The 144,179-nt window shown below is 44.9% G+C and overlaps 1 protein-coding gene across 1 annotated transcript; it reads left to right on the top strand.

Annotated features, from left to right (window-relative positions):
- The first annotated feature begins 22,593 nt into the window (after positions 1-22,593).
- On the top strand, positions 22,594-143,068 carry LOC138671742 (cyclic nucleotide-gated channel beta-1-like). Its single transcript, XM_069759892.1, has 6 exons — positions 22,594-22,602; positions 27,046-27,139; positions 38,900-39,360; positions 110,222-110,552; positions 123,913-124,055; positions 142,131-143,068. Exons 1-6 carry the CDS (start codon positions 22,594-22,596, stop codon positions 142,245-142,247), a joined length of 1,155 nt encoding a protein of 384 aa, XP_069615993.1. The 3' UTR covers positions 142,248-143,068.
- The last annotated feature ends 1,111 nt before the right edge of the window (positions 143,069-144,179 follow it).

Genomic DNA, 144,179 nt, shown 5'->3' with positions numbered 1-144,179 from the left:
ATATACTCATATACTGCCCATTAGTAATTGGCCCCATAAGATGCCCCATATATAATGGGTCCCATACAATGCTCCATATGTAATTAGCTCCATAAGGTGCTCCATATGTAATTGCCGCTTTATACTGTTCCATATGTATTTGACCCCATAAGATGCTCCATATGTAATTGGACCCATATACTGCTCTGTATGTAATTGGAGCCAAACATAAAAAAATGAAATACCTCGCTGGCCGCTGCTCTGCTTTGAACTCCTCAGTATTGCCATCTTCCATCTCTCTACACTGTGCCTGCTCAGGCAGAGGGAGCACAGACGTGATGTCATTGTGCCCTCTGACCTGGATGTCAGTCAGAGGACTCGGAAGATACCGCAGCGGTTGAAGAGGGAGAGGTAAGTATCGCAAATACCTGGTCCGGGAGCAAACTGGGGACCCACTTGTGGGCCTCGGCCCCCGATAGCATGCCAGTGTCCCAGACAGCGAGTGAGTTCCCTGCCTGCTCAGGGCCCCGGCACCTGCTTGGGTTTGCCGGGTGTTGACACCGGCCCTGGTTTAACATTCTATTGGCATTCTATGAATCAGCTGGATCAGATACTCACCTGGAATGGCTTCCAACTGTCTTGAAGGAGTTTCCAGGGATGCTGAGAACTTGTTGGCTGTTGTGCCTTTATTCTGCAGTCCAATTCATCTCAAACCATCTCAATCGGGTTCATGTTGAATGACTGTGAGCGCCATGACATCTGACATCCCTCCCCTTCTTGGTCATATCTTACATAGCCTGGAGGTCTAATTTGGGTTTAAAGTCCTGCTGCAACACCAATGATGGTCACACTAAATGCAGAACGGATGGGATGATGACATTTCATTGCACCAAAAATCACCAATAATACCACCAGCTAAAAGCCCACATACCATGACACCTCCCCTTCTATGCTTCATGGTGGGTACCACACATTTAGACATCATCAGCTTATTTTTTCTGTATCTTGCAAAGACATGAAGGTTGGTACTCAAATTCTCTTCAGATCACAGTGCATATTCCAATAATGAAGAAGGAAACCATTGCATGAACTGGTGTGTCCAAACTTTTAACTGATACTGTATATATCCAAGGATAGGTCATCGGTATGCCAGTCCTGGAAAGTCCCTTTATGCAAAAAATTAAGTAGTCCAGGAACAGTACACTAAGCTACAGGATTGTTGTAATTCTGAAACGAAAACATGATTTAAAATGGGTTTTAGCTAGAAGCAGTCATATCTCAACCAGCAAGTGAATAGATTTAGATTTAATATCAGTCATAATAACTATAAAACAATTTAAAAACAATAAAACTAGATTTAGTACGGCCAAGCAAAACACATAGACATTTAAGGTTTGATTGTTCCAGTTACCTTGGATCCAGAGCCTCTACTGAGAGAAGATTACCTATGTCATTACATATTAATGGGACAGAAAAGGCTTAAAAAGCATATTTTAATATTAAATATTCATGTCAAGGTTAAATGCAGAACAAGACAGGTTGGGCTTATCCGTACATCCAGTCTATATGACCTATCAGGGCTCTAATATCAGATGATAACTTCATCACTAAATCTCAGATAGATTAAATGATGCCTAAAATATGTCCAGAGCTGTAGAGCCATTGACTAAATCTAGACTTAATTACTTTATTACCCCTAGGGGCTATCAAGAAATTTGGAGTACAATTTTTCTCTTTCAGTGAGGAGCTCTAGTGAATTCTTACTCTCATGTAGGAAATGAGCATTATATGTACAGTTAGGGCTGTGACATCCTTCTGATGTACAGTGGCATGTAAAAGTTTGGGCACTCCTGGTCAAAATTGACTGTTATTGTGAACAGTTAAGCAAGTTGAAGATGAAATGATCTCTAAAAGGCCTAAAGTTAAAGATGACAAATTTCCTTTGTATTTTAGGCAAATATATATATAAATATACACCGTATTTTTCAGGTTATAAGACGCACTTTTTTCCCAAAATTTTTTTGGGGAACATGGGGTGCGTCTTATTATTCAAATATACCTTACCATCTGTGCTGGCACAGGGTCCCAGGGTCACTGCTGGAGGAGGCAAGAGTGGCACGCTGCTGCAGGCCGCAGGCTGGGATGAGGGGGTGTTTGGAGGTAGGACACTGCAGGTGTTCAGTGGTGCAGGGGCCCCACCGACATTTTGTGAAAGCCCGGGACCCCCTCACTTCCATGGTTTACATTGCAGTGGACTCCGGGAAAATGGGTGCTGGGGGCAGCGCATGCACAGATGGAGATCTCGGAGGTGAGATCTCAGCTCCAAGATCTTCCTCTGCACATGTGGATCGCCCCCAAGGGCCGTGGGGTACTCGGTACCGGGTCCTGCAGTTCACAGGGGGATGTCACGGTGGCTGACCCAGTCCGTGGCCCTGGGACGTCCATGTAAAAGGGAAAGGTCTTTAAAGGGATAGAGTTTATGTTTGTGATGCCACCTGTGGTATTCCGTCAGGGTGACCGACGCTGCTTTAAGGGGTCCGCTGGGGTGATGTTATGGCAGCTAGATGGTATACCTTCCCACAGGTGAAGTATGTCCCCAGGGATTCCCGGTGTGTAGATGGTGGTATGGTGTGAGGCGCAGAGAAGAACAAGGACACAAGGTTGCAGTCTCTTTACCTTTACTGAAGACTTCAGCATCCACAGTCCAGGGCACCAGATCACAGGGCAGGCAGAGTCCGGCCAGTTTGGAGGCAAGTCCAGAGTTCCCTTGTCCAGGTTGAAATCAGTAGCCTTCCCTTGCACTGCAGTGTTGTAGTCCCTTAATGCCTATGGCTTCACATAAGGGTCTCACAGATGTGGTGTTTCGCTATCTCTGTCCCCCATATAGGATAGGACAAAACCCGTATGACTGGTGACTTAAGCCTGTTTATAGGGTCTCTTAGATAATGCGGCTCTGTAGGTGTCACTGTGCCTCCTGGGTGTAGGTGCGGACAGGTAACCTGCAATTAGCTGTCCTGCCGGTCTCGGAAATAAGGCGTAGAGGTCCTTACTCCCTCGGTGTTCCGGCTACCAGTGTTTTGCGCCTCAGAAGGAAGCAGCATGAGCTGGGCTTGTCCCCTTCTGGTATCCTCTCCTTTGCTTCGACTTCCTTCACGCTCGCTGCAATACAATTCTGCCTTTCAATGTCTCTTTCTGGGAGCTGCAGCTCTGAGTGCATGCACAGCTCTGTTAACCTTCTGTCCTCCTCACACTCCAGTCTGGAACTAACTAACAGAACTCCTGTCTGGAGCTCTGTCAGGAACTGACTAACTTTCCCTACAGACTACCAGTTTTATATATATATATATATATATATATATATATATATATATATACTAGCTATTGAACCCGTTCTACGCCCGGGTGGCGAGCATTTATATTGGTATATGGTCTCCATCATGTGCTGCTGCCATCCTGCGCCCGTTTTGTCATGTGCTGCTCCCATCCTGCGCCCCCGTTCTGTCATGCGCTGCTGCCATCCTGCGTCCGTTCTGTCATGTGCTGCTCCCATCCTGCTGCCATCCTGCGCCCGTTATGTCATGCGCTGCTGCCATCCTGCGCCCGTTCTGTCATGTGCTGCTGCCATCCTGCGCCCGTTCTGTCATGTGCTGCTGCCATCCTGCGCCCGTTCTGTCATGTGCTGCTGCCATCCTGCGCCCGTTCTGTCATGCGCTGCTGCCATCCTGCGCCCGTTCTGTCATGTGCTGCTCCCATCCTGCTGCCATCCTGCGCCCGTTATGTCATGTGCTGCTGCCATCCTGCGTCCGTTCTGTCATGTGCTGCTCCCATCCTGCTGCCATCCTGCGCCCGTTATGTCATGTGCTGCTCCCATCCTGCGCCCGTTCTGTCATGTGCTGCTGCCATCCTGCGCCCGTTCTGTCATGTGCTGCTGCCATCCTGCACCCGTTCTGTCATGTGCTGCTGCCATCCTGCGCCCGTTCTGTCATGCGCTGCTGCCATCCTGCGCCCGTTCTGTCATGTGCTGCTGCCATCCTGCGCCCGTTCTGTCATGTGCTGCTCCCATCCTGCGCCACTATTGTATTATATGCCCCCATATGCTGCTGCCATATAAAAAAAAAAATACCATACTCACCTATCGTCCGGCTCCACTGCAGGTGTGTGTTCAAGAAAATGGCGCCGGAAAGCGCGGACTGCGCAGGCGCCGATTCCGGCAGCAGGAATCGGCGCCTGCGCAGTCTGCGCTTTCCGGCGCCATTTTCTTGAACACACACTCCGGCTCCTCTGCCTGTGACTGGACTCTGTCACAGCAGAGGAGCCGGAGACGGAGCCGCACGCAGCGCTGGAACGGAGGACAGGTGACTATACTTACCCTCCCTCCTGGCGCGTCCACGGTCCCTGACTCTCCGGTGGAGATCGCGGTATGCATTCAGTGCTTACGCATACCGCGATCTCCTGGGAGCGTCACTCTGTGGGGGTCAGACTGCGCCGGCGCTTGCGCCTGCGCAGTCTATAAAGGCTTCGGACAGAGTGACGCTCCCAGCGTTATATTATAGATATGTATATATATATATATATATATATATATATATATACTAGCTATTGAACCCGTTCTACGCCCGGGTGGCGAGCATTTATATTGGTATATGGTCTCCATCCTGTCATGTGCTGCTCCATCCTGCGTCCCCATCCTGTCATGTACTGCTCCCATCCTGCGCCCCCATCCTGTCATATGCTGCTCCCATCCTGCGCCCCCATTCTGTCATGGGCTGCTCCCATCCTGCGTCCCCATCCTGTCATGTGCTGCTCCATCCTGCGTCCCCATCCTGTCATGTGCTGCTCCATCCTGCGTCCCCATCCTGTCATGTGCTGCTCCCATCCTGCGTCCCCATCCTGTCATGTGCTGCTCCCATCCTGCGTCCCCATCCTGTCATGTGCTGCTCCATCCTGCGTCCCCATCCTGTCATGCGCTGCTCCCATCCTGCGTCCCCATCCTGTCATGTGCTGCTCCCATCCTGCGTCCCCATCCTGTCATGCGCTGCACCCATCCTGCGTCCCCATCCTGTCATGCGCTGCTCCCATCCTGCGTCTCCATCCTGTCATGTGCTGCTCCCATCCTGCGTCCCCATCCTGTCATGCGCTGCTCCATCCTGCGTCCCCATCCTGTCATGTGCTGCACCCATCCTGCGTCCCCATCCTGTCATGCGCTGCACCCATCCTGCGTCCCCATCCTGTCATGTGCTGCACCCATCCTGCGTCCCCATCCTGTCATGTGCTGCTCCATCCTGCGTCTCCATCCTGACATGTGCTGCTCCATCCCGCGTCCCCATCCTGTCATGTGCTGCTCCATCCTGTGTCCCCATACTGCCTCTGACCCGCTCGGCCCCGCTGCCTCTGACCCGCTCGGCGCCGAGTGCTGGGGGGCCTGAGCAGGCGAGGACACCAGCGCGCTATGGGGGTCAGGTGCCGGTATCGCCGCCAGCTCAGGCCCCCCAGCACTTACTATATTCACCTGTCCTCCGTTCCACCGCTGGGCGACGCCATCTTCCCTGTTCTCTGGCTGTGACTGGTCAGTCAGAGGGCGGCGCCGGCGCGCATTAAGCGCGTCATCGCGCCCTCTGAACTGAAGGTCACAGGCTGAGGACCGGGAAGATGGCGGCGCACAGCGGTGGAACGGAGGACAGGTGAATATAGCCGATACTCACCCTCCTGGCGGTCCCTGCTTCTCTGTTGGAGATCGCGGTGTGCGTTCAGTGTTAACGCATACCGCGATCTCCTGGGAGCATCACTCTGTGAGGCCCAGACTGCGCCGACGCTTGCGCAGTCTATAAAGGCTTCGGACAGAGTGACGCTCCCAGCGTTATATTATATATATATATATATCACAGCTTTATAAAAACCCAGGTAAATCAATTGGCTCAGTTTTCTGTGAAACTCTAACTAAGCAAACACTAGAATAGAATATAAATACTTTATTGATGAAAATCATATGAACACGGTTAGCACTGCCACCTTCCAGTGCTGCGATCCTGGGTTCAAATCCCACCAAGGACAACATCTGCAAGGAGTTTGAATGTTCTCCCCGTGTTTGCGTGGGTTTCCTCTGGGTTCTCTGGTTTCCTCCCACACTCCAAAGACATACTGATAGAGAATCTAGATTGTTAGCCCCATTGGGGACAGTGATGATAATGTATTTAAGGCGCTGTGGAATAAGATAGCGCTATATAAGCACAAGGTGAAGCTTTTACAATGGCCCTCACAGTCCCCTCATCTGAACATCATTGAAAATATGTGGCTAGACCTCAAAATAGCAATGCATGCAAGATGACCCAGGAATCTCACAGAACTTTAAGAATTTTTCAAGGAAGAATAGATGAAAATCCTTCAAACAAAAATTCAGACTCTTTTCTGGCTACATAACGTGTTTACAAGGTGTGAAACTTGCAAAAGGGGGTGCTACTAGGTATGCAGGGTGCCCAATTGTTTGCATTGACCCATTTTCCTTTTTTTATAAATTTTAAAATGTAAATGATGAAATCATATATATTTTTTTGCCTAAAATACAAAGGAAATGTGTCATCTTTAACTTTTGGACCTTTAGAAATAATTTCATTTTCAGCTTGCTTAACTGTTCACAATAACAGTAATTTTGACCAGGGGTGCCCAAAACGTTTATATGCCACTGTATTGTGGCCAAATGTATAAACAAAGAGTCACCCGTCTGCCATACTATTAGCTATAAGAGACTTTGGCGGTATATATGTTGGGGAGATGGTTTTTGAAATGTATATTATATCAAAAATACTGTACATCACAAAAAAGGTGTGAGTTTTGCCTTAGCTCAATATAATAATTTTACATAAATTTGTAGATCCTGCAATAAATTCTTAAGCTGGTCATGATATAGTCTTATTTGTATAAGCACCGCCTTTCTCTCCCTCAACAGCAGGAATTGGTTTAAAAAAAATAGATTAGAAACATTAGCTATAAACATGCCCAATCCTTGTTTCCTTGGGGCTATGACCTGCTGTTTCTATCTCATCCCACCTTATAATTACCATGTTTCATCTATTTCATGCACATGACCAGTTTTAATCCCTATCTTAACAAAAGTGGTTAGAAGCCCCTAGATAAGTGGACATTTGACAGCATATCCTACTGATTTCACAACATTGAGATGTCATGCAATCTCTTTGGTTTACAGACTCATGGCCAGCAGAACATGTATGTTACTATGACAGCCTGTCTACTGACAACTGAATGCAAAAAAATTATATTTCTTAAGGCTATGTTTATATTCTGTTGATGCAGTGCGATCAGGGCTTCCACCTTGAAACCCCATAAAAATGATGTCCAGATGAACCACCAACAGGGCCATGGACTAAAATGACAAGTACTCAGATTAACTCAGATTTTTTTTTAAAGTGTCGGTCTGTTCATATGGGAACAGAAATGCAGTCTGCAATGTTCTAGTGCCCATCTGAATAGATAGACACTTTCATAAAGAAAACAAAGTTGGAGTTGATTTAAACCATTAGAGAATTGTCTGAAATTCGTTTTTAGGGAGATTCTGGTGCAATCCACCCAAGTGAGAAGTGAGAAATCGACACCTGGACACCACCAGACCTTTGAAGTTTTGTAGTGAGGCCTCTGGATCAGATGTTTTTTAGCACATTGCTCAGATGCTAGATTAGGTTAAAATCTAGGGAAATTTGAGGCCGAGTCATCACCTTTGTCAATATTTTTAAACCATTCATGAACTGCAGCCTTTGCAGAATGGCAGGGTTCCTTGCCCCATTAAAACAGGCCAGGAATATTACAAAATACACCATGAAGGGTTGTACTTGGTCTGCAACAATATTTAGGTGGGTGGTGGATGGCAAAATAACAGTTATGTAGATACAAAGACCTGAGATTTTCCAGCAGAACATTGCATAGAGCTTTTCACTGCCTCCATCAAGTTGCCATCCTGGTGCCAACTCTATCCCAAGAAAGTAATGTACACACCCCAACAGTCCACATCATGTAGAGGAAAACATTATTCTTCAGACCAAGCCTCTTTTTTCCATAACTTCATAATCCAGGGCTGATACTCATGTGCCCATTGTAGGCATTTTCAGTGGTGGACAACATGGACACTTTGGTCTGAAGCTACACATCTCGTATGGCACTTTGATGGACCTTGCATTATAGTTGTCATTAGTTTTTTCAATAATATGTGCTACAGTAGCTCCTCTGTGGGATTGAACTGGCTATTCTAGCCTTTAATAAGCCTTGGTTGTCCAAAGCCTTGTCACCAAGTTACCAGTTCTCCTTCTTAGGACACTTTTGGTAGGTACTAACCAATGTATAATGGAAACACCCCACGAGACTGGATGTCAAAATCACTAACAACCAAATCAAAGTTTACAAGAACATGCCGATATACCCCACCTTTGCAAGGAAATATTTAATGATCTTCACTTTCCATAGCAGTGGCTACAATGCTATATATTTGCTCATTTTTTGCAGTGTAGTTGGCCAAAGCTGAACCTGTATACATTTATTTTACAAGGTTTGTAAATTTGCTGCTCTATCCATCATATCTGAGAAGCATCTACCTAACATTACTGGCTTATGTATCTGGAAGTTCTACACTCCTTACATTGCATAGTTTAGAGAGTCACATTACTGAATTTCATTCAATAAGCTAAATCTTTAAACAAATAGAACAAGAAGGTAGGACATTTTCTAGCTTTGGTCAGGTCTACGGATGACGACTTGGGATCTTGGTGCCTTATTGCCAGCATAAATTTAAGCCCACTCCTTTTGAATTATAATCATAATTTGTCCCCAGGCCTCCACCCCCACACCTTTGTAGGTCTGTGCCGGGAGTTAGGAGTACAGGACACATGGAGCCAATGTGTAGCATCATTAGCAATTTAAATATTTGGAATTCTCTTTTGAATCCTATCTCTGCCGCCCCCACCCCAGCCAACACACAGCCGCAGCAATTAATCATCACACAGCCTACCGCCTCCCTCTCCAAGAGCACTGTGTTTGCACAAGTATTGTGTGCCCAAGACAAAGAGGCCAGGAGTCCCCAGGTCATGCGTGTACACACACATGCACATATGTGCACAGAAATGCGTGCAAGGAATCCTGAAACATGCCTTGCACAGGTATGCACACAACGTTCCACAATCTTTACTGAAGTGCCAGTGCATTCTCCGACCTCAGCGTACCGTAATTAAATCCCTGGTTCTGGATTTATAGATTTATTCAGTCTTTGTTGGTTTTATGAGACTGATTCAGAAGGTGATACATACAAATAAGAAGCTCCATCCTCTAGTGACTGCGCTCTGGTATCCTGCAATTCAGGGAAAAGAATCTTTCCTGTGATCTGCTTACCAGGCAGAACTCAGCGAGTTTATGTCAAGAAGAAGCCTGGGTTGGCGTAGCAGCCTTTTCAAAATCTTTTAATGCCCTTTGCCATCAAGGGGATTGAAAACTTTAGTTGTCGGTTTATGGAGAAACTACGCGGAGATTTCTGCGTGATTAGAATATGACAATAGAAGAAGTCAATGTTTTTATTCAGTTTTAAAGGATTACTCTTATCTTTCTAGAAGGGTAAAATTGCAAAGTGTTTTTAAAAGCAAGCAACTTTGCAATTGACACTTAAGTTTACCTCCTCTGGCCATGTAGCAAGTGAGTATAATGTACATGAGTTACAAGAACACCGTATGGAACGTATGGAAGAAGAAAAAGGATTGGGAGGAGCACTGACTTTTGCACCCAACTATATAGAATGGGTCGGAGCCGTACTTGAAGGCAGAGGTCCACGTGACGGTGATTGGGCCAGGACAGGGAAATAAAGTTTGAAAGAGGGCTTTGGGATTGAATCATGAAGGCGTTGGGATATAATTTACAAGAGTCCCACCCAACCACCCACCTTCTTTTCAGGAAATTGAGGGATTTATTATTGAAATGTCTATATTTGTGTTATATTGTATGATTTGGACTTATGTTGAAAGTCAAAAATCTTTTCTGTGAGTTGTAGTGGCTGGGGCGGTGGGGGGGGGGGGGGGGTTCTTGGGGATGGTGGAATTTATCATGGTGGGGAATTTACAGAGATGGTTCCCCTCAGGATGGAATTACTGATTGGCTGATCTGGCACTTAGTGGGGCTCTGGACGGGGGTGTACCCTGGGAGCCAGTGGTGGGGTTCTTTTACCACTGATTGTGGTGTGGTACACTCGAGCATGGGATTACGGCTAAGGGTAAAATAATTCTATTAAAAATACTTTGTTATACATGTGCCGGATCTTGGAGCCCCAATGATCTCCCCCAATTCTTTAATTCGCTATTGTTTGTTAATAAATGGCCGCTGTGGCCAAATATATCCAAAAAGGAAAGTCTCCTGTGCACAATTATTATAAGTTAAGAGGTATGGGAGACTGTGGGGAGGAAAATAAATTAATTAATATAGGGGATGGTTCCAGTGGAATTAGTTGGTCCATACACTGTCCTGCAACGGAGCAGGTCTATGAGCCGTTGAAGGCAAAAAATTCAAGTGTTTAAAAAATTTGAACTAAAGCAATTACTGTACAAATTCCAAAAATAATAATAATAACATAATCTTTATTTTTATATAGCGCTAACATATTTCGCAGCGCTTTACAGTTTGCACACATTATCATCGCTGTCCCCAGTGGGGCTCACAATCCAAATGCTGAATTGTGCATAAAATGAGACAAGACAGTGTAACGCCTCCAATTCTAAATTACATTTTTTTTTTTTTTTTTTAAAAGAGTTATGGTTAACTAGTCTATGGATAACAGGGCTCCCGCTGAGACTGGATCTTTGTCTCGTACAATGAATGGAGGGGGGCAAGAACTCTGCTTTCTTAGCACCAAGAACACATTACACTATAGTCAGCTAAACTTCCTGACTTTCCCCAGACAAATGATGTTGGTGCAGAGAAGGATTTGACCTGTTAGATTTCCAACAGCTAATATTTTTGTTCTCGGAGATAAGCTGCTATCGTAGGGGATTGTCAGTGACTCTCATAGAGAAACAAGAGCACTCGGCTAAGCTGAGTGTTCACATGTATGGGGAGGTCTGGGGGGGTAGCTATCGGCTCTCTAACGTGCAGAGCCAGACTGCAGTGCCAAGGTGCCCACCAGTAACATCAACTTCAAGGGCCCACTGTGCAGCTACAAGGAAATGTGACATTATCCTCATTCACTAATGTATATAGCAATGATCTGGGTAGATTGTTAAATGAATAAGATGCCGCCTTTGTCTGTACATAGTAATTCATGTATATTGTGCCAAGAACTGCTCATATAAGAGGGTGGCGGTCCAGTCTTCCACAGGGGCCCATCGGAGGATTCTCCTGTTCTGCTGTGGGCCAGTCTGAGCCTGCTGACGTGTATGGGGACTTAATGACTCTTGTATTGAATGGTGGACACAACAGGTAGAGGGCACCTGTGCTGAAATGGTATGTTAGCTTCTTAATTTTCATCTCACAATTTAATAAGAGAGTGACTAGCTAATTGCTTTCTATAAAACCCCTTACTTGTAAGCCGTGCAAACCATTTTTTTCATCCCTTGCATCCAATCCAGTAGGCAATAGCATTGATATTTCTGAAGGGAGAGAGTCCCATTACCTGCTGAACACAAGGGCAACCTCAATTGTGGCCCATATTGTCAGTTAGCCCATGTTCAAATAGCAGCTAGTACTGAAACTGGCATAGCTGGGTCCAAAGTGATACATAGTGGAACAACTGACATGGAGCAACATTTTCAGCTTTTCCATTTACAGTTTGGATACCGTTGTGACATTGTTTATATCATCATTGCTTTCATGGGGTCCCATAAATTGAGGTTGAGATTGTATTTCACGTGTAGTAAAGAAAACCAATGAATGTTGCATCCTTCTGTGTTTTTAATTAAACAAATTGCAGGTAGAGAATGGGGGTTATTATTGCCTCATTATATTATCTTGCATAAAGATGCCTTGGCAGCATCTCAGGGGCCATTCCTGGAACATGCCGGTTAATTAAAGAAACATTAATATTTATCAGCACTACTCTGTAACACATTACAGGCATCTCCCAGGACTTTGGGGTTAAATACTTTTAAGTAAAGCAGGTCAGTCTGGTGCAGGCAGAAAGTACCATTACCAGCACTTACAGCGCTATGGTGAAATGTGATTCCATAATATCAATATTATGGATTCACATGATGTGGAAACAAATCGCTATGTAAAATGTGCAAATCTGCAGCATGATTCTTCTTGTGCAGATTTTCACCATGGATTTCACTATATATAATGCTTTGTTATAGAACAGACTGAAATCCGATAAATCATCTGAGTCAAAAAGTGTAAAGTTACTAACACGTGTGGATCTGTAGATACTTTGCAGAAATGTCATGGACCTGTAACTGGATCTGCAGCGGAAATCTTCAACGGTCAGGGAATAAAGACATAAAGTGGAGCGAACACCTACATAAGTGTCAGCAATATCATGCTCATGACCAGCTAACTGCATCTGCCATGGATCCTGAGTTACCCCACTTCCACACCAAACCATGCAGCATATACTGCTTTTTGCTTGAAAAGGGGAGTTTAAAAATTAGACTGAAAAAACTGTCCCATGTTTCTGATCCTGTGGGTACCTAGGCCTTCACCACTACAATGCTTTGCTGAACTTGAATGACAGATTACTGCCCTCCACCACAATACCATGGGACTGGAAGACAAGGACACGATGGGCCTCATTCATTTCATTTTGATGAGCGCAGCATGATCAAATGAGAGAAACAGTTATGTTTTGTTGTGGCCCATCCTATATCTACTATCTATTTAGCTATCTGTCTGTCTTTCTATCTATCTATCTATCTATCTATCTATCTATCTATCTATCCTTTTAATATATGAGAAGATTTACAGATGCATGTCAATATTATGAGATGATGGCAATATCAACAGCCTCTTCTTTTCTGTGGAACCTCGATTTTATGTCCTTGCCAAGTACATGTACTCCGACCAAGGTAGGAGGTCCTACCAGAGTCTGCGTCCACCTAAACACACATCAATTGCCTTCTCAGGACTTCTGTGTATCACAGAGGGGCCAACATGGTGTTTCTGAAGCTGTAGCTCACTAGCAAGCAAAAGCAAATGTAGCCCCGGCAGAGCCATGGGCGCAATGACCTATGACACAGCTATGTAGGGCAGAGCAGGGGTAAATGTTGAGGTTGTACTGTTGAACTGTAAATTTAAACACCAGTGTTCATCCTATGGTAGGGATCACACGGATCTCCCTGCTGCTTTAAAAAAGGAAAAATTGGAAATGGGGGACATTACAAAAGGGGGAGAGGCCAGAGATAATTCTCATGATGGTCCCTTATCTAAGTAGGTACCCGAAGAGGGATAAGGAAGTGTTATTAGAGGAAGGTTTTTGATACGATTTCAATTCCTTCACCAGCACACAAGGTCCCATTTACTTTAAAGAATTTGAAGTCTGCTTATCAGCTTATCAGTAGTATATAAAAAAAAATACGCAAGAGGTTTACTACAGATGGATGGCGGGTCCATTTCATGCTTCTTTTTTTGGTTGCTTTTATGAAGGTTCCTATTTTGTAGATAGTTGCCTCCCAATGGGTTACTCACTGTTTGAGGCTTTTAGCAAGTTCTTGGAATGGGTGGTGTGTGATGAAGCCAGGATATCTTTAGTCATCCATTATTTAGATGATTTCTTGTGCATTGGTCCCCTGGATTTTCCTGTTTGCCAGTCATTATTGAAATCAGAGGAATGAGTAGCTTGTTGTTTTGGGGTTCCTTTGGCGCATGAAAAAACGGAAGGGCCTAATACTTTTCTTAGCTTTTTTGACACTGAAAAGATGGAGTGCAGCTTGTTTGAAGAAAAAATTGCAGCACTGCACACGGAAATTCGACACGTGATGCAGTTTAAAAAGATACAGTTGAGGAACCTTCAATCATTACTCAGAAAACTAAATTTTGCTTGCCAGATTATTTGTATGAGTTGGGACTTCTCGCACTGGCTGGCTGCAGCTACCACAAGGATTTTGTCCCCTAGACATTACATGAGGTTGACAAAGGGATGACCTGCATCTTTGGAAGGGCTTCCTGGACAGGTATAATGGACAACCCTTAATGATAGTCGAGACATTAGAGAACTTTTATTGTGAGCTATTTACTCACGCAATGGGCAGTGTGGAGTTCAAGTCTACTGCAGGGCGTTAATGTTGCGTGGGTCAATGGCTGTGGAGGGAAGCGGGAAACCTTACACTGTTGAAGTTTATTCCAATGGTGGTTGCATTGTCAGTATAGGGCAAGCAATTCAGGGACAGGAAGATCAGGTTCTACTGTGACAATATGTCAGTGGTGATGGCAATTAACAATCTATCTGCCTCCTCTCTTCCTGTGGTCCGTTTATTGCATTTTTTTGTTTTGCGTTGTCTTTGCAACTCTTGGGTGGTGGTGGTGCATGTTCCCAGGGTGGAAAACTCAAATGCTGACTCCCTTTATCGATTACAGGGGGAGCGTTTTTGGAGATTGGCGGAGTCTGTGGGCTGCAAGTGAACCAACGAGCTCTGGGAATTGGCCTTCGAGACTCAGGAGCATTAATTATTGCCAGACAGCACATGGATGGCGTATGATGCAGCTTGGAAGCAGTGGGGAAGTGGATTCAACAGATAGGGGTTTATGAGTCAGATGAGAATTACATAGGCGCTTTGCTGAGTTTGGTGAGAAAAGTGGCAAAGACAGGAAGGTCAGTGTCAAGAATTAACCAGTTTTGGCAGGGGTAGCGTTTGGGTGTAAGTTTAGGGACTTTACGGACATTGCAAAGCGTTTTCTAGTGTTAGAGCAAAGCAGGCCCATAATTAAGACATAAAGATGGGTCTTTTTTATCGCGATATCAGTTTGGGGATGTGTTTAAAAGTGTTTGACAGTTTTAGGTTTAGAGGCCAATAGATTTTTGCCACACTCATTTAGAATTGGTGCTGCAACAGAGGCAGAGTTGGGGGGCCTACCTTCAAGAGTGATTCAGAAGATAGGCAGGTGGGAATCTGGGACATACAAACTTTACGTGCACCCTGATTTGATGAATATAAAAAAGAGAGTGTTATTACTGGTTGTTCTCATGTGCTGCTTTTCCTTCTTCACCCTTTCTGTTTTCACTGTAGGAGGAGCATGGCTAGTGTGGATATTAGGCCACTTGTTCATTTATTGGAGAGCGTTGAGGGCCGATGTTTGAAAAAACGGGGGTCAATAGGGGTTTTCCAAGAATGACATGGTAATTAGGTGGATAGGAGTTCGAGGTATGAGTTGCAGCCAGGTACTGACGGACTTTCACCATTTTGCCAGGTTAGATCTCCCCCTCAAAAGTGCTGATGTTAAATGTCGGAGAGAATGATTTGGGAGTTCGCCCTTGCACAGAATTAATAAGGGATATTCGCCATGATTTGTTGCATTTGTGGGTGTCATATTCGACTATGAAGATAGCTTGGTCAGATATTGTGCCCAGAAAGTTTTGGCGGGCCGCTTGTTCAGTTGAAAAAATTAACAAAACAAAGATAAAAGTGAATGGAGCTGTGGGGATTTTTGTAGCCAAGAACAGGGGGATTGTAGTTAGGCATGACTTGGAGTCCGTGGAAGGGAATTTGTGGCAGAGCAATGGAGTTAATTTGAACTCAATAGGTATTGATCTGTGGGCTCTCAAGATTCAAGAAGGGGTGAAAAGGGCATGTTTTTTTTTGGAGGGACTTGTATTATGAGGTGCTCAAGTAATGCTTTCTGTGGCGGGGGAGGAGTTTCTTGAAGTTGGTGTCAAAATATTGGTGGGGGTTGTACATCATGGAGATAGGAACCTCCTATTGGTTTTGGAATTATGGTATTTGGCTGGCAGATTTTGGGGCTCTCAAGGGAGGGTCCCTTGGAATCAGTGGATGAAAAATTATTTCCGGCCATGAGGTGCCCCCGTACCATTTGCTGTGGCTGGTGGTAAGGCTTGATCGTTTATATATTTATATTGTTTTCGAGCTGCAAGAACCTCCTCACCCCAAGTTATTTATTACTGTTATGTTGGTTGTGATAAGGCCGATTTGGCCTATTTAATCCAAATTAGTATTTTGTCCGTTTATTCAGGAGAATCTGGGAATGTTGGGTCTGGTAATGAAGGCGAGCTTCAAAAATCGGGAAGCCTCTACAGTACCACAGTCATGTCAAACTCAGCATTATGTGAAATATCTCAGAGGGAGCAGACATTTTCCCTGAGGGAAAAATTCTTATGGGTGCAATATTTTTTTTAAAACACTAATTCTAGCTGGTAGTACTAATTTATTATTTTTTTTTTCTTTCAACATGTTGTAACTTTAAGAAATGACGTTGCTAACAACAAATATCAGGTGCCCCAGATCTCTACGCGGGCGGCACTTTGAACAGTATAAGCATCAAACTAATGCTCATAAAGCTGGATCCTGTGGCTTAAAGCCCAAATGGCACCAGTTTCTTGGTGCAGATGACACAACAAAATTACTGCATTGTGCCTAATGTTCCGGCCCACTCCGTGTGTGCAGGAGATAAGGACTTGGATGCAGGAGGAACTAATATACAGTGGGGCAAAACAGTATTTAGTCAGTCAGCAATAGTGCAAGTTCCACCACTTAAAAAGATGAGAGGCGTCTGTAATTTACATCATAGGTAGACCTCAACTATGGGAGACAAACTGAGAAAAAAAAATCCAGAAAATCACATTGTCTGTTTTTTTATCATTTTATTTGCATATTATGGTGGAAAATAAGTATTTGGTCAGAAACAAACAATCAAGATTTCTGGCTCTCACAGACCTGTAACTTCTTCTTTAAGAGTCTCCTCTTTCCTCCAATCATTACCTGTAGTAATGGCACCTGTTTAAACTTATTATCAGTATAAAAAGACACCTGTGCACACCCTCAAACAGTCTGACTCCAAACTCCACTATGGTGAAGACCAAAGAGCTGTCAAAGGACACCAGAAACAAAATTGTAGCCCTGCACCAGGTTGGGAAGACTGAATCTGCAATAGCCAACCAGCTTGGAGTGAAGAAATCAACAGTGGGAGCAATAATTAGAAAATGGAAGACATACAAGACCACTGATAATCTCCCTCGATCTGGGGCTCCACGCAAAATCCCACCCCATGTGGTCAGAATGATCACAAGAACGGTGAGCAAAAATCCCAGAACCACGCAGGGGGACCTAGTGAATGAACTGCAGAGAGCTGGGACCAATGTAACAAGGCCTACCATAAGTAACACACTACGCCACCATGGACTCAGATCCTGCAGTGCCAGACGTGTCCCACTGCTTAAGCCAGTACATGTCCGGGCCCGTCTGAAGTTTGCTAGAGAGCATTTGGATGATCCAGAGGAGTTTTGGGAGAATGTCCTATGGTCTGATGAAACCAAACTGGAACTGTTTGGTAGAAACACAACTTGTCGTATTTGGAGGAAAAAGAATACTGAGTTGCATCCATCAAACACTATACCTACTGTAAAGCATGGTGGTGGAAACATCATGCTTTGGGGCTGTTTCTCTGCAAAGGGGCCAGGACGACTGATCCGGGTACATGAAAGAATGAATGGGGCCATGTATCGTGAGATTTTGAGTGCAAACGTCCTTCCATCAGCAAGGGCATTGAAGATGAAACGTGGCTGGGTCTTTCAACATGACAATGATCCAAAGCACACCGCCAGGGCAACGAAGGAGTGGCTTCGTAAGAAGCATTTCAAGGTCCTGGAGTGGCCTAGCCAGTCTCCAGATCTCAACCCTATAGAAAACCTTTGGAGGGAGTTGAAAGTCCATGTTGCCAAGCGAAAAGCCAAAAACATCACTGCTCTAGAGGAGATCTGCATGGAGGAATGGGCCAACATACCAACAACAGTGTGTGGCAACCTTGTGAAGACTTACAGAAAACGTTTGACCTCTGTCATTGCCAACAAAGGATATATTACAAAGTATTGAGATGAAATTTTGTTTCTGACCAAATACTTATTTTCCACCATAATATGCAAATAAAATGTTAAAAAAAACAGACAATGTGATTTTCTGGATTTTTTTTTCTCAGTTTGTCTCCCATAGTTGAGGTCTACCTATGATGTAAATTACAGACGCCTCTCATCTTTTTAAGTGGTGGAACTTGCACTATTGCTGACTGACTAAATACTTTCTTGCCCCACTGTAAATGGCTGAGAAAAATAAATTATCATTACAGACACTGAATAGCCCAACTTTTGGAGCGCTGTGCAAATCACCACTGAAAACCAGGCATTGAATGGGGGTATTATTATTATTATTTATTATTATAATGTTTCTGGACTCCAACACTAACAAGAGATATAAATAATTTTGTGTTAATTGGATATTCTCTAATTTTGGTCGTTGCCAAAAAGTGTTGGGCGACAAAACTGTATTTTGCTATTTTTTCACCTATGTATATACTGTATATATATACATATATATATATATATATACGCACTGTAGTATACAGATGTTATGTCTAAGTATTTTTGTGTATTTCTATGACAATTTTGACTGTGAATTTTACTTACAGCCATGAAAACCTGTGTTCATCACTCTCTTACAAACCAGCGATCCATACTGACGAGCGTGATACTATCACAGAGCTAATTCTAAATTATAGCAAAACCTGTTACAACTGTGCGCTATGTGTAATTATATCATCATATAGTGGGAGAACATATGTTGCAGTTGGACCCGAGGGAGTCGTATACTTTATGGTAGAACACTCTGTGAAACATTCCATATATTGTGCATATGCTCAATACATGAAATAGCGCTTGTCATCCATTGTCCCTGCACCTAAAGTCCAACGGGTGCCCACACCGTGAACATGTCTTCACTTTATTTTCGCTGTGCAGACAACTAATTTATAGGCGAAACCAATATTCATCTTTGAAATTGTGACTGGCCTGACCCATGCTCATCTACAGATGGAAAGTGTTTGCAGCCATTGCCTTGCATGCTCTTCAATATAGGGTCAATTTGCTCCTATAAAAACATTTCCTGATAATCGCACCTTCTAGGAACTTTAACATGTATATTTCGATGGCATCAATCCTTGTTATTGAAAACACATGTCCGTTGCATTTCCAGAAGCCTAAAAGGCATTTACAGGACCTACGACAGCAAAGAGGTTAACTATAGCATCACTTCACAGCCCAAGCATGCCCTAGTACTGAGCGGCTTCCTGTAACGCTCTCCCACCCCATTCCCAGAGCTATTCTTAGGACTCAATTTTGTGCATGTGTATGCATTTTAAACTCCAATTACACCTCCCATCTGCAGGCAGCGGCAGACATGGAGAGGGCTGGTGAATTACCAGGCACCTCTTAATATTAATCAAACCCTCCCTCTACCACATCCTTCGATCTCAGCCTCACGTCATCCGCTATTTTCCCCCTTCTGCCTCTTCTTTTCCTTCCATTGCAGGATGGAGCAGATGGAAAATAGGACAATAGGGTCTATATTCCCAGCAGGAGGTTGGCCTGAAGCTCGCACCTAATATATTCCTCCTGATCTTTCTCCCATCTTTGCATAAAATCAATGCCAGGGCACAAGGCTTAAATGTTTTATAAGACTATGTGGCCTGAGCGCAACAATGAAAGTACACCAAGTCCTTGTCCTCGGTAAAACTCCAAAGAAACCACTTCACTTCCAAATTGGAATTCTATCGCCACCACTGGAGCAATAAAAAATGTTTTGCCAAGTATCACGAGTACCCGGGATTTAATCGTATTGCATGCTGCTTCACGTTGGATTGATAACCAATTATACAGTAAATTTTTCTATATTTTTCTATGCTGTATGCAATCATCCAGGGCTATGAATTAAATATTCATTGAAAAAATACTCATTAAACATGACTGGAATTTCAGTGCGCGGAAGATGACTGCGTCTGGGATGCTACAGACTTTAGTGGATGCACCAGGGTAGCCGAAAAATGACCCTGGTAAATATTTTAAAATGTTGGCAACTGTTGAAAAGTTCCCAAGATCCCTCTCACTCCTTCTCTGATGAGTATCTTCGTGATTTACCCAACGTATTTAGTAATAAAAGGCTTTCTTTCCATTTCCAGATGTGCTGCAGTCATGCTAAGCTAGACATGCATGCAGACATCCCCACAATGGTTATCACGGCGCACATGTCGAAGCTTGCGGTTTCCTCACTCGAAAGGGAAAAAAAAAGAGAGAAGAAAGAATGAACAATGTGTTTTATTTCTTGTAGACTGTTCCTTCGCGAAGACAGATGGAGCTGATCTGCAACAGATTATAGAGCAAGAATTTGAGGCCTAGGCCTTTATAGTTAACACCAACTTGCTAAGTACTCTGCTGACTTCCCTAGTTTGGCACAGCTTCAATAGCCCACTTCATTTGTCATGCCTGGGATCAAATGCTCAGCATCATTTTACCTGTTGATGGCATTCACAGGGTATTAATTATAAACCACTTCCGACATGGGTACACCCCTGATTTACAATCCGAGGTCCATATAAATTGGATTTAATGTACTATTTAAAAAAAAAAAAATTTGCACAAAATTTTTACTTTACATGGCTCCAAGAAACACTTTTCTTTGTTGGCGATTGGAAAGTGTCCTGACAAGATGTCTTGCAAAGGCATTTTTGTCTGATGAGTGCTATTGCCCTTTTAAAGACAAGCAAATGATTGTTCCATTGACCTCATCACTGCTAGACAGCAGTTTGCCGAGTATGCAACATTTGCCCTTGTAACTGCCTACAATAGGAGGCTGCAAAGCGATCTCTGAATCCCCTGCGCTCCCTGTCTACTGCAATTATTCTATAGATAAATATTAATCTTCATCTTAGCCTGACTTAGTGAAAGACGTCAATTAGGTGAACTCTTAGCATGGAAGAATAATGGCAGAGACTGAATTCTGTCCCAAGGAACATGCAATCTAATTTATTGAAGGAATGTAAACATGAAATTAGACTGCAGTAAAAAATAAAGCCAAGTAACATGGACCGTACACATTCCCTGCGTTATGTCATTAATGTGACCTTCTTATATTTTTATACTACTGGTGTAAAGTAGCAAAAAAAGCTTTACATATTTATGTTACACAGTTGTACCAAGGTTAGGCTTGATTTTGAGCTACGTCTTCTACAAGTATTATATACTGTATGTACTCCATAGGTTATGCTTTGGCTTCTTTACAAAGAACATGTTAGTTATGAGAATAGCTTACAAATGTTGTCGGACAAGCAAAGGAAATTTTCTTTTAGTTGGGTCTACAAAGAAACTTTGGCTATGACATGTGCCGTATGACCAAAGATTGTGCTTTCCCACTGCTCCAGTACCTCATTCCAAAATGCGAGTAGATGGGCAGCACGGTGGCTCAGAGGATAACACTGTTGCATTGAGGCTGGGGGTCCTGGGCTCAATTCCAACCAAGGACAACATCTGCAAGGAGTTTGTATGGTCTTCCGTGTTTGTGTGGGTTTCCTCCATGTTCTCTGGTTTTCTCCTACACTCCAGTCATACTGATAGGAAATCTAGATTGTGGGCCCCAATGGGGACAGTGTTGATGATCTGTCAAGCGCTGCAGAATTAATATCACTGTATAAATGAGTAAAATAAATAATAATAATAGATATGTTGCCATGATGCTTTTGCTACAGCTTCATATATACCAGAACGTACAGTATTATCTATGGGTGTCCAATAGTGATGGGTGACCATGCTTGGATAAAGTGTTATCCAAACATGCTCAGGAGTTAGCCGAGTATCTTGGGATTGCTCGTTTCTTATGTTCGAGTCTACGCAGCTGCATGATTTGTGGTTGTTAATTAGCCTGAACACATGTGCCGATTTCTAAGAAACAGGCAATCCCTGCATGTGTTGAGGCTGTCTAACAGCCGCGGGTACTCGAACATAATATATGAGTACGCCCAAGATACTCGGATAACACCCTAGCATAATTGGATAAGACACTATCCAAGCATGCTTGCTCTTCACTAGTGTCCTACTATTCGGCAGAAAAGGGGAAGACTTGAATAATTGCAGCCTTATACACTGTGTGCAGAATTATTAGGCAAGTTGTATTTTGATCACATGATACTTTTTATACATGTTGTCCTACTCCAAGCTGTTCAGGCTTGAGAGCCAACTACCAATTAAGTAAATCAGGTGATGTGTATCTCTGTAATGAGGAGGGGTGTTGTTAATGACATCAAAACCCTATATAAGGTGTGCCTAATTATTAGGCAACTTCCTTTCCTTTGGCAAAGTGGGTCAGAAGAGAGAGATTTGACGGGCTCTGAAAAGTCCAAAATTGTGAGATGTCTTGCAGTCTTGAAATTGCCAAACCTTTGAAGCATGATCACCGCACAATGAAGCGTTTCATGGCAAATAGCCAACAGGGACGCAAGAAGCGTGTTGGGCAAAAAAGGCGCAAAATAACTGCCCATGAATTGAGGAAAATCAAGTGTGAAGCTGCCAAGATACCATTTGTCACCAGTTTTGCCATATTTCAGAGCTGCAACGTTACTGAAGTAACAAAAAGCACAAGGTGTGCGATACTCAGGGACATGGCCAAGGTAAGGAAGGCCGAAAAATGACCACCTGTGAACAAGAAACATAAGATAAAACATCAAGACTGGGCCAAGAAATATCTTAAGACTGACTTTTCAAAGGTTTTATGGACTGATGAAAGGAGAGTAACTCTTGATGGGCCAGATGGATGGGCCAGAGGCTGGATCAGTAAAGGGCAGAGAGCTCCACTCCGACTCAGACACCAGCAAGGTGGAGGTGGGGTACTGGTATGGACTGGTATCATCAAAGATGAACTTGTGGGACCTTTTCGGGTTGAGGATGGAGTGAAGCTTAACTCCCAGACCTACTGCCAGTTTCTGGAAGACAACTTCTTCAATGCTGTATCTGTAATGGCAGTCAGTGATAGTAACTTCCTAATATCTACGATACAAAAGTCTAAGCCTTGAAGGAAAAAGCTTTGTGTAATTACTGTTTTTGAGGTTATGATGCGTTAACTAACAAGTTGGTGCACATCCTCATTGCGCTGACCTGTCTGGGCTCCAGTTTTGGTTTTACACAAATGACTAGGGGCATTTAGGCTACACCACTGTTCCACCATGAGCTCAAGAGTTTATAAATACGCCTGAATATATGAAAAATCCTAAATAATGAACCACTAATGCGGTAATCATTTACAGGGACAACTTTACAAAATTTGTATTTTTTTTTGCCAAAGCTAAGTGTGGATCCAAAAAAAGAAAATGTAGAAAGAAAGGATGAAATAGGACTAGCCCTTCTTGATCTAAATGTTTGGCTCCAATAAAATAAAAAGCCTATACTCCCTTCCCGTGCCAGCGCTATTCCAACGGTGTCGGCACTCTCGGTCCCAGGGCTCTCATGCGGTTGTTATGACTCGTGAGCACGGCATCCAATCAGTGCTACCGTCACAGTCTCCACCTTCTTATAAATTGAACATGAAGAGGAAGTGAGATCTGCTGTAGCCCGGACTTCCTCTTCATATTCAATTCATATGAAGGCGGAGAAAGTGATTCCAGGGCTGATTGGGCGCCGGGATCATGTTTCATAACAACCACACTGGAGTCCCAGCAGAGTGAGTGCCGACACTGCTGGAACGGTGTAGGCATTGGAGGTGAGTGTAGGCTTTTTATATTTTATCAGGGCCAAACATTTAGATCAAGAAGGGGTTGTCATAGTAGTATACAACCCCTAGTTTTCCACCCCAAGGCAAACTTTCAGCAAGCAGTGTAACTTGCCGAACACGAATAGTGTATAATATACACACTGTTAGGATTCAGTTCCAGCTGTCATGATGTGATCACAAGTATGTGATTTGCATTCTTGCAATCACATGTCGATTAGCTTCTCATCTACTTCTCTCAATGTTCTTATTTGTCGTCGTATAATTGTGGTCACATGATGACCACTCAAACCAGAAAGCAATGCAGAATCCTGACAGTGTGTACATGACACACTGTTGGTATGTGGCCAGTTGCACTGATTTTTGAAAGTTTGCTCTGGAGTAGAAAACTCTTTTAACATTTCTCTCTTTGTAGCATTACCTTTGTTTGGTGGACCATGAAAATAAGGCAGTGACATTTTTTCATTCATAATTAAATCGGATCTGTTACCAAGCTTTACAATATAGTCTGAATAAATAAATATTTTAGACCTGATGTAGCTAGTATACATACTTTGAAAGTCTTGTAGGGGAAAAAAAAGGAGAGTAGAGGAACAAGCGCACAAAGGATGATATTGAAAGGTACAGATGAGAAATAGTTATGGAGTTGTCACAAGTCCAATAATTGCCCACGAATATTACAGCTGCGGCCGTCTCATAGGCAAATTAAGGTAAACCCTCTTTTGCATATCGATTAGTAAAAAAATGAGATTGATGTTTCCAAGTAGACCGACTGTTACAGAGGATGCAGTTCCAGAATGGAATAGTAATTTCATAGTTTTTATTTTTACCTTCGATGAGCCGGCTATTTTGGAAAATGGGCATGAAAAGCGTCAAAATGAAAACTACGAAATTACTATTCCATCATAGAGCTGCATCCTCTCTACAACAGCACTGTCTACTTTGCAACATCAATCTCCTTTTTTAACTTTGAAAATAGGTCAGAATTGAAGAATATTACGTTGTGTAGAAGATTTTTTTTGCATGATATTAAAATAAGCTGGGCTAAAAATATAATTTTAATAAATGAATGTGAACATTTTCAAAAAGGATTATAATGTCACTCTGTCAAGGAATTAATTATTTCATTACTAATTTATGCAGTTTATAGAGTGAAAGTTAATGACGAACCCAATTTAATGATTTTTTTTTTTGCACAGAAATAATAATGGCAACCACATATAAATATTTTTTGGCAAGTAAATGATCATAAAAGTTAAAATCATCCTTTAAAAGATGAAATCAGAATTAATTGGACAATTTCAATGCAATAATTAATGAAAGGCCTAGAAACATGGAAATCACATTGGGCGTGGGATATATGGGGGATAGTGCACAGTCCAAGTGTAAGCTGCAGAATTCAGTGCGACTCGTTTAGTGCCATAATTCAGTAATTTAGTGATTGAAGTTAGTGGCTTGTTTGGTTAACCCAGCATTAAATATTATTGGAGGGGAATATTATAGTAATCTGTCTATGAGGGCAGAGAACTTACAACTTCCAGATGTTTAACTGCTTCGCACATCCTAAAAAAGATATAATGTGTCATTATTCCGCTTCTGAATAGTCATTGCATTGCTACTCATGAAACGAGTCCAAATGTGTCTTTGTTCCATTTTTTGCATTGATTATTGTTCTGTCAGCTACTTGCCAACGATAATTGTAATAATTTATTCTATGAAAAATAGCATAAGTGCTCCCAGTATGAAAGAATACATTGTGGATATAAAAGATGAAACGGAGTCACAGGAGTAAAGATATCCGAAATAATTTGTGATGTTTCAAACAACTGTATGTGGAAGTAATTTAACAGGCGCTTAAGAGACAAAGCCTGGCACTGTTCTGATGTATGGTGCGGAATGTAAAACAGGGAACGTTTACTCCGAGGGACTGTAAAATTGAGAGACGATACTGTACGTTGCATATATTTAAAGACTACGGGAATGTTTTAGCAGCAATTAGGAGAATGGTTGAAGAGGGGCAGTAAAAGGCTTTCTGCAAATAATTACATGTCTGCACCTTACGCTACATGCTGCGGTATACTTACAGCAGGGGCAGAGGTGACTTTTGTACCCACAGCCATGAAAGAGAATGCAGAGAAGTAGCACCTCTGCCTTGGGCCTCATTCAGACTTTTTTTCCTATTTGAGAAAAACAAAATGGAATTTTTCAGCATTTTTTTTATTAGGTTTTCACCAGTTTTTCATGAGAGTTTGGTCTGTATGTCCTTTTCAACCACTAGTGGGGCATCCATTAGCTTCTCCTACTCATTAAACATTCAAATAGGCCAACACATGAATTTAATTTGTGTGCTGACTGTTGTTTTTTTACATGGACCCATTGATTTGAAGGAGTTAGTTGTTCTGTGACTCAGATCCAAAAGGAGACCATCCGCCGCCTCATCAGGAGTATGCCCAGGTGTTGAACAGTAGGGAGGTCATACAGATACGTGGAGGCCACACACAATACTAAGCATCTTTTCCTTTTCATGAGGCATTTCCACTGAAATTGGATCAGCCTGTAATTTGATTTTCCACTTTGATTTTGAATATCATTCCAAATCCAGACCTCCATGGGATATTCATTTTGATTTACATTGATAATTGTTATGTTTTATTGTTCTGAACACAATCCACCATGCAATGAATAACAATTTTCAACTGGAATATTTTATTCAGAGATATCTAGGATGTGGCATTTTAGTCTTCCCTTTATTTTTTTTGATAAAATAGAAAAAACAGCCGCACTCAGAGTGTAGGTTTTCAAAATACGTAACAAAAGTCAGATATTTATTTGAGTCACCACAGAAGTAGAAAAAAGTGTCAAAGTAGGTGACACTTTTTTCTACACTTTTTTTCTACTTCTGTGGTGACTCAAATAAATATCTGACTTTTGTTACGTATTTTGAAAACCTACACTCTGAGTGCGGCTGTTTTTTCTATTTTATGATTTTGACTGGATTGACTCCAGGTCCAGCCTGCACCTACCCCATATTCAGCTGAGTGCACGCCTTCTCTCTAGAACTCTTTATTTTTTTGAGCAGTGTACATTTCTTCGGATTGTTCCACTCCTGGTTTTGGCTTACAAATACTGATGTAAAATACTGTCCAAATACTGAACATATGAAGTCCAGAGCCAAGTCTCAGGGAAGTCTAGAACCAAGAAGTACAAAGTAGATAGAAAATAATAAGTCAGAAGAACAATTAGTAAATGGACCAAGGTAAATGGACCATCTAAACAAGTACATCACAAACATTTCCCAGTGTACAGACATGTGTAATGTATTAATGTGTGCATATCTTTGTATTTGCAGGTTGGGCATCATACGGAGGCCCAGAGACATGACCTAGACAAGGATCCTCACTGTCAGTGTCCACAGGTTCCAACAGGTGCAGATGAATTCCAAAGTATCATCCACAATAGGCAGCACGATAGCTCAGCTGAAGCTGAATCCTGATAAAACCGAGGTTTTTTTTATCTGAGGTCATTGCCTAGCAAGCAAAATGGCAACCTTCAATTCCTGTCTCTAGGAAACATTATCCTTCAAAACTCAGTCTCGATATACAATTTGGGCAAAATTATTGATAGAGACAAATATCAGTCGTCGTTAATTCTTTATTTTTCCATCAGAGGAACATTGTCAAAATGAAACATCTCATTCCAGAAGAAGACCTTTCAACAATGGTGCATGTCCTGGCTGGGTTACTGGCTGAGGTACTGTAATGATCTCTACATAGGCCTCCCAGAAAAAGCAACACACCACCTTGAGTCTTAAGCACGGCAGCTAGGTTAATAACCAATCAATCTGGACATTCTCCACTAACACCAATCCTCTGTACATTGCACCGGTTACTGTAAAATGGAGAAAAACGTTTGAAATTTGCCTTATGGCCTTGAAAGCCGTGTCTAACTTAGGCCACAGCTGTTTGAGGGATCTACTGAAGGCCATCCTTGCCGACGACTCACATCAGCAAGCATTATTAGGCTGTCCATACACTGGATCCAGCCTACAACAGAGCCTTTCTTTACACAGCCCCCACTCTCTGGAACTCATTACCTGGATCAATCAGAAAGATATCATCCCTGGACATATTTAAATCACAACCCAAGAAGCACCTGTTGAGTTTGGCATCAAAAGACAAATAAACTTTTCCTCTGCATTGGACATTAAACCAAATTAACTAATTGACTCTCCAAATGTGCTTTGATTCCATTGTGAGAAAAGCTCAATACAAATGTTTGTTGTTGTTGTCGTAGGGTTGCTTTCATCAGTTTACTGTTCTAGGCCTATATCTAAAATTTCCTGTTGGAGGCCCCATTGAGATGTCCATTTACCCCTCTATGTGTTCTATATGGGACTTTTCTTTTTTCTTTATTTTTTGTGGATACCCGATCCAGAAAAAAACACAGACGTGTCAACAGCTCCAAAGACTAAAATGTGTACGTGTTCTATCCATGAATAATGTATAGGGTACGTCCCCATATTCAGGACTTGCTGTGGTTTTTCCGCTGAGTATTTATGCAGCGTCAAAAACGCAGCGGCCAGATGCTACAGCACAGAAATCCCATGTCCACTGTGCGTCTATGTGCACCTGCGGATCACCCGCCGGAACTGACATGCCGTGCTTCTTTCAGATATCTCTCGCAGAGACACATGCAGAATTTCCCTATAGACTTGTATTAATGAGGAAAACCCTCATGTGTAACAAACTTAAATGCGTGTCCACTAATTTGCATAAGAGGTGCAGAAATGGTGCCGAGAATCTGCAGCGTCAAAACCGCAGCAGATCCCAAATGTGGGAACATACCCTGAGGCATCTCCTCCCAGACCTGGACTAAAGCATCCGCCAACTCCAAGACAGCCTGTGGTGCAATATGAGGTTGGTGGATGGAGCGAGACATGATGTCCCAGATGTGCTCAATTGGATTCAGGTATGGGGAATGTGCGGGCCAGTCCATAGCTTCAATGCCTTCATCTTGCAAGAACTGCTGACACACTCCAGCCACATGAGGTCTGGCATTGTCCTGCATTAAGAGGAACCCAGGGTCAACCGCACCAGCATACGGTCTCACAAGGGGTCTGAGGATCTCATCTCGGTACCTAATGGCAGTCAGGCTACCTCTGGCAAGCACATGGAGCACTGTACGGCCCTCCAAAGAAATGCCGCCCCACACCATTACTGACCCACTGCCAACTGGTCATGCTGAAGGATGTTGCAGGCAGCAGATTGCTCTCCACGGTATCTCCAAACTCTGTCACATCTGTCACATGTGCTCAGTTTGAACCTGCTTTCATCTGTGAAGAGCACAGGGTGCCAGTGGCGAATTAGCCAATCCTGGTGTTCTGTGGCAAATGGCAAGCGTTCTGCACGGTGTTGGGCTGTGAGCACAACCCCCATCTGTGGATTTTGGGCACTCAGACCATCCTCATGGAGTTAGTTTTTAACCGTTTGTGCAGGCACATGCACATTTGTGGCCTGCTGGAGGTCATTTTGCAGGGCTCTGGCAGTGCTCCTCCTGTTCCTCCTTGCACAAAGACAGTGGTAGCGGTCCTGCTGCTGGGTTGTTGCCCTCCTATGTCCCCCTCCATGTCTCCTGGTGCACTGGCCTGTCTCCTGGTAGCGCCTCCAGCCTCTGGACACTACGCTGACAGACACAGCAAACCTTGCCACAGCTCGCATTGATGTGCCATCCTGGATGAGCTGCACTACCACTTGTTTGGGTTGTAGTCTGTGTCATGCTACCACGAGTGTAAAAGCACAACCAACATTCAAAATTGACCAAAACATCAGCCAGAAAGCATTGGTACTGAGATGTGGTCTGTGGTCCCCACCTGCAGAACCACTCCTTTATTGAGGGTGTCTTGATACTTGCTAATAATTTCCATCTGTTGTCTACTCCATTTGCACAACAGCATGTGAAATTGATTGTCAAGCAGTGTTGCTTCCTAAATGGACAGTTTGATTTCACAGAAGTTTGATTTACTTGGAGTTATATTCTGTTGTTTAAGTGTTCCCTTTATTTTTTTTGAGTGGGTTTGGCAGTGGGTCAGTAATGGTGTGCGGTGGCATTTCTTTGAAGGGCCGCACAGCCCTCCATGTGCTCGCCAGAGGTAGACTGACTGCCATTAAGTACCAAGATGAAATCCTCAGACTCCTTGTGAGACCATATGCTGGTGTGGTTGGCCCTGGGTTCCTCCTAATGCAGGACAATGCCAGACCTCATGTGGCTGGAGTGTGTCAGCAGTTCCTGCAAGATGAAGGCACTGAAGCTATGGACTGGCTCGCCCGTTCCCCAGACCTGAATCTGATTGAACACATCTGGGACATCACGTCTCGCACCATCCACCAACATCCACCATGTTGCACCACAGACTGTCCAGGAGTTGGCGGATGCTTTAGTCCAGGTCTGGGAGGAGGTCCCTCAGGAGACTATCCACCACCTCATCAGGAGCATGCCCAGGCATTGAAGGGAGGTCATACAGGCACGTGGAGGCCACACATACTACTGAGCATCATTTCCTTGTCCTGAGGCATTTCCACTGAAGTTGGATAAGCCTGTAACTTCATTTTCAACTTTGATTTTGAGCATCATTCCAACTCCAGACCTCTGTGGGATATTAGTTGAGATTTACGTTGATAATTTTTAGGTTTTATAGTTCTCAACACATTCCACTATGTAATGAATAAAAAGATTTATAACTGGAATATTTCATTCAGTGATATCTATGATGTTGGATTGTAGTGTTCCCTTTATTTTTTGAGCAGTGTATGCATATATATATGCAGCGCCCCAGAGATCTGGTCGCTACAGTATGACACGCTGCCACTAAGGGGAGTGATAGTATGTCTGATGGCACTGAAGGAATTCCACTGACCAGGTATCACCAGCACACATTACACTTCATACTCCGGCCACTAGGGGGAGCAAAAGGCTTTATTTATTGGGCCCCTCCTCACACTGGTAAAACTAGGGGTTGGATAGAAAGTTAGTCAGAAGCTGACTGGGTTGGATTCAGGCAACATCCCGTGGCAGGGGGTGTTGCAGGGAGAAGACACATGGGGGTCCCTGTCAGGCGTGGGAACCTGGCAGGCACCTAGCGACCAGAACAGAACATTATGGAACCGCGCCTGCACACCCCGCGGCGGTATCCTAAGAAAGAGATGCGAAGCGAAGGATATTGTGAGACAGTGAGAAACGAGATAAAGCACAAAGGAGAGCCAGTAGGAGTCGTGCTGTGAGACCGAGGCAACATCCTACTGAGGCGCGTAGCCGGTGGCCGGAACACCGAGGGAGTAACTGACTCTACGCCTTACTTCAAACTCCGCAGGATAGTTAATTATAGGTTGGCTGTCTAACCTAAACACCTACGAAGACATAGGGGGCAACAGTGGGAGAGGGGCGACTCTAGGGTCCCAGAAGACCTGCAGGCCTTCCCGTCATACGGGTGCGTCCTAGCCATAACATACCTGGGGGACGTTGAACTAGAAACATCTGGAAAATATTAGAAAGAACGAACGAACGAGAACAGAAGTTGTGAGGACTATTCCGACTGCTCAGCAGGATAGCACTACAACACACAAGCGCTATTGGTAGGCAACGATTTCCACCTGCAAAGGGAACTCTGGAAGTGCCCATCAGACCGGCCGGTCTCAGATAGCCCTGTTAAGCGTGCTCTGGATTGCGGATCCTGAAGTCTTCAGTAAAAAGGTAAAGAGAGTGCAACCCTGTGTCCTCGTTATTGACTGCACCTCACACCATCACCATCCACCTTACTGGGAAGCCCTGGGGACATACTTCACCTGTGGGAAGGTATACTGTTATGACCTGGTGGTTAGGAGCACCCGGAATGACCTGATAGTTAAACCTCATACAGGACGAGCTCTGGGATGTGGGAACTCTGCTGACCGCAAGCCCTAATCCTATCACACACACTAGAAATAGCCGTGGAGCGCTCCTGACCAGACCTAGGCGCCTCGTCACAGCCTAAGAGCTATCTAGCCCTAGAGATGGAAAATAAAGCCTACCTTGCCTCAGAGAAATTCCCCAAAGGCAAAGGAAGCCCCCCACATATATTGACTGTGAGTAAAGATGAAACTCACAAACGCAGAAATGAAACAGGTTTCAGCAAAGGGAGGCCAGACTTACTAAATAGACAGAGGATAGGAAAGGTAACTTTGCGTTCAGCACAAAAACCTACAAAAGACCATGCAGAGTGTGCAAAAAAGACCTCCGCACCGACTCACGGTGCGGAGGGGCCACTCTGCATCCCAGAGCTTCCAGCTAGCAAGACAAAATCATTATAACCAGCTGGACAAGAAAACAGTGAACAAATTATGACTATCAGGAACTTAGCTTCTGCAGGAGAAGGCAGGTCACCAGAGAGATCCAGGAGCGAACTGAACAAGTGCAAAAACATTGACAGCTGGCATGGAGTAACGATCTGAGAGGAGTTAAATAGAGCAGCCAACCAAAGGATAAACCACGTCACCTGTGTAAGGAACCTCAGAAGCAGCAGCTTCACTCATAGCCACCAGAGGAAGCCCATAGACACAACTCGCCGAAGTACCATTCATGACCACAGGAGGGAGTTCGACAACAGAATTCACAACAGTACCCCCCCTTGAGGAGGGGTCACCGAACCCTCACCAGAACCCCCAGGCCGATCAGGATGAGCCAGATGAAAGGCACGAACCAGATCGGCAGTATGAACATCAGAGGCAAAAACCCATGAATTATCTTCCTGACCATAACCCTTCCACTTGACCAGGTACTGAAGTTTCCGTCTCGAAACACGAGAATCCAAAATCTTCTCCACCACATACTCCAACTCCCCCTCAACCAACATCGGGGCAGGGGGATCAACGGAGGGAACCATAGGCGCCACGTATCTCCGCAACAACGACCTATGGAACACATTATGGATGGCAAAAGAAGCTGGAAGGTCCAAACGAAATGACACAGGATTAAGAACTTCAGAAATCTTATAAGGCCCAATGAAATGAGGCTTAAACTTAGGAGAGGAAACCTTCATAGGAACGTGACGAGATGACAACCAAATCAAATCCCCAACACGAAGTCGGGGACCAACACAACGCCGGCGGTTAGCGAAACGTTGAGCCTTCTCCTGGGACAATGTCAAATTGTCCACCACATGAGTCCAAATCTGCTGCAACCTGTCCACCACCGCATCCACACCAGGACAGTCCGAAGGCTCAACCTGCCCTGAAGAGAAACGAGGATGGAAACCAGAATTACAGAAAAAAGGAGAAACTAAAGTAGCCGAGCTGGTCGATTATTGAGGGCGAACTCAGCCAAAGGCAAGAAGGACAACCAATCATCCTGATCAGCAGAAACAAAGCATCTCAGATATGTCTCCAAAGTCTGATTAGTTCGTTCGGTTAGGCCATTAGTCTGAGGATGGAAAGCCGAAGAAAAAGACAAATCAATGCCCATCTTAGCGCAAAAGGACCGCCAAAACCTCGAAACAAACTGGGAACCTCTGTCCGAGATGATGTTCTCTGGAATGCCATGCAAACGAACCACATGCTGGAGAAACAATGGCACCAAATCAGAGGAGGAAGGCAATTTAGATAAGGGTACCAAATGGACCATCTTAGAGAAGCGATCACAAACCACCCAAATGACCGACATCCTTTGAGAAACAGGGAGATCTGAAATAAAATCCATGGAAATATGCATCCAGGGCCTCTTCGGGATCGGCAAGGGCAAAAGCAACCCACTGGCACGAGAACAGCAGGGCTTAGCCCGAGCACAAGTCCCACAGGACTGCACAAAAGAACGCACATCCCATGACAAAGAAGGCCACCAAAAGGATCTAGCCACCAAATCTCTGGTACCAAAGATTCCAGGATGACCAGCCAACACCGAACAATGAATCTCAGAGATAACTCTACTAGTCCATCTATCAGGGACAAACAGTTTCTCCGTAGGACAACGGTCAGGTCTATCAGCCTGAAACTTTTGCAGCACACGCCGCAAATCAGGGGAAATGGCAGACAAAATTACCCCTTCTTTAAGAATACCCGCCGGCTCAGGAACACCCGGAGAGTCAGGCACAAAACTCATTGACAGGGCGTCAGCCTTCACATTCTTAGATCCCGGAAGGTATGAAACCACAAAATCAAAACGGGAGAAAAAGAGCGACCATCGAGCCTGTCTCGGATTCAACCGTTTGGCAGACTCGAGATAAGTTAAATTCTTGTGATCCGTCAAGACCACCACACGATGTTTAGCTCCTTCAAGCCAATGACGCCACTCCTCGAATGCCCACTTCATGGCCAACAACTCCCGATTGCCCACATCATAATTGCGCTCAGCAGGCGAGAATTTTCTAGAAAAGAAGGCACAGGGTTTCATCACCGAGCCATCAGAACTTCTTTGCGACAAAACAGCCCCTGCTCCAATTTCAGAAGCATCAACCTCAACCTGAAAAGGGAGCGAAACATCTGGCTGGCACAACACAGGGGCAGAAGCAAAACGTCGCTTCAACTCCTGAAAAGCGTCTACAGCCGCAGAGGACCAATTGACCACATCAGCACCTTTCTTGGTCAAATCAGTCAACGGTTTAGCAATACTGGAAAAATTAGCGATGAAGCGACGATAAAAATTAGCAAAGCCCAGGAACTTCTGCAAGCTATTCACAGATAACATAGTAACATAGTAACATAGTTAGTAAGGCCGAAAAAAGACATTTGTCCATCCAGTTCAGCCTATATTCCATCATAATAAATCCCCAGATCTACGTCCTTCTACAGAATCTAATTGTATGATACAATATTGTTCTGCTCCAGGAAGACATCCAGGCCTCTCTTGAACCCCTCGACTGAGTTCGCCATCACCACCTCCTCAGACAAGCAATTCCAGATTCTCACTGCCCTAACAGTAAAGAATCCTCTTCTATGTTGGTGGAAAAACCTTCTCTCCTCCAGACGCAAAGAATGCCCCCTTGTGCCCGTCACCTTCCTTGGTATAAACAGATCCTCAGCGAGATATTTGTATTGTCCCCTTATATACTTATACATGGTTATTAGATCGCCCCTCAGTCGTCTTTTTTCTAGACTAAATAATCCTAATTTCGCTAATCTATCTGGGTATTGTAGTTCTCCCATCCCCTTTATTAATTTTGTTGCCCTCCTTTGTACTCTCTCTAGTTCCATTATATCCTTCCTGAGCACCGGTGCCCAAAACTGGACACAGTACTCCATGTGCGGTCTAACTAGGGATTTGTACAGAGGCAGTATAATGCTCTCATCATGTGTATACAGACCTCTTTTAATGCACCCCATGATCCTGTTTGCCTTGGCAGCTGCTGCCTGGCACTGGCTGCCCCGGGTAAGTTTATCATTAACTAGGATCCCCAAGTCCTTCTCCCTGTCAGATTTACCCAGTGGTTTCCCATTCAGTGTGTAATGGTGATATTGATTCCTTCTTCCCATGTGTATAACCTTACATTTATCATTGTTAAACCTCATCTGCCACCTTTCAGCCCAAGTTTCCAACTTATCCAGATCCATCTGTAGCAGAATACTATCTTCTCTTGTATTAACTGCTTTACATAGTTTTGTATCATCTGCAAATATCGATATTTTACTGTGTAAACCTTCTACCAGATCATTAATGAATATGTTGAAGAGAACAGGTCCCAATACTGACCCCTGTCGGCTGAGTCCAATCGTAAATGGCCTGAACTTTAACAGGGTCCATCTCGATAGTAGAAGGGGAAAAAATGAAACCCAAAAATGAAACCTTCTGAACTCCAAAGAGACACTTTGACCCCTTCACAAACAAGGAATTCGCACGAAGGACCTGGAACACCATTCTGACCTGCTTCACATGAGACTCCCAATCATCCGAAAAGACCAAAATGTCATCCAAATATACAATCATGAATCTATCCAAGTACTCTCGGAAGATGTCATGCATAAAGGACTGAAACACAGATGGAGCATTAGAAAGCCCGAATGGCATAACCAGGTACTCAAAATGGCCCTCGGGCGTATTAAATGCCGTTTTTCATTCATCACCCTGTTTAATTCGCACAAGATTATACGCACAACACAGATCTATCTTGGTGAACCAACTAGCCCCCTTAATCCGAGCAAATAAATCAGACAGCAGCGGCAAAGGATACTGAAATTTGACTGTGATCTTATTAAGAAGGCGGTAATCAATACAAGGTCTCAAAGAACCATCCTTCTTGGCCACAAAAAAGAACCCTGCTCCCAATGGTGACGAAGACGCACGAATATGACCCTTCTCCAAGGATTCCTTTATATAACTCCGCATAGCGGCGTGCTCTGGCACAGATAAATTAAACAGACGGCCCTTAGGAAACTTACTACCAGGAATCAAATTAATAGCACAGTCGCAATCCCTATGAGGAGGTAGGGCACCGGATTTGGGCTCATCAAATACATCCCGGTAATCTGATAAAAACTCAGGAACTTCAGAAGGAGTGGAAGGCGAAATTGACAGCAATGGAACATCACCATGTACTCCCTGACAACCCCAGCCGGACACAGACATAGATTTCCAATCCAACACTGGATTATGGACCTGTAGCCATGGCAATCCCAAAACGACCACATCATGCAGATTATGCAACACCAAAAAGCGAATATCCTCCTGATGTGCAGGAGCCATGCACATGGTCAATTGAGTCCAGTACTGAGGCTTATTCTTGGCCAAAGGCGTAGCATCAATTCCTCTCAATGGAATAGGATACTGCAAGGGCTCCAAGAAAAAACCACAGCGCCTGGCAAACTCCAAGTCCATCAAATTCAGGGCAGCGCCTGAATCCACAAATGCCATTACAGAATAGGACGACAGAGAGCAAATCAGAGTAACGGACAAAAGAAATTTAGACTGTACCGTACCAATGGTGACAGACCTAGCGAACCGCTTAGTGCGCTTAGGACAATCGGAGATAGCATGAGTGGAATCACCACAGTAAAAACACAGCCCATTCCGATGTCTGTGTTCTTGCCGTTCAGCTCTGGTCAAAGTCCTATCACACTGCATAGGCTCAGTCCTATGCTCAGAGAATACCGCCAGATGGTGCACAGCTTTGCGCTCACGCATGCGCAGATCGATCTGAATGGCCAAAGACATAGACTCATTCAGACCAGCAGGCGTGGGAAATCCCACCATGACATCCTTAAGGGCTTCAGAAAGACCCTTTCTGAAAATTGCCGCCAGGGCACATTCATTCCACTAAGTAAGCACAGACCACTTTCTAAACTTCTGACAGTACACCTCCGCTTCATCCTGACCCTGACACAAAGCCAGCAAGATTTTCTCTGCCTGATCCACTGAATTTGGTTCATCATAAAGCAATCCAAGCGCCAGACAAAACGCATCAACATCACGCAATGCAGGATCTCCTGGCGCAAGGGAAAATGCCCAGTCTTGAGGGTCACCACGCAACAAAGAAATAATTATCTTTACTTGTTGAGCGGGGTCACCAGGGGAGCGGGGTTTCAAAGCTAGAAACAGTTTACAATTATTTTTGAAATTCAAGAACCTAGATCTATCCCCAGAAAATAAGTCAGGAATAGGAATTCTAGGCTCTAACATAGGATTCTGAACCACAAAATCTTGAATGTTTTGTACTCTTGCAGTGAGATGATCCACACAAGAGGACAGACCTTGAATGTCCATATCTACACCTGTGTCCTGAACCACCCAAAGGTCTAGGGGAAAAGAAAATCAAAACACAGTGCAAAGAAAAAAAAATGGTCTCAGAAGTTCTCTTATCCCTCTATTGAGATGCATTAATACTTTGGGCCAGCTGTACTGTCATGACCTGGTGGTTAGGAGCACCCGGAATGACCTGATAGTTAAACCTCATACAGGACGAGCTCTGGGATGTGGGAACTCTGCTGACCGCAAGCCCTAATCCTATCACACACACTAGAAATAGCCGTGGAGCTCTCCTGACCAGACCTAGGCGCCTCGTCACAGCCTAAGAGCTATCTAGCCCTAGAGATGGAAAATAAAGCCTACCTTGCCTCAGAGAAATTCCCCAAAGGCAAAGGAAGCCCCCCACATATATTGACTGTGAGTAAAGATGAAACTCACAAACGCAGAAATGAAACAGGTTTCAGCAAAGGGAGGCCAGACTTACTAAATAGACAGAGGATAGGAAAGGTAACTTTGCGTTCAGCACAAAAACCTACAAAAGACCATGCAGAGTGTGCAAAAAAGACCTCCGCACCGACTCACGGTGCGGAGGGGTCACTCTGCATCCCAGAGCTTCCAGCTAGCAAGACAAAATCATGATAACCAGCTGGACAAGAAAACAGTGAACAAATAATGACTATCAGGAACTTAGCTTCTGCAGGAGAAGGCAGGTCACCAGAGAGATCCAGGAGCGAACTGAACAAATGCAAAAAAATTGACAGCTGGCATGGAGTAACGATCTGAGAGGAGTTAAATAGAGCAGCCAACCAAAGGATAAACCATGTCACCTGTGTAAGGAACCTCAGAAGCAGCAGCTTCACTCATAGCCACCAGAGGAAGCCCATAGACAGAACTCGCCGAAGTACCATTCACGACCACAGGAGGGAGTCCGACAACAGAATTCACAACAGTATACCATCCAGCTGCCATTCCATCACCCCAGCGGACCCCACAGCAGCGTCGGTCGCCCTGACCGAACACCACAGGTGGCGTCACGAATCCCTGACCAACTGTACGACCTTTATTGGACGCCCCTTAGCAGGGTCGCGGATCGGGTCTAGCCACCGTGACAGCTCCAGAACCGAACCAGAAGAGGCCCGGTACTGAGAACGCGTGGCCCTGTGTCTGGGGGCGCTCCAACTTGGCGTCACGAACAAGATCGTACTTAAGCCTGAGAAGCAGGTCATGTGTGCCTTGGAACTGTGATTGAAACGTGTTTGGACTGTGATTTATTGCAAAGACTGTGTACTGCTATTGACGTATGATTCCTGCCAAAACCGCCGCCATTGCCACGCCACGAGGAGCGCAGGAGAAGAAGGAGGGCGTGTCATGGGAGGAGATCGAGAAAACGGCGCGAACAGCAACATCCGCCCACTCCGACTATGGCTGCAGGATGACGAGCTCAGGAATGGAGGAGCTCAAACCCCAGAAAATGGAGGAGCCTCGTGTGTGTGCTGCCGCAGGACCAGGAGAGGAGACGGCAACCAGCGAGTGCCTGAACGACGACGAAGTGACCCAGAATCACTGCAACCCAGCGGAGCCGGACCAGGGCTTACCGCCACAGGGGGATCTGGATCCCCTGGAATTACCGGAGGAGGCATCGAACCACCCGACTCCAGGCGAGGGGTCGGCGACGGCGAAGAAATGGAAGTCGGATCTGTGCAAGAAGATCGCGCAGGGAGCGCCGTGGTCAGAGCCGCCGCAGACTCCAGCGTCCTCGTCAGCGGAGCCGATCGACATCGGTGGAACTACATCAGACGCAGGTACCAAAAGAGACCCTGCCCTGCTGACCGATCCAGCTCCGGTGACCGCTCCCCATCCCGGCTGTGACCAGCCTCCCATTACCGAGATTGGGGTAACAACCCTGTACGCCATGAAGGGGATACTGCCCCAGCTCCCGATATCTATGGGCGAACCGTTAGACGTGAGTCCCGAGGACATGACGCAGAAGGTCTTGCTTTCATTGGACTTGCAGACAGAGAGAATCTGCACTACCCCAGAGAGACTTGGTTCCCTCTTAAAGGGAATGTTCACATGTTGCACTGAAGTTATAATGTTGCCTTGAGAAAAGTTGGAATGTTAATAATGTTGAAATTTAGAATAGTTTGATAATGTTGATAGAGATTGAGGACAGGAAAGATTGAAAGTAAACCCGTAGGGGTTAGAGAGAGAGTCCTCCTGAGAACTGTAGAACGATAGTTGGCTGCTGAAAGAGAGACAATGACAGTAGGCCCGGCCCAGGAGCTAGGCGGTCCTTCATTGCTGAAGCTAGAAAGGAAAGACAAGTTGAGTTATTTTATAGTATTTTATAGTAGGCCTTTAGTGGGTTCAGCTTATACGCCCTTAAAGGAAAAGTTAACTTATTGTTCAGAATTTGCACTGAGTAGAATACCCGGTTGGGTGAAAAGAGTTAATTATAGTCATAATGTTATTTAAAAATATTTAATCTTGTTTTGTTTGTAACGTTCAAGTGTCCTCACCTCCCATAAAGGGAAGCATTGTTCTATTTACTTGTTTTAAGCATTTCAAAATTTTGTATGTCTTTTGCTGAATTGTATTGTTGTTCTTCTTCCCAGTCCAGGAGTACTGGATTTAACCGGGGGGGGAGTGCAGAGCCCCAGAGATCTGGTCGCTACAGTATGACACTCTGCCACTAAGGCTACGTTCACATTAGCGTTACGCTAATGTGCGTCGCTGTTGCGTCGGCGACGCAGCGGCGACGCAGCGGCGACGCGCCCGTATGTTTAACATAGGGGACGCGTGCGTCTTTTTGCACGCGTTTTCCGACACGTGCGTCGTTTTAGACGCTAGCGTCGGACGCAAGAAAACGCTACAAGTTGCATTTTTCTTGCGTCCGATTTCGTCAAAAAACGACGCACGCGTCGCAAAACGCGCGCGTTTTTGCGCGCGTTTGCGCGCGTTTTTCCGTGCGTCGCTGCTGCGTCGCCGACGCAACAGCGACGCGACGCTAATGTGAACGTAGCCTAAGGGGAGTGATGGTACGTCTGATGGCACTGAAGGAATTCCACTGACCAGGTATCACCAGCACACATTACACTTCACACTCCAGCCACTAGGGGGAGCAAAAGGCTTTATTTATTGGGCCCCTCCTCACACTGGTAAAACTAGGGGTTGGATAGAAAGTTAGTCAGAAGCTGACTGGGTTGGATTCAGGCAACATCCTGTGGCAGGGGGTGTTGCAGGGAGAAGACGCAGGGGGGTCCCTATCAGGCGTGGGAACCTGGCAGGCACCTAGTGACCAGAACAGAACGTTACGGAACCGCTCCTGCACACCCCGCGGCGGTATCCTAAGAAAGAGACACGACGCGAAGGATATTGTGAGACAGTGAGAAACGAGATCAAGCACAAAGGAGAGCCAGTAGGAGTCGTGCCGTGAGACCGAGGCAACATCCTACTGAGGCACGTAGCCGGTGGCCGGAACACCGAGGGAGTAACTGACTCTACGCCTTACTTCAAACTCCGCAGGACAGTTAATTATAGGTTGGCTGTCTAACCTAAACACCTACGAAGACATAGGGGGCAACAGTGGAAGAGGGGCGACTCTAGGGTCCCGGAAGACCTCCAGGCCTTCCCGTCATACGGGTGCGTCCTAGCCATAACATACCTGGGGACGTTGAACTAGAAACATCTGGAACATATTAGAAAGAACGAACGAGAACAGAAGTTGTGAGGACTATTCCGAATGCTCAGCAGGATAGCACTACAACACACAGGCGCTATTGATTTCCACCTGCAAAGGGAACTCTGGAAGTGCCTATCAGACCGGCCGGTCTCAGATAGCCCTGTTAAGCGTGCTCTGGATTGCGGATCCTGAAGTCTTCAGTAAAGAGGTAAAGAGACTGTAACCTTGTGTCCTCGTTATTGACTGCACCTCACACCATCACCATCCACCTTACTGGGAAGCCCTGGGGACATACTTCACCTGTGGGAAGGTATACCATCCAGCTGCCATTCCATAACCCCAGCGGACCCCACAGCAGCGTCGGTCGCCCTGACCGAACACCACAGGTGGCGTCACGAATCCCTGACCGACTGTACCACCTTTATTGGACGCCCCTTAGCAGGGTCGTGGACCGGGTCTAGCCACCATGACAGCTCCAGAACCGAACCAGAAGAGGCCCGGTACTGAGAACGCGTGGCCCTGTGTCTGGGGGCGCTCCATATATATATATATATATATATATATATACACATCCTGGACTGAAACGTCGCACATGGGCCAATTTTTGCTATTGGAGTGCTGCCTTCATTTTTTTGGGAATATAGTATGGGGTTTGGTATATACCTGGAAGGATTTTTTGCACCCTTTGTTTTCTTTTGGTGCTGCTTTTTGTTTTCTTTTTATATATATATATATATATATATATATATATATATATATATATATATATATATATATATATACACAGTGGGGCAAAAAAGTATTTAGTCAGTCAGCAATAGTGCAAGTTCCACCACTTAAAAAGATGAGAGGCGTCTGTAATTTACATCATAGGTAGACCTCAACTATGGGAGACAAACTGAGAAAAAAAAATCCAGAAAATCACATTGTCTGTTTTTTTATCATTCTTTTTGCATATTATGGTGGAAAATAAGTATTTGGTCAGAAACAAACAATCAAGATTTCTGGCTCTCACAGACCTGTAACTTCTTCTTTAAGAGTCTCCTCTTTCCTCCACTCATTACCTGTAGTAATGGCACCTGTTTAAACTTGTTATCAGTATAAAAAGACACCTGTGCACACCCTCAAACAGTCTGACTCCAATCTCCACTATGGTGAAGACCAAAGAGCTGTCAAAGGACACCAGAAACAAAATTGTAGCCCTGCACCAGGCTGGGAAGACTGAATCTGCAAGAGCCAACCAGCTTGGAGTGAAGAAATCAACAGTGGGAGCAATAATTAGAAAATGGAAGACATACAAGACCACTGATAATCTCCCTCGATCTGGGGCTCCACGCAAAATCCCACCCCGTGGGGTCAGAATGATCACAAGAACGGTGAGCAAAAATCCCAGAACCACGCGGGGGGACCTAGTGAATGAACTGCAGAGAGCTGGGACCAATGTAACAAGGCCTACCATAAGTAACACACTACGCCACCATGGACTCAGATCCTGCAGTGCCAGACGTGTCCCACTGCTTAAGCCAGTACATGTCCGGGCCCGTCTGAAGTTTGCTAGAGAGCATTTGGATGATCCAGAGGAGTTTTGGGAGAATGTCCTATGGTCTGATGAAACCAAACTGGAACTGTTTGGTAGAAACACAACTTGTCGTGTTTGGAGGAAAAAGAATACTGAGTTGCATCCATCAAACACCATACCTACTGTAAAGCATGGTGGTGGAAACATCATGCTTTGGGGCTGTTTCTCTGCAAAGGGGCCAGGACGACTGATCCGGGTACATGAAAGAATGAATGGGGCCATGTATCGTGGGATTTTGAGTGCAAACCTCCTTCCATCAGCAAGGGCATTGAAGATGAAACGTGGCTGGGTCTTTCAACATGACAATGATCCAAAGCACACCGCCAGGGAAATGAAGGAGTGCTTCGTAAGAAGCATTTCAAGGTCCTGGAGTGGCCTAGCCAGTCTCCAGATCTCAACCCTATAGAAAACCTTTGGAGGGAGTTGAAAGTCCGTGTTGCCAAGCGAAAAGCCAAAAGCATCACTGCTCTAGAGGAGATCTGCATGGAGGAATGGGCCAACATACCAACAACAGTGTGTGGCAACCTTGTGAAGACTTACAGAAAACGTTTGACCTCTGTCATTGCCAACAAAGGATATATTACAAAGTATTGAGATGAAATTTTGTTTCTGACCAAATACTTATTTTCCACCATAATATGCAAATAAAATGTTAAAAAAACAGACAATGTGATTTTCTGGATTTTTTTTTCTCAGTTTGTCTCCCATAGTTGAGGTCTACCTATGATGTAAATTACAGACGCCTCTCATCTTTTTAAGTGGTGGAACTTGCACTATTGCTGACTGACTAAATACTTTTTTGCCCCACTGTATATATAGGGTTGAGCGAAACGGATCGGTCATTTTCATAAGTCGACGACTTTTGGCAAAGTCGGGTTTCATGAAACCACAGAAAACATACAGTCTAACAGTGGGCCTGATTTCTTGCCAATTCTCCCATAAATAAAAAAAAAATAGTGGGAGATTAAGATTGGCAATTCTGCCTCAGTGCCAGTTGTGTGTGTGGCATCTGCCTTTAATTTTGTGCCACAGAAAACCTAGTGTGTAATACTGGGCCAGATTTTTTTTAAATTCTCCCAGGAAAAAAAAAGTGGGAGATTAAGATTGGCATTTCTGCCTCAGTGCCAGTCCTGTGTGTGCCATCAGTCTCTCATTTTGTGCCACATTAAACCTAGTGTGTAACACTGGGCCAGATTTTTTGACAATTGTCCCAGAAAAAAAAATTGTGGGAGATTAGGACTGGCAATTCTGCCTCAGTGTCAGTGCTGTGTGTGGCATCTGTCTCTAATTTTGTGCCACAGAAAACCTAGTGTGTAATACTGGGCCAGATTTTTTTTAAATTCTCCCAGGAAAAAAAAATAGTGGGAGATTTAGATTGGCATTTCTGTATCAGTGCCAGTCCAGTGTGTGCCATCTGTCTCTAATTTTGTGCCACAGAAAACATAGAGTCTAACAGTAGGCCTGATTTCTTGCCAATTCTCCCATAAATAAAAAAAAAATAGTGGGAGATTAAGATTGGCAATTCTGCCTCAGTGGCAGTGCTGTGTGTGACATCCTACTCTAATTTTGTGCCACAGAAAACCTAGTGTGTAATAATAGACCAGTTTTTTTTTAAATTCTCCCAGGAAAAAAAATAGTGGGAGATTAAGATTGGCATTTCTGCCTCAGTGCCAGTCCTGTGTGTGGCGTCTGTCTCTCATTTTGTTCCACAGAAAACATAGAGTCTAACAGTGGGCCTGATTTCTTGCCAATTCTCCCATAAATTAAAAAAAAAATAGTGGGAGATTAAGATTGGCAATTCTGCCTCAGTGGCAGTGCTGTGTGTGACATCTGTCTCTAATTTTGTGCCACAGAAAACCTAGTGTGTAATACTGGGCCAGATTTTTTTTAAATTCTCCCAGGAAAAAAAAAAGTGGGAGATTAAGATTGGCATTTCCGCCTCAGTGCCAGTCCTGTGTGTGCCATCAGTCTCTCATTTTGTGCCACTTAAACCTAATGTGTAACACTGGGTCAGATTTTTTGACAATTGTCCCAGAAAAAAAAAATTGTGGGAGATTAGGATTGGCAATTCTGCCTCAGTGCCAGTGCTGTGTGTGGCATCTGTCTCTAATTTTGTGCCACAGAAAACCTAGTGTGTAATACTGGGCCAGATTTTTTTTTAAATTCTCCCAGGAAAAAAAAAATAGTGGGAGATTAAGATTGGCATTTCTGCCTCAGTGCCAGTCCTGTGTGTGGCATCTGTCTCTCATTTTGTTCCACAGAAAACATAGAGTCTAACAGTGGGCCTGATTTCTTGCCAATTCTCCCATAAATAAATAAAAAAATAGTGGGAGATTAAGATTGGCAATTCTGCCTCAGTGGCAGTGCTGTGTGTGACATCTGTCTCTAATTTTGTGCCACAGAAAACCTAGTGTGTAATACTGGGCCAGATTTTTTTTAAATTCTCCCAGGAAAAAAAAATAGTGGGAGATTTAGATTGGCATTTCTGTATCAGTGCCAGTCCAGTGTGTGCCATCTGTCTCTAATTTTGTGCCACAGAAAACATAGAGTCTAACAGTAGGCCTGATTTCTTGCCAATTCTCCCATAAATAAAAAAAAATAGTGGGAGATTAAGATTGGCAATTCTGCCTCAGTGCCAGTCGTGTGTGTGGCATCTGTCTTTCATTTTATGCCACAGAACATATACAGTATAAGAGTGGGCCACATTTTTTCAATATTCTCCCAGAAAAAATAAAAAGGGGGAGATTTTTATTGGTAGTGTCTGCATCTGCGTCAGTCCTGTTAGTGGCATATCTGTCTGCCACTGAAGCTGTGTACTGTTATACATTGGGCCTGATTTTCCCTGCAGTCTCACCCACCTATAAAGAGATATATAAATCCAACAGAAGTTTGAGTTCACCTTGTAACTGGTTTTACAGTAACAAATACCGTTAATTTGGTTACTCAGACCAGAACATTGCCCTCGCAGTGTACTGATCCAGAATCAGACCCTGATGAGACTATGGTGCCCCGTCACGAACGCTATACCACCGGCTTATACGGTGACACAGACAAAGTTGCACACAAGATAGAAGAGGAGGTCATAGATGACCCAGTTGTTGACCCCGATTGGCAGCCATTGGGGGAACAGGGTGCAGGCGGCAGTAGCTCTGACGCGGAGGAGGAGGAGCCGCAGCAGGCATCAACATCGCAACAGGTTCCATCTGCCAGGCCCGTATCTGGCCAAAAACGCGTGGCAAAACCAGTTGTAGGACAGCGTGGCCATCCGGTTAAAGAAGCTCAGTCTGCAATGCCTGAAAAGGTATCCGATAGTAGAAAGAGTGCAGTCTGGCATTTTTTTAAACAACATCCAAATGATCAGCGCAAAGTCATCTGTCAAAAATGTTCAACTACCTTAAGCAGAGGTCAGAATCTTAAAAGTCTAAATGCAAGTTGCATGCGTAGACATTTAACCACCATGCATTTGCAAGCCTGGACTAACTACCAAACGTCTCTTAAGGTTGTAGCACCCTCGGCCAATGAAGCTAGTCAGCAACGCTACATCCCTTCCCTCACTGTAAGCCCACCATTTCCCGCACCACCTGCAGTAAATATGCAGGTTTCGTCGCCAGGCAAAAGCAGTTAGGGAATCACCAGGTTCGTGGTAGGAAACACTGCATGTAGGGCACTAGCAAGAATACCATCTCCAACCCTCTCTCAGTCTGCCATGTCCACCGGCACCCCCGCTAGTTCCACGATCTGCAGCTCTCCAGTCCAGCTCACCCTACATGAGACTCTCGTTAGGAAAAGGAAGTACTCATCCTCGCATCTGCGTACACAGGTTTTGAACGCCAACATTGCTAGACTAATCTCGTTAGAGACGATGCCCTACCGGTTAGTTGAAAGCGAAGCTTTCAAAGCCCTGATGGACTACGCTGTACCACGCTACGAGCTACCCAGTCGACACTTCTTTTCGAGAAAAGCCATCCCAGCCCTCCACCAGCATGTAAAAGACCGCATCATCCATGCACTCAGGCAATCTGTGAGTACAAAGGTGCACCTGACAACAGATGTATGGACCAGTAGGCATGGCCAGGGATGTTACGTGTCCATCATGGCACACTGGGTTAATGTGGTGGATGCAGGGTCCACAGAGGACAGCAATATTGGGACAGTTCTGCCTAGCCCATGGTCTAGGAAACAGTTGGCTGTAGGCGTTTGCCCCTCCTCCTCCTCCTCATCCTCCTGCAGAAGCGAGAGCTTGTCCACAGACCGCAGTCGCACGACCACTCCATCCGCAGCTGCCACTGTTGCACACGAGGTGTCCCATTGTGGGACAGCTAGTGGCAAGCTTCAGCAGGCTGTATTGGCAATGAAGTGTTTGGGCAACAACAGACACACCACGGAAGTTCTGTCCGAGTTCTTGCAGCAAGAAACTCAGTCATGGCTGGGGAGTGTACATCTTGAGGCAGGCAAGGTAGTGAATGATAACGGAAGGAATTTTATGGCTGCCATATCCCTTTCACAACTGAAACACATTCCTTGCCTGCCTCACACCTTAAACCTGGTGGTGCAGTGCTTCCTGAAAAGTTATCCGGGGTTACCCGACCTGCTCCTCAAAGTGCGCAGACTTTGCTCGCATATCCGCCGTTCGCCCGTACACTCCAGCCGTATGCAGAACCATCAGCGGTCTTTGAACCTTCCCCAGCATCGCCTAATCATCGACGTTGCAACAAGGTGGAACTCCACACTGCACATGCTTCAGAGACTGTGCGAACAGAGGCGTGCTGTTATGTATTTGTGGGAGGATACACATACACGGGCAGGCAGTTGGATGGCAGACATGGAGTTGTCAGGTGTGCAGTGGTCGAAGGTACAAGACCTGTGTCAAGTCCTTCAGTGTTTTGAGGAATGCACATGGCTGGTTAGTGCAGACAACGCCATAATAAGCATGAGCATCCCCCTAATGCGTCTGCTGATGCAAAGTTTGACGCACATAAAGGAGCAGGCGTCTGCAGCCGAGGAAGAGGGAAGCCTTGATGACAGTCAGCCATTGTCTGGTCAGGGCAGTCTACAGGACGAGGTAGCGGGCGAAGAGGAGGAGGACGAGGAGGATGATGGGGATGAGTATTTTTTGAATGAGGAAGCTTCTCCGGGACCAATAGAAACTGGTGGCGTTGCAAGGCCGGGTTCAGGTTTTTTGAGGGAGACAAGTGACGTAGATTTGCCTGAAACTTCCCCTCAACCCAGCACAACCGCAGATTTGACAACTGGAACTTTGGCCCACATGGCGGATTATGCCTTACGTATCCTCAAAAGGGACCCACGCATTATTAAAATGATGACCGATGACGATTACTGGTTGGCCTGCCTCCTTGATCCTCGCTATAAAGGCACATTGCAAAATATCATGCCACATGAGAACCTCGAACAAATATTAGCAACCAAACAAGCAAGTCTTGTAGACCGTTTGATTCAGGCATTCCCAGCACATAGCGCCGGTGATGGTTCTCACACAAGCTGCAGGGGGTAACAGGACAGAGGTGTTAGAGGTGCACAAATCAGTAGTGGCGTTGGACAGAGGGGTTTTCTGACCAGGTTGTGGAGTGATTTCGCAATGACCGCAGACAGGACAGGTACTGCAGCACCAATTCAAAGTGACAGGAGACAACATTTGTCCAGTATGGTTACTAACTATTTTTCATCCCTTTTTGATGTTCTCCATCAACCGTCATTCCCATTTGATTACTGGGCATCCAAAATAGACACCTGGCCTGAATTGGCAGAATATGCCTTGCAGGATCTTGCTTGCCCAGCAGCTAGTGTGCTATCAGAAAGAGTATTCAGTGCTGCTGGTTCAATATTGACCGAAACAAGGACTCATCTGGCTACCCAAAATGTTGATGATCTAACCTTCATTAAAATGAACCACTCATGGATTTCGAATTATTTTGCCCCACCTTTCCCGGCTGACACCTAGCTTTCCTATAAAAAGGTCTTGCTTGTGGACTGGTCTTACTGACTGTTCCAATCTCTTAATTTGCAGCAGCTGTTTGCCCAGCATATGACATGTTTGTCCAGCATACGACATGTTTACACCTCCCTAAATGGGCTAACTCCCCCCACGGGGCTGTAGTCTCGCCACTTGGCGCAAGCACCCATGAAAGTGCCGTTTGTCTGAAGAGGTGGGTGTGCCTGCTTTTGGTTGACGGCACTGCCACTGGGTCCCTCATAGTACAATAAAGTGTCTCTGGCGGTGGTGGCGCGCACCCAACGTCAGACACACCATTGTAACATGAGGGGCCCTGGGCCTTTACCGCCGGCCCCAGCTGAAACAGTGCTCTACCACTTGCAAAATTAACTCTCACAGCTCCACCAATGTTTAGTCTATGCACTGACATCCTTCAATGCCTGGCACTGACAATACCAATTTGTTGACATGTATGATGCTAGTTAAAATAGTCAGAGTCAGTGTCCTATATTGACACCAGTAAATACTTAGCGCCAAATTACTATGTCTGAAACTCAGCAGAGGAGCCCACCCCTGTACCTAAGTATGCCACTCTTTTTTGGGGGGTTTGTTGTTTTGCGAGACATTAACATCTATTTATTTTTTGGGAGTATTAACTGTGTCAGACACTCCTTCCAATCGTCTTCCGCTGACCACACCAATGCTGCCTGTGTACCCCTGCAAGATAATTCAAACAGCTTTTAGCCTATTTTTTGAAAATTTTAGGCCTACTAAGTCTGTCTGCGGTCCCTCCTTCCATTTTTCCTCCGCTGAGCACACCAATGCTGACCGTGTACCCATGTAACTTTTTTTCAACCTGCAGTGAGCCTACTTTGTGGTGTAAGGCCCACTAGCAGCAGCTGTCCTCCTCTTAAAAAAAAAAAAAAAAGGCTGGTTTTCAGCCTGTCAGAATTATAAAACTGCATTGGGGCCAAAAGTTTCATTGTGGTCTACAAACTGAGTCTTCCGCTCCAAGGTGTTCTCTCTGTTGCATCTCCCTCGCTTTTATCTTGAAGCTCTTGTTAAGTAGTTGTTGAAACAAGACTGCATTAGGCCTACAAGTTGGGTCTGGTGTTATGATCTGATGGTTTAGGAACAACATGAGACAAGCTCTGAAGGAGGTGGTATCTGTACTGACCGCAAACCCTAAACCTAGCAGCGCAACTAAAAATAGCCGTGGGGGGTACCTGACGCTCCCTAGACCCCTCGGCACAGCCTAAGATCTAACTTCCCCTAAAGATGGAAACAGGAAACCTATCTTGCCTCAGAGAAAATCCCCAAAGGAAAGATAGCCGCCCACAAATATTGACGGTGAGAGGAGGGGAAAATAACATACGCAGAAATGAAATCAGATTTTAGCATAGGAGGCCAGTCTAGCTTGATAAATAGGACAGGAAAGGATACTGTGCGGTCAGTATAAAAACTACAAAACAATCCACACAGAGTTTACAAAATCTCCACACCTGACTAAAGGTGTGGAGGGTAAATCTGCTTCCCAGAGCTTCCAGCTAACAGAAAAAATCCATACTGACAACTGGACAAATATAGAATGCACAGAACAATAAGTCCACAACATGTGGACTGAAATGAGCAAAGCCAGAACTTATCTTTGCAGAACTGGTCAGGAAACCAGGAGAATCCAAGCAGAGATGTGAATCCAGCTAGGAACATTGACAAGTGGCACAGGCTGAATAAAGAGCCAGACTTAAATAGCGGACAATAAGTGGAGGCAGCTGATGACAGCTAACTCCAAGGAGCAGCCATACCACTAGAAACCACAAGAGGGAGCCCAAGAGCAGAACTCACAAGAGTGCCACTTACAACCACTGGAGGGAGCCCAAGAGCGGAATTCACAACAGTACCCCCCCTTGAGGAGGGGTCACCAAACCCTCACCAGAGCCCCCAGGCCGATCCGGACGAGCCAAGTGAAAAGCACGAACCAAATCGGTAGCATGAACATCGGAGGCAACAACCCAAGAATTATCCTCCTGGCCATAACCCTTCCACTTGACAAGATACTGAAGCCTCCGCCTCGAAAAACGAGAATCCAAAATCTTCTCAACCTCATATTCCAACTCTCCCTCAACCAAGCAGGCAGGAGGCAGGAGGAGCAGGAGGAGGCAGGAGGGTCAACCGAGGGAACAATGGGCATCACATATCTCCGCAACAAAGATCTATGGAAAACATCATGAATAGCAAAAGAGGCAGGAAGAGCCAAACGAAAAGACACCGGATTAATAATTTCAGAAATTTTATAAGGACCAATAAACTGAGGCTTAAACTTAGGAGAAGAAACCTTCATAGGAACATGACGAGAAGACAACCAAACCAAATCCCCCACACGAAGCCGGGGACCAACACGCCGACGGCGGTTAGAAAAACGTTGAACCCTTTCCTGAGACAACGTCAAATTGTCCACCACATGAGTCCAAATCTGCTGCAGCCTGACCACCACAGAATTAACACCAGGACAATCAGAAGGCTCAACCTGCCTAGAAGAAAAACGAGGATGAAAACCAAAATTACAAAAGAAAGGTGAAACCAAAGTAGCCGAACTAGCCCCATTATTAAGGGCAAACTCGGCCAACGGCAAGAAAGACACCCAATCATCGTGATCAGCAGACACAAAGCATCTCAAATAGGTCTCCAAGGTCTGATTAGTTCGCTCAGTTTGGCCATTAGTCTGAGGATGAAACGCCGAAGAAAAAGACAAATCAGTGCCCATCCTAGCACAAAAGGCCCGCCAAAATCTAGAGACAAACTGAGAACCTCTGTCAGACACAATATTCTCCGGGATGCCATGCAAACGAACCACATGCTGAAAAAACAATGGAACCAGATCTGAGGAGGAAGGCAACTTAGGCAAAGGTACCAGATGGACCATTTTAGATAACCGGTCACAAACAACCCAGATAACAGACATCTTCTGGGAAACAGGAAGATCCGAAATAAAATCCATGGAAATATGCGTCCAGGGCCTCTCAGGGACCGGCAAAGGCAAAAGCAACCCACTAGCGCGGGAACAGCAAGGCTTGGCCCGGGCGCAAGTCCCACAGGACTGCACAAAAGCACGCACATCGCGAGACAAGGAAGGCCACCAAAAGGACCTAGCAACCAAATCTCTGGTACCAAAAATCCCAGGATGACCAGCCAACACTGAACAATGAACCTTAGAAATTACCTTACTTGTCTATCTATCAGGAACAAACAGCTTCCCCACTGGACAGCGGTCAGGCCTATCAGCCTGAAATTCCTGAAGCACCCGCCGCAAATCAGGGGAGATAGCAGAAAGAATCACCCCCTCCTTAAGAATGCCAACCGGCTCCAGGACTCCAGGAGAATCAGGCGAAAAACTCCTAGAGAGGGCATCAGCCTTAACATTCTTAGATCCCGGAAAATACGAGACCACAAAATCAAAACGAAAGAAAAACAGGGACCATCGAGCCTGTCTAGGATTCAGCCGCTTGGCCGACTCAAGGTAAATCAGATTCTTATGATCGGTCAGGACTACAACACGGTGTTTAGCTCCCTCAAGCCAATGTCGCCACTCCTCAAACGCCCACTTCATAGCCAACAACTCCCGATTGCCGACATCATAATTGCGTTCCGCAGGCGAAAACTTTCTGGAAAAAAAAAGCACACGGTTTCATCAAAGAACCACCAGACTCCCTCTGAGACAAAACGGCCCCTGCCCCAATCTCAGAAGCGTCGACCTCAACCTGAAAAAGAAGAGAAACATCCGGTTGACGCAATACAGGGGCAGAAGTAAATCGGCGTTTAAGCTCCTGAAAGGCCTCAACAGCCTCAGAGGACCAATTAGTCACATCAGCGCCTTTCTTCGTCAAATCAGTAAGAGGCTTAACCACACTGGAAAAGTTGGCAATGAAACGGCGATAGAAATTAGCAAAGCCCAAAAATTTTTGAAGTCCCTTCACAGATGTGGGTTGGATCCAGTCATGAATAGCTTGGACCTTAACAGGATCCATTTCTATAGACGAGGGAGAAAAATAAAACCCAAAAAAGAGACCTTCTGAACTCCGACTAGCCACTTAGACCCCTTCACAAATAAAGCATTATCACGAAGGATCTGGAACACCATCCTGACCTGCTTCACATGAGACTCCCAATCATTGGAAAAAATCAAAATATCATCCAAATATACGACCATGAATTTATCAAGATAATTGCGGAAAATATCATGCATGAAAGACTGGAACACAGATGGAGCATTAGAGAGCCCAAATGGCATCACAAGGTATTCAAAATGGCCTTCGGGCGTATTAAATGCAGTTTTCCATTCGTCACCCTGTTTAATACGAACAAGATTATATGCCCCTCGGAGGTCAATCTTAGTAAACCAACTAGCCCCCTTAATCTGAGCAAACAAATCAGTAAGCAGAGGCAAGGGGTATTGGAATTTAACCGTGATCTTATTAAGAAGACGATAATCAATACAGGGTCTCAAGGAGCCATCCTTCTTAGCAACAAAAAAGAAACCCGCCCCCAATGGTGACGAAGAGGGCCGAATATGCCCTTTCTCCAAGGATTCCTTAAGATAGCTCCGCATGGCGGCATGCTCTGGCACAGACAGATTGAAAAGTCGGCCCTTAGGGAACTTACAACCAGGAATCAAGTTAATAGCACAATCACAGTCCCTATGTGGAGGAAGGGAACTGGACTTGGGCTCATCAAATACATCCTGGAAATCCGACAAAAACTCAGGGACCTCAGAAGAGGGGGAAGAGGAAATTGACATCAAAGTAACGTCACTATGTACTCCTCGACAACCCCAACTAGTCACCGACATAGTTTTCCAATCTAGCACCGGATTATGTTCCTGTAACCATGGAAATCCCAGCACAACAACATCATGCAGGTTATGCAACACCAGAAAACGGCAATCTTCCTGATGTGCAGGAGCCATGTACATAGTCATCTGTGTCCAGTACTGAGGTTTATCCTTGGCCAAGGGTGTAGCATCAATGCCCCTCAAAGGAATAGGGCTCTGCAAAGGCTGCAAGGAAAAACCACAGCGCCTGGCGAATTCTAAATCCATTAAGTTCAGGGCAGCGCCTGAATCCACAAATGCCATGACAGAAAAGGACGACGATGAGCAAATCAGGGTCACAGATAAGATAAATTTAGGCTGTATTGTACTAATGGTAACAGACCTAGCGACTCTCTTAGTACGCTTAGGGCAATCAGAGATAACATGAGCCGAATCACCACAGTAAAAGCACAGCCTATTCTGACGTCTGAATTCCTGTCGTTCTATTCTAGTCAAAATCCTATCACATTGCATAGGTTCAGGACTATGCTCAGAGGATACTGCCATATGGTGCACAGCTTTGCGCTTGCGCAGACACCGATCAATCTGAATGGCTAGAGACATAGATTCGCTCAAACCGGCAGGCGTAGGAAAGCCCACCATAACATCTTTAAGGGTTTCAGAAAGACCTTTTCTGAAAATAGCAGCCAGAGCCTCTTCATTCCATTTAGTGAGCACAGACCATTTTCTAAATTTCTGGCAGTATAACTCTGCCGCTTCCTGACCTTGACACAAGGCCAACAGGGTCTTTTCTGCATGATCCACAGAATTAGGTTCGTCATACAATAATCCGAGCGCTTGAAAAAATGCATCTACATTCAATAATGCCGGATGCCCTGTTTCAAGAGAAAAAGCCCAGTCTTGAGGATTTTCACCTGCTGAATGGGATCACCAGAAGAATGGGGTTTCAAAGCAAAAAACAATTTGCAGTTATTTTTAAAGTTCACAAACTTGGATCTGTCCCCAAAAAGCAAATCATTAGTAGGAATTCTGGGCTCTAAAGCCGGAGTCTGGACAACATAGTCCTGGATATTCTGTACTCTTGCAGCAAGTTGATCCACACGAGAAAACAAACCCTGAACATCCATGCCAAAACATATATCCTGAACCACCCAGATATCAAGAGGAAAAAAAAAGACAAACCAAAGCACAGAAAAAAAAATGGTTCAGAACTTTCTTTTCCTTCTTTGAAGATGCATTTAATTCATTTTTGGCCACTTGTACTGTTATGATCTGGTGGTTTAGGAACAACATGAGACAAGCTCTGAAGGAGGTGGTATCTGTACTGACCGCAAACCCTGAACCTAGCAGCGCAACTAAAAATAGCCGTGGGGGGTACCTGACGCTCCCTAGACCCCTCGGCACAGCCTAAGATCTAACTTCCCCTAAAGATGGAAACAGGAAACCTATCTTGCCTCAGAGAAAATCCCCAAAGGAAAGATAGCCCCCCACAAATATTGACGGTGAGAGGAGGGGAAAATAACATACGCAGAAATGAAATCAGATTTTAGCATAGGAGGCCAGTCTAGCTTGATAAATAGGACAGGAAAGGATACTGTGCGGTCAGTATAAAAACTACAAAACAATCCACACAGAGTTTACAAAATCTCCACACCTGACTAAAGGTGTGGAGGGTAAATCTGCTTCCCGGAGCTTCCAGCTAACAGAAAAAATCCATACTGACAACTGGACAAATATAGAATGCACAAAACAATAAGTCCACAACATGTGGACTGAAATGAGCAAAGCCAGAACTTATCTTTGCAGAACTGGTCAGGAAACCAGGAGAATCCAAGCAGAGATGTGAATCCAGCTAGGAACATTGACAAGTGGCACAGGCTGAATAAAGAGCCAGACTTAAATAGCGGACAATAAGTGGAGGCAGCTGATGACAGCTAACTCCAAGGAGCAGCCATACCACTAGAAATCACAAGAGGGAGCCCAAGAGCAGAACTCACAAAAGTGCCACTTACAACCACCGGAGGGAGCCCAAGAGCGGAATTCACAACAGTCTGGGTTCTACAAATGGTGTCTTCCGCTCCAAGGTGTTCTCCAGGTTGCCACATAATCGAAGCTGCATAGAGCCTATTTTTTATTTTAGGCCTACTAAGTCTGTCTGTGTTCCCTCCTTCCAATAGTCCTCCACTGACCACACCAATGCTGCCTGTGTGCCCCTGGAACCTATTTAAAAGTGCATAGAGCCTACTTTTTTTATTTTAGGCCTACTAAGTGTTTCTGCGGTCCCTCCTTCCAATTGTCCTCCACTGAGCACACCAATGCAGACCGTGTACCCATGTAACCTTTTTTAAAAAAAATTACCTGCAATTATCAGGGCTACTAGTTTGGTTGGGGCCTACTAACTGTGTCTGCCACTCCAAGGTGTTCTCCTGGTTGCCTTTCCTGAGCTTCTATCTTCAGGCTCTTGTTAAATAGTTGTTAAATGGAACAACTGCATTTGGCCTACTTGTTGGGTTGGGGCCTACTAACGGTGTCTGCCGCTCCTTGCTGTTCTCCTGGTTTCCTGTCCTGATCTTCCATTTTCAGGCTCTCGTTAAGTAGTTGTTAATATTACACTGCATTTGGCCTACTAGTGTGGTTGGGGCCTACTAACGGTGTATGCCGCTCCATGCTGTTCTCCTGGTTTCCTGTCCTGAAATTCCATTTTCAGGCTCTCGTTAAGTAGTTGTTGAAACAACACTGCATTAGGCCTACAAGTTGGGTCTGGGTTGTAGAGACGGTGTCTGCCGCTCCAAGGTGTTCTCCAGGTTGCCTCTCCCTAGCTTCTATCTTGAAGCTCTTGTTAAGTAGTTGTTGAAACAACACTGCATTAGGCCTACAAGTTGGGTCTGGGTTCTACAAATGGTGTCTTCCGCTCCAAGGTGTTCTCAAGGTTGCCACATAATCGAAGCTGCATAGAGCCTATTTTGTTATTTTAGGCCTACTAAGTCTGTCTGTGGTCCCTCCTTCCAATAGTCCTCCACTGACCACACCAATGCTGCCTGTGTACCCCTGGAACCTATTTAAAAGTGCATAGTGCCTACTTGTTTTATTTTAGGCCTACTAAGTGTTTCTGCGGTCCCTCCTTCCAATTGTCCTCCACTGAGCACACCAATGCAGACCATGTACCCATGTAACCTTTTTTAAACCTGCGTCGAGCCAACTTTGTGGTGTAAGGCCTATTAACAGTGTCTGGCAGCGCCACTCAATACAGCTGTCCTCTTTAAAAAAATTTACCTGCAATTATCAGGTTTTCAGCCTATCGGAATTTAACAACTGCAGTGGGGTTACTAGTTTGGATGGGGCCTACTAATAGTGTCTGCCACTCCAAGGTGTTCTCCTGGTTGCCTTTCCTGAGCTTCTATCTTCAGGCTCTTGTTAAATAGTTGTTAAATGGAACAACTGCATTTGGCCTACTAGTTGGGTTGGGGCCTACTAACGGTGTCTGCCGCTCCTTGCTGTTCTCCTGGTTTCCTGTCCTGAACTTCCATTTTCAGGCTCTCGTTAAGTAGTTGTTAATATTACACTGAATTTGGCCTTCTAGTGTGGTTGGGGCCTACTAACGGTGTATGCCGCTCCGTGCTGTTCTCCTGGTTTCCTGTCCTGAAATTCCATTTTCAGGCTCTCGTTAAGTAGTTGTTGAAACAACACTGCATTAGGCCTACAAGTTGGGTCTTGGTTGTAGAGACGGTGTCTGCCGCTCCAAGGTGTTCTCCAGGTTGCTTCTCCCTAGCTTCTATCTTTAAGCTCTCGTTAAGTAGTTGTTGAAACAAGACTGCATTAGGCCTACAAGTTGGGTCTGGGTTGTAGAGACGGTGTCTGCCGCTCCAAGGTGTTCTCCAGGTTGCCTCTCCCTAGCTTCTATCTTTAAGCTCTTGTTAAGTAGTTGTTGAAACAAGACTGCATTAGGCCTACAAGTTGGGTCTGGGTTGTAGAGACGGTGTCTGCCGCTCCAAGGTGTTCTCCAGGTTGCCTCTCCCTAGCTTCTATCTTCAAGCTCTCGTTAAGTAGTTGTTGAAACAACACTGCATTAGGCCTACAAGTTGGGTCTGGGTTGTAGAGACCGTGTCTGCCGCTCCAAGGTGTTCTCCAGGTTGCCTCTCCCTAGCTTCTATCTTCAATCTCTCGTTAAGTAGTTGTTGAAACAACACTGCATTAGGCCTACAAGTTGGGTCTGGGTTCTACAAACGGTGTCTTTCGCTCCAAGGTGTTCTCCAGGTTGCCTTTCGCTAGCTTCTATCTTCAGGCTCTCGTTAAATTGTTTTTAATATAACACTGCATTTGGCCTACTTGTTTTGTTGGCCCTACTAACGGTGTCTGCCGCTCCTTGATGTTCTCTTACACTGAACAAACCAGTGCCGCCTGTTTACTTCTGTTACCAATTTTGAACTGCATTTAGCCTACTTACTGATTTGGGCCTACTCACTGTGTCAGCCTCTCAATACAATTGTACTCCACTGAACAAAGCAATGCCCCCTGGTTAGTCCTGTTACCAATTTTGAACTGCATTTAGCCCACTTTATTCTTTGGGACTATATCTGTGTTTCCTCCTCATCCTGCCCATTGCCCAGCCAGTGATAGATGAGTCTGCTGGTACATTGACCCATAACGCTACATTCCCTGTGCACGCTACACAGCAAGAATGTGACCCTGCTGAAAGTCAGGTTCCCCCTCCCGCATGCCATACCACCTTACACTGGGACAAAGAGGAAGGTGCAGATGAAAGTGCAGGTTCCTTCATCAGGTGGGGGGGGGGGGAAACTCATTGGCGATGTCACTGGCACAGGGTCCCTCATAGTACACAAAAGTGTCGCTGCCGGTGGGAGGCGCCCCCGCCGTGCAAACACACCGCTGTACTTTGAGGGGCCCTGTGCCAGTGCCAATGCCAACGAGTGGGCCCCCCCTGCTTGCTCAGGATCACAGCACTTGCAAAGTTGAAATACTTACCTCTCCCTGCTCCACTGCCGTGACGTGGTCCAGATTTCCTGGGCCCACTAAATACTTGAACCAGCCCTACCCCCCACAACTTTAGCCAAATGACCCCCAATTTCCAATGCCTTACTATTATTATAAGGTAAATTAAGATTGACAAGCTTCAGTAACAAGAATGGATGTATTGGCCATTAAAATGGGCACTGTCGGTGTTTTCCTGGCCTCCACTCACTACCGACTATGCTTCCCCATTGACTTGCATTGGGTTTCGTGTTTCGGTTGATCCCCGACTTTTCGCGATAATCGGCCGATTTCACTCGACTCGACTTTTGAGACAGTCGGGTTTCGCGAAACCCGACTCGACCCTAAAAAACTAAAGGTCGCTCAACCCTATATATATATATATATATATATATATATATATATATATATATACAGTACAGACCAAAAGTTTGGGCACACCTTCTCATTAAAAGATTTTTCTGTATTTTCATGACTATGAAAATTGTACATTTACACTGAAGGCATCAAAACTATGGATTAACACATGTGGAATTATATACTTAGTGTGAAACAACTGAAATTATGTCTTATGTTCTAGGTTCTTCAAAGTAGCCACCTTTTGCTTTGATGACTGCTTTGTACACTCTTGGCATTCTCTTGATGAGCTTCAAGAGGTAGCCACCGGAAATGGTTTTCACTTCACAGGTGTGCCCTGTCAGGTTTAATAAGTGGGATTTCTTGCCTTATAAATGGGGTTGGGACCATCAGTTGTGTTGTGCAGAAGTCTGGTGGATACACAGCTGATAGTCTTACTGAATAGACTGTTAGAATTTGTATTATGGCAAGAAAAAAGCAGCCAAGTAAAGAATAACAAGTGGCCATCATTACTTTAATAAATGAAGGTCAGTCAGTCCGAAAAATTGGGAAACCTTTGAAAGTGTCCCCAAGTGCAGTGGCAAAAACCATCAAGCGATACAAAGAAACTGGCTCACATGAGGACCGCTCCAGGAAAGGAAGACCAAGAGTCACCTCTGCTTCAGAGGATAAGTTTATCCGAGTCACCAGCCTCAGAAATCGCAGGTTAACAGCAGCTCAGATTAGAGACCAGGTCAATGCCACACAGAGTTCTAGCAGCAGACACATCTCTACAATAACTGTTAAGAGCAGGCCTTCATGGTAAAACAGCTGCTAGGAAACCACTGCTAAGGACAGACAACAAGCAGAAGAGACTTGTTTGGGCTAAAGAACACAAGGAATGGACATTAGACCAGTGGAAATCTGTGCTTTGGTCTGATGAGTCCAAATTTGAGATCTTTGGTTACAACCACCGTATCTTTGTGCGATGCAGAAAAGGGAACGGATGGACTCTACATGCCTGGTTCCCACCGTGAAGCATGGAGGAGGAGGTGTGATGGTGTGGGGGTGCTTTGCTGGTGACACTGTTGGGGATTTATTCAAAATTGGAGGCATACTGAACCAGCATGGCTACCACAGCATCTTGCAGCGGCATGCTATTCCATCCGGTTTGCGTTTAGTTGGACCATCATTTATTTTTCAACAGGACAATTACCCCAAACACACCTCCATGCTGTGTAAGGGCTATTTGACTAAGAAGGAGAGTGATGGGGTGCTACGCCAGATGAACTGTCCTCCACAGTCACCAGAACTGAACCCAATCGAGATGGTTTGGTGTGAGCTGGACCGCAGAGTGAAGGCAAAAGGGCCAACAAGTGCTAAGCATCTCTGGGAACTCCTTCAAGGTTGTTGGAAGACCATTCCCGGTGACTACATCTTGAAGCTCATCAACAGAAATGCCAAGAGTGTGCAAAGCAGTCATCAAAGCAAAAGGTGGCTACTTTGAAGAACCTAGAATATAAGACATAATTTCAGTTGTTTCACACTTTTTTGTTAAGTATATAATTCCGCATGTGTTAATTCATAGTTTTGATGCCTTCAGTGTCAATGTACAATTTTCATAGCCATGAAAATACAGAAAAATCTTTAAATGAGAATGTGTGTCCAAACTTTTGGTCTGTTCTGTCTATCTATCTATCTATCTATCTATCTATCTATCTATCTAATCAGTAGAGGGAAGGGAAAAGTATACCAGGAAAGAGCATATTTATTTGTCATGATGAGCAACATATACACCAGGATGGAGGACATATATATATGCATAGCAGGATAGGGTTTAAATCCTGCACCTTGGCCCATTGGACTCTAATTACATCACTGAGGATAAGGCATTGAAATTTAACAAAACTGATCCCTCTCTCTCCTACCTCATCTATTGAAAAGAATCTGGAGATATCCATTCACATTTTGTAGCTAATATTTGGTTTGGCAAAACTGTTTCTTATGTTTATGGGACTATTTGATTCTATTTTGCAAAATTGACATGCATAAAAGGAAACATTTCTGGTAAGAGATGACCTTTAAGGACTCTGTTCACATCTTCATTGCGTCTTCTGTATATATTGGAAGCCAGTATGCAATGCTGAATTCTGATACATACCAACAATAAGGGGTCAATTGTTTTTATTGCTGCATACTAAACTATTCTTGTCATCAAATGTGGTGGAACTGCAAGAGTCCTCCAAATTAGCACAAATGTGAACAAAATTGGAGATAATACAACATATATTGTCAGCACAGAATAGCTGTTCAAACTAAGTATGTCCGCTGGGTGCACCCTTAGCATCGCCAAACATTTAAGTGCTCCTTCATTCTGATTTGTTTTCCATCTATCTCTGCCCTTCTCCGGCTCTATAAAGTTCGAACTGTCAATCAAAAAGAGCAGGTTGGAGACAGAGGGAAAATATGTAAGTGGGAAGGTGCACACAAATGTCTGGCCACGCCAAACCGAAGTCATCTCCAAACAATATGTTATTCTACATATTGACCTGTATTTGGAGCAGAAGCCAAAAGATGATCCATAGAAGATTCATTGTTAATACTACACTCATCTAACTTTATCCGGATGGAAATAGTCTCTCTTCCCTCTGAAAATGTGAAGAGAAATACTAAACACTCAGTGCTAACAAGTTGAAGTGGTTGTCCACTACTTTATCACAGATGACCTGTCCTTAGAATAGTCATCAATGTCGGATCGGTCGGGGTCTGACACCCGACACCACATTCAGCTGTTTTTGGTGTCGGCGTCGACCGCTGGTCAGAAATGCTCAATTGCGGAGCAACTCCGTTTTCTGTGGTCACGGCTGGGTACTGCACATCCACCTTGTATTCAAATCATTAGCAGGTGGATGTGCAGTACCCGGCCGTGACCACTATCAGAAGATGGAGCAGCTCCACAATTGACTATTTCTGACAGCTATCACCTACACCGATATATAATAACTGATTGGCGGGGATGCCGGGTGGCAGACCCCGACCGATCAGACATTGATGACCTATCCTAAAGATAGATCATCAATGATGAAGTAGTGGACAACCTCTTTAATTCTGACTCTAACAGTTTGTCGGGTAATTGATAGAGACAGCAAATCACAAGACACAAAAACAACCTTAACATGTTACCCAACATTTTATTGACCATTTTTCTCCCTAATTAAGCTGCTCCAATGATAACAGCTTCTATGCGACCATTAGTTGTTACCATTTATTCTTAATTTCAAAGGATGGAAAAGTCTCTTGAGCACTGAGCACAAAGAGAATAAATATGTTTCAGGCCTCGCAGCTCCTAATATTGCCCCTTTACTGCCAGAGCTGCCTCCCAGGCCTGGAAAGTTGTTGCTTTGCACACAGTTCTTTGTCATTTAATCTCCCATCGAGGGAGACAGGAGCTGGATGACATTTTGATCTTGGAGAGAAAGCTGGCATTTTAAAATGCTGAAACCTAATTTGCACTTTATTCCCTTGCTTTATTCTGATACAGCAAGTCTTAGCTTCTTCGCTATTATTAAACCAGACTAAAGCTTTATGTGAAAACATAGTTAAAATTACTGGATTCCAAAACTGGCACATTGAAGGGGATTTACAGTTTCCGTAAACTATTGGATTGGCCCCAGGAGCAGCAGACCGTTAAAAACAAACTGTGTTTTACTTACTGCCCCAGACTCTGTTGTTCCTCTGTAGTGCTATTGTTACTTTGACAACGCTGCAGTCAAACACTGAGCCCCATGTCGCTGAGCCCAGTGATGGCTGTATCACTGTGGTTGTGATGTCAGCTCTGCAGACAAACAGTGGCTATAACACAGCGTCAAACCCCGGGGAAGGTAAATAAAGATAATTTTGTGTATTTTTTTTTACACTGAAATGTGCATGGAGACAATAGTTTACTGAATCTGGAAAATCCCTTTAAGCTGTTGATACATATTAACCCCTTAAGCCCCAAGGGTGGTTTGCACGTTAATGACCGGGCCAATTTTTACAATTCTGACCACTGTCCCTTTATGAGGTTATAACTCTGGAACGCTTCAACGGATCCTGATGATTCTGACATTGTTTTCTCGCGACATATTGTACTTCATGATAGTGGTAAAATTTCTTTGATATTACCTGCGTTTATTTGTGAAAAAATTGGAAATTTGGCGAAAATGTTGAAAATTTCGCAATTTTCCAACTTTTAATTTTTATGCCCTTAAATTACAGAGATATGTCACACAAAATACTTAATAAGTAGTATTTCCCACATGTCTACTTTACATCAGCACAATTTTTAGAACCAACATTTATTTTTTGTTAGGGAGTTATAAGGGTTAAAAGTTGACCCGCAATTTCTCATTTTTACAACACCATTTTGTTTTTGGGACCACATCACATTTGAAGTCATTTTGAGGGGTCTATATGATAGAAAACAACCAAGTGTGACACCATTCTAAAAACTGCACCCCTCAAGGTGCTCAAAACCACATTCAAGAAGTTTATTAACCCTTCAGGTATTTCACAGGAATTTTTGGAATGTTTAAAAAAAATGAACATTTAACTTTTTTCACAAAAAATTTAATTCAGCTCCAATGTGTTTTATTTTTCCAAGGGTAACAGGAGAAAATGGACCCCAAAAGTTATTGTACAATTTGTCCTGAGTACGCTGATACCCCATATGTGGAGGTAACCCACTGTTTGGGCGCATGACAGAGCTCGGAAGCGAAGGAGCGCCATTTGACTTTTCAATGCAAAATTGACTGGAATTGAGATGGGACGCCATGTTGCGTTTGGAGAGCCACTGATGTGCCTAAACATTGAAAGTCCCCACAAGTGACACCATTTTGGAAACTAGACCCCCTGAGGAACTTATCTAGATGTGTGGTGAGCACTTTGAACCTCCAAGTGCTTCACAGAAGTTTATAATGCAGAGCCGTAAAAATAAAAAATTATATTTTTTCACAAAAATTATTTTTTAGCCCCCAGTTTTGTATTTTCCCAAGGGTAACAGGAGAAATTGGACTCCAAAAGTTGTTATCCAATTCGTTCTGAGTACGCTGATACCCCATATGTGGTGGGAACCACCGTTTAGGCGCATGGCAGAGCTCGGAAGGGAAGGAGCGCCATTTGGAATGCAGACTTAGATGGAATGGTCTGCAGGCGTCACATTGCGTTTGCAGAGCCCCTAATGTACCTAAACAGCAGAAACTCCCCATAAGTGATCCTATATTCGAAACTAGACCCCCAAGGAACTTATCTAGATGGGTTGTGAGAACTTTGAACCCCCAAGTGTTTCACTACAGTTTATAACACAGAGCCGTGAAAATAAAAAATCATTTTTTCCCACAAAAATGTTTTTTAGCCCCCCAAATTTTTATTTTCCCACGGGTAACAAGAAAAATTGGACCCCAAAAGTTGTTGTCCAAATTGTCCTGAGTACACTAATACCCAATATGTTGGGGTAAAACCGTGTTTGGGCACACGGGAGAGCTCAGAAGGGAAGGAGCACTGTTTTACAGAATTGGCTGGAATTGAGATCAGATGCCATGTCGCATTTGGAGAGCCCTGATGTGCCTAAACAGTGGAAACCCCCAATTCTAACTGAAACTCTAACCCAAACACACCCCTAATCTCAACCACACCCCTAATCCCAACCACACCCCTAGCCCCAACCACACCCCTAACCCTAATCCCAACCCTAGCCACACCCCTAACTCCAACACACCCCTAACCCTAATTCCAACCATAACCCTAACCTCACCCCTAACCCTGACACACCCCTAACCCTATTCCCAATGGAAAATGTAATCCAAACCCTAATTTTAGCCCCAACCCTAACTGTAGCCCTAACCCTAACTTTAGCCCCAACCCTAAACCTAACTTTAGCCCCAACCCTAACCCTAACTTTAGCCCCAACCCTAACCCTAACGTTAGCCCCAATCCTAACTGTAGCCCTAACCTGACCTTTAACCCCAACCCTAACCCTAACTTTAGCCCCAGCTCTAACCCTAACTTAAGCCCCAACCCTAGCACTAATCCTAACCCTAGCCCTAACTCTAGCCCCAACCCTAACCCTAGCCCTAACCATAGCCCTAACCCTAGCCCTAATCCTAATTCTAGCCCTAACCCTAGCCCCAACCCTAGCCCTAACCCTAGCTTTAATCCTAACCCTAGCCCTAACCCTAGCCCTAACCCTAGCCCCAACCCTAGCCTTAACCCTAGCCCTAACGCTAACCCTAACCCTAACCCTAGCCTTAACCCTAACCCTTTTGGGAAAATGGAAATAAATACATTTTTTTAATTCTATTATTTTTCTCCAACTAAGAGGGTGATGAAGGGGGATTTGATTTACTATTTATTGCGGGTATTTTAGCGGATTTTTATGATTGGCAGCTGTCACACACTAAAAGTCGCTGTTTATTGCAAAAAATAGTTTTTGCGTCTCCACATTTTGAGAGCTATAATTTTTCCATATTTTGGTCCACAGAGTCATATGAGGTCTTGTTTTTTGCAGGACGAGTTGACGTTTTTATTGCTATCATTTTCAGGCATGTGACATGCTTTGATCGCTTTTTATTCTGATTTTTGGGAGGCAGAATGACCAAAAACCAGCTATTCATGAACTTCTTTTGGGGGGGCGTTTATACCATTCCACATTTGGTAAAATTCATAAAGCAGTTTTATTCTTTGGGTCAGAACGATTACAGCTATACCTCATTTATATAATTTTTTTATGTTTTGGCGCTTTTATACAATAAAAACTATTTTATAGAAAAAATAATTATTTTTGCATTGCTTTATTCTAAGGACTGTAACTTTTTTCTTTTTTCTTTGATGATGCTGTATGGTGGCTCGTTTTTTGCAGGACAAGATGACGTTTTCAGCGGTACCATGGTTATTTATATCTGTTTTTTTTATCACATGTTATTCCACTTTTTGTTCAGCGGTATGATAATAAAGCGTTGTTTTTTGCTTCAGTTTTTTTTACGGCGTTCACTGAAGGGGTTAACTAGTGGGACAGTTTTATAGGTAGGGTCATTACGGACGCGGCGATACTAAATATGTGTACTTTTATTTTATTTTTATTATTTAGATAAAGAAATGTATTTATGGGAACAATATATATTTTTTTATATAGGAATTTTTTTTTTTTTTTTACACATCTAAATATTTTTTTTTTTTTAACTTTATAACGTTGTCCCAGGGGGGACATCACACTATAGGGTCAGATCGCTGATCTGACACTTTGCACAGCACTGTGTCAGATCAGCGGTCTGACAAGCAGGGCTGCAAACTTACCAGCGCTTGCTCTGAGCAGGCTTTTGTAAGCCACCTCCCTGCAGGACCCGGAAGTAGCCCCGCGGCCATTTTGGATCCAGGGGCCTGCAGGGAGGAGACGCTTGGTACAAGGTGAGCACGTCGCCTTGTACCTAGGGTCTCAGGGAAGCACGAAGGGAGCTCTCTCCCTGCGCGATGCTTCCCTATGCCCCTGGAACGCTGCGATCACGTTTGATCGCAGTGTTTCGGAGGTTAATGTGCCAGGAGCGGTCTGTGACCGCTCCTGGCACATAGTGCCGGATGTCAGCTGCGATAGTCAGCTGACACCCGGCTGCGATCAGCCGCGCTCCCCCCGTGAGCACGGACGATTAAATATGATGTACTATCCCGTCACTGGGAGTTAAGTCCCAGGTCACCTCGACGGAATAGTACGTTATATGGGATTAAGGGGTTAAATAATGTCAGCATCAGTGCTGGCTCTACTTTTCCTAAATTTAACAATGCATCTCTTCATACTCAATTCATCTTTCTTCCCAAAGATAAGCATCGGCACCTATAACAGATTATCACCACAAGCATACTTTTCCAATCTAGTTAAAGGTGATATCTGGGACTTTACAAAAAACAAAAAAATGTATCTAAGCAATAAGCACTACCAGCCAGGTAACTGAAACTTACCTGCCTGTTGTGCATGGTGCCGTTCTTCCCCAGCACAGAGCGTCACAGACCGCTCCTGCATGGGTTTCATACGTTTACCACGACATAGAGGAGCAAGAAGACCACAGCATCTGATTTCTCCTACTCCTGCACTTTACCTTCATATTAAACGGTGTAAATTTCTTTTAGCAGTGTAGGGATTAATCTGCTCAGTTGAGAGCTCCTGGAAGCTTTCCTGCATTAAGGCTCGGCTGTGTACTGTTAGCCCCTCCCATCTCCTAAATCATCTGTGTCCTGGCTAGCACTCATTGTCAGAACTAGCTTATGCTGCATGGCTGGAGGTTGGTGGTGGTTGCTATTTGAGAAGGCGTTTAGTGGATTTCACTGTTATGTAGAAGGTCTGCCCTCTCCTGTGGTTCTTGGACTGCCTTGGCTCACTTTGCACAACCTTGTAGTAGATTGGTAGACTCGGGAGGTGGTAAAGTGGAGTCTGTATTTTCCAGGACACTGCTTGGGCACCCAGCTTGCAATACCCAGCCTGTGCATAAATACCTGTCTGACTTTGGGGACGTGTTTTCGGAGCACAGGTGCCAAAAACTTTCTCCCCATCATCCTTATATCTGCGCTGTTAATCTTGTCCCAGGGGCCAAGCTGCCAAGGAGCAGACTATATAATATCTCTGGTCCAAAGAGGCAAGCCATGTTGGACTATATCACGGAAAGTTTGGCAAAGGGTCATATCAGTCCATCCTCATCCCCCATTACTGCAGGGTATTTCTCTGTACAGAAGAAAGACAGGGGGTTACTCCCCTGCCTAGATCTCCACAAACTCAATCAGATTACAGTCCGGAATCTGTATCTGCTGCCTCTCATCCCAGACCTCTTTAATCAGATTGTAGGACCAAAATGGTTTTCTAAACTGAATCTCAGGGGTGCGTACACCTCTTTCTTATTAAAGAGGGGGATGAGTGGAATGCAGCATTCAATAAGCCTGAGGGACACTATGAGAACCTTATGATGCCATTTGGGTTGACTAATGCTCCCGCCGTCTTTCAGCACTTTGTAAATTACATCTTTAGACACCTGGTAGGTAGATTTGTTGTAATCTATCTTGATGACATATTAATTTATTCACCTTACTTTGAATCACATCAGGTACAAGTCAGGCAGTTCTTAATCAGAGACAAAAAATTATTTGTCAAACCTTTTCTAGGATATGTTTTATCATCCACTGGTTTTCGCATGGATCCAGCGAAAGTCCAGGCGGCACAGGATTGGGATCGTCCTGAGGATTTGAAGATGTTACAAAGGCTTTTGGGTTTTGTTCACTACTACGGTAAGTTCACTGGCAGTGGCCGAACCTCTGATAGATATGACTAGGAAAGGGACAGACTTTTCAAAGTGGTTCAGTCCGGCCAGGGAGGCATTCGAAACTTTGAAAAAGTGTTTTGCATCTGGGACAATTCTCATACAGCCTGACGTCACTCAGCCATTTATTGTAGAAGTTGGCGCGTCTGAAGTGGGGGTGGTGGCTGTATTGTCGCAGGGTGTGTCTCCTGGTAAATGGAGTCCATGTGCAGAGTTTTCTAAAAAAAAACTGTTATCTTCAGAGAAAAATTTTGACATTGGTAACAGGAAACTCTTCGCAATCAAGTGGACCTTTGAAAAGTGGCGTCATTTTCTGGAGGTAGCAATTCATCTGGTTATGGTAATCACAGATCATAAGAATCTCGTATATCTAGAGTTTGCAAAACGTCTATTGCTTCGACAGGCAAGATGGGCATTGTTCTTCCCCAGGTTTAACTTTTTTGTTACATACAGGCTGGGAGACAAGAACATTAAGATGGATGCCTTATCTCATTGTTTTCCTGAGGGGTGGAGACAGGGGCGGACTAGGCCGGGTGGCAGGAATGCATATGCCCCCGGGCCGGTGCCTAAGCAGCTGCACAGGGCGACTGGAGGATTGGCAGTGCAGTATGTGATGAGCAGGAACATGGGGGCGGGACACGCAGCGTGCACCTGTGGCCGGAGCCATGGCCGGCTTCATTAATGTGCACACAAGAAGAGGAGGAGACTGCATTACTTACATAGTGATTGCATGCCGCATCCTCCTCTTCTGTGTGCACTGTGCAGATCTGTCTCCGATGTCTGATCAACCAGGACCTGTAGGGGGAGGAGCATCAGTGTGCAGAGCACCAACACAGGAGGGCAGGAGAAGATGAGAGGTGGCTGCCCTGTGTGCCCACTGTCCAGCACATACTAGCTGCCCATCTCAAGGTTTGCTGTGCTATGGGGGAGGGGGGCATTTGACAAATTAAATATGGCAGGTCAGAGTATGTGTTTTTTTCTGGGTATGTACAGTTTCCTGTCTGTTTTCCTATGTGTGGGTGTGTGTGTTTGTGTTTTCCTGGGTGTGTGTGTATTTTCTTGGGTGTGTGTGCAGATGTGTAACTACTACTGTTGCAGCGGTCACCGCTGTGACCGGGCCTGGCAGGTCAGGGGCCTGGCACATCAGAGGCACCCGACTTCCCCCGCCGCTGCATTGAACTATACGTGCATGTATGATGCAAGTACAGTTCAAAGCAATGATGGAGGAGAGAGCGTCAGCTGTCGCTCCCTCTCCCATCATTCCCCACTGTCTCTGACACTGCGGTTGCACGATGACATCACTTCATCGCGCACCCGCTGTGTGTGGAGCCCAGGCAGTGCAGCATCTGAACAGGTGATGGCGGCCGCCATATTGGCGGAGCCTGTGGCGGTTGCTGGGACAGGGAACAGGCAGCTCCGGGGCTGGCATGAGGTGAATGGACTGAACCGCCCAGGAGGGGGATGCTGCAGCAGCTCAGCCATGTGGAGGATCCGGGGATGAACATGTAGGTGTACGGAAGCGGCGGCAGTGAGGTGTGTCTGCTGCCCATGTGTCGCCATCCTCGCTCCCCAGCATCCCCGGCCCCCTGTGACACCAGCCCCGTTTCCTCCCTGCTCTCCCTTGCCCCATGTCCTCATAGGTCCCCAGGTTCAGGTCATTATGCTCTTCCAGGCCCCCATACCTGCCTTGTCCCTCCTCCCCTGGTCCCCTGAATGCACCCCATCTCCCATGCCCTGAGTCCTCCTGCACCCTCATGCATTCCCTGCCTCTTGTCCCCCTGTACCCATCTGCCCAACTTTCAAATCTCCCCTGTCCCCTTTCTCACCGTGTATTCCCCATCTACCCTGTCCTCATAATCCCTGTGCCCCCTTCTTCCCTGCTCCCAAGTATCCCCCCATCTTCCCCTGTCCCCTTGCAGCTCTGTCTCCCCATGCATCCATATCTACTATGCCCTTGGAGTCCCCTTGTGTCCTCTTGTGCCTTGCTCCCTAGTTCCTGTGTCCCCTTGTGCCCTTTTCCCCTTCTTCCTAGTCCCAATGAGTACCCTTGTGCTTGGGCCCCTTGTCTCTGTGTGTCCCCTTGTGTCAGTCTCCCTTGCCCACTAGTCCCTGTATCCCCTTCTGCCTGTTTCCCTTGTCCCCTTGTACTTGTGTCCCTTGTCCCCGTGTCTCCCCTTGTGTAAGTCTCCCTTGTCCCTTTTGTCAGTCTCCCTTGCCCACTAGTCCCCTTGTGCCTGTCTTACTTGCTCCCTAGCCCATGTCACCCTTGTGCCTGTCTCCCCTAGCCCCCTTGTGTCCTTTACCCTGCCCTCTAGTCACCGTTTGACTGTGTCTTTCTCAATGCCCCTGTATGGAGGGGCTGCATTATACTATGAGGGGAGCTGCATTATATTCTATGGGGGTTACATTATATTGTATGGCGGGGCTGCATTATACTCTGTGGGGTGGCTGCATTATACTCTGTAGAGTGGCTGCATTATACTATATGTGGGCTGCATTATACTGTATCGAATTTTTGCCTGTAGGGCATTATTGCAAGAGAGCTTGGCTGAGTAGATTACACAAGAAGGAAAACACACAGCAAGTCAGCAGGATCTAGGAGCAACATAGCAGATGTGACAACCTACATGGTGAGCTGCAGCATGTGCTACATGTTCACAGATCGACCAGAAGAAGAATCAAATTTCACCTGTCAGAAGTGTAGACTAGTGGCCCTTTTAGAAGAAAAGGTGCGGGGTCTGGAAGAAAGAATAGCAACTTTGAAACTCATCAAAGAGAATGAAGACTTTCTAGACAGAACAGAAGCATCTCAACTGGTCACAGAAGGTGAAAAAAGTGTCAGAGAACCTCCAAAAGCAGATGAGTGGAAGCATGTGACCAAAAGAAGCAAGAAGACCATGGAGAAATCACCAACCACACAACTGAAGAACCGATATCAAATCTTTGTAGAGGATGAAGATGGCACACCTAAGGATGAAGCAATACCAGCAAGCAAAAAAGAAAAGGGCACACAGCAACAAGTGACAGCAAAAAGTACAGCCAAGAAGCAACGAAGAGTGGTGGTGGTGGGAGACTCACTACTGAGAGGCACAGAAGCAGCCATCTGCAGACCGGACATAACTGCAAGAGAAGTATGCTGCCTTCCAGGTGCGATGATCAAGGATGTGACCGATAGGATACCAAAGCTCTTCAGCTCCAAGGACGTCCACCCATTTCTTCTGATACATGTTGGCACCAATGACACGGCAAGGAAGGACCTACCGACAATCTGCAAAGACTTTGAAGAGTTGGGGAAGAAAGTAAAGGAAGTGGATGCACAGGTAGTTTTTTCTTCTATCCTTCCAGTAGACGGGCATGGCACCAGGAGATGGAACAGGATCCTTGATGCAAACAACTGGCTAAGGCGATGGTGCAGACAACAAGGATTCGGATTCCTGGACCACGGTGTGAATTACTTGTACGATGGACTCCTCGCCAGAGACGGACTACACCTCAACAAACCTGGGAAACACACATTCGCCAGAAGACTCGCTACACTCATCAGGAGGGCGTTAAACTAGAAGAAGAGGGGACGGGAAGAAAAACATTAGACTTGAACAAAGAAGATCCAGGAAAACATACTCAGAAGGGAGGTAAGAACATTTCTAAAACAATCCACAGCGAGGAGATTGGAACAAAACAAAATCCTCTAAACTGCATGCTCGCAAACGCCAGAAGTCTGACAAACAAGATGGAAGAACTAGAAGCAGAAATATCTACAGGTAACTTTGACATAGTGGGAATAACCGAGACATGGTTAGATGAAAGCTATGACTGGGCAGTTAACTTACAGGGTTACAGTCTGTTTAGAAAGGATCGTAAAAATCGGAGAGGAGGAGGGGTTTGTCTCTATGTAAAGTCTTGTCTAAAGTCCACTTTAAGGGAGGATATTAGCGAAGGAAATGAGGATGTCGAGTCCATATGGGTCGAAATTCATGGAGGGAAAAATGGTAACAAAATTCTCATTGGGGTCTGTTACAAACCCCCAAATATAACAGAAACCATGGAAAGTCTACTTCTAAAGCAGATAGATGAAGCTGCAACCCATAATGAGGTCCTGGTTATGGGGGACTTTAACTACCCGGATATTAACTGGGAAACAGAAACCTGTGAAACCCATAAAGGCAACAAGTTTCTGCTAATAACCAAGAAAAATTATCTTTCACAATTGGTGCAGAATCCAACCAGAGGAGCAGCACTTTTAGACCTAATACTATCTAATAGACCTGACAGAATAACAAATCTGCAGGTGGTCGGGCATCTAGGAAATAGCGACCACAATATTGTACAGTTTCACCTGTCTTTCACTAGGGGGACTTGTCAGGGAGTCACAAAAACACTGAACTTTAGGAAGGCAAAGTTTGACCAGCTTAGAGATGCCCTTAATCTGGTAGACTGGGACAATATCCTCAGAAATAAGAATACAGATAATAAATGGAAAATGTTTAAGAACATCCTAAATAGGCACTGTAAGCAGTTTATACCTTGTGGGAATAAAAGGACTAGAAACAGGAAAAACCCAATGTGGCTAAACAAAGAAGTAAGACAGGCAATTAACAGTAAAAAGAAAGCATTTGCACAACTAAAGCAGGATGGCACCATTGAAGCTCTAAAAAACAATAAGGAGAAAAATACTTTATCTAAAAAACTAATTAAAGCTGCCAAAAAGGAAACAGAGAAGCACATTGCTAAGGAGAGTAAAACTAATCCCAAACTGTTCTTCAACTATATCAATAGTAAAAGAATAAAAACTGAAAATGTAGGCCCCTTAAAAAATAGTGAGGAAAGAATGGTTGTAGATGACGAGGAAAAAGCTAACATATTAAATACCTTCTTCTCCACGGTATTCACGGTGGAAAATGAAATGCTAGGTGAAATCCCAAGAAACAATGAAAACCCTATATTAAGGGTCACCAATCTAACCCAAGAAGAGGTGCGAAACCGGCTAAATAAGATTAAAATAGATAAATCTCCGGGTCCGGATGGTATACACCCACGAGTACTAAGAGAACTAAGTAATGTAATAGATAAACCATTATTTCTTATTTTTAGGGACTCTATAGCGACAGGGTCTGTTCCGCAGGACTGGCGCATAGCAAATGTGGTGCCAATATTCAAAAAGGGCTCTAAAAGTGAACCTGGAAATTATAGGCCAGTAAGTCTAACCTCTATTGTTGGTAAAATATTTGAAGGGTTTCTGAGGGATGTTATTCTGGATTATCTCAATGAGAATAACTGTTTAACTCCATATCAGCATGGGTTTATGAGAAATCGCTCCTGTCAAACCAATCTAATCAGTTTTTATGAAGAGGTAAGCTATAGGCTGGACCACGGTGAGTCATTGGACGTGGTATATCTCGATTTTTCCAAAGCGTTTGATACCGTGCCGCACAAGAGGTTGGTGCACAAAATGAGAATGCTTGGTCTGGGGGAAAATGTGTGTAAATGGGTTAGTAACTGGCTTAGTGATAGAAAGCAGAGGGTGGTTATAAATGGTATAGTCTCTAACTGGGTCGCTGTGACCAGTGGGGTACCGCAGGGGTCAGTATTGGGACCTGTTCTCTTCAACATATTCATTAATGATCTGGTAGAAGGTTTACACAGTAAAATATCGATATTTGCAGATGATACAAAACTATGTAAAGCAGTTAATACAAGAGAAGATAGTATTCTGCTACAGATGGATCTGGATAAGTTGGAAACTTGGGCTGAAAGGTGGCAGATGAGGTTTAACAATGATAAATGTAAGGTTATACACATGGGAAGAAGGAATCAATATCACCATTACACACTGAATGGGAAACCACTGGGTAAATCTGACAGGGAGAAGGACTTGGGGATCCTAGTTAATGATAAACTTACCTGGAGCAGCCAGTGCCAGGCAGCAGCTGCCAAGGCAAACAGGATCATGGGGTGCATTAAAAGAGGTCTGGATACACATGATGAGAGCATTATACTGCCTCTGTACAAATCCCTAGTTAGACCGCACATGGAGTACTGTGTCCAGTTTTGGGCACCGGTGCTCAGGAAGGATATAATGGAACTAGAGAGAGTACAAAGGAGGGCAACAAAATTAATAAAGGGGATGGGAGAACTACAATACCCAGAGAGATTAGCGAAATTAGGATTATTTAGTCTAGAAAAAAGACGACTGAGGGGCGATCTAATAACCATGTATAAGTATATAATGGGACAATACAAATATCTCGCTGAGGATCTGTTTATGGAGGACTGAGGAGCGTATTATACTTTATGGAGGACTGAGGAGTGTATTATTAGTATAATTATTATACTATACTATATACTATATTATTAGTGTAATTATTAGTATAATACACTCCTCAGTCCTCCATAAAGTATAATACGCTCCTCAGTCCTCCATATAGTATTATACACTCCTCATAGACCTCCATATATTGAAATACACTGCTCAGTCCTACATATGGTATAATACACTCCTCATAGTGCTCCATATAGTATAATGCACTGCCATTGTCATTCATGTCGTACAATTCACTTCCCATAGTACAATGCACCTCATAGTTCTTCATATAGTATAATGTATTCCCCATAGTCCTCGATACAGTATAATGCAGCCACGCCATACAATATAATGTAACCCCCATAGAATATAATGCAGCTCCCCTCATAGTATAATGCAGCCCCTCCATACAGGGGCATGAAGGACTGAGCAGTGTATTATACTATATGGAGCACTATGAGGAGTGTATTATGCTATATTGAACACTATGAGGAGTGTATATGGAGGACTATGGGGAGTATATTATACTATATGGATGACTATGAACTGTGCAGTTTATTACATAGAGGACTATGGGGGTGCATCTACTATATAATTGTCTAAGGGTCACTTCCGTCTTTCTGTCTGTCTGTCCTTCTGTCACGGATATTCATTGGTCGCGGCCTGTGTCTGTCATGGAATCCAAGTCGCTGATTGGTCTCACCAGCTGCCTGTCATGGCTGCTGCGACCAATCAGCGACGGCCACAGTTCGATTAATTCTTCCCTACTCCCCTGCAGTCAGTGCCCGGCACCCGCTCCATAGTCCCCGCAGTCACCGCTCACACACGGTTAATGCCAGCGGTAACGGACCGCGTTATGCCGCGGGTAACTCACTCCGTTACTGCCGCTATTAACCCTGTGTGACCAAGTTTTTACTATTGATGCTGCCTATGCAGCGTCAATAGTAAAAAGATCTAATGTTAAAAATAATTAAAAAAAATAAAAAATCATTATATACCCACCTTTTGCGACATTCCGGTGACCGCTCCATGCAATGTTATGATTAGGTAATTCAGAACCACAATGGACCTTGAAGTTCAGAGCACACAAAGTGACCTGACAATAACCAAAAGACATAGGACGAGCTCTGAGACGTGGGAACTCTGCTGACCGCAATCCCTAATCCTATCCAACCACCGTGGATTGCGCCTAACGCTCCCTATGCAACTCGGCACAGCCTGAGAAACTAGCTAGGCCTAAGATAGAAAAATAAGCCTACCTTGCCTCAGAGAAATACCCCAAAGGAAAAGGCAGCCCCCCACATATAATGACTGTGAGTAGAGATGAAAATACAAACGCAGAGATGAAATAGATTTAGCAAAGTGAGGCCCAACTTACTGAACAGACCGAAGATAGGAAAGATAACTTTGCGGTCAACACAAAACCCTACAAACAACCACGCAGAGGGGCAAAAAGACCCTCCGCACCGACTAACGGTACGGAGGTGCTTCCTCTGCGTCCCAGAGCTTCCAGCAAGCAAGAAAAACCAATTAAGCAAGCTGGACAGAAAAAATAGCAAACAAAAATAACACAAGCAAAACTTAGCTTATGCAGAGCAGACAGGCCACAGGAACGATCCAGGAGGAAGCAAGACCAATACTAGAACATTGACTGGAGGCCAGGAGCAAAGCACTAGGTGGAGTTAAATAGAGCAGCACCTAACGACTTCACCACATCACCTGAGGAAGGAAACTCAGAAGCCGCAGTACCACTTGTGACCACAGGAGGGAGCTCTGCCACAGAAATCACAACAGTACCCCCCCTTGAGGAGGGGTCACCGAACCCTCACCAGAGCCCCCAGGCCGACCAGGATGAGCCATATGAAAGGCACGAACAAGATCGGCAGCATGGACATCAGAGGCAAAGACCCAGGAATTATCTTCCTGACCATAACCCTTCCACTTAACCAGATACTGGAGTTTCCGTCTCGAAACACGAGAATCCAAAATCTTCTCCACAATATACTCCAACTCCCCCTCCACCAAAACCGGGGCAGGAGGATCAACAGATGGAACCATAGGTGCCACGTATCTCCGCAACAATGACCTATGGAATACGTTATGGATGGAAAAAGAATCTGGAAAGGTCAAACGAAAAGACACAGGATTAAGAACCTCAGAAATCCTATACGGACCAATGAAACGAGGCTTAAACTTAGGAGAGGAAACCTTCATAGGAATATGACGAGATGACAACCAAACCAAATCCCCAACACGAAGTCGGGGACCCACACAGCGTCTGCGATTAGCGAAACGTTGAGCCTTCTCCTGGGACAAGGTCAAATTGTCCACTACATGAGTCAAAATCTGCTGTAACCTGTCCACCACCGTGTCCACACCAGGACAGTCCGAAGACTCAACCTGCCCTGAAGAGAAATGAGGATGGAACCCAGAGTTGCAGAAAAACGGCGAAACCAAGGTAGCTGAGCTGGCCCGATTATTAAGGGCGAACTCAGCCAAAGGCAAGAAGGACACCCAATCATCCTGATCAGCAGAAACAAAGCATCTCAGATACAGTGGGGCAAAAAAGTATTTAGTCAGTCAGCAATAGTGCAAGTTCCACCACTTAAAAAGATGAGAGGCGTCTGTAATTTACATCATAGGTAGACCTCAACTATGGGAGACAAACTGAGAAAAAAAAATCCAGAAAATCACATTGTCTGTTTTTTTAACATTTTATTTGCATATTATGGTGGAAAATAAGTATTTGGTCAGAAACTAAATTTCATCTCAATACTTTGTAATATATCCTTTGTTGGCAATGACAGAGGTCAAACGTTTTCTGTAAGTCTTCACAAGGTTTCCACAAACTGTTGTTGGTATGTTGGCCCATTCCTCCATGCAGATCTCCTCTAGAGCAGTGATGTTTTTGGCTTTTCGCTTGGCAACACGGACTTTCAACTCCCTCCAAAGGTTTTATATAGGGTTGAGATCTGGAGACTGGCTAGGCCACTCCAGGACCTTGAAATGCTTCTTACGAAGCCACTCCTTCGTTGCCCTGGCGGTGTGCTTTGGATCATTGTCATGTTGAAAGACCCAGCCACGTTTCATCTTCAATGCCCTTGCTGATGGAAGGAGGTTTGCACTCAAAATCTCATGATACATGGCCCCATTCATTCTTTCATGTACCCGGATCAGTCATCCTGGCCCCTTTGCAGAGAAACAGCCCCAAAGCATGATGTTTCCACCACCATGCTTTACAGTAGGTATGGTGTTTGATGGATGCAACTCAGTATTCATTTTCCTCCAAGCACGACAAGTTGTGTTTCTACCAAACAGTTCCAGTTTGGTTTCATCAGATCATAGGACATTCTCCCAAAACTCCTCTGGATCATCCAAATGCTCTCTAGCAAACTTCAGACGGGCCCGGACATGTACTGGCTTAAGCAGTGGGACACGTCTGGCACTGCAGGATCTGAGTCCATGGTGGCGTAGTGTGTTACTTATGGTAGGCCTTGTTACATTGGTCCCAGCTCTCTGCAGTTCATTCACTAGGTCCCCCCGCGTGGTTCTGGGATTTTTGCTCACCGTTCTTGTGATCATTCTGACCCCACGGGGTGGGATTTTGCGTGGAGCCCCAGATCGAGGGAGATTATCAGTGGTCTTGTATGTCTTCCATTTTCTAATTATTGCTCCCACTGTTGATTTCTTCACTCCAAGCTGGTTGGTTATTGCAGATTCAGTCTTCCCAGCCTGGTGCAGGGCTACAATTTTGTTTCTGGTGTCCTTTGACAGCTCTTTGGTCTTCACCATAGTGGAGTTTGGAGTCAGACTGTTTGAGGGTGTGCACAGGTGACTTTTTATACTGATAACAAGTTAAAACAGGTGCCATTACTACAGGTAATGAGTGGAGGAAAGAGGAGACTCTTAACCCCTTAAGCCCCAAGGGTGGTTTGCACGTTAATGACCGGGCCAATTTTTACAATTCTGACCACTGTCCCTTTATGAGGTTATAACTCTGGAACGCTTCAATGGATCCCAGTGATTCTGAGATTGTTTTCTCGTGACATATTGTACTTCATTTTAGTAGTAACATTTATTCGATATAACTTGCGTTTATTTGTGAAAAAAAACGGAAATTTGGCAAAAATTTAGAAAATTTCACAATTTTCCAACTTTAAATTTTTATGCCCTTAAATCACAGAGATATGTCACGCAAAATACTTAATAAGTAACATTTCCCACATGTCTGCTTTACATCAGCACAATTTTGAAACCAAAATTTTTTTTGTTAGGGAGTTATAAGGGTTAAAAGTTGACCAGCAATTTCTCATTTTTACAACACCATTTTTTTTTAGGGACCACATCTCATTTGAAGTCATTTTGAGGGGTCTATATGATAGAAAATACCCAAGTGTGACACCATTCTAAAAACTGCACCCCTCAAGGTGCTCAAAACCACATTCAAGAAGTTTATTAACCCTTCAGGTGTTTTACAGGAATTTTTGGAATGTTTAAATAAAAATGAATATTTAACTTTTTTTCACACAAAATTTATTTCAGCTCCAATTTGTTTTATTTTACCAAGGGTAACAGGATAAAATGGATGCCAAACGTTGTTGTACAATCTGTACTGAGTACGCTGATACCCCATATGTGGGGGAAACCACTGTTTGGGCGCATGGCAGAGCTCGGAAGGAAAGGAGCGCCATTTGACTTTTCAATGCAAAATTGACAGGAATTGAGATGGGACGCCATGTTGCGTTTGGAGAGCCCCTCATGTGCCTAAACATTGAAACCCCCCACAAGTGACACCATTTTGGAAAGTAGACCCCCTAAGGAACTTATCTAGATGTGTGGTGACCACTTTGACCCACCAATTGCTTCACAGAAGTTTATAATGCAGAGCCTTAAAAATAAAAAATCATATTTTTTCACAAAAATGATCTTTTCGCCCCCAATTTTTTATTTTCCCAAGAGTAAGAGAAGAAATTGGACCTCAAAAATTGTTGTCCAATTTGTCCTGAGTACGCTGATACCCCATATATGGATGTAAACGATTGTTTGGGCGTATGGCAGAGCTTGGAAGGGAAGGAGCGCCATTTTACTTTTCAATGCAAAATTGACTGGAATTGAGATGGGATGCCATGTTGCGTTTGGAGAGCCCCTGATGTGCCTAAACATTGAAATCCCCACAAGTGACACCATTTTGGAAAGTAGACCCCTTAAGGAACTTATCTAGAGGTGTGGTGAGCACTTTGACCCAACAAGTGCTTCACAGAAGTTTATAATGCAGAGCCGTAAAAATAAAAAATCATATTTTTTCACAAAAATGATCTTTTCGCCACCAATTTTTTATTTTCCCAAGGGTAAGAGAAGAAATTAGACCACAAAAGTTGTTGTGCAATTTGTCCTGAGTGCGACGATACCCCATATGTGGGGGTAAACCACTGTTTGGGCGCATGGCAGAGCTCGGAAGGAAAGGAGCGCCATTTGACTTTTCAATGCAAAATTGACTGGAATTGAGATGGGACGCCATGTTGCGTTTGGAGAGCCCCTGATGTGCCTAAACATTGGAACCCCTCACAAGTGACACCATTTTGAAAAGTAGACCCCTTAAGGAACTTATCTAGATGTGTGGTGAGCACTTTGACCCAACAAGTGCTTCACAGAAGTTTATAATGCAGAGCCGTAAAAATAAAAAATCTTATTTTTTCACAAAAATGATCTTTTCGCCCCCAATTTTTTATTTTCCCAAGGGTAAGAGAAGAAATTAGACCACAAAAGTTGTTGTGCAATTTGTCCTGAGTGCGACGATACCCCATATGTGGGGGTAAACCACTTTTTGTGCGCATAGCAGAGCTCGGAAGGGAAGGAGCGCCATTTGACTTTTCAATGCAAAATTGACTGGAATTAAGATGGGACGCCATGTTGGTTTGGAGAGCCCCTGATGTGCCTAAACATTAAAACCCCCCACAAGTGACACCATTTTGGAAACTAGACCCCCTAAGGAACTTATCTAGATGTGTTTTGAGAGCTTTGAACTCCCAAGTGTTTCACTACAGTTTATAACGCAGAGCCGTTAAAATAAAAAAAATTTTTTCGCAAAAATTATTTTTTAGCCCCCAGTTTTGTATTTTCACAAGGGTAACAGAATAAATTGGACCCCAAAAGTTGTTGTCCAATTTGTCCTGAGTACGCTGATACCCAATCTGTGGGGGGGAACCACTGTTTGGGCGCATCGCAGAGCTCGGAAGGGAAGGAGCGCCATTTGGAATGCAGACTTAGATGGATTGGTCTGCAGGAGTCACGTTGCATTTGCAGAGCCCCTGATGTACCCAAACAGTACAAACCCCCCACAAGTGACCCCATATTAGAAACTAGACCTCCCAAGGAACTTATCCAGATGTGTTGTGAGAACTTTGAACCCCTAAGTGTTTCACTACAGTTTATAACGCAGAGCCGTGAAAATAAAAATTCTTTTTTTTTTCACAAAAATGATTTTTTAGCCCCCAGCTTTGTATTTTTACAAGGGTAACAGAATAAATTGGACCCCAAAAGTTGTTGTCAATTTGTCCTGAGTACGCTGATACCCCATATGTGGGGGGGAACCACTGTTTGGGCGCATGGCAGAGCTCGGAAGGGAAGGAGCGCCATTTGGAATGCAGACTTAGATGGATTGGTCTGCAGGCGTCATGTTGCATTTGCAGAGCCCCTGATGTACCCAAACAGTACAAACCCCCCACAAGTGACCTCATATTGGAAACTAGACCTCCCACGGAACTTATCTAGATGTGTTGTGAAAACTTTGAACCCCCAAGTGTTTCACTACAGTTTACAACGCAGAGCCGTGAAAATAAAAAATCCTTTTTTTTTTCCACAAAAATGATTTTTAGCCCCCCAAATTTTTATTTTCCCAAGGATAACAAGAGAACTTGGACCCAAAAAGTTGTTGTCCAATTTGTCTCGAGTACGATGATACCCCATATGTTGGGGTAAACCCCTGTTTGGGCGCACGGGAGAGCTCGGAAGTGAAGGAGCACTGTTTTACTTTTTCAATGCAGAATTGGCTGGAATTGAGATCGGACGCCATGTCGCGTTTGGAGAGCCCCTGATGTGCCTAAACAGTGGAAACCCCCCAATTATAAATGAAACCCTAATCCAAACGCACCCCTAACCCTAATCCCAACTGTAACCCTAACCACACACCTAACCCTGACACACCCCTAATTCTAATCCCAACCCTAATCCCAACCGTAAATGTAATCCAGACCCTAACCCTAGCCCTAACCCTAACCCTAATGGGAAAATGGAAATAAATACATTTTTTTAAATTTTATTATTTTTCCCTAAGGCTAGGTTCACATTGCGTTAGGGAAATCCGTTTAGCGCTAGCGGATTGCGCTAACGCAATGTCTTTTTAGGTGTCGTGTTTAGTGGTCGCGTTAACGTCCCCGCTCTGGAAGATCGGGGATCGGACCTTGGGCGCGCCGCGGACGCTGCAAGCAGCGTCCGAGGCGCGCCACAAAAGAACGGCACCTTGCTAGCGCGAGCCGAAAACGGCACGCTCTAGCGATGCGCTACACCCGAAAATCACATTGCTGTCAATGGGTGTGCTAACGGACCCGTTGCACGGCGTTAATTGTGACATTTTCGCCGTGCAACGCTGTCCGTTAGCGTTAACCCATTAACGCAATGTAAACCTAGCCTAACTAAGGGGGTGATGAAGGGGGGTTTGATTTACTTTTATAGCGTTTTTTATATCGGATTTTTATGATTGGCAGCCGTCACACACTAAAAGACGCTTTTTATAGCAAAAAAGTTTTTGCATCTCCACATTTTGAGACCTATAATTTTTCCATATTTTGGTCCACAGAGTCATGTGGGTCTTGTTTTTTGCGGGACGAGTTGACGTTTTTATCGGTAACATTTTCGGACACGTGACAGTTTTTGATCGCTTTTTATTCTGATTTTTTGTGAGGCAGAATGACCAAAAACCAGCTATTCATGAATTTCTTTTGGGGGAGGCGTTTATACCGTTCCGCGTTTGGTAAAATTGATGAAGCAGTTTTATTCTTCGGGTCAGTACGATTACAGCGATACCTCATTTATATCATTTTTTTTATGTTTTGGCGCTTTTATACGATAAAAGCTATTTTATAGAAAAAATAATTATTTTGGCATCGCTTTATTCTGAGGACTATAACTTTTTTATTTTTTTGGTTATGATGCTATATGGCAGCTCGTTTTTTGCGGGACAAGATGACGTTTTCAGAGGTACCATGGTTATTTATATCCGTCTTTTTGATCGCGTGTTATTCCACTTTTTGTTCAGCGTTATGATAATAAAGCGTTGTTTTTTGGCTCGTTTTTTTTTTTTTTTCTTACGGTGTTCACTGAAGGAGTTAACTAGTGGGCCAGTTTTATAGGTCGGGTCGTTACGGACGCGGCGATACTAAATATGTGTACTTTTATTGTTTTTTTTGTTTTTTTTTTAGATAAAGAAATGTATTTATGGGAATAATATTTTTTTTTTTTCTTCTTTATTTAGGAATTTTTTTTTTTTTTTTTTTTTTTTTTTTACACTTGTGGAAATTTTTTTTTTTACTTTTTCACTTTGTCCCAGGGGGGGACATCACAGATCACCGATCTGACAGTGTGCACAGCACTCTGTCAGATCGGTGATCTGACATACAGCCGGGCAGGATTAGAGCTGCAGCTGCAGCCTGATCCTGACCCGAAAGTGCTCCCTGCAGGACCCGGATGCAGCCCCGCTGCCATTTTGGATCCGGGGACTGCAGGGAGAAGACGCTCGGTACACGGTGAGTACATCACCGTGTACCGATCGTCTCAGGGAAGCCCGCAGGGAGCCCCCTCCCTGCGCGATGCTTCCCTGCACCGCCGGCACACCGCGATCATCTTTGATCGCGGTGTGCCGGGGGTTAATGTGCCGGGAGCGATCCGTGACCGCTCCTGGCACATAGTGCCGGATGTCAGCTGCGATAGGCAGCTGACACCCGGCCGCGATCGGCCGCGCTCCCCCCGTGAGCGCGGCCGATCGCATATGACGTACTATCCCGTCACTGGGAATTAAGTCCCAGGTCACCTGGACGGGATAGTACGTCATATGGGATTAAGGGGTTAAAGAAGAAGTTACAGGTCTGTGAGAGCCAGAAATCTTGATTGTTTGTTTCTGACCAAATACTTATTTTCCACCATAATATGCAAAAAAAATGATAAAAAAAACAGACAATGTGATTTTCTGGATTTTTTTTTCTCAGTTTGTCTCCCATAGTTGAGGTCTACCTATGATGTAAATTACAGACGCATCTCATCATTTTAAGTGGTGGAACTTGCACTATTGCTGACTGACTAAATACTTTTTTGCCCCACTGTATGTTTCCAAGGTCTGATTGGTTCGTTCGGTCTGGCCATTAGTCTGAGGATGGAAAGCCGAGGAAAAAGACAAATCAATGCCCATCCTAGCACAAAAAGCTCGCCAAAACCTCGATACAAACTGGGAACCTCTGTCAGAAACGATGTTCTCTGGAATGCCATGTAAACGAACCACATGCTGGAAGAACAATGGCACCAAATCAGAGGAGGAAGGTAATTTAGACAAGGGTACCAAATGGATCATCTTAGAGAAGCGATCACAAACCACCCAAATGACCGACCTTTTTTGAGAGATGGGGAGATCCGAAATAAAATCCATAGAGATATGTGTCCAAGGCCTCTTCGGGACCGGCAAGGGCAAAAGCAACCCACTGGCACGAGAACAGCAGGGCTTAGCCCGAGCACAAATCCCACAGGACTGCACAAAAGAACGCACATCCCGCGACAGAGACGGCCACCAAAAGGATCTAGCCACTAAATCTCTGGTACCAAAGATTCCAGGATGACCAGCCAACACCGAACAATGAACCTCAGAGATAACTTTATTCGTCCACCTATCAGGGACAAACAGTTTCTCCGCTGGGCAACGATCAGGTTTATTAGCCTGAAATTTTTGCAGCCCCCGCCGCAAATCAGGGGAGATGGCAGACAAAATTACTCCCTCTTTGAGAATACCCGCCGGCTCAGACAAACCCGGAGAGTCGGGCACAAAACTCCTAGACAGGGCATCCGCCTTCACATTTTTAGAGCCCGGAAGGTACGAAACCACAAAGTCAAAACAGGAGAAAAACAGCGACCAACGAGCCTGTCTAGGATTCAACCGTTTGGCAGACTCGAGATAAGTCAAGTTCTTGTGATCAGTCAAGACCACCACGCGATGCTTAGCTCCTTCAAGCCAATGACGCCACTCCTCGAATGCCCACTTCATGGCCAGCAACTCTCGATTGCCAACATCTTAATTTCGCTCAGCAGGCGAAAACTTCCTGGAAAAGAAGGCGCATGGTTTCATCACCGAGCAATCAGAACTTCTCTGCGACAAAACAGCCCCCGCTCCAATTTCAGAAGCATCAACCTTGACCTGGAACGGAAGCGAAACATCTGGTTGACACAACACAGGGGCAGAAGAAAAACGACGCTTTAACTCTTGAAAAGCTTCCACAGCAGCAGAAGACCAATTGACTACATCAGCACCCTTCTTGGTCAAATCGGTCAATGGTTTAGCAATACTAGAAAAATTACAGATGAAGCGACGATAAAAATTAGCAAAGCCCAGGAACTTTTGCAGACTCTTCAGAGATGTCGGCTGAGTCCAATCATAGATGGCCTGGACCTTAACAGGGTCCATCTCGATAGTAGAAGGGGAAAAGATGAACCCCAAAAATGAAACCTTCTGAACACCAAAGAGACACTTTGATCCCTTCACAAACAAAGAATTAGCACGCAGGACCTGGAACACCATTCTGACCTGCTTCACATGAGACTCCCAATCATCCAAGAAGACCAAAATATCATCCAAGTATACAATCAGGAATTTATCCAGGTACTCTCGGAAGATGTCATGCATAAAGGACTGAAACACCGATGGAGCATTGGCAAGTCCGAAAGGCATAACTAGGTACTCAAAATGGCCCTCGGGCGTATTAAATGCAGTTTTCCATTCATCGCCCCGCTCAATACGCACAAGATTATACGCACCACGAAGATCTATCTTGGTGAACCAACTAGCCCCCTTGATCCGAGCAAACAAATCAGATAGCAGCGGCAAGGGGTACTGAAATTTGACCGTGATTTTATTTAGAAGGCGGTAATCTATACAAGGTCTCAGTGAACCATCCTTCTTGGCCACAAAAAAGAACCCCGCTCCCAATGGCGACGATGACGGGCGAATATGACCCTTCTCCAAGGACTCCTTCGCGTAACTCCGCATAGCGGCGTGCTCAGGTACAGATAAATTAAACAGTCGACCCTTAGGAAACTTACTACCAGGAATCAAATCGATAGCACAATCACAATCCCTATGCGGAGGTAGGGCATTGGACTTGGGCTCATCAAATATATCCCGGTAATCAGACAAGAACTCTGGGACCTCAGAAGGGGTGGATGACGAAATAGACAGAAATGGGACATCACCATGTACCCCCTGACAACCCCAGCTGGACACAGACATTGATTTCCAATCTAATACTGGGTTATGGACTTGTAGCCATGGCAACCCCAACACGACCACATCATGCAGATTATGCAACACCAGAAAGTGAATATCCTCCTGATGTGCAAGAGCCATGCACATGGTCAGCTGGGTCCAGTACTGAGGCTTATTCTTGGCCAAAGGCGTAGCATCAATTCCTCTCAATGGAATAGGACACTGCAAGGGCTCCAAGAAAAACCCACAACGCCTAGCATACTCCAAGTCCATCAAATTCAGGGCAGCGCCTGAATCCACAAATGCCATGACAGAATAAGATGACAAAGAGCAGATCAAAGTAACGGACAAAAGAAATTTTGACTGTACCATACCAATGGTGGCAGACCTAGCGAACCGCTTAGTGCGCTTAGGACAATCGGAGATAGCATGAGTGGAATCACCACAGTAGAAACACAGCCCATTCTGACGTCTGTGTTTTTGCCGTTCAACTCTGGTCAAAGTCCTATCGCACTGCATAGGCTCAGGTTTATGCTCGGATAATACCGCCAAATGGTGCACAGATTTATGCTCACGCAAGCGTCGACCGATCTGAATGGCCAAAGACATAGACTCATTCAGACCAGCAGGCATGGGAAATCCCACCATGACATCCTTAAGGGCTTCAGAGAGACCCTTTCTGAAAATAGCTGCCAGCGCACCTTCATTCCATTGAGTGAGCACGGACCACTTTCTAAACTTCTGACAATAAATCTCTATCTCATCCTGAACCTGACACAGAGCCAGCAAATTTTTCTCTGCCTGATCCACCGAATTAGGTTCATCGTACAGCAATCCGACCGCCAGGAAAAACGCATCAATGTTACATAATGCAGGATCTCCTGGCGCAAGGGAAAATGCCCAATCTTGAGGGTCGCCACGTAATAAAGAAATAATGATCCTAACTTGTTGAACTGGGTCACCAGAGGAGCGAGGTTTCAAAGCCAGAAACAGTTTACAATTATTTTTGAAACTCAGAAATTTTGCTCTATCTCCAGAAAACAAATCAGGAATAGGAATTCTTGGCTCTAACATAGAATTCTGAACCACAAAGTCTTGAATATTTTGTACTCTTGCAGTGAGATGATCCACACATGAAGACAGACCTTTAATGTCCATCACTACACCTGTGTCCTGAACCACCCAAATGTCTAGGGGAAAAAAAGGCAAAACACAGTGCAAAGAAAAAAAAATGGTCTCAGAACTTCTTTTTTCCCTCTATTGAGAAGCATTAGTACTTTGGGCCTCCAGTACTGTTATGATTAGGTAATTCAGAACCACAATGGACCTTGAAGTTCAGAGCACACAAAGTGACCTGACAATAACCAAAAGACATAGGACGAGCTCTGAGACGTGGGAACTCTGCTGACCGCAATCCCTAATCCTATCCAACCACACTAGAGGCAGCCGTGGATTGCGCCTAACGCTCCCTATGCAACTCGGCACAGCCTGAGAAACTAGCTAGGCCTAAGATAGAAAAATAAGCCTACCTTGCCTCAGAGAAATACCCCAAAGGAAAAGGCAGCCCCCACATATAATGACTGTGAGTAGAGATGAAAATACAAACGCAGAGATGAAATAGATTTAGCAAAGTGAGGCCCAACTTACTGAACAGACCGAAGATAGGAAAGATAACTTTGTGGTCAACACAAAACCCTACAAACAACCACGCAGAGGGGCAAAAAGACCCTCCGCACCGACTAACGGTACGGAGGTGCTTCCTCTGCGTCCCAGAGCTTCCAGCAAGCAAGAAAAACCAATTAAGCAAGCTGGACAGAAAAAATAGCAAACAAAAATAACACAAGCAAAACTTAGCTTATGCAGAGCAGACAGGCCACAGGAACGATCCAGGAGGAAGCAAGACCAATACTAGAACATTGACTGGAGGCCAGGAGCAAAGCACTAGGTGGAGTTAAATAGAGCAGCACCTAACGACTTCACCACATCACCTGAGGAAGGAAACTCAGAAGCCGCAGTACCACTTGTGAACACAGGAGGGAGCTCTGCCACAGAATTCACAACAATGCAAGCGGCAGGTTCCGGTGCTAGGGATAGTATGCGACAAGGGCCTGCCATGATGTCACAGTCATGTGACTGCGACGTCATCACAGGTCCTGCGCGCCTGCGTGAGAAGAACCTGCCATGACGTCACGGTCATGTGACCACGACGTCATCACACCCTGGGACCGAAAGCTGCCGCGTGCACCGTGCACAGGCGACAGAACTACAAGGGGCCCTCGGATCGGAAGGTGAGTATATGTTTATTTTTTAACCTGTGACATATGTGGCTGGGCAATATACTACGTAGCTGGGCAATGTACTACGTGGCTCTGTGCTGTATACTACGTCACTATGCAATATACTACGTGGCTCTGTGCTGTATACTACGTAACTGGGCAATATACTATGTGGCTGGGCAATATACTATGTGGCTGGGCAATATACTACATGGCTGGGCAATATACTACGTGGCTGGGCAATATACTACGTGGGCTGTGCAATATACTACGTGGCTGGGCAATATACTATGTGACTGGGCAATATACTACGTGGTTGGGCAATATACTACGTGACTGGGCAATATACTACGTGACTGGGCAATATACTAAATGGCTGGGCAATATACTATGTGGCTGGGCAATATACTACATGGCTGGGCAATATACTACGTGACTGGGCAATATACTACGTGGTTGGGCAATATACTTTGTGACTGGGCAATATACTACGTGACTGGGCAATATACTACATGGCTGGGCAATATACTACGTGACTGGGCAATATACTATGTGGCTGGGCAATATACTACATGGCTGGGCAATATACTACGTGACTGGGCAATATACTACATGGCTGGGCAATATACTACGTGGCTGGGAAATATACTACGTGGTTGGGCAATATACTACGTGGCTGTGCAATATACTACGTGGACATGCATATTTTAGAATACCCGATGCGGGCCACCATCTAGTTATATTATAAGGAGGACTATGAGGGTGCATTATATTACAAGGAGGACTATGGGGGTGCATTATACTTCTTATATGGATCCCCATGACTTCTATGTTAGCCCCTGATGAGTATAATGGTTTATTTTCTTTTATGCATTACATAACAACGGCAGTACGGGGGACAAATATATACCAGGATGGGGCATCGGATAGTTACGCTACTGAGGTCACACTATACAACTTTGCAATAAAGCTATAGTGTGAAAAATGAATAGGGAAAATGTGAATTTGGTTGGAAAATATTTTGGCATGGTAGGGGGGCCCATTTGAAAGTTTACTCCGGGGCCCATAATTTTGTAGTTATGCCACTGTGTGTGTTTTCCTGGGTGTGTGTGTGTGTGTGAGTGTGTGTGTGTGTGTGTGTGTGTGTTTTCCTGGCTGTGGGTTTGTGTGGTTTTCTCATGTGTGTATGTGTGTTTTCTCAAGTGTGTGAGTGTGCGTGTGTGCATGTGTTTTTCCTGTCTTTGAGCGTGCATGTTTGTGAATGTGCATGTGTGCGAGCGTGTGGACAGCCCATTATTTCACTTTCAAATATCAAATTTATAATGTGTATATATATATCAGTCCCAGAGTACCCTGTATGGTGGATAGTCATCGGCCCCGTCGTATTCTGCGTGGCAAATGGTGGTCGGCCCCGGCGTATCCCGCTTGGTGAATAGTGGTCGGCCCCGCCGGAACCAGCTTGGCAGATAGTTGTCGGCCCCGGCGTATCCCTTGTGACATAAACGGCATAATTAAAGTGCCCTTGTCAGCAGGATTGTGCATAATAACCTACAGACAGTGTCAGCTTGGCGCCATTATACTGATTACAATGATACCTGGTGATGAAATCCGTCTTATGGTTGTTGTCTGATCTTTATTTTCAGTTTTTAGTTAATGATATGCTCCTGCCCCGGGGCGGCCTGTGGGGGGTCTTCATGTGGTGCTATGATTAGGTATTCATAATGCAGACTGCTGACAGGTCACTGATCCCACATGTACCTGCCCCCTAGTTTACATAATGAATATCTATCTATCTAGGGAAAAATAAAGCACCTTCTGCAGGCAGATGCCAGCCTGATCGCATATGTAGTGTGTATATAATTAATTTGTTAAAGGTTATCCTGTGCAGTAGCAGCTATCAGTGTATGTAGAGGTGATCCGAAAGCTTCTACTGCGCAGGCGGCGCCAACTTTGTAGAGAAAAAATTATTCTCCTCCACGATGGCACCGCCGGAGCATGCGTAGTAGCAGCTATTGGATCACCTTTTATGTACACCCGATAGCTGCTACTGCGCAGGCTGTGCTTGTGGTTTACACATACTGATGTAAAATACTGAACTTGTGAACAGGGCCTTATTCTGTATATACACTGTATATATACACACTTCTCCTGTCACGTTGTTGGAGAGGTTGTATTCACGTCTGGATTGTCATTATTGGTTTATTTTTAAGATTCCTATTTCCAAACAAAAACAAATCTTGGAAAACCTGTTCAAATGGGTTACCCCAAGTAACCCCCTCCCTCGGTATATGGGATAACTTGCCAATCTCTGGGACCCCCATAATCTCGAGAACCGGAGCTCTGAAGAGCATCACGTAACTAGAGCTGTGGTCGATTCTGCGCACTGCAGTGCCATTCACATGTAGCTCTTCAATTAACTCCTTTAAAGCACCAATCCAGCATTTTTCTTTATTGCACGGCTGGAGTGATACTTTAAATGTAAGTCCGCTGCCCCGTCTCATACTCCCTTTCCGCTGCCTTCATTGCTCTCCAGCATTGCTCCGGTTCGTCTCCTGTGAAAAGTGACCTGCTTGCAGCTCTAGTGTTTCATGGAGTGGCGTGGAGGTCACTTTTCAGTACAAGTCTATGAGACCATCCTCCTGGCCTTGTTCTGGCTCTCATAACCTTGTATTGACAGCTTGTAATGTAACTTCTGACTTCCAGCTGTCAGAAGCTGCACTTACAAAATGGTGCTGTGGGACCAGAGTGGTGCTGAAAAGCGGGGAAGATGCCAGAGGGTGAGAATATCACTGAGGTTAGGGGGCTTACACTTGAAGCGCCACTCCAGCGCTGTAAAAAGAAAAACAAACTGCTGGAGTAAGTAAATACAAATCCACTAATTGGGGGTGGGACGTGTTATAGCATGTGTGGTGGTGGGATTTGTGTGGCAGGGCTGCCTTTTTGTCTCAGTCCGCCCCTGGACAGAGTGACCGACCGACCACAGAGCACAATCCTGCACTGGACTGAGAACTGTGACCCCCTGTTATGGAGGTACTCTATGGTGGTGTTGTGGAGGTAATGTATGGTGCTGTAATGGAATTATTGTATGGTGGTGTTATGGATGGACCGTATGGTGGTGTTCTGGAGGGACAGTATTGTGTTAAGAAGGGACTGTATTGTGGTGTTATGGAGGTAATGTATGGTGCTGCTATGGAGAGATCGTATGGTGGTGTTATGGAGGGACCATATGGTGGTGTTATGGAGGGACTGTATTGTGGTGTTATGGAGGGATCGTATGGTGATATTATGGAGGTAATGTATGGTGGTGTTATGGAGGTAATGTATGGTGGTGTTCTGGAGGGATCGTATGGTGATGTTATGGAGGTAATGTATGGTGGTGTTATGGAGGTAATGTATGGTGGTGTTATGGAGGGACCATATGGTGGTGTTCTGGAGGGACTGTATTGTGGTGTTATGGAGGGACTGTATTGTGGTGTTATGAAGGGATCGTATGGTGGTGTTATGGAGTTAATGTATGGTGCTGTTATGGAGGGATCGTATGGTGGTGTTATGGAGGGACCATATGGTGGTGTTCTGGAGGGACTGTATTGTGGTGTTATGGAGGTAATGTATGGTGCTGTTATGGAGGTAATGTATTGTGGTGTTATGGAGGGATCGTATGGTGGTGTTATGGAGGGACTGTATTGTGGTGTTATGGAGGTAATGTATTGTGGTGTTATGGAGGGATCGTATGGTGATGTTATGGAGGGATCGTATGGTGGTGTTATGGAGGTAATGTATTGTGGTGTTATGGAGGTAATGTATGGTGCTGTTATGGAGGTAATGTATGGTGCTGTTATGGAGGGATCGTATGGTGATGTTATGGAGGGACCATATGGTGGTGTTCTGGAGGGACTGTATTGTGGTGTTATGGAGGTAATGTATGGTGCTGTTATGGAGGGATCGTATGGTGGTGTTATGGAGATAATGTATGGTGGTGTTATGGAGGTAATGTATTGTGGTGTTATGGAGGGATCGTATGGTGGTGTTATGGAGGCAATGTATGGTGGTGTTATGGAGGTAATGTATTGTGATGTAATGGAGGGATCGTATGGTGGTGTTATGGAGGGACTGTATTGTGGTGTTATGGAGGTAATGTATTGTGGTGTTATGGAGGGATCGTATGGTGATGTTATGGAGGGATCGTATGGTGGTGCTATGGAGGGACTATTATGGTGTTATGGAGGTAATGTATGGTGCTGTTATGGAGGTAATGTATGGTGCTGTTATGGAGGTAATGTATGGTGCTGTTATGGAGGTAATGTATGGTGCTGTTATGGAGGGATCGTATGGTGATGTTATGGAGGGACCATATGGTGGTGTTCTGGAGGGACTGTATTGTGGAGTTATGGAGGTAATGTATGGTGCTGTTATGGAGGGATCGTATGGTGGTGTTCTGGAGGGACTGTATTGTGGTGTTATGGAGGTAATGTATGGTGATGTAATGGAGGGATCGTATGGTGGTGTTATAGAGGGACCGTATGGTACTATTATGGAGGGACTATTATGGTGTTATGGAGGTAATGTATCGTGCTGTTATGGAGGTAATGTATGGTGCTCTTATGGAGGGATCATATGTTGGTGTTATGAAGGGACCGTATGGTGGTTTTAAGGAGGTACTCTATGGTGGAGCTATGGAGGTTTTTATGGTGCCATTATGGAGGTACTGTAGGGGCGGCGGACAGCGGGAATGGTGGTGCGTATGTGTCATTATACAGTGGGGCTGTGCGTGTGTGTGTGTGTCATTCTATGTGTCTGCAGACTTGTGAATCTTCATATTGCTCGCAGTGCTGTGGTCATTCAGTGGGTGTGTGACTGCAAGTTTGTGATTTGCATACATGCGGTCACATGCCGACTAGACTTGAATGGCCTACTGCAACTGTATTGAATAAGACCAGAAACAGTCTAGTCGGAATGTGGCTGGGAATATATATATATCGCATGCTTGCGGTCACAAGACCACCTGTTCCCGGTGCCAGCATCAGAGAATCTTCCCAGCGCACAGTGCGCACGATATGAGGAGTCACACATAGTGACTGTAGATGTAGACATGTAACATAAGATCCGACAACCCCTTTAAGGATGTGCCACTACTCATGGGCCACTGCTGTGTGCTTGCTCCCCAGGCTAAAATTTGCCAGCCAGCCCCTGCATACAGCTTACTAGAATTCTGTAACAGAGGACTGAAATTTGCTGGCCATATTTTATAAACGGAAAACCTGATGACAGGCTGCCTTTAACGTGCATAGTGGTGAAAGCCATTAAAATGTTTTAACAAATTACAGAATCGCTGTTTTGATGTGACCTCACAATAGTAGTCAAAAAGTTTTATGTACCCCAAAATGGTATCAAAACATCAATTAAGCCTACAAAAAGAAGTTCTCACATAGCTCCACTAATAGGAAGATAAAAAAGTAAATATTAATATATATATATATATATATATATATCTATAATATAATGCTGGGAGCGTCACTCTGTCCGAAGCCTCTATAGACTGCGCAAGCGCAAGCGCCGGCGCAGTCTGGGCCTCACAGAGCGACGCTCCCGGGAGATCGCGGTATGCGTAAGCACTGAACGCATACCGCGATCTCCACCGGAGAGTCAGGGACCGCCAGGAGGGAGGGTAAGTATACTCACCTTTCCCGGTTCCAGCGCTGCTTGCGGCTCCGTCTCCCGGCTCCTCTGCTCCCGGCTCCGGAGGGCGCGGACTGCGCAGGCGCCGATTCCTGCTGCCGGAATCGGCGCCTGCGCAGTCCGCGCTTTCCGGCGCCATTTTCTTGAAGACACACTCCGGCTCCACTGCAGGTGTGTCTTCAAGAAAATGGCGCCGGAAAGCGCGGACTGCGCAGGCGCCGATTCCTGCTGCCGGAATCGGCGCCTGCGCAGTCCCCGCTTTCCGGCGCCATTTTCTTGAAGACATACCTGCAGTGGAGCCGGACGATAGGTGAGTATGGTATTTTTTTTTTTTTTATATGGCAGCAGCATTCGGGGGCATACACACTGGAGCGGGGGGCATATAATACAATGGTGGCGCAGGATGGCAGCAGCACATGACAGAACGGGCGCAGGATGGCCGCAGCACATGACAGAACGGGCGCAGGATGGCAGCAGCACATGACAGAACGGGCGCAGGATGGCAGCAGCACATGACAGAACGGGCGCAGGATGGCAGCAGCACATGACAGAACGGGCGCAGGATGGCAGCAGCACATGACAGAACGGGCGCAGGATGGCCGCAGCACATGACAGAACGGGCGCAGGATGGCAGCAGCACATGACAGAACGGGCGCAGGATGGCAGCAGCACATGTCAGAACGGGCGCAGGATGGCAGCAGCACATGACAGAACGGGCGCAGGATGGCAGCAGCACATGACAGAACGGGCGCAGGATGGGAGCAGCACATGACAGAACGGGCGCAGGATGGCAGCAGCACATGTCAGAACGGGCGCAGGATGGCCGCAGCACATGACAGAACGGGCGCAGGATGGCAGCAGCACATGACAGAACGGGCGCAGGATGGGAGCAGCACATGACAGAACGGGCGCAGGATGGCAGCAGCACATGACAGAACGGGCGCAGGATGGCAGCAGCACATGACAGAACGGGCGCAGGATGGCAGCAGCACATGACAGAACGGGCGCAGGATGGCAGCAGCACATGACAGAACGGGCGCAGGATGGCAGCAGCACATGACAGAACGGGCGCAGGATGGCAGCAGCACATGTCAGAACGGGCGCAGGATGGCCGCAGCACATGACAGAACGGGCGCAGGATGGCAGCAGCACATGACAGAACGGGCGCAGGATGGCCGCAACACATGACAGAACGGGCGCAGGATGGCAGCAGCACATGACAGAACGGGCGCAGGATGGCCGCAGCACATGACAGAACGGGCGCAGGATGGCAGCAGCACATGACAGAACGGGCGAAGGATGGCAGCAGCACATGACAGAACGGGCGAAGGATGGCAGCAGCACATGACAGAACGGGCGCAGGATGGCAGCAGCACATGACAGAACGGGCGCAGGATGGCAGCAGCACATGACAGAACGGGCGCAGGATGGGAGCAGCACATGACAGAACGGGCGCAGGATGGCAGCAGCACATGACAGAACGGGCGCAGGATGGCAGCAGCACATGACAGAACGGGCGCAGGATGGCAGCAGCACATGACAGAACGGGCGCAGGATGGCAGCAGCACATGACAGAACGGGCGCAGGATGGCAGCAGCACATGACAGAACGGGCGCAGGATGGCAGCAGCACATGACAGAACGGGCGCAGGATGGCAGCAGCAAATGACAGAACGGGGACGCAGGATGGGAGCAGCAAATGACAGAACGGGCGCAGGATGGGAGCAGCAAATGACAGAACGGGCGCAGGATGGCAGCAGCACATGTCAGAACGGGCGCAGGATGGCCGCAGCACATGACAGAACGGGCGCAGGATGGCAGCAGCACATGACAGAACGGGCGCAGGATGGCCGCAACACATGACAGAACGGGCGCAGGATGGCAGCAGCACATGACAGAACGGGCGCAGGATGGCCGCAGCACATGACAGAACGGGCGCAGGATGGCAGCAGCACATGACAGAACGGGCGAAGGATGGCAGCAGCACATGACAGAACGGGCGCAGGATGGCAGCAGCACATGACAGAACGGGCGCAGGATGGCAGCAGCACATGACAGAACGGGCGCAGGATGGCAGCAGCACATGACAGAACGGGCGCAGGATGGCAGCAGCACATGACAGAACGGGCGCAGGATGGCAGCAGCACATGACAGAACGGGCGCAGGATGGCAGCAGCAAATGACAGAACGGGGACGCAGGATGGGAGCAGCAAATGACAGAACGGGCGCAGGATGGGAGCAGCAAATGACAGGATGGGAGCAGCAAATGACAGAATGGAGGCGCAGGATGGGAGCAGCACATGACAGAACTGGGGCGCAGGATGGGAGCAGCACATGACAGGATGGGGGCGCAGGATGGAGCAGCACATACCAGGATGGAGACCATATACCAATATAAATGCTCGCCACCCGGGCGTAGAACGGGTTCAATAGCTAGTATATATATATATATCAAAGCAAACACTGTAAAAGAAGCTAAGATAAAAAATGCACAAAAACTGACCTGACAGAACGGGCGCAGGATGGCAGCAGCACATGACAGAACGGGCGCAGGATGGCAGCAGCACATGACAGAACGGGCGCAGGATGGCAGCAGCACATGTCAGAACGGGCGCAGGATGGCCGCAGCACATGACAGAACGGGCGCAGGATGGCAGCAGCACATGACAGAACGGGCGCAGGATGGCAGCAGCACATGACAGAACGGGCGCAGGATGGCCGCAGCACATGACAGAACGGGCGCAGGATGGCAGCAGCACATGACAGAACGGGCGAAGGATGGCAGCAGCACATGACAGAACGGGCGAAGGATGGCAGCAGCACATGACAGAACGGGCGCAGGATGGCAGCAGCACATGACAGAACGGGCGCAGGATGGCAGCAGCACATGACAGAACGGGCGCAGGATGGGAGCAGCACATGACAGAACGGGCGCAGGATGGCAGCAGCACATGACAGAACGGGCGCAGGATGGCAGCAGCACATGACAGAACGGGCGCAGGATGGCAGCAGCACATGACAGAACGGGCGCAGGATGGCAGCAGCACATGACAGAACGGGCGCAGGATGGCAGCAGCACATGACAGAACGGGCGCAGGATGGCAGCAGCACATGACAGAACGGGCGCAGGATGGCAGCAGCACATGACAGAACGGGCGCAGGATGGCAGCAGCACATGACAGAACGGGCGCAGGATGGCAGCAGCACATGACAGAATGGGCGCAGGATGGCAGCAGCACATGACAGAACGGGCGCAGGATGGCAGCAGCACATGACAGAACGGGCGCAGGATGGCAGCAGCACATGACAGAACGGGCGCAGGATGGCAGCAGCAAATGACAGAACGGGGACGCAGGATGGGAGCAGCAAATGACAGAACGGGCGCAGGATTGGAGCAGCAAATGACAGGATGGGAGCAGCAAATGACAGAATGGAGGCGCAGGATGGGAGCAGCACATGACAGAACTGGGGCGCAGGATGGGAGCAGCACATGACAGGATGGGGGCGCAGGATGGAGCAGCACATACCAGGATGGAGACCATATACCAATATAAATGCTCGCCACCCGGGCGTAGAACGGGTTCAATAGCTAGTATATATATATATATATCAAAGCAAACACTGTAAAAGAAGCTAAGATAAAAAATGCACAAAAACTGACCTGACTAAATTGTAGATCTTGTATTGTATTCCACCTGAAAATTAACAAAAGATTATCAATAAATTATATCTTCCCAAAATAATAATTTTTATTTATTTTATATAGCACCAACAAAATCTGCACCACTTTACAATTCTGAGATTCAACATGTACAGACAAAGTCAGACATTACAGAGTAACACAAAAATCAACAATTCAAACAAGAAGAGTGAGGGTCCTACTTACAAGCTTACAATCTATAAGTAAATACGCGGGTACAAAAAGTAAAATGTACTTAACAGTGGGGAAAGAAAGTATTTAGTCAGCCACCAATTGTGCAAGTTTTCCCACATAAAAAGATGAGAGGCCTGTAATTGACATCATAGGTAGACCACAACTATAAGGCCGGCTTCACACTCAGCGTATGAAAATACGGTCCGTTTTTTACGGCCGTAATACGCTGAAAAGTCCCCAAAATAGTGGTCCGTAGCTCCTCCGTAGGCAGGGTGTGTCAGCGTTTTTTGCGCATGGCATCCTCCGTATGTAATCCGTATGGCATCTGTACTGCGTGTTTTTATCGCAGGCTTGCAAAACCGACATACGGCTATACAAGGGATCCATGTGTCAAAAAAAAACAAAACATATATACTGTCTATATATATATATACAGTTAGGGCCAGAAATATTTGGACAGTGACACAAGTTTTGTTATTTTAGCTGTTTACAAAAACATGTTCAGAAATACAATTATATATATAATATGGGCTGAAAGTGCACACTCCCAGCTGCAATATGATAGTTTCCACATCCAAATCGGAGAAAGGGTTTAGGAATCATAGCTCTGTAATGCATAGCGTCCTCTTTTTCAAGGGACCAAAAGTAATTGGACAATGGACTCTAAGGGCTGCAATTAACTCTGAAGGCATCTCCCTCGCTAACCTGTAATCAATGAAGTAGTTAAAAGGTCAGGGGTGGATTCCAGGTGTGTGGTTTTGCATTTGGAAGCTGTTGCTGTGAGCAGACAACATGCGGTCAAAGGAACTCTCAATTGAGGTGAAGCAGAACATCCTGAGGCTGAAAAAAAAGAAAAAATCCATCAGAGAGATAGCAGACATGCTTGGAGTAGCAAAATGAACAGTTGGGTACATTCTGAGAAAAAAGGAATTGACTGGTGAGCTTGGGAACTCAAAAAGGCCTGGGCGTCCACGGATGACAACAGTGGTGGATGATCGCCGCATACTTAATTTGGTGAAGAAGAACCCGTTCACAACATCAACTGAAGTCCAGAACACTCTCAGTGAAGTAGGTGTATCTGTCTCTAAGTAAACAGTAAAGAGAAGACTCCATGACAGTAAATACAAAGGGTTCACATCTAGATGCAAACCATTCATCAATACCAAAAATAGACAGGCCAGAGTTAAATTTGCAGAAAAACACCTCAAGAAGCCAGCTCAGTTCTGGAAAAGTATTCTATGGACAGATGAGACAAAGATCAACCTGTACCAGAATGATGGGAAGAAAAAAGTTTGGAGAAGAAAGGGAACGGCACATGATCCAAGGCACACCACATCCTCTGTAAAACATGGTGGAGGCAACGTGATGGCATGGGCATGCATGGCTTTCAATGGCACTGGGTCACTTGTGTTTATTGATGACATAAGAGCAGACAAGAGTAGCCGGATGAATTCTGAAGTGTACCGGGATATACTTTCAGCCCAGATTCAGCCAAATGCTGCAAAGTTGATTGGACGGCGCTTCATAGTACAGATGGACAATGACCCCAAGCATACATCCAAAGCTACCCAGGAGTTCATGAGTGCCAAAAAGTGGAACATTCTGCAATGGCCAAGTCAATCTCCAGATCTAAACCCAATTGAGCATGCATTTCACTTGCTCAAATCCAGACTTAAGACGGAAAGACCCACAAACAAGCAAGACCTGAAGGCTGCGGCTGTAAAGGCCTGGCAAAGCATTAAGAAGGAGGAAACCCAGCGTTTGGTGATGTCCATGGGTTCCAGACTTAAGGCAGTGATTGCCTCCAAAGGATTTGCAACAAAATATTGAAAATAAAAATATTTTGTTTGGGTTATGTTTATTTGTCCAATTACTTTTGACCTCCTAAAATGTGGAGTGTTTGTAAAGAAATGTGTACAATTCCTACATTTTCTATCAGATATTTTTGTTCAACCCTTCAAATTAAACGTTACAATCTGCACTTGAATTCTGTTGTAGAGGTTTCATTTCAAATCCAATGTGGTGGCATGCAGAGCCCAACTCGCGAAAATTGTGTCACTGTCCAAATATTTCTGGCCCTAACTGTATATATATATATATATATATATATATATATATATATATATATATATATATATATGTCAGTAGACACATATATGTATATATATTATTACTTCATACAGCGCTAGATAGCTTTAAAGCCGGCAATTCAATTACCGGCTTTTGCTATCTCCTTCCTAAACCCGACATGATATCAGACATGGTTTACATACAGTAAACCATCTCATATCCCCACTTTTTTTTGCATATTCCACACTACTAATGTTAGTAGTGTGTATATGCAAAATTTGTTCTGTTTGTTCTAGCTATTAAATTAAAGGGTTAAATGGCGGAAAAAATTGGCGTGGGCTCCCGCACAATTTTCTCCGTCAGAGTAGTAAAGCCAGTGACTGAGGGCAGATATTAATAGCCTGGAGAGGGTCCATGGTTATTGCCCCACCCCCCCCTGGCTAAAAACACCTGCCCCCAGCCACCCCAGAAAAGGCACATCTGGAAGATGCGCCTATTCTGGCACTTGGCCACTCTCTTCCCATTCCCGTGTAGCGGTGGGATATGGGGTAATGAAGGGTTAATGCCACCTTGCTATTGTAAGGTGACATTAAGCCAAATTAATAATGGAGAGGCGTCAATTATGACACCTATCCATTATTAATCCAATACTAGTAAAGGGTTAAAAAAACACACACACATTATTAAAAATTATTTTAATGAAATAAAAACAAAGGTTGTTGTAATAATTTATTCTACGCTCAATCCAATCACTGAAGACCCTCGATCTGTACCAAAAAAAAAAAAAACAACAATATCCATACCTTCCGAAGATCTGTAAAGTCCAACGATGTAAATCCATCTGAAGGGGTTAAAATATTTTGCAGCAAGGAGTCCTGCTAATGCAGCGCAGCTCCTTGCTGCAAAACCCCGGAGAATGAAGGTAAAGTAGGTCAATGACCTATATTTACCTTAATTTGCGGTGAGGCGCCCTCTGCTGGCTGTTCCTAGATCGTGGGAACTATCCTAGAAAGCTCCCAGCCTCGAGTTCATATGAGGACAACCAGCAGAGGGCGCCTCTTATGAACTCGATATGGAGGACTATGGGATGTGCATTTTACAATATGGAAGACTGTAGTGCACATTATAACACATGGAGGACTATGGGGTGTATTACACTAAACAAGCAAAATGCTGCATATTCATCGAGTGATTGGATTGTTTATGCCGAAACAGAAATAATTGTTCTCAGCAGCACATCGCTTTGTGTAAATCAGGGATCCCCAACTCCAGTCCTCAAGGCCCACCAACATGTCATGTTTTCAGGATTTCCTTAGTCTTGCCCAGGTAATAATTGCATCACCTGTTCAATGCAAAGGAAATCCTGAAAACATGACCTGTTGGTGGGCCTTGAGGACTGGAGTTGGGGACCTCTGGTGTAAATTGTAGATGTGCTGCTAACATGATACTGTATGGGGACAGATTGATCTATTAGTGATTGTTCTGTCCCCATCATTCTTTCTCAGTTGGTGTAAAGAGGCGTTGAACGATTTCAGTATTGTCGATCACACTCATTTAGCGGCCTGAACTCAGCGCATGTAAATATGACCAAAAAGCTTCTGTTTGATGTGCAATATATTAGCATTTGGGGCCCCATTTTAAACTTTGCCTAAAAACGGCCCTGCCTGCAGGATGGCTAATATTGAGGGCAATCTGACCAGTTTATCCGGCTCCGTGGGGCCCCTGGCCAGATTACCCTTATGTGCTGTGGGCAGGGCGCAAACCCTGCAGCTCTGCTGCCTGCAGGAGAAAATGGGAGCGGAGCTGCAGGGAATGGATCCATCCTGCTTCCTGTCTCACACAGCAGTGGCTGAATGACATCATCATTCAGCGCCGCGGATGTGCGAGACAGGAAGCTGCCGGCGATGGTGGGGCTTCAAGATACCGTGCGCAGAGGTGAGTGTGTGTGTGCGTGCATGCAGAGAGGTGAATAGTGCTGTGTGTGTCTGTGTGTGTAGGTGGAGGAGAGGGCAATGATGTGGGTGATGGGGCGGAAGGCAATGATTAGGTTGATGGAGAGGGCAATGATAGGGGTGGTGGGGGAGGAGAAAGTGATGGAGGTGGTGAATGTGCAATAATGGGGTGGTGGAGAGAAAGCAATAATGGAGGTGGTGAAGAGGGCAATCATAGGGGTAGGGAGAGAGCAATAATGGGATGCGGGGGGAGGAGGACAATGAGGGGTGTGGGGAATTGGGATGGGAGGAAAGGGGAGTTATAATGGTTTTAAGAACGGGGAGGTGGAGGAAGATGTTATTGTCGATTATTATGTTTAACACAGTCCCTTAGTATACAGTGTACTCACTTATATATATACGAGTATATCTTTGTCGCCTTAAAAGGAGGGGGGCCCAGGCACATTTCCTGCACAGGGAACCCAAGCTGTCTGTGTCCGTCCCTGACCAGTGCAATGGCAGGCACAGGGTGGAGACATCTGAATTGCAGCTGCACAGACGTATGAGCCTAGCATCTACAGCACTGGCAAAAATTAAGAGACCATTGCACAGTTTTATAAAAATCAGCTTCTCTACATGTCTGACAGCCATTCCAGTGTCAGTTGAATTCCAACCAGAGCACACATTATTCTACTTAATGTGCTTCTGATTAGGTGATCACCTGAACCAAATCTTTTTTAACGAAAGAAAGTATAACTAACCCTGCTGTGGTGCTCACAATCCTCTTGTAATAGGACAAGCTGGTTGGCAAAACAAGTGCTAATGATATCCCAAAGGTAATAGGAATAAAAAACTAATTTTTAACCATGCCAAAGGAGTTGAAAAGAAAAGTCTTAAGTGAGGAAAAGAAGGGCTCAATTCTGGCTTTACTAGCAGAGGAATACAGTGAGCGTCATGTTGCCTCCATCCTTAAAATTTCTAAGACGGCAGTCCATTACAACAAGGTCAAGCAGCAGACATTGGGGACAACAAAGCTAAAGACCAGCAGAGGGCGAAAATGACTCTCCACTGACCGGGTTGACAGACATCTTATTTGAATGTCACTCAGCAACCACAGGATGACATCAAGCGACCTACAAAAGGAATGGCAAATGGCAGCTGGGGTGAAGTGCATGGCAAGAACAGTTCGTAACAGGCTCCTAGAGGCAGGACTCAAGTCATGTAAAGCTAGAAAAAAGCCTTTCATCAATGAGAAGCAAAGGAGAGCCAGGTTGAAGTTTGCCAAAAACCATAAGGATTGGACCATAGAGGACTTGAGTAAGCTAATCTTCTCTGATGAGTCTAATTTTCAGCTTTGCCCAACACCTGGTCATCTAATGGTTAGACGGAGACCTGGAGAGGCATACAAGGCACAGTGTCTTGCACCCACTGTGAAATTTGGTGGAGGATCGGTGATGAGATAGGGATGCCTTAGCAAGGCTGGAATTGGGCAGATTAATCTTTGCGAAGGACCTATGAATCAAGCCGCATACAAGGTTATCCTGGAAAAACAGTTGATTCCTTCTGCTCAGGCAATATTCCCCAACTCTGAGGACTGTTTTTTCCAGCAGGACAATGCGCCATGCAACACAGCTAGGTCAATCAATGTGTGGATGAAGGACCACCACATCAAATCACTGTCATGGCCAGGCCAATCTCCAGACCTGAACCCCAATGAAAACCTCTGGAATGTAATCAAGAGGAAGTTGGATAGTCACAACCCATCAAACAAGGAAGGACTGCTTTAAAAGGAACCTGTTACCCCCCCCCCCCAGGCATTTGTAACTAAAAGAGCCACCTTGTGCAGCACTGATGCTGCATTCTGACAAGGTGGCTCTTTTAGTTCTTGCTGCTGGCACTGCTGAAATAATCATTTATGAAATTTGTCCCTCATACTTTGAAATCGCCAGGGGGGCAGGTTTTTCCCCCCTAAAACAGACGCACCACAGCCGTCACTCATGGCCTCTGCACACCGGGCGCCACCTCCTCAGCGTTATTCAATTATCCCGGCGCCTGCGCTGTTATCTTAGGCCTTGGGCATGCGCAGATAGTGCTGCCCATCCACTGACATTAGTTGATGTCTTGCTTATTGCGCCTGCGTGAACACGCGTCCAAAGATCCCGCCCCGCAGTCTCTTCTGATTTATTCACACTGTGGGGCTGGGATTATTGGGCATGCGCAGTACTTATCTGCGGCTCTCCCTCAGCCTTCCTCCTACTGTGCAGCGTCAGAGGAATCGTCAGAGGCCATGAGTGACGGCTGTGGTGCGTCTGTATTGGGGGGGGGGGGGGAAGACCTGGCCCCTGGCGATTTCGAAGTATGAGGGACAAATTTCATAAACGATTATTTCAGCAGTGCCAGCAACAAGAACTAAAAGAGCCACCTTGTCAGAATGCAGCATCAGTGCTGCACAAGGTGGCTCTTTTAGTTACAAATGCCTGGGGGGGTGATAGGTTCCCTTTAAATTTTTGTACCAGGAGTGGCATAAGGTCACCCAGAAGCAGTGTGAAAGACTGGTGGAAAGACTGCCAAGACGCATGAAAGCTGTGATTAAAAATCATGGTAATTCCATAAAATATTGATTTCTGAACTCTTCCTGAGTTAAAACATTAGTATTGTTGTTTCTAAATGATTATGAACTTGTTTTCTTAACATTATTTGAGGTCTGCAAGCAATGCATTTGTTTTGTTATTTTGACCATTTCTCATTTTCAGAAAATAAATACAAAATGTATTGCTTGGAAATTCGGAGACATGTTGTCAGTAGTTTATATAATAAAAGAGCAATTTACATTTTACTCAAAAATATACCTATAAAGAGAAAAATCAGACAAACTGAACATTGTGCAGTGGTCTCTTAATTTTTCCCAGAGCTGTATATTCAGAATACATCTGAGAGAGAGAATATTTTAACGAGAATAAGACTGATTAATTGTGAGTTCCAGTGAGCTGAGTGACTGCATTCTAGTAATCAAGACAAGAATTAATCAGAAGAACAGTAAGTTTTTTAAGTTTTCATGGAAAGAAAATGGAGGAATCTAGAGTTTTTTTTAGGTGCACGTGCAAGGAGCCAAATATAAACCCCCACACAATGGGCATGCTGTTATGGTACCTTTGAGAAATGCAAGCATCACAGTAAACTCATACTCAAATAAATCACCATTGTCAGAGCCACATCCAGAGAACCACAATTTCAAGTTCACAAGCTCAAGAAAATAATATTGGGTGACAGCATCCAGGTAGTCAAAAAAAAGAAGTCTTTATTCGCTCACTCCACACATACCAACTGCAAAACCACACTGGGTACTAGTTATCTTCTGTCTCATCAAAGGTTGAGGTTCCTGAGATGATTACCATACTTTACACTACATCTTTTTCTCCACCAATTTCGGCTAATCTGGACAACCATCTAATGTGTATAGGGGCTTCCCATCTCCACCTATCAGATGTCAGGGTCTTACAATTTGTGATCCACCATGCCAGATGCTTTAATTCTAAAGGATGGATTGCTGTTTTTATTCAATGGACTGATACAAAAATCTAGATGTCGAATATTTCTATATTATGCCAATGTAAAACATGTTGCATATTTGTTCACCATTGTCTTCTGCTACAGATATCAAAGGCTTGGTTTCAGCCAAAGAAACGTTTGCATTTAATTTCTATGATATCCAGGTTTTTTGTGCAGGTTTCTTCTATGCACTCCAGCTTCCTTCCACAGTCCCAAACCATACTTGAAGGTTAATTGGCTTGCAATGTAATTGACCTTTGGATTCTGTATGTGCATCTGTTGTGGAGAAAATAGCGTATAAGCTCCAGTGAGGCAGAGACAGATGTAAGTGAAAACACTCTCTGCGCAGTGTTATATGTCAGTTCTATGGACAGGATAATAATGAAAAAATAATCCCCCTATAATATAAAGGATGTCAAGCGTAGCTGTTCAGCTAAGATTTCATATGTCTGACAATGTCAAATATTCCATTGCAAAATTGGGTAATATACCAGCGAGCAGGAAGACTCATGCCTCCTAAAGGGATTTTGTGGGATTTCACATTCATGGTTTATCCACAAAATGTGATTACAGTGGGTCCCATCCCATAGACCCCTCTGCTTGGCAGAACAAGTGTGCTGTAGAACTTTCCCATTCAGAGAAAAAGGACTAAGCTGCCGTTCCAGAGGCACCCATGTCCAAAACTAGAGCAAGGAAGTTCAGAACTTCCAAAGACTGCTTTACCCTTTCTTTCTGCTAATTAGTGGAGCCATGATATAATGAGAACGTTTACAGAAATAGGGTCTGTCACCAATCTTTAGTAACAAACAATTCTGGATCATCTTTTCTTGTAATTCTACATTTTTCAATTCTTTTGTCATTCCTCCAGAAAAATATGAATGCATTACCAACTGGGTAATATCAGCTTGGGGCATATCCATGCCCAATACTGACATTGTCAAATCATTCCCATCAGTGTGAGACTATATAGAAAGACACCCCTTTGTCATATGAAAAGATAACGCCTAATTGTCAATTCATTCAGAAATATTCATTAGGAATGCAGAAAAGAAAAGATGCCCCAGACCTGCTAGTTTACTGGTAATTCAGGTGTGTAAAAATAGCAAACTTGTCAGGAGTGGTGATAACTTTGAAGGCGCAGCTCTATTACATTTTTTGCATGTATTGTTAGTTCTTTCAATTGCAAGAAAATCTTTGGATAGGAAGTAAAAAGATTAAATTCTTAAAGATGGAGAACCAAGGGAATCTTTTATTTTTTTATTTCCTCAGATTTCATCAACCATAACTGTTTTATTTTTAGGATGGCAGTTTGACCTATTTGAGGTCTTGGTTTTTCAAGGACAAATGAGGGTTTATTTTTAAAAAAAATCATATAAAAACATCCATATAAAAAGCAGTGGATGGAGATTACGGGGACAGTGAGAGAGGTGCAAGTGAGGTGTGTGTGAAGTGTGTGAAGGGGAAGTGTTAGACACATAATCCTATGGGTGAGTTGCCTATATGTGTCCAATGTGTCCGTGCTATGTAAAGCTTATGTCCATTGTATGGGTCCACGTGTGGTATGTATCCTTTGTGAGTGGCATGGAAGGCATGTGGCCTAAGAGTGTGCAGTAAGTAAGATGTGTCATATTCGTGAGAGGTTCATGTCCGATGTGTGTAAGTGTGCGGCATGTGTCCTATGCGTGCGGTGCGTGTGAAACTTGTGTGTGAAAAGAACATGGCAGGTATGTTTCCAGCAAGGGTGTAGACCAGGTGTGGCATGTAACTTGTGTTTTCTTGGAGCTTGTGTGGCACTATGTCTGACAGCCACTCTATATAACTAACACATTAAAGCTGCACTCTGACATATGTAAACATTGAATATTTCAAATTGGAACTGCATTGCTGCTGTAGAAAACATGTTAAAATATGAATTGCTTAGCGCACAAATTGGCCAATTCATGTGTGCCCAACAGCCCATGACAAGGCATACCCCTTTGTTAGGACCCTAAACCTAACATGATGCCAGTCACCCAGGCTAAAAGCCTACAATTATAAGGACAGAACACACCTGAGCGACCGTAAAATATGGTTAACTCAATGAAGCTCACCAAACCAAAGATAAATTAAAATATAACATTTATTAAGAAATATTTAAAAGAGATCGAAAAAAGGCCACATATAAGAACACAAACAAAAACGCCCCCGGAAGAAGCAGAGGGCGAAACGCGCGTCGGGGCGCCAGAGGAAAACATCCAACACACGGGTACTTGTCTGGTAAGATGCATATGTCTTTATTTGTCACCTTGGGCTTTTAGCACATCGTAGTTTAGGCACACTTTATTATCCCCGCCGGTCCAAGCAATATGGAGATACAGTTTTCTGCACTCATTATGGATTAGGAGCCGATGGGCATGGTATGCTTATATACATAGGTGCTTTAGCCTATGTTTACATGAAATGGATGCTTTCTTTCCAGCATATATACAGACTACTCTTGTGTATGATTACATATGTATTGACCTGTAGATGGATGTTTCCCTCTGATTTGGGGTTTTTGTTTGTGTTCTTATATGTGGCCTTTTTTGGATCTCTTTTAAATATTTCTTAATAAATGTTATATTTTAATTTATCTTTGGTTTGGTGAGCTTCATTGAGTTGACCATATTTTACGGTCGCTCAGGTGTGTTTTGTATTGAGAAGTACCAACAACTTTATGTAGTAGGACATTTGTGGTGATTTAATTATAAGGACAGGTAGGATCAAGCTCTATTTAAAAATGCCTTAGGCTGATGGGAGAAGATCAGTCGGAAGCTTGTACTTGATCAAAAAAGAGTGCAGCTTTAAAGGGAATCTGTCAACCCCGGGACGTATATGACCTATTAATATGGGCACACAGGTAATAGAGATGTTACACTAGTCCCACCAGTATGCCTCATATTAATGGTCTTGATACTGAGAAATGTTATATTCTGTCTGTATGTTAATGATTTCTTCCAGACCCTGGGATGTGCGGTGCCTGGAAGAAATCCCTGCCTCCTGCCAGTGGTGACAGATTCCCTTTAAGTTAGTTATATAGAGTGGTTCTCTTAGCTTGCACCTGTTCATACTTGTCCTTTTCTCTCTGGACATGGCGGTTAGTTTTGATATGTGTAATACACGTCTTTTGACTGATCTCCTCCTATCAGCCTAATGAATTTTTAAGCTTGATCCTACCTTCCTATATAATTGTAGGCTGGGAGAGGCAGCATGTTAGGTTTAAGGTCCCAACAAAGGGGTTCGCCTTGTCGCTGGCTGTTGAGCTCATGTGAATTGTTCAATTTGTGCGCTAAGTAACTTAATTTTTTAACATGTTCTCTATAGCAGTAATGCAGTGCCAATACCATCTATTTATGGTTTACATATTATAGTGTTTCAGAGCGCAGCGGTAATTTATTTGCTACTTTGCCTGAGTGGCACGTGTGCAGAATCTGTCCTATGTGTATGTGGGTATGTGTCATGTGTCAAGTAGGTGAATGGAGGGTGAACGGCATGGGTGAAGTGCATGAATGAAATGTAGGTGACTAATATACATAAGAAAAAACTATGATTTTTCTTGTTTTTGTAGGGACAAGAGGTGATGCATACTGGACCACACAGTAACTATCCCAATCTTTCATCATTTGTATTTTATATGATATGCTGTCTGTACTTTATACATAGGACATACCTTATAGACATTGGGATATTACTATTTAATTAACAACTCACATCATTGTAAATACATCATTGTAAATACACACCTGTACTTTGTATCTCCCCCACCTCATTGTAGATTGTAAGCTCTCACGAGCAGGGACGTCTTATTGTGCTTTAATTATTGTATTGTTAACGTTGTTACTTATGACTGTTGCATTTGAAACTGTTAAACTGTAAAGCGCTGCGGAATATGTTGGCACTATATCAAGATTATTATTATTACTACCTTTTGTATACATATTCTTGTCATTGTCCCCCATTGGGTTACTCTGCATGTTTTATTTTCATTATCTTTTTGCATATCTACTCCAATAAAGTAAATGATTTAAAAGACTTCATAGCACAAGTTTTCAGGTTATAGATATTTGCGGTGTCTCAGTATTTATTTATTGATATGTGCTAAGTTTTGTGTCGGTATTAAGGAAAAAAAAGAATGACCAGGCTGTGATCAAGGTCATGGAGGGAATATCTGATCATGATGATAGTCAGGGCTTCATTAACATTTTGGATCCTGCGTGTAAAGAGACTTATTCCAAAATCATTTTGTGTTGAACGTGGCGCTAATAGGCATCGCTGACATATACACTTTGGTTTTATGAAGTTGATGACATTCTGTATAATAATCCCCTACTCAGCACATCATTCATATCATTCATTGTCTTCATTGTTTGCTTAATTTGCTCTCTCCCTGAGACCTTGAAATGGCAGGCTCATGTGAGATACAATAGAGCAGTATCCACATATTAATCCCATAATTACCCAGCAGCCAGTGTGTGTATTACACCCATAGATCACACTGTGTTTACAATACTTGTGGGTTACATAGAGGAGATTGTGAGTTACAAATTGCTACTATTATCTTCTCATTGTGATCCTTCCATCCCCCTGGCTATTGGCCAGCAGCTAGTCACATGTCCCTCTGCCAGCAGCTCAGGTTTCTGCTGTGTGCAGCTCTGCTGCTGCCTGTTTGCCCAGCTCTCAGGCTGTAGTGTCCAGTGAGATCTGTGTACCACTGCCAGGATGGGCACATGCACCCCAGCACCATGCAGGGACAAGGAACCTTACCAACCAGGTGCTACACCCAGAAGACCCCAGAGCTCACCACAGCACAATGCACAGCAGAGGCAGGGCACCATCAGCTGAGCTGCAAGCACTCATCCAGGAGTTGGCATCTACTGAACTTGCATTGGCTTCCTAGTGGCCAGTCCTAAAACTAGACAACACATGCATTGTCTCTGAGGAAAGAAGAAGAAGAAGAAGAAGAAGAAGAAGAAGAAGAAGAAGAAGAAGAAGAAGAAGAAGAAGAAGAAGAAGAAGAAGAAGAAGAAGAAGAAGAAGAAGAAGAAGAAGAAGAAGAAGAAGAAGAAGAAGAAGAAGAAGAAGAAGAAGAAGAAGAAGAAGAAGAAGAAGAAGAAGAAGAAGAAGAAGAAGCCATCTCGCCATCCACACTGGATCTTGTCCACACTCAGGGAGAAGGGGTCTCTGTCCTTCACTTGAATAATGGGGCTCAATACACGAAGAAAGGAGAAAACACAATGGACCCACCAGGTAAATGTTTATTATACTCTATTTACTGTTTATTATTTACAGTTTATTACATGTATCAACAATAGAAACTTCAATGACACAGTGTTCTGCATTGCTGATCTTGCTCCTGGCAGGGGACCCAGGGTGTGATCTACAGCCAGCCCCACACACAGCTCAGCAATGCTCAGCTGAAAGTTAACCTTGTCACAGAGATGATTACATGGGAATGGAACAAATAGGACTGAGTGATCTGATGAGCACTTCCATCTCCCTTTATGGCAGTAATGATGTTCAGCTTCATGGCTTAGATCTCTTTGTAGACAACAGTTTTAAATTGAAGTCTAGGAAGCATATGGAGATTGCTTTAACTCTCCAAGTGCCAGACCAGCATGCAGCTCTTGTGCCCAGTGTTTCAGAACCTCGGTGTAGATCATCAGTGACATTTCTTAGAATGTTTGGGTGGGAGACTGCTATTCCAGAAAAGTTTGTGTGTGTGTTATAATATCCTCCAGCATTTTGTTAATCCTGTGTAATCCTTTGTAAAGTGAGTCTCTGTAAACTGTGAGATGTTTGCTAAACTAGGGGATTACAAGGCATTATCAGCCATACTTCACATGGTAATGCCCCTCACTGGACACAATAGGATTGTCCCTGTGATCACTTCACACTTAAGTTAATTACAGACAGCTATACAGAAGCTTTAGCCCAGCATAGCCCCCTATTATCAGTACTGCCATGTGTACTGTAACATCACCTGCCCTACTGGAAGAAATACTGGAAGCCTGTCTATCATCTATCTCCTATCTATCTATCTATCTGTCTATCTATCTATCTATCTACTTGTTTATTATCTATCTATCGCCTATCTATGTATCTATCTATTATCTATAGTATCTATCTATCTATCTATCTATCTATCTATCTATCTATCTGTCTCTGAATCTATTATCTATCTATCTCAGTATCTCAGTATCTATCTATTATCTATCTATCTACAGTATCTATCTCCTATCTATGTATCTATCTATTATCTATCTATCTGTCTGTCTCTGAATCTATTATCTATCTATCTACAGTATCTATCTATCTATTATCTATCTATGTATCTATCTATCTATCTATCTATCTATCTATCTGTCTGTCTGTCTCTGAATCTAGTATCTATCTATCTACAGTATCTATCTATCTGTCTATCTATCAATCTATCTATCTATCTATCTATCTATCTATCTATCTATCTATCTATCTATTATCTATCTATCTATGTATCTATCTATAATCTATCTATCTATCTATCTATCTATCTATCTATCTATCTATCTATTATCTATCTATCTATTATCTATCTATCTATCTATCTATCTATCTATCTATCTATCTATCTATCTATCTATCTATTATCTATCTATCATCTATCTATCCCTGAATCTATCTATCTATGTAGGATCTATATTTTGACCTATCTAGGGATGGAAATACTTAGTAAACATGCCAAAATTGCCCCAATTAAGGCCAACACTATGGCCAATTGTATTGTATATATAGACTAGAACAAGCATAAGGGATTTTGACTTGGATATTGCATGTAGGACTACAAGTGACAGCATGGTATGTTAGCTCTCACTCTATCGTTGCAAAATACAGTTTAGGCCACAACTGGCTACTTGTTTTTAGAGAAGTACACTGAAACTAAATTACAAGATGGTTAGAGTTATAATTCTACACTATGTAAAACATTTAGGAAGACACAGGAGTATAAGCAAAACCAATGCACCCATAATCTAAGACAATGAATAATGAAATATGTCATCATAAAAGTGGTAAAAGCAACCCAAAAACTCATTTTCAAAGCAGCAATATAGTACTTTAGTATATACAAGGTAAGTAAAAAATAAAGAACCAAAAACATATCTGTACAACCAGGGGAATAACTATAATAGATGCAGGGGCTGCAATCGCACCTGAGCCCTGGATAATATTAGGGCCCCAAAGGTCCCTTTGCCCGATATGAAAAGACTATTACTAGTAGAGACCTGTGTTAGTTAAGGCCCCATTGGAGATTTTGCACTGTGTAAAGCGCTTAAAAATGTTTTAAGTTACCTACAAGATAATGGAGACGTCAGTCATAAAGATTACTAGACAGGTGGGTATAGAAGACTAGTAGGTAAGTTGGTGGTTCACAGGGGCCAAATAAGTATTTAGCTACCCCATCCCTGTTGAAATGCCACCCAGGGCACCCAGCACCTGGTGTCATAGCCCCTCATTCATTTATACAGCAGCCATTACTAGAGGGGCAGACCATGACAATAGAGAAAACCTGGTAAACATTCTCTTCCAAAGTGGCCCAGCAGCCCCCAGACTATATAAATAGAGGCACATATCAGATATCTGTGTGTACAGGACCAGGCATGCAGGAGGTCTGTGACTGCTGAGGATTAACCCCCTGCCATTCTCTAAGTGCTAAGAATTAAGTGATTCTGCTAATTAGTTCTTGGGATTAGAAAGTAAATGTAGGAAAAGATAAGGGAAAGATTAGTTCTACAGATGCCTACAGGCTGTATGTAATCAATAAAACATAAGTACATTATTTCATAAAGTGATTTACAACTACTGTGCCCCTTCCAACTCTCAGCTGATATCAGCCAGAACATCCTCTTCAGGCTCCTGCAGACTCGCACCGCTTCTCAAGGGAAACCCTGTCAAAGATTTGTATGTGGACACTTTTTCTTGTTGATGCGTGCTCATAATCCGCAAACCACGCCATAAAATATCCTCATCATTTATTATGATGTTCTCTTACAGTGTATTACATTTTGGGGCAAGTTTTTATTTGCACTTGAAAGTTTGTCAACTACGTAACTATTTGTAAAATCACAAGACATGCGTGAAGCATGGTGGTAAACCTAAGTTGTTTGTTCCTAGTGTCTCCTGAAGCTTGCAAACATCATGTCATAAATCATAAAGTTATATGCAATATTGGAAAAAAAGAGTAATAGTTATAAAACATACTATGAAGGTGGAGAACAAATCAAGTACATCCGTATTGTGAAACTGAAATATTGCAAAAGTTTGTGACTTTAGAGATTATTCTGCCAGTTCAGCTAAGTTGTGAAAAGTGTTTGGAACTTAGAGGAATGACAAATGTCATTTACACCATAAAAGTGGTGTAAACTAAGGCAGAAATGTTCTGCCAGTTTATGACATGAGTACATTTCTGATGCTGGTGTGTTGTAGCAGAAAGATGTGCCCACCCCTCAATGAATGCGTAGAATCTTATTCCAGCACCTCCTGAGTTAAGAATTACTGAGCGTTGTGGTCATCCTCGCTGAGCCCAGTGATTGGTTGCAGTGCTCACATGATTAAATCATGACATGACCAATGTGACCCTGTCAACAAGCACCTCCATAGACAACTCTTTGTTTATTGTAGACCAAATAGGTTTCATCTGAGGTCCCAGTGCTATAAGTACCGAGTGTCATTTGTAATCCTGTGTCTTTTTGTATAGAAATAAAGTCTGTTCATCCCCAAATAAAACTAAAATAAAATATATATTATATATAGTCATAGCATAAAAAGTTTTATTTATTTTGTGTGTATTGAAACAACACAAAAAAACTGAGAAAAGAAGGCAAATTCGACATAATTTAACGCAAAACCCCAACAATGGGCTTGACAAAATTGTTGGCACGCTCAACTTAATATTTGGTTGCAAACCCTTTGGACTAAATAACTGCAATCAATCGCCTCCTATAATCATCAACAAGCTTCTTAGAACTCTTATCTGGAATTTTGGACCAGTCTTCTTTGCAAACTGCTCCAGGTGTCTCATATTTGAAGGGGGCCTTCCTCCAACAGCAATTTTAATATCTCTCCAAAGGTGTTCAATGGGATTTATATCTGGACTCATTGCTTGCTGGCCACTGCAGAACTCTTCAGCACTTTGTTTTCATCCATTTCAGGTGCTTCTTGAAGTATGTTTGGGGTCATGGGTCCTGCTTGAAGACCCATGGCCTAGGACGCAAACACAACTTTCTGACAATGGGCACTATATTGCGACATCAACATCCTTTGGTAGTCTTCAGATTTCATGATGCCTTGCACATATTCAAGGCACCCAGTGCCAGAGGCATCAAATCAACCCAAGAAAATCTTTGAACCTTCACCATATTTGACTGTAGGTACTGTGTTCTTTTCTTTGTAGGCCTCATTCTGTTTTCGGTAAACAGTAGAATGATGTGCTTTACCATAAAGCTCTATCTTGGTCTCATCTGTCCACATGATGCTTTCACAGAAGGATTTTGGATTACTCGCATACATTTTGGCAAACTGCAGTCTAGATTTTTTATGTCTCTGTGTCAGTAATAGGGGTCCTCCTGAGTCTCCTGCCATAGCATTTCATTTCATTCAAATATCGACGGACAGTTCGCACTGACACTGATGCACCCTGAGCCTGCAGAACAGCTTCAACATCTTTGGAACTTGTCCGGACTATCCTGTGTTGCAACCTTTCAGCAATTTTCTCTCCCATCCACATCCAGAGAGATTATCTACAGTGCCATGGGTTGTAAACATATTATGTTACACACCATGGACAAAGGAAGATCTCTGCAGATGAACTTGAAACCTTGAGATTGTTGATATTGTTCAACAATTTTGGCTCTTAATACTCAGTTCTCTTTCTGTTCTCCATGCGTAGTGTAGCACACACAGACACACAATGCAAAGCTTGAGTCAACTATTCCCCTTTTTATCTGGTTTTAGGTGTGATTTTCATATTGTCCACACTTGTTACAGGTGAGTCTGAATGAGCAAGTTGTTTATGGCTAACATAAAACAAAATTTCAAAAACATCACAGGAAATGTTACAGCCTTAGGGTACCGTCACACAGTGGCACTTTGATCGCTAGGACGGCACGATCCGTGATGTTCCAGCGATATCGTTACGATCTCGCTGTATCTGACACGCTACTGCGATCAGGGACCCCTGTTATGACCTGGTGGTCAGGACAATAATGGACCTGGTGGTTAAGAGCACACGGAATGACCTGATAGTTACTGATAATAAGGACGAGCTCTGGGACGTGGGAACTCTGCTGACCGCAATCCCTAAACCTATCAAACACACTAGAAATAGCCGTGGATTGCACCTAACGCTCCCTATGCAACTCGGCACAGCCTAAGAAACTAGCTAGCCCTGAAGATAGAAAAATAAAGCCTACCTTGCCTCAGAGAAATTCCCCAAAGGAAAAGGCAGCCCCCCACATATAATGACTGTGAGTAAAGATGAAAATACAAACACAGAGATGAAATAGATTTAGCAAAGTGAGGCCCGACTTACTGAACAGACCGAGGATAGGAAAGGTTACTTTGCGGTCAGCACAAAAACCTACATAAAGACCACGCAGAGGGCGCAAAAAGACCCTCCGCACCAACTCACGGTGCGGAGGCGCTCCCTCTGCGTCCCAGAGCTTCCAGCAAGCAAGACAACAAACCAAAAAGCAAGCTGGACAGAAAAATAGCAAACCAAAGAAACACAAGCTGGAACTTAGCTTCTGATGGGAAGACAGGTCACAAGAACGATCCAGGAGTGAACAGACCAATACTGGAACATTGACAGGTGGCATGGAGCAAAGATCCAAGTGGAGTTAAATAGAGCAGCAGCTAACGAATTAACCTCGTCACCTGTGAAACTCAGAAACACCCACCAGAGGAAGTCCATGGACAGAACCAGCCGAAGTACCATTCATGACCACAGGAGGGAGCCCGACAACAGAATTCACAACAGTACCCCCCCCTTGAGGAGGGGTCACCGAACCCTCACCAGAGCCCCCAGGCCGACCACGATGAGCCAAATGAAAGGCACGAACCAGATCGGCAGCATGAACATCAGAGGCAAAAACCCAGGAATTATCTTCCTGACCATAACCCTTCCACTTGACCAGGTACTGGAGTTTCCGTCTCGAAACACGAGAATCCAAAATCTTCTCCACCACATACTCCAACTCCCCCTCAACTAACACCGGGGCAGGAGGATCAACGGATGGAACCACAGGTGCCACGTATCTCCGCAATAACGACCTATGGAACACATTATGGATGGCAAAAGAAGCAGGAAGGGCCAAACGAAATGACACAGGATTGATAACCTCAGAAATCTTATACGGACCAATGAAACGAGGCTTAAACTTAGGAGAGGAAACCTTCATAGGAACATAACGAGACAACAACCAAACCAAATCCCCAACACGAAGTCGGGGACCCACACAGCGCCGGCGGTTAGCGAAACGTTGAGCCTTCTCCTGGGACAATGTCAAATTGTCCACCACATGAGTCCAAATCTGCTGCAATCTATCCACCACAGTATCTACACCAGGACAGTCTGAAGACTCAACCTGCCCTGAAGAGAAACGAGGATGGAAACCAGAATTGCAAAAAAACGGCGAAACCAAAGTAGCCGAGCTGGCCCGATTATTAAGGGCGAACTCAGCCAACGGCAAAAAGGACACCCAATCATCCTGATCAGCAGAAACAAAGCATCTCAGATATGTTTCCAAAGTTTGATTAGTTCGTTCGGTTTGGCCATTTGTCTGAGGATGGAAAGCCGAGGAAAAAGACAAATCAATGCCCATCCTAGCACAAAAGGATCGCCAAAACCTTGAAACAAACTGGGAACCTCTGTCAGAAACGATGTTCTCCGGGATACCATGTAAACGAACCACATGCTGGAAAAATAATGGCACCAAATCAGAGGAGGAAGGCAATTTAGACAAAGGTACCAAATGGACCATCTTAGAAAAGCGATCACAAACCACCCAAATGACCGACATCTTTTGAGAGACGGGGAGATCCGAAATAAAATCCATAGAAATATGCGTCCAGGGCCTCTTCGGGACCGGCAAGGGCAAAAGCAACCCACTGGCACGAGAACAGCAGGGCTTAGCCCGAGCACAAGTCCCACAGGACTGCACAAAAGAACGCACATCCCGCGACAAAGACGGCCACCAGAAGGATCTAGCCACCAAATCTCTGGTACCAAAGATTCCAGGATGCCCAGCCAACACTGAACAATGAATCTCAGAGATAACTCTACTAGTCCATCTATCAGGGACAAACAGTTTCTCCGCTGGGCAACGGTCAGGTCTATCAGCCTGAAATTTTTGCAGCACCCGCCGCAAATCAGGGGAGATGGCAGACAAAATTACCCCCTCTTTGAGAATACCTGCCGGCTCAGGAACACCCGGAGAGTCAGGCACAAAACTCCTTGACAGAGCATCAGCCTTCACATTCTTAGAGCCCGGAAGGTACGAAACCACAAAATCAAAACGGGAGAAAAATAATGACCATCGAGCCTGTCTAGGATTCAACCGTTTGGCAGACTCAAGATAAGTCAAATTCTTGTGATCTGTCAAGACCACCACGCGATGCTTGGCTCCTTCCAGCCAATGACGCCACTCCTCGAATGCACACTTCATGGTCAACAATTCACGATTACCAACATCATAGTTTCGCTCAGCAGGCGAAAACTTTCTAGAAAAGAAAGCACATGGCTTCATCACCGAGCCCTCAGAACTTCTTTGCGACAAAACAGCCCCTGCTCCAATCTCAGAAGCATCAACCTCAACCTGAAACGGAAGCGAAACATCTGGCTGGCACAACACAGGGGCAGAAGAAAAACGGCGCTTCAACTCCTGAAAAGCCTCTACAGCCGCAGAAGACCAATTGACCACATCAGCACCCTTCTTGGTCAAATCAGTCAACGGTTTAGCAACAGTAGAAAAATTAGCGATGAAGTGCCGATAAAAATTAGCAAAGCCCAGGAACTTTTGCAGGCTCTTCACAGATGTCGGCTGAGTCCAATCGTAAATGGCCTGGACTTTAACAGGGTCCATCTCGATAGTAGAAGGGGAAAAAATGAACCCAAAAACGAAACCTTCTGAACTCCAAAGAGACACTTTGACCCCTTCACAAACAAGGAATTCGCACGAAGGACCTGGAACACCATTCTCACCTGCTTCACATGAGACTCCCAATCATCCGAAAAGACCAAAATATCATCCAAATAAACAATCAGGAATTTATCCAGGTACTCTCGGAAGATGTCATGCATAAAGGACTGAAATACTGATGGAGCATTGGAAAGCCCGAATGGCATAACCAGGTACTCAAAATGGCCCTCGGGCGTATTAAATGCTGTTTTCCACTCATCGCCTTGTTTAATACGCACAAGATTATACGCCCCTCGAAGATCTATCTTGGTGAACCAACTAGCCCCTTTAATACGAGCAAACACATCAGACAGCAACGACAAAGGATACTGAAATTTGACTGTAATTTTATTAAGAAGGCGGTAATCAATACAAGGTCTCAAAGAACCATCCTTCTTGGGCACAAAAAAGAACCCTGCTCCCAACGGTGATGACGACGGGCGAATATGGCCTTTCTCCAAGGATTCCTTTATATAACTCCGCATAGCGGCGTGTTCTGGCACAGATAAATTGAACAATCGGCCTTTAGGAAACTTACTACCAGGAATCAAATTAATTGCACAATCGCAATCCCTATGAGGAGGTAGGGCACTGGCTTTGGGCTCATCAAATACATCCCAATAATCCGACAAAAACTCTGGAACTTCAGAAGGAGTGGAAGACGAAATAGACAAAAATGGAACATCACCATGTACCCCCTGGCAACCCCAGCTGGACACAGACATAGATTTCCAGTCCAATACTGGATTATGAACCTGTAGCCATGGCAACCCCAAAACGACCACATCATGCAGATTATGCAACACCAAAAAGCGGATATCCTCCTGATGTGCAGGAGCCATGCACATGGTCAATTGGGTCCAATACTGAGGCTTATTCTTGGCCAAAGGCGTAGCATCAATTCCTCTCAATGGAATAGGATACTACAAGGGCTCCAAGAAAAAACCACAGCGCCTAGCATACTCCAAGTCCATCAAATTCAGGGCAGCGCCTGAATCCACAAATGCCATAACAGAATAGGATGACAAAGAGCAAATCAGAGTAACAGACAAAAGAAATTTAGACTGTACCGTACCAATGGTGGCAGACCTAGCGAACCGCTTAGTGCGCTTAGGACAATCGGAGATAGCATGAGTGGAATCACCACAGTAAAAACATAGCCCATTCCGACGTCTGTGTTCTTGCCGTTCAGCTCTGGTCAAAGTCCTATCACATTGCATAGGCTCAGGCCCATGCTCAGATAGTACCGCCAAATGGTGCACAGCTTTACGCTCACGCAAGCGTCGATCGGTCTGAATGGCCAAGGACATAGACTCATTCAGACCAGCAGGCATGGGAAACCCCACCATGACATCCTTAAGGGCTTCAGAGAGACCCTTTCTGAAGATTGCTGCCAGGGCACATTCATTCCACTGAGTGAGCACAGACCACTTTCTAAACTTCTGACAATATATCTCCGCTTCATCCTGAACCTGACACAGAGCCAGCAAGATTTTCTCTGCCTGATCCACTGAATTAGGTTCGTCATAAAGCAATCCAAGCGCCAGGAAAAACGCATCAACATCACGCAATGCTGGATCTCCTGGCGCAAGGGAAAATGCCCAGTCTTGAGGGTCACCATGTAACAAAGAAATAATGATCTTTACTTGTTGAACAGGGTCACCTGAGGAGCGAGGTTTCAAGGCAAGAAACAATTTACAATTATTTTTGAAATTCAAGAACTTAGATCTATCACCAAAAAACAAATCAGGAATTGGAATCCTAGGCTCTGACATCGGATTCTGAACCACAAAATCTTGAATGTTTTGTATCCTTGTAGTGAGACTATCCATCCAAGAGGACAGACCTTGAATGTCCATGTTTACACCAGTGTCCTGAACCACCCAGAGGTAAAGGGGAAAATAGAGACAAAACACACTACAAAGAAAAAAAAATGGTCTCAGAACTTCTCTTATCCCTCTATTGAGATGCATTAGTACTTTGGGCCACCTGTACTGTTATGACCTGGTAGTCAGGACAATAATGGACCTGGTGGCTAAGAGCACACGGAATGACCTCATAGTGACTGATAATAAGGTCGAGCTTTGGGACGTGGGAACTCTGCTGACCGCAATCCCTAAACCTATCAAACACACTAGAAATTAGCTGTGGATTGCGCCTAACGCTCCCTATGCAACTCAGCACAGCCTAAGAAACTAGCTAGCCCTGAAGATAGAAAAATAAAGCCTACCTTGCCTCATAGAAATTCCCCAAAGGAAAAGGCAGCCCCCCACATATAATGACTGTGAGTAAAGATGAAAATACAAACACAGAGATGAAATAGATTTAGCAAAGTGAGGCCCGACTTACTGAACAGACTGAGGATAGGAAAGGTTACTTTGCGGTCAGCACAAAAACCTACAAAAAGACCACGCAGAGGGCACAAAAAGACTCTCCGCACCGACTCACGGTGCGGAGGCGCTCCCTCTGCGTCCCAGAGCTTCCAGCAAGCAAGACAACAAACCAAAAAGCAAGCTGGACAGAGAAATAGCAAACCAAAGAAACACAAGCTGGAACTTAGCTTCTGATGGGAAGACAGGTCACAAGAACGATCCAGGAGTGAACAGACCAATACTGGAACATTGACAGGTGGCATGGAGCAAAGATCCAAGTGGAGTTAAATAGAGCAGCAGCTAACAAATTAACCTCGTCACCTGTGAAACTCAGAAACACCCACCAGAGGAAGTCCATGGACAGAACCAGCCAAAGTACCATTCATGACCACAGGAGGGAGCCCGACAACAGAATTCACAACAGACCTCGCTGAGAATCGTACGTCGTAACAGATCGTCTGAAACTTTATTTCGTCGCTGGATCTCACGCTGACATCGCTGAATCGGCGTGTGTGACGCCGATTCAGCAATGTCTTCACTGGTAACCAGGGTAAACGTAAAAAAAAAAAACATTACATACTTACCTTCAGCTGTCTGTCCCCTGCGCTCTGCTTCTCTGCACTCCTCCTGCATCCTGTGTCAGCGCCGGCCAGCCAGAAAGCACAGCGGTGACGTCACCGCTCTGCTTTACGGCTGACCGGCTCTGACAGTGCAGAGGAAAGCACAGCGCCGGAGGACAGACACGGAATGTAAGTATGTAATGTTTTTTTTTTTTACGTTTACGCTGGTAACCAGGGTAAACATCGGGTTACTAAGCGCGGCCCTGCGCTTAGTAACCCGATGTTTACCCTGGTTACCAGGGGACTTCAGGATCGTTGGTCGCTGGAGAGCGGTCTGTGTGACAGCTCTCCAGCGACCAAACAGCGACGCTGCAGCGATCGACATCGTTGTCGTATCGCTGCAGCATCGTTTCAGTGTGACGGTACCCTTACCAACACCAGGTCAGATTACCAATGCACTAGCAAGGTGCAGCAGACCCCCATGATGTGAGGGCAGCACAGATACAAAATACTGATGCAGACCGCCACTTACAAGCCTACCAATTCATTGAGGGGGTGGCTGTGTAGTACTAAACATGCACCCAGATGGAGCTTGCATATAGGACGCCAGTCACACAGACGTAGTGTACAGTGACTGGTTACAGCGTATTGATGATGCACATGCCATTAGATCAGGTGAGCTGTCCAGCACTATATAAGTGCACCCCACAAAGACAGACACCCCAGGACACCCAAACAACACTAAAGGGCCTGGCTGTATCCTGCACCAAAATAGGTCAGCTCGCAAACCACGTCAAGGGTCTTCACACTTGCGTGTCCTAAATCTAAAATTAAAATAGCTAACATATTACAAATTTTCAAAAAACATCAGAGAAAAAAGATACAGCCTTACTAGCACCAGGCCTGATTAACAATGCACTAGCCGGATGCAGCAGACCCCCATGCTAAAGGCAGGGGCAGCACAGGTGCAAAGTACTGATGCATACAGCCACTCACAAACTTACCAAGTTACCATGTATTTATCAGTGTAGAACCTTGTGCTGAATTCCCCAAAATTTAATTTGCGTTGAAGAAATTTGCACAAATTTCAATACAAGAAAAAGAGAGATAGAGATGAGCACTGCGAAGTGAGTGTGGCCACGGATAATGACATTAGCCTTGTGTCCTGAGATCTCAGTCTGTGCATGCGCCACCTGTGGTAGCAATTTTCCCAAAGCCCACCGCAGGGAACTGAATGGGAAAGGGGACCCCGCTCACCGCTGCCGACATCTAATGAGCACTCAGACACTGCAGCATTTCCTCAGTCCTGCTGCTGCCGGCCTCCTAAAGCAGCGGCCCTATCTTCTGTGACCCTTCTCCACCGCCGCCAATACCCCCTTCCCCCGGTAAGCTCACTTCAAATGATAAAACGCACCCCATTTTCCTCCCAAATAGGGAGGGGGGGGGGTGTGTCTTATAATCTGATAATACGGTTTGTTAAATCTTTTTCCTACCCTACTAGAATCCAAAACAATCCAGTTTTCAGATATGAGACATAGGCTTACGTATTAGAGACATATAAAGAGACTGTCAGCAATCTATAGATCAACACTTACTAAAGGTTAAGTATATGGTTAATTATCATCCTATGAATTTAGCTCTTTTGTGTGAGTACCTTAGAAATTAGATTACGCGCCTCAAAGGCGATACGTTATATATTTACCAAATAACCCAAATGCAAATCCCCACTTTTCAATGTACTTTCATCCCTAAATCATTAAGCTTTCCAAGTTCTTGAGTACTTTGCATTAAGAAAAGCTTCAATAACGTCCCAAGCTACGAGCCACAATTGCTTCACACATCTCTTGATCCAAAAGGATTTATTCTGCTACTTCCTCACAAATAATTCTACTAGGAAAATATTACCCTGCTTATATGTCCCAGTAGACCAGTTTCAGTATGGAAATTTAGCCTGCAATTATATTTATCTATATGCTACTTAATTTGAGGATGGTGTTAAATAACACATTCTGGTGCCCTGCTGTGAGCTAGGAAAACATTGCTGTTATAAACAGTTCGACTTACACGTTTCTCTAGGCTGTAAATCTTCAATTTTCATCAGACCTTTACTTTAAATTCCCCAGTTACTTTATTAGATTAACACCTCTACTGTCAGGGGCACCAGTATGTGTTACTGTGTGTATCATAAAGGGCTAGAGCTGCCAAATATGCAGATGATTGAATATTGCTTAAATATATTTTATTTGCAAGAAATGTTCCACAATATCTCATGTAAGTCACAAGTTGCCCACTGCTCACTTAACCAAACTGCTCCTCTCAATAATAGTCAGAATATATCTTTGTTGAAAAAGTTTTAAAAAAAAGGTTCCAGTGTTCATTTTCAGATTCAGGCGGCTCTTGTACCCCTCTGCTAACGAAATCTAACCCAGACTGTTACTTTCTGATCCACATTTTTTTTTCACAGGAACTAGACGTTCAGCCCTGTGGCAAGCCACAAAGAAATGTCCTACAGAAACACTTTCTACTTCATTGAATTCTCAGGGATTGTTGGCAGCGATCTTCTTGGAATCTGAACAAGATGTTGGATTAATAACTTTACCTATTTTGGTACGTCACCTTTCATGACTTTCCATTTCCGATCAAATCCTTCTATTATCTTTGTCTACATTGTGGTCAAGTGTTTTGGTTGTAGTGGCAATGCTAAGCAATCTCCATGTGTTGGCCATCCTCTCGAATTCTTCAGGATGATAATATTAAGCCATTTGTTTGTAAATTAAGGAATGGGACCTAGAAGAAATACAGACTTTATTTAAAGGTTTTGCCACCTCTAGTGTCTTGGACATGCGGATTTGGATCTGCTACTTGACCCAACTGGCAATACAAGTATGCAATTTGCAGTCAACTGCTGACTAGAGATGACTTCAAACCGGCCAGAAATTCGAGAACAGTCATAAAAATAGGACAATTTTTTTGTCCATTTTTTGAAGGCGAAGAAACTTAAATAGATTATTTTGACCGTAATTATGATCATTTTATGCTTACAATGAATGCAGCTGAGGTCTACCTTTCAGAACTATATCTATAGACATGTATCACTTATCATCATAATGATTTACTATGGTTTTCAAATGTGTCCACAAAAAATCGTGTCTGTTAGGGGTCGAGTTCCTGCTTCTGCACAGGGGGAATCTCGAGCCACCTCCGCTGCGGTCTCCCATTCTTGTCCAGCCGCAGTGGAGTCTGCTCAGCAAGGACGTCGGTCCCAGCGTCTTGCTCATTCTCACTCTGTTCTGAGAGTTACTGCTGCTTCTCCAGTCTCTGCTATTAAAGTCTGTGCTGGTCAGCAGCGAGCGGACTTCTCTGGGACTAAGTCCTTGTCTGCACGTACTGAGCATGCCCAGCGTAAGGTCTCCCGTTGGAGATCGAGGGTCATGTGCTCAGGCTCTGCAGCACATTCCATTGGTCCTCTTGGCAGGTCCTAGAAGGGCAAAAGTGCTGTGGCCACTTCCTGTGCTGCTGCTATATAAACTGCGCATGACCGCACGGCCATGCGCTAGTATTGTCAAACAATTGCTAATGTGTGTATGTTGTGAGTGCAAGTCGTCCTTGGATACCCCTACCCTTTAGTATGACTGTTCGCGGAAGGTGTATGGCTGCTACCTAGCGCCCGACTTATCCTACAGCACTAGTCACACATTATAGCGTCCAGTTGCTGTGACCGCCAGTACGGCGCCGTGCACTTCCTCTGTGCTTTCCTTACCCAAGCCTGGGTGGTTAGTGGCGTTCGTCAGTGCGGCACTGCATGCTCTTCTGTTTCATTTCACACCCAGTTGCGGTGTTGCGCCAGCAAGGGTCTAATCGGACTTCAATCCCAGTTGGGGTTGAGTTTGCTGACTACTTGCTCGCGCTTTAGGTGCGGTACCGCGGTCCTGTGCCTTAACAGGATTGCTTCTTTCACGCTGGGTGAGGTTAACCCACGCGTGTATACTCTAGTGTACCGCCATATAGTCTGCTAATTGCTAGCAGCAGGTTTTCACCTGCACGGTGGACCCCGGACTGCGAACGCATCTATACCATCTGTCTTGGTGCGTTCCGCCAGTCCTAACAGAATACTAGCGCCAGGGTCTGGCTAGTAAAATGGCGGACGACCAGCGTTTACAGCGGTACATCCAGCAGCTGGAGGGAAGGTTGGCGGCTCTTGAGCGTTCAACCTCAGCTGTGGATGTTACTGCTGTCGCTGTTCAGGCTGCAAGTGTGGCTGCAGCTACCTTGTCCACTGCCGCTCCTGTACCGACGCTATCTCGCCTCCCGCTACCAGAGAAATTTTCTGGTGACAGTAAGTCCTGTAGGGGTTTCGTGAGTCAGTGCTCAATACATCTCGAGCTTCTGGCCTCTCGTTTCCCTACAGAGCGGGCTAAGGTGGGCTTTATAATTTCCTTATTGTCGGACAGGGCGTTGCAGTGGGCTACGCCGCTGTGGGAGCGTGGCGATCATGTGGTGCAGAGTGCTCCGTTATTCCTGAGCACTCTGAAACAGGTCTTTCTAGGACCTCGTGTCACCCATGACACGGCGCTCCAACTGTTAGCACTGACTCAGGGCTCGTCCTTGGTCAGCCTTTTTGCCGTCCATTTCCGCACTCTGGCATCTGAGCTGGAGTGGTCGGATAAAGCCCTTATCCCTATATTTTGGAGGGGGCTGGCTGACCACGTTAAGGATGCTCTGGCCACTAGGGAGATTCCCGCCACACTGGAGGAGTTAATAGCAGTATCTACTCGCATTGACCTCCGTTTTCACGAGCGGAGGTTAGAGCGAGCCCAGTGTAGGCAGAGGTTTCGGCTGGCTCCCACCTTCGCCAAACCTTTGGAATCTCCAGTCCAGGCTCCTGAGTTCCAGGAACCTAAGGTGGTGTCACGAGCGGGATCTAAGTCCCAGACCGCTCGTGCACTCCAGGGTTGCCATGTTTGCCAACAGTCAGGACATCTTGCCACCAGATGTCATCAGCGGTCGAGGAAACGTCAGCGTCTAGTGGTAGTAGGTGGAGGTGCACTAGACACTGCGACGTTTGCCTCCAAATTGTCCTTTAAGGGGACAATTACCTTTGGCTCATCCTCCCACTCGGTAGACCTCTGCGTGGATTCTGGGGCGGAGGGCAATTTTATGTCTTCTGCCTTCGCCCAACGTCACGCAATACCCCTGGTTATGCTATCTCAACCAGTAACGGTACGAGTGGTGAATGGGTCGACACTCCCCGCACAGATAACACATCAGACCATCCCTGTTACTCTGTCCCTGTCGCCATCCCATCAGGAGATTATTTCTCTGCTCGTCATTCCTGAGGGTATTGATGAGGTCCTGTTGGGGATACCTTGGCTACGGTACCACTCTCCTCACATCGAGTGGTCCTCAGGCAGAATTCTGGGATGGGGTGAATCATGTGGGGGTAGGTGTCACCGAGAGTGCGTTCAGGTTGCTACTACTGAGGTACCCGCAGATCTATCCTCTCTCCCCAAGCAATATTGGTCTTACGCAGACGTGTTCTCCAAGAAGGCGGCGGAGACCCTTCCGCCCCATCGCCCCTGTGACTGTCCTATCGATCTCTTGCCTGGTGCGGAGCCTCCCCGGGGTCGAGTTTATCCATTATCTCTCCCGGAGACGGAGGCCATGTCTCAGTACATTCAAGAGAATCTGGCAAGAGGGTTTATCAGGAAGTCAGTGTCACCTGCTGGGGCAGGGTTCTTCTTCGTGCAGAAGAAGAATGGGGAGCTACGTCCATGCATAGACTACAGGGGTCTTAACGCTATCACCGTTAAGAACAAGTATCCTTTGCCCTTGATATCTGAGCTCTTCGATAGGCTTCGGGGAGCAAGGGTATTTACTAAATTAGATCTGCGGGGTGCTTACAACCTGATTCGCATCTGTGAGGGGGACGAATGGAAAACGGCGTTTAACACCAGAGATGGGCACTATGAGTATCTGGTGATGCCCTTCGGGCTCTGTAATGCCCCAGCCGTTTTTCAAGACTTTGTCAACGACATCTTCCGGGATATGCTTTCCACCTCAGTTGTAGTCTATCTGGATGATATTCCCATCTTTTCTCCAGATATTGACTCCCACCGGAGAGATGTTGGCAGAGTCTTCGACCTCCTACGGGCAAACTCTCTTTACGCTAAGTTGGAGAAGTGTATGTTTGAGCAGGAGTCTTTGCCGTTCCTGGGCTATATCATCTCCGCCCAGGGATTGGCTATGGATCCTGCCAAACTACAGGCTGTGATGGACTGGCAAGAGCCCCATTCTCTTAAAGCGGTGCAGCGCTTTATGGGGTTCATTAACTATTACCGCCAGTTCATTCCCCACTTCTCAACTCTGGTAGCTCCCTTGGTAGCCCTCACCAAGAAGGGAGCGAATCCTAAATTGTGGTCGGAAGAGGTCTCCAAGGCCTTCACTTCTATTAAGTCCCACTTTGCTAGCGCTCCCATCTTGCATCGTCCCGATGTGGATAAGCCATTCCTAATGGAGGTGGATGCCTCGTCCGTTGGTGCTGGAGCAGTCCTCTACCAGAAGGATGCTCAAGGTCGGAAGCATCCATGCTTCTTCTTCTCTAAGACTTTCTCGCCAGCGGAGAGAAACTACTCCATCGGGGATAGGGAGCTGCTAGCAATGAAGTTGGCCTTTTCAGAGTGGAGACATCTTCTGGAAGGTGCGCGGTTTCCCTTCCAGGTTTACACTGACCACAAAAATTTGGTCTACTTACAGACAGCCCAGCGGCTAAATTCTCGCCAAGCCAGATGGTCCTTGTTCTTTTCCCGGTTCCACTTTTCTCTTCATTTTCTCACCGGGGAGAAGAATATTCGTGCTGATGCTCTCTCTCGCTCCCTTATGTCAACTGAAGAGGAGGAAGAGGAGCCTCGGCTTATTGTTCCCTCTGAGAGCCTGAGAACCGTAGCACCGGTTTCGCTTGAGTCTGTGCCTCCGGGCAAGACTTTTGTGCCCATTAATTTGCGACCGGAGGTTCTCTCTTGGGCTCATTCGTCCAGAGTGGGTGGACACTTTGGGACAAAGAGGACATCTGAGCTACTGGCGAGGACGTACTGGTGGCCGCATATGGTCCGGGATGTCAGGGATTATATTCTGGCGTGTGTCTCCTGCGCCAAAAATAAATCTCCGCGTCAAAGGCCAGCTGGGTTGCTCTATCCCTTGCCGGTGGCAGATAGGCCCTGGGAGATGGTCGGGATGGATTTTGTCGTGGGTTTGCCGAAGTCTCGCGGCTGTACCATCATTTGGGTAATCACCGATCATTTCTCGAAAATGGTGCATTTGGTGCCGCTACCACGGTTACCTTCTGCACGGGCTTTGGCTGCGTTGTTCATTAAGCACATCTTCCGCCTACATGGTATGCCTGACAAAATTGTCAGTGACCGGGGTCCCCAGTTTGCATCTCGGTTCTGGAGAGAGCTGTGTCGTCTTCTCAGTATTGAGTTGAATCTCTCTTCCGCTTATCATCCCGAGACGAATGGGTTGGTAGAGAGGGCCAACCAGACCTTGGTCACATACCTGCGACATTTTGTTTCAGCCAGGCAGGATGACTGGGCATCCTTGCTATCATGGGCAGAGTTTGCGCTGAACAACGCCGTAGCCGACTCCACTGGACAAACCCCATTCCTCCTCAACTATGGTCAGCATCCATGGGTACCTGTGCCTATGCCCGTGTCTTCCGCAGACTCCAGGGTGGCAGACTGGGCTGTGGAGGCACGGGATATTTGGGACCGCACTCAGGATGCCATTCGGGCCTCTAAGGAGAGAATGAGGTCCTCCGCCGATGCTCATCGGCGCCCCGCCCCGTCCTTTGCTCCTGGCGACTTGGTGTGGCTCTCCGCCCGTAACATCAGGCTGCGAGTTGAGTCCACTAAATTTGCTCCTCGCTACTTGGGTCCCTTCAAGGTCCTCGAACAGGTTAATCCTGTGGTCTACCGTCTGGCCCTTCCTCCACGCCTTGGTATCACCGACACCTTTCATGTGTCCCTCCTTAAGCCCGTATACATGTCTCGGTTTTCTGAGTCATCTGCCGGGACATCGGGTTCGTCTACGGACGATTTCGAGGTGAACGCTATCTTGGGGTGCAAGGTGGTACGTGGAAAAATTTTTTTTTGGGTGGACTGGAAGGGTTACAGCCCTGAGGATAGGTCCTGGGAGCCTGCTGAGCACATTCGGGCTCCGCAGCTCATTGCTGCCTTCGAATGTAGCGAGGCCCAAGGAGGGGGGGCATGTTAGGGGTCGAGTTCCCGCTTCTGCACAGGGGGAATCTCGAGCCACCTCCGCTGCGGTCTCCCATTCTTGTCCAGCTGCAGTGGAGTCTGCTCAGCAAGGACGTCGGTCCCAGCGTCTTGCTCATTCTCACTCTGTTCTGAGAGTTACTGCTGCTTCTCCAGTCTCTGCTATTAAAGTCTGTGCTGGTCAGCAGCGAGCGGACTTCTCTGGGACTAAGTCCTTGTCTGCACGTACTGAGCATGCCCAGCGTAAGGTCTCCCGTTGGAGATCGAGGGTCATGTGCTCAGGCTCTGCAGCACATTCCATTGGTCCTCTTGGCAGGTCCTAGAAGGGCAAAAGTGCTGTGGCCACTTCCTGTGCTGCAGCTATATAAACTGCGCATGACCGCACGGCCATGCGCTAGTATTGTCAAACAATTGCTAATGTGTGTATGTTGTGAGTGCAAGTCGTCCTTGGATACCCCTACCCTATAGTATGACTGTTCGCGGAAGGTGTATGGCTGCTACCTAGCGCCCGACTTATCCTACAGCACTAGTCACACATTATAGCGTCCAGTTGCTGTGACCACCAGTACGGCGCCGTGCACTTCCTCTGTGCTTTCCTTACCCAAGCCTGGGTGGTTAGTGGCGTTCGTCAGTGCGGCACTGCATGCTCTTCTGTTTCATTTCACACCCAGTTGCGGTGTTGCGCCAGCAAGGGTCTAATCGGACTTCAATCCCAGTTGGGGTTGAGTTTGCTGACTACTTGCTCGCGCTTTAGGTGCGGTACCGCGGTCCTGTGCCTTAACAGGATTGCTTCTTTCACGCTGGGTGAGGTTAACCCACGCGTGTATACTCTAGTGTACCGCCATATAGTCTGCTAATTGCTAGCAGCAGGTTTTCACCTGCACGGTGGACCCCGGACTGCGAACGCATCTATACCATCTGTCTTGGTGCGTTCCGCCAGTCCTAACAGTGTCTGTCCGTGATTTTTTAATAAGCTGTCCAGAAAAAATAAAAAGTCAAGTTGGCAAACCTGACTTCCGGTGATGTGATGACCTCTGGAGCCAGAAAGAGGAGTCAAATTCGAATGGAGTGTGCATTATCTTAGGATTTGGCAAGATCTAGCGCTTGACAAAGAGGTCACCAGAGGTGGAAAATCTCTAAGTTGCTGCATTTAATAATTCTCTCGTCAACTGAAGATTTCCCCTTTGCTGATAATATGGAGGCATGGTTATAGTAATAGCATCCAATAACTAGGTCCTGCTGATGTCCTTGTTGTCATAGTCAAACTGCATGGCTGATTTTATGCCTGCTTTCTTGTAAGATAGCTTAGGGTATGTGCACACGTCAGGATTTCTTGCAGAAATTTTCCTGACAAAAAAACGGACATTTCTGCCAGAAATCCGCATGCGTTTTTACCGCGATTTTGATGCGTTTTTGATGCGTTTTTGGTGCGTTTTTGACGCGTTTTTGGTGCGCTTTTGGTGCGTTTTTTCCCAAATGCATAGAATTGCGGGAAAAATACAGAAAATCCGCAAAAATAATGAACATGCTCATTTTTTTTACTGCGATGCGTTTTTTCGCGGAAAAAAAACGCATCCATGTGCACAAAACATGCAGAATGAAATTTAGATTCACCGCACTCTCTTAGGATAATGATGAAAAAGGTTGTGCCAATTTATTAAAGTATACTGGGAGCGTAACAGAATATTACAGTATATGCGATTAACAACGTTTCGGCTCCACCAGAGCCTTTGTCACGTATTCGCTGTGGAAAAAAAAGAAATATGCAACACAGAAATAAAATAAATATCATAAATAAAATAAATAAAATAACAAAACAATACATAAAAATACATTGTAAATGCGATTGGTTGTCCTAAACGTCAAGAATAAGGAGGGAGGTGCCCACCAACACAAACGTATAAGGACGTCCATAGAAAAGCTGACCAGGGAATCATATGTCTGGGTAAGTTGTGTATCCTGTGGGTAGGGATGATACAATCAGTGCCAGCATAGAAGGATACAGACATAATTGGAGAGAGGCAGTGCGTTGCAACATACCACATAATAGAAACATCATAAAAGGTCAAGTCAATCCCACAATAGCATAAATGATTACCGTATTTCAGGCACAAGATAGTGTACAGATGGGGGAAATTAGTAGAATCCCAGTGGTGAGCTGCAGGGAACAGTGATATAGAATTAGATGGTATAAGGTAAAGACATAGCGCTCCTAGGAACTGATAAAATACCTTGGATACTGCACTCAGTACTCTAAATGAGGCTCCCTTCGGATATTGTGGACCTGATAGAGGCAAACAGTATGTATGTAATATACCTGCAGATGTCTAATATGCGCCTAGAGAAACTGAAACCTGTTGTAGGATGTTTACCTGTATTATCGGCGTTAAGAGCGGCGCTCCCGCGCTGTGCTCAGTAGCAGCGTGTGTCAGGTCTGTGGCAGGGACAGCGTGTGTTAGTTAAGACACCGCCGAACCGGAAGTGAGTAGCGCCAACCGAAAGTGACGTAACGCTATTGTGTGGAGCCTCAGTGCGCATATGCAGCTACTGTTGTGGCAACCTTGTAACTAGGTGCCGCTCGTAGCTCAGGTTAGGAGGCTGTATGGTGCAGTTACAAGCGGTATAGGCATGTATAGAGACCCGGAGGCTAAGAAATAGTAATGTAAAGCTCAGTATCTAACACCACTGGCGGAAAAAAAAATAAAAAAGAAATTAAGGACTGACTATTATATGTAAAAATTGCTACTAAATACTAAATACTCAAGGGGAACAAATGGCAAAACAGGATACAGAAAGACTTAGAGAGTTTCTACCGGACTATTAGGTTAAAGACCCATTTTGGACTCAATATGGACAATGTACGTACTCCTATGCCCTCAAGGGATGATGGCACGCCATCGGCGTTGTCTATCACTACCCTGGGTCTTCGTAATCGTAGCAACTTCTGCCCTCCTAGGACTTATCATGCTACAGAAACATTTATTTCTCTTGTAGATCAGGAAGTAGATTCTCTTATACACCAACAACGTCTTGGTCTGTTTCCTCCTCACTCCAACCTGTCTTCTACGGAAAAACAGGCTCTGTCCTCTCTGCACTCTAACAATTCTATCATAGTGAAACCAGCGGACAAAGGGGGAGCAATCGTAGTGATGAATCGTACACAGTACATGGGTGAGATTTATCGTCAATTAGCAGATACTAATACCTATGAAATCATATCCAGAGATCCGGTTGCAGCCATTAGTCGCAAGATCAAAAGTGTCATTGACACTTACTTGTCTCAACACACCATCGATCAAAAAACAGCAACCTTCCTTACTAATCCCCATCCGATAACACCGGTCTTTTATGTGTTACCAAAGATCCACAAATCACTACTCAACCCCCCAGGCCGCCCTATAGTGGCTTCAACGGATTCTGTTCTGTCTCCCCTGTCAGTTTTTCTGGAGAGGATCCTCACACCTCTGATTAAATCCACCCAATCCTTTCTCCTAGACACCGGTCACTTTCTTAATATCATCAAACGACTTAACAAAGTGCCACCTGAGAGTATCCTTGTTACACTAGATGTTAATAGTCTCTATACATCAATCCAACATACGAAAGGCATTGAGGCTACTAAAGACCTATTAGGTCAATCTTCGATATCAGAGGAGGGGATCCAATTCTGTTTAGACCTACTCACACTAGTATTATATGACAACTACTTCCTATTTGAGGATACCTTCTACATCCAGAAGTGCGGGACCGCAATGGGTTCGAATGTTGCGCCAGCCTACGCTAACGCATTTATGAACCATTTTGAAAAAATACATGTGTTCACTAACGGATTGTACCTGCAACATGTTTTATGCTATCATCGCTACATTGATGACATTTTTCTCATCTGGACAGGTACTTCAGACACATTACAATCCTTTCATTTGTACCTTAACTCGATTCTCCCAGAACTCCAGTTCACTATCCACTATAATGCCAACTCAGTACCCTTTCTGGACACCAAAGTCATCAAGGATATCAATGGAAATCTCTCCACTGATGTTTATTGCAAACCAACTGACTGCAATAGTTTTTTACAGTATACTAGCTGCCATCCACGCTCATTAAAGGATAGCCTGCCACGGTCTCAGCTTAATAGGGTAGCTCGCATTGTCTCTGATCCCATAACACTCAATGATAGATTGGATACCATGACCTCCAAATTTCTAACACGAGGTTATCCTTCTAAACTTCTTACAAAGGAGAAAGCACATATTCTTTCACCTCCATCACCTTGGCCCCCTAGTACTACACGAGAAAGGGTTCCGTTTGTACATGTGTTCCATCCGTTGGTACCCAAAGTCCAATCTATTATCAGGAGACACTGGCCCCTTCTAACCAAATCATACCCGACCATTTCTCCGTTCAAGGAACCAGTCCTAATGTGCAACAAAAGACCACCCAACATCAAGGACAAACTCGTAAGAGCTGACGTTGGTGGTAAGCGACCCACTGCCACACAGAGATTACTAGGCACCCGACGAAATGGCACCTTTCCTTGCCTAAATTGTGCGTCCTGCTCGAATGTCATTAAATCTGACACCATAACCCACCCAAGAACAGGAAAATCCTATCCAGTACGCGGATTCCATACATGTGACTCCAATTTTGTCGTGTATCTAATCAAATGCCTATGTGGCCTCCTATACATAGAAGAAACCACACAACACATCAAGGACAGAATTGCTAGCCATAAATCTACCATTAGGTGCGAAAAGAACTGGTTACCACTACCAGAGCATTTCTCCAAATCCAGACATACTGTAGCACAGCTCAAATTCCAAGTGATTGAGCATGTCCCTCGCCCCAGAAGAGGGGGCGATCATGTTAAACTTCTCAAAGCACGTGAAACCCATTGGATTTATAAACTTGACACATTGGCCCCCAAAGGGCTCAATAGGGAGATCGATTGGTTAACATGAGCCTTGTTATATTCTCTAATTATTGTACCTTCCTTTCTTTTCAGACCCGTTAACATATGACTGCACAGCATCCACTAAATCTAGTATAGGTGAGTCACCTCAGCCCACCCCCCCCATTCCCCCTCCCGACCCCACTGTATCCTGTTTTGCCATTTGTTCCCCTTGAGTATTTAGTATTTAGTAGCAATTTTTACATATAATAGTCAGTCCTTAATTTCTTTTCTTTTTTTTTTTCCGCCAGTGGTGTTAGATACTGAGCTTTACAGTACTATTTCTTAGCCTCCGGGTCTCTATACATGCCTATACCGCTTGTAACTGCACCATACAGCCTCCTAACCTGAGCTACGAGCGGCACCTAGTTACAAGGTTGCCACAACAGTAGCTGCATATGCGCACTGAGGCTCCACACAATAGCGTTACCTCACTTCCGGTTGGCGCTACTCACTTCCGGTTCGGCGGTGTCTTAACTAACACACGCTGTCCCTGCCACAGACCTGACACACGCTGCTACTGAGCACAGCGCGGGAGCGCCGCTCTTAACGCCGATAATACAGGTAAACATCCTACAACAGGTTTCAGTCTCTCTAGGCGCATATTAGACATTTGCAGGTATATTACATACATACTGTTTGCCTCTATCAGGTCCACAATATCCGAAGGGAGCCTTATTTAGAGTACTGAGTGCAGTATCCAAGGTATTTTATCAGTTCCTAGGAGCGCTATGTCTTTACCTTATACCATCTAATTCTATATCACTGTTCCCTGCAGCTTACCACTGAGATTCTACTAATTTCCCCCATCTGTACACTATCTTGTGCCTGAAATACGGTAATCATTTATGCTATTGTGGGATTGACTTGACCTTTTATGATGTTTCTATTATGTGGTATGTTGCAACGCACTGCCTCTCTCCAATTATGTCTGTATCCTTCTATGCTGGCACTGATTGTATCATCCCTACCCACAGGATACACAACTTACCCAGACATATGATTCCCTGGTCAGCTTTTCTATGGACGTCCTTATACGTTTGTGTTGGTGGGCACCTCCCTCCTTATTCTTGACGTTTAGGACAACCAATCGCATTTACAATGTATTATTATGTATTGTTTTGTTATTTTATTTATTTTATTTATGTTATTTATTTTATTTCTGTGTTGCATATTTCTTTTTTTTCCACAGCGAATACGTGACAAAGGCTCTGGTGGAGCCGAAACGTTGTTAATCGCATATACTGTAATATTCTGTTACGCTCCCAGTATACTTTAATAAATTGGCACAACCTTTTTCATCATTATCCTAAGAGAGTGCGGTGAATCTAAATTTCATTATATAGGGGCCTTTGGTCCATTACACCGGCACCTCGCTTCATCTAGGCTGAGTGCACGCCAAAAACCTCCTTCAAAACATGCAGAATGCATTCTAAATGATAGAATGCATAATGTATGCGTTTTTAATGAGTTTTTATAGCGTTTTTAGTGCAAAAAAACGCGAAAAAAATGCGAAAAGACCTGTACGTGTGCACATAGCCTGAAGCTAGCAATGTCCTGCTTCTTGGCTCACTAGTCATGGTGGATTTGCTGACTAATGTGCAGGGTATTTTCTCATAAGAAGCAGAAATAGCACCTAATAGTTCACTCTTATAATGATCTCTACTAAATGCCTTTGGTAGCCTGCTAGGGCCATGGGGTACTCGGGCAGGGTCCGACAGTTGTTCAGGGGCATTGTCACAGCAGCAGTGACCTGGTCCATGGCACTGGGCATCCAATACAATTAATGAAATGAAGGGGGAAATAAAGTTTATAGGGAGTTTGTTCATGATGCCACCCGTGGTGCTCGGCAATTAGGAGATGGCCAACGCTACGGTTCAGGTCCACTGGGTCAGATGATGACGCAGCAGAGATGTTTCAGCTCTCCAAGGGTAGAACTAGGCCCCAGGGCAGTTAAAGAACTAAAGTTAGTGATGATAAATATTGTGATGCAGGGCAGGTGACACAGTAATAATTCAGAGGACACAGCAGGGTGCAGTTTCAAAACTTTACTCACAGTTCTTATATGCAGTCCCCAGCCGGGTGCTATGTCCTCCGGGTCAGTGCTCCAGCCAGCTCTCAGGTAATTTGGAGTACACTTTGCCAGAACCCCCTTCTTATGTTCCTTCTCTGGCCTTCTCACTGCACTGGCTCCTGCCTCTCCTGCCCTGCACCTCACACACAGTGTCCCAAGTCAGCAGCCTTAGATCCTTTTGGGTGACGTCCTCCTGGTCCCCTTGATCCTACGTGGCTGACTTTTCGGTGAATATGTGCGATTGTGGCTGTGGCACATACAATTACCACAGTCTCCGGTTTGCTAGCTGAGCCTTGCAGTTCTCCGCTAGTCTGGGGCTGGTCCCCTACTGCGACCTGGTCCCTCCACCCGACTGCAGTCAGCGTGGATTTGGGCGCCACAGGTGGATTCTTCACTTCCCGTGCCCCTATGACCCCTTCTTTCCTTCTCTCAGGAGCTTCTCTCCTCACGTCTGCTTTCGTCAAATTCTCCTCACCAACTCCCTACTAACTGACTAACTCCTCCCTCTAGTTTCTATGACAACTCATCAAACTGTCACTCTCTCCACCCACACCTTCTACCTAGTTCCTCCCTGGCCTGAAGAGGTCGAGTATTGGGTGCTAGTGTGTGGGTACTGGGTAGTGTCCCCTCTTTACCCGAGAGCGGAGTACCACACCTCTGGCTGAGGTGCAGTACCTCTGTGGTGACTGGACCCTCAGGGGCACCACACCTTAATATAACGTAAACCAACTCATGTCTGACTATGGTCAGCAAACTTCCCAATGGATTGTCTAGACCAGGGGTCCCCAACCTGTAGCTCGAGAGCCACATGTGGCTTGCGGTCCCATGAATTGTGGCTCGCGGCTGTCTGCCAACTTGGTGCATTAGCTCCAGATTTAGTAAACTGGTAGGAAGAGCACATTTCAAAATGGTGAACTTTGTGAGTAGCCCTGCACAGAAGAGCAGATCTGGGTACACATCTACTGGTCTTGGGGGTTTAGAGATAATTTAAGTATGGTACGCTGGAGACAGAATGATACTACCAGTCAGAGGAGGTGCTTGAAGCTGGATGTGACTGTTGGGAGTGCGTGATGGAAGGCTCCTGAATGTGCTGGGGTGTGGTGGGAAGCCCTGGATCTTGGTATACTGCTTTGGGGTGATTTGTGTGACAAAGCTTTGGTTATCATTATACCCGCTACTGCGAGGGGGGACAGAAGCTGGATGTGGCTTGTGACCCTCCTGCAGAGCTGAATGTGGTTCTCAGGCCATGTGCACACGTTCAGGATTTTTTCGTGTTTTTTTCGCGTTTTTTCGCTATAAAAACGTGAAAAAAACGCTTACATATTCCTCCTATTAATTACAGTGTATTCCGCATTTCTAGTGCAAATGTTGCTATTTTTCCGCGAAAAAATCGCATTGCGGAAAAAAAAGCAACATGTTCATTAAAAATGCGGAATTGCGGGGATTCCGCACACCTAGGAGTGCATTGATCTGCTTACTTTCCGCATGGGGCTGTGCACACCATGCGGGAAGTAAGCAGATTATGTGCAGTTGGTACCCAGGGTGGAGGAGAGGAGACTCTCCTCCACGGACTGGGCACCATATAATTAGTAAAAAAAAAGAATTAAAATAAAAAATAGTCATATACTTACCCTCTGACGGCCCCGGTGTCTTCCCGCCTCTCTGCGCTGCATGCTGCCGCTTCAGTTCCTATAGATGGTCTGTGTGAAGGACCTGCGATGATGTCGCGGTCCTGTGATTGGTCGCGCGACCGCTCACGTGACCGCGACGTCATCGAAGGTCCTGCACACACACACACCATCTATAGGAACGGACGCCGCTAAGGAGATCAGCTGTCTGCAGGGTGAGTATAACCATTTTTTTTATTTTTTTTATTATTTTTAAACATTCTATCTTTTACTATAGATGCGGCATAGGCAGCATCTATAGTAAAAAGTTGGTCACACTTGTCAAACACTATGTTTGACAAGTGTGACCAACCTGTCAGTCAGTTTTCCAAGCAATGCTACAGATCGCTTGGAAAACTTTAGCATTCTGCAAGCTAATTACGCTTGCAAAATGCTAAGAAAACCGGGAAAAAAACGCCAAAAAAACGCCAAAAAAAAATGCGGATTTCTTGCAGAAAATTTCCGGTTTTCTTCAGGAAATTTCTGCAAGAAATACGGACGTGTGCACATACCCTTAAGGTCAGAAAGGTTGGGGACCACTGGCCTAGACAAAAAAAACCCCAAACAATTCATTGCCCATAAGCTAGTAATTTATATAACTCCCTTATGTTAATTTACTCAAGGTTCCTCAATCTTTTCATCTTGGCAGCTTCACTTCACAGTAGTAGAGCCAGCCCCCTTCCCTGTCATGGCTGATGCATAGACATAGAAACTGGCTCAGGTTTTAAAACCAGCAGTCAGCCACCCCCCTTCAAACACTGCCAGGTCCTGTGCTGACACAGTAAACATTGTTTTCTGTCCCGAACAGATGGGACATGACACTGAACAGAGGGGCTACCAGTAGATCAGGCATCTGACAAAACCAAACTGTATTAGATACATAACTTACTACTAATAGGAAACTTTATAATATATCTTATCAGAGAAATCTGCTTCTTTCTCCGGCAGGACTGATCTTTCATTCTCAAAATTCTTCATTCACAGATGAAATTTGTATTCAGTGAAAAAACACTTTCTCGTTACTGTGATTGGAGATGGCAGTTAGTGCTCATAAAGTTCTATGGAGAGGGGAGGAGGAAGAAATTAGAGGCAGATACCGACATTCTGCTGCCAGTTCTCCTGTATTGATAGTAAGGGCTTGCTCACATGAGTCTATAACACGGCCGAGTGCTATCTAATGATTTATCGGATAGCACTGGGCCCAATGTTATATTATGGGGCAGTGCAGATCTGCGATTAATTTCTTATACCGAGTCAGAATGAGAAGTAAATTGTAGCATGCTGCAAGCTACTGCACAAATCAGATCACATGCGCCCATTCAGGTCTATGGGTGCCTGGAAAACATCAGAATATGCTAGGATGTCATCCCAGTGCAGTCCTTGCACCGCGGACTCAGACAATGGAAAAATGATGTTCTCTATCTTCTCCGTACCTGTGATCAGATCACACTATGATGACACTCGGATTACACTCAAAGTGTCATTTACATAATTGAGCCGATTCTCTCGCATGAAAGAACTGTGAGCGAGCCCAAACTCATTAGCTTATTTATGGGTTTTTTGTTGTTGCGAAAACCCTTGTTACATTTAACACAGAGGGGCCGTCGTTTCATAACTTATTGAACGCACGTGTCTAAATTCTCATGTTTTTTTCCTTTTATGAGATCACTTGGTGCAGGTTCAACTTCACGCAAAAATGACAATCAAAAGATGAGTGACTGATCTGGTGGCATAGTTGTGTTACATCGCAGATTCTGTACCGCAGCCACGTAAAGCCCGGATTCTGATTGAGATCCAGAACAACATGAAGACATGAGCAGAACTGAAGGGGATGGACAGGACTGAGATGGCTCCCCAAATCCTATTCCTCCATTACCCCATGTCCTGGGAGGATCATCAGTGTAATCACCCCCAATTTCCAATCGCTATAATACCACGGTGTGATTATCTATAATACTGGTAGGTGTCACAGTGTCGCCGTGCAGCGTTACATATCACAGTGCCATTCTGATGTGTGATGGCTTAGTGTTGTGAGCAGAAGGCAGCCATTACCACAGGGTACAATCCGAATGGCTTTAAACCAAAGACAGAGCCGTTATCAAGCTGCGATTCTATAACTATTGCCATGAGCGTATCTCGTACCACATCTGCTCACACCCATGTTGCACTTAGGCGTCTTCTCTTTGTCATGTCTTAATACCATTTTACCAATATAATTACATGTACAAGAAGCCTTCCATCACATTAATGAGGCATCTGACCCACCTACTTGTAGGCAATAAGCCCAAATTATATATACCGCAGAAAACAGCGAGCGTGTAGATGAGCTCCTAAATCAATAATGCAAAACGTTAAACTTGCATCCTAAAAAATTCATTAAAAATCTCCTACATGGGGATATCTGCCTTTATTATAGTGTTGCTAAGGCTAGGTTTACATTTGCGGTTGAGTCCGCAGCGTATCGTCGGCAACCGCGAATGCATGCAAAAACGCCTGGAAATGCATGATAACGCAGTGTTTTTTATCCGCATCAGCTTATGCAAGACTAAAAAAACACAATGTTTGCACGAGTTTGCATGCATTTTTGCATGCATTCGCGTTGTTTATGCGCATGCGTTTGATAGGAAAAACATTTCCAAGGAGAATTTCCTTGAAAAAAGCCACGCCAAATGGGCGTGGCTCAAGGGATTTCTGTATATAAACCCTTGCACAGATGAAATTCTCAGATTTTGTTCCTGTATCTAGCGTCAAGATGGATCTTCGCATGCAGAGTTTCTATCGGAATCTGGACTTGGATGTCAACTTGTTTCTTCCCTTTGCATTTGCTTGTGAGCAAGAATGGAAAAGAGAAAAACAGAGAAGATGGCGTTGGCGCTTTTGGCAGCACCCGATTCTTGAACTCCGACAGAGCCGTGGAGCCTACCACTCCTTATTCAGTGAGCTCTGTGAAAACCCAGAGAAATATTTTGAGTACACGAGGATGTCTCAAGACTGCTTCATGGAATTGCTGTATCCAAGGATGTACAAGGAGCCATCAGCAGGCAGGACACCCAGCTCCGTAGAGCGACTCCTGCTGAGGAACGACTGCTGGTGACACTAAAGCCCCCGTCACACATAGCGAGATCGCTGCTGAGTCACAAGTTTTGTGACGCAACAGCGACCTCAGTAGCGATCTCGCTATGTGTGACACGTAGCAGCGACCAGACCCCTGCTGTGAGATCGCTGGCCTGGACCGTTTTTTGATCGTTGAGGTCCCGCTGGGTAGCACACATCGCTGTGTTTGACACCTTACCAAAGACCTCGTTGACAGGACATCCCATTGAATCGTCATGAAATAGCATCGTTGTACAGGTCGCTACAGGTCGCCGCATCGCTGCTGCGTCGTTGGGGAGATCTCACTGTTTGACATCTCACCAGCGACCACATAGCGACGCAGCAACGATCCCTGACAGGTCGTATCGTTGTCGGGATCGCTTAAGCGTCGCTATGTGTGACGGGGCCTTAAGGTACGTAAGATTTAAATATTAACGCCTGTCATAATTGTTATTGTTCTGAAATGTTCTTAATATTTTTCCCTTTTTTTTTTTTTTTTTTTTAAAGACTGTCCTAAATATTTTTATAAAAGCCATGTCCTTTTGGTTTTTTTTTTTCACTGTTTTGCAAAACCCCAGTCATAAATATTATTGTTCTGATTTTGTTTTTTCTTTCCCTGTTCTGCAGATTTCTGGCTACCGGAGAGAGCCTATCATCGCTCCATTTCCAGTTCCGGATAGGAATTTCCACACTATCTGGGCTTGTCGCAGACACCCGCCGGGCTTTGTGGGATGTTCCCTGTGAGGAATTTATCCTCCTGCCCCCCACTGAAATCTGGCAGGAAAATGCCGATAAATACTGTCAAATTTGTAATTTCCCCAACTGGAAGCAGTGGATGGAAAACATATTAGAATTACCAAACTGGCTGGAACTAGATCCAAGTACTTTCATTCTAAAAAATATTTTTCCATAGTGCTCATGGCAATAGCAGCTGTAGACTGTAGGTTTGTCGCCGTGGACATTGGATCTTTTGGCCGTGGTAATGACTCCCAGACATTTAAAAACTCAAACATGGGCCAACGGTTGTATGGCAATCATTTCAATTTCCCCCTGCCACAACCTCTTCCCAACACTCAAGGCCGACTAATGCCATTTGTTGTGGTTGGGGATGAGGCCTTTCAGATGTGTGGAAACCTCCAGAAACCATACTCCAGTCGGGACTTGACACACACAAAAAGGATTTTTAATTACAGACTGACCAGGGCATGAAGAACAGTTGAGTGTGCCTTTGGTAGCCTTGTCTCAAAATGGCGCATTTTAGGGACAGCCATTAATCTCAAAATTCAGACAGTCGATGAGGTTGTCAAGTCGTGTGTGGTTCTGCTCAACTACATAATGGCTAAAGAACAACCCAACGTTGAACTTGATGAACCTGTTTCTATCCCATTGCCAGATTACCATCATCACTCTCTCAGGACAAAAATTGAAGTTGCCCAAATGAGGGATATATTTGTGTCCTACTTTGTAGACATCTGTCCTGGCAAGATGAAATGGTTTAGTGTTCTTGTAATGTTGTGTAATGTTATGTACCTGTAATTATTAAAATGTACCTTAATGTTTGCTGACAATAAAACACCTCTAGTTAAACACCTGTTCCAAGTGCCCGCTATATTAGAATAATTTTTATAAAAGTTTAATAAGGTAATCACTGGTTCACAACTACAGTTTTTATCAGATCCACTCGCTGTATCATGCAGATTGCATGAGACATGGATTGGATTATAACCAAATTGGGTTATGTAACCCATGCTTTACACTACACCTCTTCTATCTGAGGTCAGTACTATGGTAGGTAACGTTGGATTACCTCCATCGTCTGTTCAGTCTGCATTTCTATAGTTCTATATATTAATGCAGACTGACGATATAATGGAGCTAATCCACCTCATATCTTTACTCACGTGCCCGTGTGTCAGAACTAGTGCACTCAGGATGCAGAAAACACAGCATCCTGAGTACACTAGTGCCGACACCTGGGCAGGTGAGCATTGTTGATCCCTGACCTTTTTTGCTGTATTAATATATATTTTTGGAGGATTTTCAGTCCTCTTTGAGTTTTTGCTACCTCATAGCTCCATGACAGACACAAGAAGCAAATCTGCAGTGTAAAACAAATAATGAAGAGGGGCAGTAGATTGTGTGTCATGGAACTATGAGGTGGCAAAAACACAGTGTGTGTATACGACGACATGTGTGTTGACGGCGCATGGTGTGTGTTGCCAGTGACGAAAGAGACAAAGAATTTGTAATTTGTGGCACAGGTGGAAATACCACCTGTGGCTGCTAGAAGTAATAATAAATAATAATAATAATCTTTATTTTTATATAGCGCTAACACATTCCGCAGCGCTTTACAGACATTATCATCGCTGTCCCCAATGGGGCTCACAGTCTAAATTCCCTATCAGTATGTCTTTGGAATGTGGGAGGAAACCGGAGTGCCCGGAGGAAACCCACGCAAACACAGAGAGAACATACAAACTCTTTGCAGATGTTGTCCTGTACCGAGTCTGCTGCATAGCCTGAATGTAAGCAGCATTACAGGCCTGCATCACGTTGAGCTGGAGTTCAGGCGTAAGGTGTTTCGACATGCCCTGCTCTATCTTATTAAAAAAATGGTGTGCTAGTCTCTGGAGGTCGGCTTCCAGATGGTTGAGGCGTTGGTTGACATCCTGG

The sequence above is a fragment of the Ranitomeya imitator genome, chromosome 3, assembly GCF_032444005.1.
Source record: "Ranitomeya imitator isolate aRanImi1 chromosome 3, aRanImi1.pri, whole genome shotgun sequence".
NCBI classification, from domain to species: domain Eukaryota; kingdom Metazoa; phylum Chordata; class Amphibia; order Anura; family Dendrobatidae; genus Ranitomeya; species Ranitomeya imitator.
This window is presented reverse-complemented; position numbering and strand designations above follow the sequence as displayed.

Excerpts from the sequence above, each read along its gene's own strand:
- LOC138671742 (XM_069759892.1), top strand. Across the intron at positions 39,361-110,221 it reads CTATGGGCGAACCGTTAGAC|ACAACACATGCATTGTCTCT; the intron begins GTGAGTCCCGAG and ends TCCTAAAACTAG. Across the intron at positions 124,056-142,130 it reads TAATAACTTTACCTATTTTG|ATTTCTGGCTACCGGAGAGA; the intron begins GTACGTCACCTT and ends CCTGTTCTGCAG.